This window comes from Nycticebus coucang, unplaced genomic scaffold (genome assembly GCF_027406575.1).
Source record: "Nycticebus coucang isolate mNycCou1 unplaced genomic scaffold, mNycCou1.pri scaffold_46, whole genome shotgun sequence".
NCBI classification, from domain to species: Eukaryota; Metazoa; Chordata; class Mammalia; order Primates; family Lorisidae; genus Nycticebus; species Nycticebus coucang.
In genome coordinates, this window is record NW_026515579.1 from 399,839 (window position 1) to 544,017 (window position 144,179).

At 37.9% G+C, this 144,179-nt stretch overlaps 2 protein-coding genes across 6 annotated transcripts; both read right to left on the bottom strand.

Moving 5' to 3' along the window:
* Positions 1-3,036: 3,036 nt before the first annotated feature.
* On the bottom strand, positions 3,037-21,731 carry LOC128579336 (leucine-rich repeat-containing protein 37A2-like). 5 transcript variants are annotated; one of them, XM_053581478.1, is made up of 8 exons: positions 21,516-21,731; positions 17,907-18,025; positions 14,275-16,064; positions 13,570-13,674; positions 10,796-10,854; positions 9,469-9,520; positions 9,245-9,387; positions 3,037-8,582 (listed from the first exon to the last, which is right to left on the bottom strand). In XM_053581478.1, the coding sequence occupies exons 2-8, from the start codon at positions 18,007-18,009 to the stop codon at positions 8,492-8,494; spliced, it is 2,343 nt and encodes a 780-aa protein (XP_053437453.1). In that variant the 5' UTR covers positions 18,010-18,025; positions 21,516-21,731; the 3' UTR covers positions 3,037-8,491. The 5 variants fall into 5 exon arrangements, with proteins under 5 accessions (XP_053437453.1, XP_053437452.1, XP_053437451.1 ...); XM_053581477.1 differs by having other exon boundaries at positions 21,379-21,731; XM_053581476.1 differs by lacking the exon at positions 21,516-21,731 and having other exon boundaries at positions 17,907-18,549.
* A 10,480-nt stretch (positions 21,732-32,211) lies between these two features.
* LOC128579348 (cholinesterase-like) lies at positions 32,212-115,451 on the bottom strand. The gene is given in 5 exon segments (XM_053581491.1): positions 32,212-32,820; positions 41,245-41,411; positions 107,526-108,958; positions 108,960-109,048; positions 115,327-115,451. Coding segments are annotated over 4 exon segments (1,806 nt in total). The 5' UTR covers positions 109,041-109,048; positions 115,327-115,451; the 3' UTR covers positions 32,212-32,695.
* Positions 115,452-144,179: the final 28,728 nt, after the last annotated feature.

Here is a 144,179-nt window from a genome sequence, read left to right on the forward strand (position 1 = left end):
CTGAGGCAGGAGGATAGCTTGAGACCAAGAATTTGGGGTTGCTGTGAGTTATGATGCCATGGCACTCTACCCAGGGTGACAGAGTAAGACTTTGTTTCTAAATAAATACATGAAACCACAAGGCGGGGCCTGGTATGGCAGCTTACACCTGCCATTCTAGCCCTTTGGGATGTTGAGGTAGGAGGACTGCTTGAGGCCAAGAGTTTGGGACCAGTCTGGGCAACATAGCAAGGCCCCATCTCTACAAAGAGTAAAAGGAAATTAGCCAGTCATAGTGGTGGGTGCTTATAGTTCCAGCTACTCAGGAGACTGAGGCAGAAGGATCACTTGGGCCCAAAGAAGTACTTCCTTGATATTGAAAACCACATGAACCCAAGGATGCTGAAGTTCAAGGTGTGGATGTGTCCTATCCAGCCTTCCCCATGAAGTCCCCAGGAAACGCAAAGTGCAAAAGGCTCTCCATTAAATATAGGAGTCAGCTGACTTCTGGCACCTAACACTCCCCAAGCAACACCAGTTCTTTCCCCTGAGTATATATTAGAACCACCTGGATATTTGGAAGGAAATACAATTTTAGGTTCTGCCCTATACCTGTACTGTCCAAAGTGACAGTCACTGTGGCTATTTAGCACTTGAAATGTGGCTATAGCCATGTATTTTTAATGCATTGGGTTAAATAAAATAAAATTAATCCATCTGTTTATGTTTGATAATGTGGAACTTAAATTACACTTGTGGTGGCATCATGTCTCTGTAATGGGAGCAGCACTCTAGACCATGGCTTTTCAAACCTAATGTGTTGTTAGATGACTTGACTCTTGTATAAATGAAGAGTCTGATTCCATAGCACTTGGCTGGCTTGAGAATCTGGGTTTCTAACCTGGGCACTCAGGTGCTGCTGCAGCTGCTTCCTGACCACCGCTGGGTAGCAAGACCCACACCAGCTGCATCTGGACTTCTTTCTGAACATGCAATGTGTGAAGGTGCCTGGGTTGATTTTAACCAAGAGTCTGTCCTGGAAACCATTATCATAAAAGAATTTACCCCATAGTTGGGCCACCAAGCGAAGCTGATAAAAGTGCATGAGATTGTTGATCTTGTAGATTGAGGTTGGTTGTAGATTCTGGCCCTGAACACTCTTATCATGTGCTACCCACATGCACCAGGTTCTAAAGTAAATAGTGCTTGATTCAATGTAACAACTTAACTCTACCCATATTTGTGACCTGATTTAACAAAAGGTACACAGTGAATTGCTTGAATTCAACTGTGCTAAATGTAGGGAGACAGGCCCCACCTGCCAGAGTCCTGGATCCAGACTCCTTTGAATATGCCAAGTCTTCCTCCTCTATTTTTACCTAGCGTCTACTATTCGATGCCTCGTAGAGTTAATGGTGGCTGTGTTTGCTTTGCATATGATAAAGTATTTTTGGTATATATGGTAGTATCCAATATCAGTCATGAGAAAAACAAAATACTATACTTTCTAAGTGAGCATACATTCAATTGGGGTGATGAAACTTGTCCCAAATATTTTTTGTCCTTGGAAACCCCTGTATGGGGTCAGGACAGACCCAGCACTATCCAAGGTGCTAAGTGAAAAGGAATCTTGGTGAACTGATTGGTACTTAATTCAAAGGGTTTATTTCTGAGGGTCCCATTGGCTCCATCCACTTGTTCACATCAGGTCAAGCAGCTCTGTGCTGTGATCCCAATAACTTGGAATTGTTGGAAATGTTGGCAACCCACAAAGCCACGCTCCCCAAATTCCCCTCGACTCTAAACAGTACTACATGTAAGTTCTGGATCTCAGTCCTAAGATCCAAAGACATCCCAACTCATGCCCAAGGGAATCCTTCATCTATCTGGAGTTGTGCAGCGGTAGCCCATCTCAGAACTCTTCATTTTGTTATCACACTAGTAAAAGGAAGCTTTGCGTGCAATTGTCTAGCCAGTAGGATGAGATGGAAATGCAAGGAAACAAGTGTTATATTTCTATATTCTTCTGCAATCAATAAAATTATGTTTTCTTCATTCAAAGTACATATGGAATGCTTATATTTTGATAGGATGTATATCTGTGCCAACATATACATTAAATTGGAAAGCAAACAATGTCCATGGTCCCTGCCCTAACGGATCTTACAAGTTAAAGAAAAAAAACTTTAGATAATGTCATTTGCAATAAACAGAAAGCTACTATAAAGACAAGACAGATGTTTTACAAAATCTTTCTGGTAGGATAATGGCCCTAGTCAGGAGTTCAGGAAAGATTCACTAGGAAGATTTCTGATTTAGGGGGAAAGAATTAATGAAGTTGAAGTGAATGAGATGCTGGAGCCTTTGCAAAATGAAGAGTTCATCTTCAGTCTGCCCGTTTGCTGAGCCACTCATTTTTCTTCCACAGCAGATATGACCTTGGATGTTGACAAAGCTAATGAGGTCCTCATCATTTCTGATGACCTTTGGAGTGACCACTATGGGTGTATCAAACAGGATCTGAAAGGCTACGCTGAGAAATTCAGCTTCCGAATTTGTGTCCTGGGCTCCCCTAGGTTCACTCTGTCAGCCATTATGAGGATGCGGATCTGGGAGTTTGCAAAGAATCTGCTTCCCAGTGAGGACAGATCCAACTGGCTTTAGAACTTGGATTCTGGACACTGAGTTCGATAAAGGGAATTCAGCCAGCACTGTGCCTCCACCTGCACTGTGGGTGAATCCCTGGTTACACAGAGTAGGGATTTTGCTGGATATGGGCATCACAAATATGACTTTTTGTCACCTTAGTAATGGACCCACGTCTTCACATTGAGCAACATCTCTCCAAGCATCTTATTTCTCTAGCATAGCCCACAATGGCCAGTTAAACCAAGAACACCAAAAACTATTATTGGAAATTACTTTTTATTCATGTTTATGACCTTTTCCACTTAGTAAACATTTTCTTCAAAGTAATCACAGACAATTATGGAGCACTTTATAAATCATAAGCATAAATAAATAAGAAATTAAATTATATTATAAATATTAACTAAAATCATATTCATACTCTTTTGGTCTCAGGCTTATATTTCTTTTACTGTTAATATGTTTTAAGCTCCCAGATTAATTTTTATTTTATAATAATAATAACAATAATTTTTTGGAGACAGAGTCTCATTGTATCACCTTGGGTAGAGTGCTGTGGTGTCATAGCTTATAGCAACTTCAACTTTCGGACTCAAGTGATCCTCTTGCCTCAGCTTCCAGAGTAGCTTGGACTATAGGCTTCTACCACCATGGCTAGCTAGTTAGTTTTTCTATTTTTAGTAAAGAGGGTTCTTGCTCTTGCTCAGTCAGTTCTCAAACTCACAAGCTCAAACAGTCCACCCACCTCAGCCTCCCAAAGTGCTAGGATTATAGGTGTGAGCCAGTGTGCCTGACCCCAGATCAATTTTTAAATAGTTTTCTATTTATTTCTGTAAGATAAACTTAATTTGTTTGGGAAGTTATGAATTAAACTAACATTAGGATATCAGATTATGTAATTTTCTAAGTTACAGGGAAACAGTACCTTTTATTTATAGCAAGAAGGTATGAATGCATAAACAGTAGAGACATGGATCAATCCCAGTATAATATCCACAATTGAAAAGACAACACCCTGCATGAAATATCTTGTGCTACATACAACTTCGTAAAGGACCCAACGTTGTTGCCCCAAACGGCCTCCTCCGACCATCTGCCGATGCAATAAAACTATTTATCAAAGAACCCCTACAACCCCTAACATCCTCATCCCTACTATATGTAATTGCCCCAACCCTAGCTTTATCCATTGCCCTTATCATATGAACCCCACTACCAATCCCATACCCACTGATCAACATCAACCTGGGCGTACTATTTATCCTAGCCACATCCAGCCTAGCTGTATACTCAATCCTGTGATCGGGATGAGCATCAAACTCAAAATACGCACTAATTGGAGCACTACAAGCGGTAGCACAAACTAACTCATATGAAGTAACCCTGGCCATCATCCTACTATCCATCCTCGTAATAAGTGGAACATTTACACTATCAACCCTGATCCTAACTCAAGAACACTCATGACTCCTACTTCCATCATGATAAATGCAGCAGTAGCACGTGTGGGTGTGTGGAGGGTGACAGAGGCTGGGCGGGTGTCAGGAGGGTGGTGGGACTTGGTAGGCTGCAAAATGGGCTAAAGCCCAGTGACAGATGGACTCCATTCTTTAATCCTATGTAGCATGTATTTTACTATTTCATCTTTGGAGATTGATTATTTCTTATTGCTTTCATATACCATTACCTGGAGAGCCAAAGACTTGTTCTCGCTGCTCTTCTCTTCCTTCCTTGGTCCATGAAGGAGGGTGGGGCAGAAGAAGCTTCCTCCATGCTTGTCAAACAGCCACATCCATCTACTCTATTTTTTTTGTATTAAATCATAGTTGTGTACATTATTGCGACCATGGGGCACCATACACTGGTTTTATAGACCGTTTGACACATTTTCATCACACTGGTTAACATAGCCTTCCTGGCATTTTCTTAGTTATTGTGTTAAGACAATTTCATTCTACATTTACTAAATTTCACATATACCTTTGTAAGATGCACCGCAGGTGTAATCCCACCAATCATCCTCCCTCCACCCCCCTCCCCCCTCCCTCCCCTCCCTTTCCCCCATTCTTAGGTTATAACTGGGTTATAGCTTTCATGTGAAAGCCATAAATTAGTTTCATAGTAGGGCTGAGTACATTGGATACTTTATCTTCCATTTCTTTTTTTTGCTTTTTTTGTATATGCAAGTAGTTTTAATATAGTCCACAAGTTCTTTGATTCTTCTTTCTTCGAAAGGTGAAGTCTAAATTCCCTCCCCTTGAATGTAGGCTGCATTTAGTGACTGACCTCTATTCATGTTATGTGGCAGAGGTCTTCTGAGGCTAGGTAATGAAAAGGTTAACTTCTGCCTGGCTCTGTCTCTGTCTCTTAGACCACTCACTCTGGAGGAGGCCCACCAAGTCATGAGAACCTTCAATCAAATAGCGTGTGCACAGGCCTGTTGGGGGAGGAACTGAAGCCTCCGAGAACTCACCAGTGTGTGAGTGAGTGAACTACCTAAAGACGGATCCTCCAGCAAAATTCCATTTTCTTCAAGGATTTTCCCTAGGCCATGTAACCTTCTTTTTTCTGAACCGCTACATTTCTTTTCAGTATTATTTTTGCTCTAATCATATGTTGCCTCATTTCTTCATCTGTTATAAAATTTCTCATTTTTCTGACAGTTTTCATAGGAATCAGTGAGAATTTTCATTCATTTAGTAGCTGTTGGCCTTGTGTCCCCCTCTCTCTACCTCTCAGGTCTCACTGAAGAGCTGGGCAAAGTAGAATCTCACTTTGGGCAGTTTTAATTTAGAAATACAGTAGGGGGTGTGCCAGCCCCATATACAGAGGGTGGTGGGTTTGAACCCGGCCCCAGCCAAACTGCAACAAAAAAATAGCCGAGCATTGTGGCGGGTGCCTATAGTCCCAGCTACTCGGGAGGCTGAGGCAAGAGAATCGCCTAAGCCCAAGACCTGGAGGTTGCTGTGAGCTGTGATGCCATGGTACTCTACCAAGGGTGACAAAGTGAGACTCTATCTCTAAAACAAAAAAATAGAAGTACAGTACGGTAGCATTTGAGATTAACAAGTATTGTACAAAGTTGAGATAGTGTTTTACATAAGTCTCACTTTGTGCACCAAATTGGAAATAACGTAATTATGACAAAATAGGAACCTGGATTTGCCTGGAATCCTGGCCCAGAGTCTGGGAGGCCCAGCAGTACAAGATCTCTAGTCTTGGTTTACTGTTAGCTTCCTGTTTATGTCCAACACTCATAACACCCCACTCCCTTGCAGAGTTTGAGCTGGCATGTGGCGTTTTGGTCCTTGTGACTTAACAGTGTAACTAAAGAGCTTCGTATTATGCTGGCCCAAGCTGGTGCCTAATAAACCGTAGCAGCCATCATCCCCAGTATTATTGTCATTGTTGACTCTTCACTGGCAAGAACGGGTTCTACTTCTCTATCTCCCTAGACCAGGTGTCCTCAACCTGCGGCCCGCGGGCCACAAGAAGCGGTGTGATTGTATTTGTCCCCGTTTTGTTTTTGTACTTCAAAATAAGATATGTGCAGTGTGCATAGGAATTTGTTCAGTTTTTTTTTTGTTTGTTTGTTTAAACTATAGTCTGGCCCTCCAACCATCTGAGCGAAAGTGAATTGGCCCCCTGTTTAAAAAGTTTGAGGACACCTGCCCTAGACCCTACAGCACAGAAGAGTAATGGTTAAGAGGCTTGGGTTAAAATCCTAACGGGTAGTTTTGGATGTGTGGCCTTGGGCACGTGGGCAGGTTACCTACTTTCTTGGAGCCATTTTTTAATCTGTCAATGTTGATGGTCCCATGGATTGTTGGGCTAAATGACCTAAGGCTGTAAAATGCCTAACCCAGGGCTTGCCACCAAGTAAGCAAATCATAAACGGTTCTGCTCCTTCTGCTTCCTGTGATTATTACTATTTAGTCTTGTGCTTTAAACTTAGTAAACTTTTTTTTTTGTTGAGATAGGGTCTCACTCTTGTCACCCAGGCTGGAGTGCAGTGGTGTGATCATAGCTCACAGCAACCTTAAACTCTTGGGCTCAGGGGATCCTCTTGCCTCAGCCTCCCAAGTGGCTGGGACTACAGGCACCCTACACAATGCCTGGCTAGTTTTTTCTATTTTTTAGCAGGGTCTCTACTAAAGGGTCTCTTTCTCAGGCTGGTCTTGAACTCCCGAGCTCAAGAGACTCTCCTACCTCACCCTCCCAGAGTACAAGGACTGCAGGTGCGCAGCCTATAATTTTAAAAATATTTTGTAGAGACAGGGTCTCACTGTGAATTCTTGGCCTCAAGCCATCCTCCCACCTTGACCTCTCAAAGTATTGGAATTATAGGTGTGAGCCACCATGCCTGGCCTTCAGTAAGTGTTTGATGGCTCACCAAAGTCAACACACAGAGAAAGACACTTGTTTTTCATTCTTGATAAGGAACTTTTGGAGGTCACTAGGGCAAGCATCAATAGAACAAGTACGGCCAGGTGTGGTGGCTCATGCCTATAATTCTAGCACTCTGGGAGGCCAAGGCTGGTTGACTGCTTGAGCTCAGGAGTTCAATACCAGCCTGAGCAAGAGTGAGACTCCATCTCTACTAAAAATAGAAAAAGAGTGAGAGAGAACAGATGTCTCTCTTGTCCAGCGTTGGTGAACGGATTGGCCAGGTGGGGAGCTGAGGGGTGTTCAATTTGCCCAGAGCCCTCTCCAGCACACACACTGGGCTGTTCCTCAGCGGTGTGACTTCTCCAGGGGTTGGTGTGTTGTCCTGTGGTACACACTGCTCTTCATCTCTTACGACTGCACTGCCAACATTCATTTGTGGTCAGTTAAGTACACTGCCAATTCTTGTTCATTCAGATTTTCTTTTACTCACTAATGTGTTTAAGTCTCACCAACTTATTATGAAGTGATTTATTAATGACTTTTTAAAGATGGAGTAGAAGAACCCTTGCATCTTCTGCAAAATGGCACTCTGTTATTACTTGGAACAATGCAGCCATGATCTGCCTTGGGTGAGGCAGAAAGTGGGTAGATTTGGCGCAGGGTGATGCTGGGCGTGCAGAGGGGTCAGGAGACGCTAGGACAGAACATGTGAATGGAGTAACAGCCCCAACAACACATAAACACTCAAGGAGGGCAGTCTTGGGAAATTACTGCTCTCACACATTCTTCTGTACCTTACCCTTCCAGCACCTTCCTAGTAGCTATCCAAGGGTTGAGATTTTTAAAAAGAAAAAAACAACAAAAAAATTTTTTTGAATTTTCCACCAGCTTTAAAGGGTAAAGGACACACATTCACGCATGCATTTGGGAGCATGGGAGAAAAGACAGGACTTGACACAACAGTGCAGGTCGGCTTAGTGATCCAAACATTTCTGGCAACCCCACCCACCCTCTGAGAGGTGGCAGCAGGTGGAAGGTCCCCTCAGGGCAAGAGGTCAAGTATGTTGTAAACGACTGGTTCTTAATGGACCAGGGGAGAGAGCCCCAGAACAACTGTATTTGATTTAAAAATTGGCTCCCTCTCTCCAGGATGATATATTTTCAGCTTCCCAGAGACTGACTGGACTGGGAAATGATGTGGGGGAGCCCCCGTGCGTCCTCTGCCCACAATGCCGCTCGTGGAGGTGTTGGCCAGCTTGACAGTCTCTGGCTTCAGTCCTGCTTTTCTTTTCTCTGGCCCTTGTTTTGCATGTATAAATATTTAACTATTAATGTTTAAGTTTCTTACCAGCTGGCTGGAATTGACAATAGATTGTATACATTTTTTTGTGTGTGAAAAATATGTATCTTACAAGCAATACGGAGATGCCAACATTAGAAAGTACAGTTTGCAGGCGGCCTTAGGCAGGCTGGATCACTCTTCGTCCTCCCCTTCTGGCGCGGTCTCACTTTCCTCACCACCTTCAGCAGCCGAATCCACAGGTGTTGCTGTTGATATGCGCTCCCTGGAATAGGAAGACAATGGCAAGGCTTTTACTCTTAAAAGGAGCACTTAACTGGGTTATAGCTTTCATGTGAAAGGGGAAAGGGGGGAGGGACGGGGAAGGAGGGGGATTAATGGGATTACAGCTGTGGTGCATCTTACAAGGGTATATGTGAATCCTAGTAAATGTGGAATGTAAAGGTCTTAGCAAAATAACTAAGAAAATGCTACAAAAGCTATGTTAACTAATGTGATGAAAATGTGTCAAACGATCTATGAACCAAGTGTATGGTGCCCCATGATCATACTAATGTACACAGCTATGGTTTAATAAAAATAAATTTAAAAAAGGAGCAATTAAACTTCTCATTATCCCCTCATTTTAGATAAGATTTTTTGTTGAGATGGAGTCTGGCCTGGCTAGATGTTGTGAGCAGTTCACAGTAACCTCAAACTAAGGGGTCCAAATGATTCTTCTGCCTCAGCCTCCCAAGTAGCTTGGACTACAGGCACCTGCCACAACACTCGGTTAATTTTTCTGTTTTTAGTAGAGCTCCGGATGGCTTTGAACTCTGAGCTCAAGCAATCGTGCTGCCTCAACTTCCCAGAGGGCTAGGATTATAGGCGTGAGCCACCGTGCCCGGCCACTGTAGATGAGATTTTAAATTGTTCCCAGTCATTTACCCTGCATCCTTCTTGTAAATCTCTTCCTCATCAGAAGACTCCTTGTCGTGAAGCTTCTGGGCCATGTTTTTCTTGCGTGTGGCATTGAGAGGTCTGTACATATCCCTCAGCCAAAGTGGACTCCTTAACCAGAAAAAGCCCTCCTAGAAAAGAGAAAGGCAGGTATTAATTCTGCATTTCTCCTGTTTTCTCTGGCCACAGCACTGAATCTTCCTCAAATTTACCTGGCTTTCACTCTGCGATGAGCATCTCCTATGCAGAAAGTCAAAAAAGCCCCTTGGGAAAAAACACACACACGAGACAATTAGTGATTCCTGCCATTTCCCAGGTCTCCCACGATGTACACCTCTCGTTTTATTGGGACTAAATCTGTGGTTCGGTCCATAATCACAGTGGGCAACATCATTATGGACCTGGAATCCTGAAAATCATTTCATGGAGAGACTTCCAGAAGCTCTCCACGTCTGTTTAAGAGGGCCCCGTAATGTCACTGGGGGGACCTTTGTGCAAGGCTTGGTGGGAGGTACAGGGAGGATTTTCAGCCCCACTTACCCCATTGGCCAAGTTCCCTTCTACAGTGAACAAAGTGTACAAACACACAGGCCAGAAGTACTTCACGCTCCAGAAGCATTTTACACCAGTCCCTTTCAAACCTAGTACCACAGATAGCCTTTGCTGGTGGGTGAAGGATAAAGTGCTTCTATTCTCCTAGAAGCTTTATCCTATCAGGCGAGTCCCGTCAAGCAAATGTCTGGGTCCAGCTACAAAAATTATTTTCATACTGCAGGCTGTCAGTGAGTAGTTGTAAAATCAGTTTAAAGGACAAAATATCCTTTTTGAATATGAGCAGAATAGAAAAAAAATCAGAGTGCACTGTTTCCACATCTACTCATGTCTACACAGCATGTGCGTATTGAATTGTGATATAAAATGTGACTCACAGCCCAAGTAGAGAATAATCAATGGAGATGTCCCCAGCTGGAAAGGGACCACCCTCTCTCTGACACTAGCACTGGGACCATGTAGCAACGTAATTTCCTTTTCTCTGTCTCCGTTTTCTTATTATAAAAGGAAGAGGCAAAGTATTATTTAAGGTCTCTTCTAGTTAAAATTCTCTGACGTTTGGATAGAGAATGGAGACCCCAAAGCAAGTAGAATGAGAAGGTAGGTTTTCCTGCCACTCTGGAGGAAGGATTCATATATTCTTGAAGGAGCCTTGAAGGAGACTAGCTCCCTTGCCCCTTCCCCAGAGCCTCCAAAAAGGCCTCTGGCTGGCCCGATGCCCGCCACCGGAAGGAACAGGCACAACTACAACCCCCGCCCCTGCCTTTCTTGAAGGACTGGTGGCAGCAGACTCGTCCTTGCCACTCCTGTCCAACTCAGCTGTGTCTGGGGAGCTAATTTTGCTGGATCCAGGCAAAGCACTAAGGCAGGTAAGTATTCTTCCTGCCTCTGGCAGTTTCCTCACTATAAAACGAAAGGATTGAAATAGATGAGTTCTAAGTTCTCTAGTTCTAAAATTCTAATTTAAATCGCCAGACCAGTATTTACCTCCTTGGGACTGAGCCTGATTCTACATCTGTCCTTGCTGCTCTTCTATGAGAATAAATCTGTTTTGGAAGAAAACAATCATGATTATACATCATAATGACCAGAATCTCAAAACCTTTATTCATTCCTTTTAAGTCTTACCAACCCAGTGAGATAACGTCCATTTATCTATCTTTCCTTTCCTTTTTTTTTTTTTTTTTTTTTTGAGACAAAACAAAAGGTGTCACCTTGGGTAGAGTACTGTGGCGTAACGGCTCACAGCATCCTCAAACTCTTCGGCTTAAGTTTTGTGGCAACCTCAAACTCTTGCCTCAGCCTCCCAAGTAGCTGGGACTACAGGTGCCCACCACAATGCCTGGCTACTTTTTGGTTATAGTTGTCATTGTTGGTTGGCAAGCCTGGGCTGGATTCGAACCCCCTCCAACCCACTCCCACCCCCACCCCCCAGCTCTCCTGTATGTGGCTGGTGCCCTAGCCGCTTGAGCTACAGGTGCCGAGCCAGCTATCTATAATTTTTTATTAGAGATAGGGTTTCACTCTGTCACCTGGGGTAGAGTATACTGGTATGATCATAGCTCACTGTCGCCTCAAATTCTTGGGCTCAAGTAAGCCTCCTGCCTCAGCATCTCAGATGCTCAAGGCAGCATCTCCTGCCTCAGCTACTAGTTCCTAGTAGCTGGAACTACAGGTATGCACCACCATGTCTGGCTAAAAGATATATTTTCTGAAGACATAAATTATTTTTCTGAGACAGTCTCACTTCGTTGCCCTGGCTAGAGTACAGTGGCATCACTATAGCTCATTGCAACATCAAACTCCTGGGCTCTACTGATCCTCTTGTCTTAGCCTCTAGAGCAGTGTTTTTCAACCTTTTCACAGCACACTTGAACCAAAAGTTAAACTTTGGCAGCACACTTAAATTATGTTGATCAAATAAAAGAGTAAAAAGAGAATATACTTACTGTGCTTTGAGCTTCTTTTCAACATAATTTAATAATGACCTTTAAAAAGTTTTTCACGGCATACCTAAGATCCTGCCATGACACACGTGTTGAAAATCATTGCTCTAGATGATGGAACTTGAGGTTGCACACCATGGCACCTGGCTAATTTTTCTTTTAGTAGAGACGAGATCTCGCTTTCACTCAGGCTGGTCTCCAACTCCTGAGCTCAAGCAATTATAATCCTCCCTTATAATCCTTAGGATTATAAGCATGAGCCATCGCACCTGGTCTGAAGACAGAAATTCTATCCTGTTTAATGGTTCTTTGGCTCTTTCCTTGGTATCTGCAGGCAACTCGTTGCAGGATCCACTCCCCTCAGCCTAACATACCCAAATCCAAGGATGCCAAAGTCCCTGTATTAACAGGTTGATTATCCCTAATCTGAAAACCTGAAATCCAAAATGCTCCAAGATCTGAAACTTTCTGAGCACCACCATGACACTCAAAGGAAATGCTCACTGGAGCATTTTGGATTTTAGATGTTCAGATTAGGGATGCTCAGCTGGTTAAGTATAATACAAATATTCCAAAATTTGAAAAAAAAAAATCTGATATCTGAAACACTTCTGATCCTGAGCATCCAGATAAGGGCCACTTAATCTGTATATTAGCCAGGTTCTGCTCCCATCTGATAGACCAGGAGCCACTTGGTCCACACAGCTCTCCTCTGCTTCATTCTGTCCTGACCTTGGGGTTCTTTCTTGGATAGCATCTTTAAGAAAATGGTTTGCCACATTTTTAAGTTCTCAGGGGAGGGAAAATGCTTCACCATATCCTCCAAGAAATGGTGACAAAACTCACAGAGGGACTAGGCCCAGGAAGGCTGGAGTATTCAGAGAAGGCATCAGAAAGAAAGACGAACTTGAATTTGAACAGAGTCACAGGATTTCCATGGGCAGAGTTAAGTAAGAGAATTCTGGATGGGTAAAGGCACAGATGAAAGCAGGGATAGGCATGATGTGACTGGGGTATGGTGTGGGCTGCTTTGGCTAGAACAGAGGGTTGCCACAATAGAAAAAGTAAATCAAATAAGGTAAATTAGGTTGGATGGTGGGGTAAAATCATGATTGTCAGCTTATTAAACCATTCTTTTAATATGCTAGCACCTACATGTTGGGTAAAGTAATAGGCCATTATGAAATGGCCTATTGAACAAAAGGTAAACACAGGCAAGCTCCAGGAACAGGCCACTGTAAATACGACACACTTTGGAATAGCCAGGTGCAAGGTTTAGCTGAGGTGCTTTAACTGAACCTGTGTAGACAATGCCTTGCACAGTGGAGAAGGAGGATGCTACCTGAATCTAATGAATCTACAAGATGACACCTCTATCTCTTGCTGTGTCCTTTCTCCCCAGGGTGATGACAGCTCCGTGAGGGTGGAGATAATACATCTCTTGTCATTTCAGCAACAAGGAAAGAAATCAGTGGTAGAATGAGAGCGATTGGTGAGTACATAAAATTATTGACAGTTTTGGGTTGGAAAAACTTTCCTATCACTTCAACTTTGACTTTCTTAAACTTAATTTCTCCAAATAATCTAGTGGTTTGTTATCTTGGTTTCAGTTCTATAGCGATCTCCTGGGAGAGGGGTTACTTTAAAAAAATCCTTGGTATATATTACAGTAAAGAACAATGCATACCTTAGTCGTAGTGACTGAAGAGGAATGTCAAGTAATAGTAGGTGGGATAGTGGCTTTGATTTTCAGTTCATGAGTACTGAATCTATTAGCAAGGATGTTATTCTGGAAACCTGAATGATTGTCCTTACCTCAATAAGACAGAAAATTATAATCAAAATCATCACTATTACAGTCACAGATATCGCCAAGATGAGTTTGTTGTTATAGCCATATCCTGGAACTCCTTTAGTGAGCTAAAAAAGGGAAAGAATAATTAAAAAACCACCAAAGAGATGGAAAGAATGAGATCTAACTATTCAAAACTCCACCCTCCCAAAAAAGTGGCTTATAGATTCTTAAAGAACAAAGCCAATCTAATGTGTGACATAATCTTACTATTGAGCATTTTGTTCTACATCTTCTTTATCATGAGTGTTCTGTCTGCTTCATTCTCTAAATGAGCAAAGTGGGAGATCACTGTCATGGCCCAAATTACATGGCCAAGATAAAATATGGACTTGTCTACCCGGGCCTTGCTGCATGGATGCTTTCATGGTATATCCTAAACCAAGGGTGTCCAACCTTTTTTTCCTCTGCCACACATGGGAAGAATAAGAGTTGTCTTAGGCCACAGAGTAAATACACTAATACTAATGGAAGCTGATTAACAAAAAAAAAAAAAAAAAAAAAAAAAAAAGGAGGGGGTGTCTGTGCATACTTTTCATGATATCTGACACCACATATAAGTGAAAAAAAAGTCCTCACAAAATCATCATGCGGCCCACAGGCTGTAGGCTGGACACCCCTGAACTGATGGAAAAGTCCAGGTCTCATGTTCCCGTAGTCATCCTTACCTCACTTGACTCCTGCTCTTTCTGTTCAGCCTGGGCTTCTGTGCTCTCCTTGATGTAGTTCTCACTCTTCCACTGATCCGTATCCCATTCTGCCTTGGATACTTTTACTTCTTGCTGCTCACTCAGAAGCTTCATCAGGAGACCTGTTCTAGAGATGAGCTTGGCACAGGCCAGTTGCACATGGGTCTCAGAGCAGTCCATTTTCAAAGTCCGGATAACGTGAGAAATGAGCCTTCTCACGTCGTTGTTGGGGATGAGGGATCGGAGCTGCTGGTTTAGCTGCATTTCAAATTGATCACCCGGGGACACGAGCAATGGGTAAGTGAAGCTTTTTTCCATGTTGGGTAAGTCAGTGCCCGTGTTGTGGTATTCCCACAGAGTTTCACTGATTTGTTTAACAGTCGGTATTAAGAACGCCATCCCAGTGGAATCTATAGGGGAAGGATTCTTATCATTTGTACTTTCAGAGATAGTTTCTTCAGGTATAACAGTGTTTTCCATACAACTGTTTTCTTCAATACCATTTCCTAGAGGGGATACAGTAGTGATTTCTGTAACAGATTCTGAAGGAGCAAGTGATTCTGGAAAAGGATTCTCCTGAGGACTCAGCTCTTCTGAAGGTGGAAAAACCCCATATGATGGGGAATTTATAAGGCTCCTTACTGCAGAGAATGGAGGCCGGTTTACAGGCATCTGTCCATGGAACACTGTTTCTTTTCTAAACTTTTGACTTAGTTTGGCCGCAGGTGTTCTGTGGGCCACATGGGAATGAGGTTTATGAAAGCAGTATTTTCTTCTAGAATGTACAATTGGTTTACCAGCTTCCATACTTTTAACTCTAGCATTTGCATCTTCTAAAACAAAAATGGTGTCGCTCATGTCTTTTGATTGTTTTTTAACCTCAGATAGGGATTTTGAGGTGGCAGAAGTAGAATGCATGCCAATATACTGTTTGAAGAAAGAAGAGACCGCAGCCTTGTGCGTCTTCGTGAAGGAAGGCTCGGCGTGGAAGGAGCTTCCCACAAACTTCCGAGGCCTCTGCACCACGTCAAACTGTGTCATTTCACTCGGGATTGGTTTCCCAAGAGTTCTTTCTTCAGCCACTTTCTTCGCTGTCGGCCAGGTACCCTGTTTCCTCTTGATTCTTGCCTCCTGTAAGAGCTTTCTCCGTAGGCGCTTGGGCCCTTTGAGGAATAGCTTCACTTTCTTCAGCCCCCTGTCTCCACTCTCACTCTCTGTCAGGCTATTTTCCTGTGATTCAGCAGTTGCCACTTTTTTGGGAAAGATTTGGCGTTTAAGTTTGGGACCTAAAAGGCCAGACTGCATAAGCATGGCAGTTTTTTCTTTCTTTTTAACCTCATCGATTTTTTCTTGAATTTCTGCATCTAACAAATTTTCCAGGAAATAGAGCTTCCTCAGTTTATTTTTGTAAGCTGAATTGCTGGGTCCAGGTTCAAGAGGCTGAGCCTTTGTATTGTTTTTCATATGACTTAGGGGCTTCTCTCCTTCCTGCACATTTGAGAAAAGCAGTTTAATGAATGGTAATAATGTTGATTCTACATCTTCTAGATTTCCCTCTGAGAAATAAGGCAATATGTAATTAAGTGCACTAATGACATCGCTTTCATCATTGAAGTCCATCTTGTCGCTCATGAAGCCTGACAAGCCGACGCCATTTTTATTTGCGGATACCTCTGGCTCAATGGTCAGCTCGGTGCTCGTGTGCTTCTTCCGGGCTTCTAATACCTTCATGAGCGCTCCCTCCGCATTTCCTACACTTGCTTCCTCAACTGTCAAAAAAGAAGAGACTGTTTTTGATGATGGAAGGCTGATGGCATAGCTTTTTGCCAATCCACAGCCATATATCCCAGTCAAAGAAATTAGGAGTCAGCAAACAGAAGAGTGCCACTTAGAGAGGAAAAAAGAAACCCCAGTTTAAACCTATACAATGGAATAATAAAGGGAGAAAAAAATATCTTTGGGAAAAGTGGCTACCTACTCAGAACATTCCATAATGTGACATACAGTTACTCTACTTGGGGTTATTCCACTGGTCCCCCAAATCCACTCGCCCAGCACTCAGTAAACGCCCAAGATGGGAGACCCTTGCTCCCTGCTCCTGGCTGAACCAGCCCTTCTGCAGCCCAGACTATCCTGCCTCAGATGCAGAGGGGGCATGCTTGTAGATGACTTTGATGAAAGGCAGTTCCCTGAGGGGACCAAGGGAAGAGATGCTAATGTGGAGGCCCCAATCCTATTGCTAAGACAACCTTATCTGGACATGGCCTTGTCATCTCCCCACCAGTTCCTCTTCTTGGCCCCTGCTCTCATGTATCCTAGCCCGGATAATAGGAGGTTCTGCACAGAAAAAACACTAGGTAGATTCTGGTTCTTTCCTCAATTTGGGCTGGGATCTGGGATGGAGGTTAAGAGGTTTTTAATTTCCAGATTATATGCTTATGTGGCATGTTCAATAAATATAAGGAGTAACAACAATTTTAGATAAACATTACTTGACTTCCTAAAATGCAGAAAGGAAAAAGCAACTTTTGTCAGATGCCCACTTTGCTTTCGTTTCATGTCTATAATTCCCAGCTTTACTTGTGGAACCATCCAAAGCTTCTAACTGCATGAAAAACAAGTGTACCATCGTGTAGCTGGGTTCCTGTCCAGAATTAAAAGTTTCTGTGGTAGTGGTTAAAGGTCAGAGGAGTAGGTAAGCATCATGAGAAATGAGGAACATGGGCTATGGAGAACCCAAAATTGGGGACAGAAGGCCTGAGAATAGGCTACAGCACTTAACGCCTCTGATCTTGTTTTTCCTCATCTGTAAAACAAGATTAAAAATGTTTGCTCTGCCTACTTTCAGGGGAGAAGAGACTAATACAATATAATATAATATGTGAAAAATTGTTTTGGAAAGTATGCAACTTTAGTGTCACGGTTAGAGATCTGTATTCAAATTGTCTGGACATGAAAGCAGTCACATTTTGACGAAGTTAGTGCTAATAAACGTAATATGAGAAAAACACTTAAAAAAGCACCCGAGTGTTTGTTCTGTGGATATAAAAGCTTTAGATTTAGAGCAAGTTCAGAGTTGGAAAGTCTAAGAATGGAAAAGCCCTCTGTTTCTTTAGAAGGGCCAGGTAGCAATTTCTGGTTATGCAACTGGAAACTCTCAGGCTCCAAATATCACTTATACTCTTTGTAAAAATAAACAAACCAAAACCCGATCTATACCTGTCCTATAAGGCAAAGAGCTCTTGAGACCTAATGGATATAAAACCAGTTACAAACTTTGATGAGCTGTATAGACAAGTTATTGGTGGGGGGCAAAACACCAAGCAGAGACATAGTACAGAGTATGTGGCCGCTAATGTTATACTCTCCCCCTTCCGTTCCTTCCTCTCTGTCCTTTATGGATGTGGAACATTTACATTATTAAATTATGTAATAATAACTGAGAACCTGACTTTCAGCCAGGGAGTAGTTCAGAAATACAGGGAGTTTAACTCTGAACGAATAAGTAAGAATAAAGCAATTCCATCATTAGCTTAAAAATTCTCAAATTAAAAACTTAAAAAACAAAATAAAAATTAAAAAAAAATTATCATTAAGCAATTTAAACTCACAACAATCTTCTGTGCTGTTTCCTATACATGCATCGCAATGTAGCTTCACTGTCTTGCAGACAACCTCAATATTATTTTTAAATTGGCAGAGGCAGCAGGCCATATGGCTAGGTAAGATCCTATAAATGGAAACACAGAGAATTAAATGAATGGTAAAGGGATGACTTCAGTTGGTAGAAGAGGGAGGTTGAAACTACCGCAGGGCTAGGCAAGAAGAGTTCTTGAGGCATATGGCCTGGTCAGTTGTTGGGTAGGAACCAGAAAGCCAAAAGGAAAGGAGACAGAGAGATGGGTGAACATGGCAGTGGTTATGGTATGCCTAGAGTAAACGTGATAGAGATTAGAGGTGCCAGGTATGGTAGCTTTCACCTGTAATTCCAGCTACAGGGGAGGCTAAAGCAGGAGGATTGCTTGGTGCTAGGGTTTGAGACCAGCCTGGGCAACATAGCAAGACCCTGCCCCTACAATTTTTTTTTTTTTTAATTAGCTGGGCATTGTGGTGTGCACCCGTGGTTGCAGCCACTCAGGAGAGTAAGGTGGGAGGATTGCTTGAGGCCAGAACCTTGAGACCAGCCTAGGCAAGCTAGCAAGACCTCATCTCTAAAAATAATAAATTTTTAAAAAAGGAATTAGAATTGGGTGACACTGATTTGTAGTTTAATTCAGAAATTATCTTCTCCCATAGAAGATAGAAGAAGAAAATCTGTCTCACTTTGGGTTGAGACTTCTAAGAAGAGTTTGGAGGCCCCAAACTTCTGGAATTTCTTTCTCAATTACTGTTGGGAGTGGTAAATATTAGAAATTACTCTGGGCATAAATGATAGCTTAGTTTAAACCACTTTATAGGGTTGAACAATAATGAAGATTACATTGGCCAAATGTGGACAATTTGAGCCTTCAAAATAATAATGATTATAATCAGGTACAACATAATTACTATAAAGAAGAATCCATGAATTCACAGAAGAAGAATCCATGAATTCACAAAAGGAAAAGAGGGCCAGCTCTTCTTTAATATTAATAGAATAATGCCAGCTATGTGGAAGGAATGATATAATTAGAAAAGTGTCATTTTGCAAACACAATAATAATGGATTTTGATAGTGATTATCACTGATGCACAGTTGGTTGATTGGTTTGTTTTTTAAGACAGAGCCTCAAGCTGTCGCCCTGGGTAGAGTGCCATGGCATCACAGATCACAGCAACCTCCAACTCCTGGGCTTAAGCGATTCTCTTGCCTCACTGATGCACATTTGGGTAAAAACATGTTTTGAAAGCAGGATCTTCACTGATCTCAAAGCATCACCCTGGAGATTATTTATACTTATTATTGTTTCTTCTTGGACTTTTGTCTAAGATCAAATGTATTTACACATATTAATTAACAATGGAAAAAATAACTTTATAATGGAGAGCTCTAGAAGATATCACTTTGTAATCAAGTGATCAAACTTAGCATTATGGGCCATCTGAAGTCATGAGATAGGAAGAACACATCGTCTAATTATTAACAGTATTCTTCCTCAAAATGTTTTACCTGCATCTAATCATGAGGAAATAGACAAATCCGGATTGTGGGAGAATTTACAAAACAACCCTGTTAGACCCTTCAATGCATGAAAGACCAAGAAAAAGTAGACAAATGTTTTAGACTAAAGGAAACAGAGACATAACGAGCAATGCCTGATCTCTGATCGGATCCTGGATCAAAACAAAACAGATTTAAAGATTATTATTAGATTCTGGCCAAGGTGTAATAACAGGGACATTGCACCCCTGGCCAGAAACAACCAACAATACCAGATAAAAGAAACAAAACAACAGTTTTAAAGACACTGGACATCAGGCAATGAAGGACAGTGATCTCCGTAAGATGTGAAATAAATGAAGTGAGTCCCGTGACTGCCCTAGCTTACTTCTTTGAGAGAGTTTCCAGGTCATGGTGCTAGGAAAGGAAACTGGTGGACTCTTCGATTAAGGAAATGGAGCTGCGAGTCTGGGAAAACCAAGGTGGCTAGAAGTCTCAAAGCAGGGTACTAGAGAGAAAAGAGGCACACAGAACATGAACTCTGGAGACACACAGAGGGAGCTCTTGAGTGTTCAGCAAAGTACTGATTGGTGCACGTGTATGAGGAAACTACTTGAGGCTAGGAAAAGAACCACCCAAAAGTATCAGAAAATAATTAGATGTTGCTCAAGATTAGGAAGACTGCCTGTTAGCATAAGCTAGATAGGACAATCTCATGATTCATGGGGCAACACGTACCAAGATCCAATAGAAAATTACCAAACATGAAAAGAAGCAAGAAAATATGACCCATAGTAAAGAAACAAAGCAATCAATAAGAACCAACTCAGAACCTACATGGATAGAATGAGCAGGCAAGGACATTAAAATCGTTATTTCAAAAACTTAAAACTTCCCAAAATGAAACACAAGGAGAAACAAAATAAAACATGAACAGAGCATCAATGAGCTATGCAACAATATTCTGGGCCATAAAACAAATTTGAATAAATTCAAAAGAATTCAAGTCATTCAATATGTGTTCTCTGATCATAATGGAATTAAATTAGAAACCAACAGAAAGATCTGAAAAATCGCCAAATTTTTGGAAACTAAACAACATCTACTGTTTTCTTTCCTTTTTTTCCTTTATTTTTCTTTTTGAGACAGGGTCTCTCTCACGCAGGCTAGTGTGTGGTGGCATCTTTATAGCTTGCCGTAACCTCAAATTACAAATTACAAAACCTATGCTGTAACCTCAAATTACAAATTACAAAACCTGGGCTCAAATACTTTTAACAGCATGAAAAGACAGGCCAGGCACAGTGGCTCACGCCTGTAATCCTAGCACTCTGGGAGGACAAGGTAAGTGGATCGCTTGAGCTCAGGAGTTTAAAACCAGCTTGGGCAAGAGCAAGACCCCGTCTTTACTAAAAGTGGAAAAAGTAGGTGGGTATGGTAGTGGGTACACAGCTCCTTGGGAGGCTGAGGCAAGAGGATCAGCAGATCCTTATATTTCAGTTTTCTGGTTTTGAGCCCAGGAGTTTGAGGTTGCTATGATTTATAACACCATGGCAATCAACCCAGGGTGACAGTGTGAGACTCCTGTCTCAAAAAATAAATAAATACATACATACATACATACATACACACATAAAATTTAAAAAGAATGAAAAGACAAACCACAACCTGAGAAAAGAGAAAAGATACTTACTAAACACATACCTGAAAGACTTGTATCTAGAGTATAAAAAGTACTCTTAAAACTGAACAAGAAGATAAATATCAATTAAACTACAGGATCGGATTTGAACAGATAATTCAGTACAGAAGATATTTACACATGAATAGATATTCAACAGCATTAACTATTACAGAAATGCAAATTAAAACCACAATGAGATTCCACTATACATCTACTAGTAGATTTTTCAAGAAAACTGAAATAAGGATCCGCTGAATACCTGTAGCAACTGCAACTTTCACATTGCTGGTGGGAATACAAAATAGTACAGCCGCTTTAGGAAAGAAGTTAGCAGTTTCTTAAAAAGTTAAATATGTCCTTAGGATGTGATACAGTAGTCCCACCCTAGGTACTTACCTGAAAGAAATGAAAACGTATGTTCACACAAAGACATTGTCGGTGTTGCAGGGCCGCTGACCAGCAGGGACGAGGACACCAACGGAAGGATCAAGGGCACTTTATTGTAGAGATGATACAGCTCGGAAAAAGGCAAGCTCTCCTCTTCCTTCCTCTTCCTTCTCCTGAAATGGAATCTGCACTGCCAGGATTTGAGGCAGGAAGGTTCACACAGGATTGGGACAGACCCGTGGGGCGCCCTGCAGGCAGCTTGCGGGGGACAGGTGAGCAAGCACCGACGCGTCCCCTCCCCCCCACCGTGGAAAGCCTTAAGTAGTGGCCAGAACAACAGTGGCTCTGAATCACGCCTAATGACCATTACTTAAGAAAGCACGGATACCTGCCTGACTAATCATCCTTACTCAAAATAATCTGGCTCCTCGTGGCCCTCAGGCGAAAAAGCCTAATTGTCTCATCTTCCCTACAGAGTCTAAAACCCTCCTGGTGGGACACCTCTGTACTGAGTCTCACCGGCTGAGAAGGGGGCCCCCGGGCTTCCGCCTCCCCTGCATCCGGTGCTAGCTCTCGGGACTTTCCAGCCACTCCACCTAATGGGAACCCTAGGGGAGGCAACCTCAGCAGTTGCTAGGGAAGTAGTTCCCCATGAGGTTGCTCCTCGACTCTCAGCCTAGCACCGCGTCATCAGTAGCCGGGTAATAAACACAGACTCAGGTTAGCTCACTGTTGCTGCGCCGTCATCCAGCCTTCCTTCCGCCATCTGGTATGCAGCCCTCCACAGCACCATATACTGGATATACTGGTTTATTTAACTTTTGACATATTTTCTTTCTTTTTTTTTTTTTTTGTGGAGACAGAGTCTCACTGTGTCGCCCTGGGGTAGAATGCCATGGCGTCACACGGCTCACAGCAACCTCTAACTCCTGGGCTTACGCGATTCTCTTGCCTCAGTCTCCCGAGCAGCTGGGACTACAGGCGCCCGCCACAAAGCCCGCTATTTTTCTGTTGCAGTTTGGCCGGGGATGGGTCCGAACCCGCCACCCTCGGCATATGGGGCCGGCGCCCTACTCACTGAGCCACAGGCGCTGCCCACTTTTGACATATTTTCATCACACTGGTTCACATAGCCTTCCTGGCATTTTCTTAGTTATTGTGTTAAGACATTTATATTGTACATTTAGTAAGTTTCACATGTACCCTTGTAAAATGCACCATAGGTGTGGTACCACCAATTACTGTCCCTCCCCTCCCCTCCCTTTTGCTATTCCCCATATTCTTACGTTATAATTGGGTTATATCTTTCACATGAAAGCTATAAATTAGTTTCATAGTAGGGTTGAGTGCATTGGATACTTTATCTTCCATTCTTGAGATACTTTACTAAGAAGAATATGTTCCAGCTCCATCCATGTAAACATGAAAGAGGTAAAGTCTCCGTCTTTCTTTAAAGCTGCATAATATTCCATGGTGTACATATACCACAATTTATTAATCTATTCATGGATTGATGGGTGCTTGGGCTTCTTCCATGACTTAGCAATTGTGAATTGGGCTGCAATAAACATTCTGGTACAAATATCTTTGTTATAATGTGATTTTTGGTGTTCTGGGTATATACCTGGTAGAGGAATTGTAGGATCCAGTGGCAAGTCTATTTTTAGATCTCTAAGTATTCTCCAAACATCTTTCCAAAAGGAATGTATTAGTTTTCATTCCCACCAGCAGTGTAGAAGTGTTCCCTTTTCTCCACATCCACACCGGTATCTCTGGTCTTGGGATTTTGTGATATGGGCTAATCTTACTGGAGTTAGATGATATCTCAAAGTAGTTTTGATTTGCATTTCTTGGATGATTAAGGATGATGAGCATCTTTTCATATATCTGTAGGCTGTGCACCTGTCTTTTTCAGAGAAGTTTCTCTTCAAGTCCTTTGCCCACCCTGAGATGGGATCACTTGTTCTTTTCTTGCTAATACATTTAAGTACTCTGTGGATTCTGGTTATTAAACCTTTGTTGGAGACATAACCTTCAAATATCTTCTCCCATTCTGAGGGCTGTTTGCTTGCTTTACTTACTGTGTTCTTGGCTGTACAGAAGCTTTTTGATTTGATCAGGTCCTAGTAGTGTATTTTTGATGCTGCTTCAATTGTCCAAGGGGTCCTCCTCATTAAATATTCACCCAGGCCAATTTCTCTAGAGTTTGCCCTGCACTTTCTTCTAGTATTTTTATAGTTTCTTGTATTTAGTTTAAATCTTTAATCCAGTGAGAGTCTATCTTAGTTAATGGTGAAAGGTGTGGGTCCAGTTTCAGTCTTCTACAGGTCGCCAGCCAGTTCACCCAGCACCATTTGTTAAATAGGGAATTTTTTCCCCACTGAATGTTTTTAATTGGCTTGTCAAAAATCAAATAATAGTAAGTAGCTGGGTTCATCTCTTGGTTCTCTAAATAATTTCCACTCAGATCAGGAATCAGGGAAGTTTGCCCATTGTCTCCTCTGCTCTTTAACATTGTAATGGAAGTTTTAGCAATGGCAATTAGGGAAGAAAAGGCGATCAATGCTATCTACATAGGGTCAGAAGAGATCAGACTTTCACTCTTTGCAGATGATATGATTTGATATCTGGAAAACACCAGGTTTTCTACTACAAACTCTTGGAAGTGATCAAGGAATACAGCAGTGTTTCAGGTTACAAAATCAACATTCATAAATCAGTAGCCTTTATATATACCAACAATAGTCAAGCTGAAAAACAGTCAAGGACTCAATTCTATTCACAATAGTGCCAAAGAAGATGAAATATTTGGGAGTTTATCTAACAAAGGACGTGAAAGATCTCTATAAAGAAAACTATGAAACTCTAAGAAAAGAAATAGCTGAAAATGTTAACAAATAGAAAAACATACCATGCTCCTGGCTGGGAAGAATCAACATTGTTAAAATGTCCATACTACTCAAAGCAATATACAATTTTAATGCAATCTTTATTAAAGCTCCACTGTTATACTTTATTTTTCTTTTTTTTTTAATGTTTTCTTTTTTTTAATTTTTTTATTAAATCATAACTGTATACAATGATATGATTATGGGGCATCATACACTCACTTCATAAACCATTTGACACATTTTTATCACAGTGGTTAACATAGCCTTAAACTTTAAATATCTCAAAAAAAATACTTCATTTTATATGGAATCAGAAAAAAACTCAAATAGACAAGACATTACTCAGAAATAAAAACAAAGCAGGAGGAATCATGCTACCAGACCTCAGTCTATACTATAAATCGAAAGTGATCAAAACAGCCTGGTACTGGCACAAAAACAGACAGGTAGATGTATTTCATGGCCTTTGTTAGGTAAACTTCTAATTATTTCATCTTCTTTGGCATTACTATGAATGGAATAGAATCCTTGATGGTTTTTTCAGCTTGACTATTGCTGGTATATATAAAGGCTACAGATTTGTGAGTATTGATTTTGTAACCTGAGACATTTCTGTATTCCTTAAGCACTTCTAAGAGTTTTGTAGTTGAATCCCTTGGGATTTCCATATAAAAAATTATATCATCTGTGAAGAGTGAAAGTTTGATCACCTCTGATCCTATATGGATACACTTGTTCACCTTTTCTTGCTTCATTTCCATGGCTAAGACTTCTATTACAATGTTAAAAAGTAGTGGAGACAATGGGCAACCTTGCCTGGTTCCTGATCTGAGTAGAAATGATTTCAATTTAACTCCATTCAATATGATATTAGCTGTGGGTTTGCTTTATATGGCCTCTATCAGTTTAAGAAATGTCCCTTCTATACCTATTTTCTTAAGTGTTCTGAATCATGAAAGGATGCTGGATATTATCAAAAGCTTTTTCTGCTTTTTCTGCAGTTGAGAGCATCATATGATCTTTGCTTTTTATTTTGTTTCTGTGATGCATTATATTTATAGATTTATGTATATTGAACCAGCCTTGAGACCTTAGGATAAAACCTACTTGATCATAATTATACACCTGCTTAGTGTATCCTGGAGAGCTGGTCTAGTTACAGCAAATTTCTTCAATATGTGAATGTCATTAAAGTATTTAATTTCTCCACCATAAATTAACTCAGTTTAGCTGGATACAGGATCCTGGGTTGAAAGTTATTTTGTTTAGGAGGGTAAAGGTTGATGATCACCCTCTTCTAGCTTGAAAAGTTTCAGCAGCAAGATCTGCAGTCATTCTAATATTCTTCTTGTGGGTTATAGCTTTCTTACATCTGGCTGCTTGCAGAATTTTCTCCTTCACATTAACTTTTGTGAAGTCAATTATGATGTGTCTGGGAAAAGCCCTATTTGGGTTGAGTTTTACTGGGTTTCTGAAACTGCTATCTGAATTTTAGAATCTCTTGCCATGTTTGGGAAGTTCTCCTTGATTACCTCTTGGAGTAGAGCATCTGGGCTTTTCAAAGCAACCTTGTTGCTTTCAAGAATTCCTATAAGACGAATATTAGTTTTCTTTTAATTATCCCAGAGCTCTCTGAGAGAATGATCTATTTTTGGTCTCCACTTCTCTTCCACTTTGAGCATTTGAGAGTGTTCAAAAGCTTTGTCTTCAATGTCAGAAATCCTTTCTTCTTCTTTCTCCATTCTGTTACTGAGGGATCCTACTGCATTTCTCAGATCTTTGAGGGCTGCAAGTTCTTGCCTCAATGTGTCAAAATCTTTGGTGATTTTGTCTTTGAATTCATTGAGTTCTTGAGACAACTTTTCAACTACTCCTTGAATTTCTAATTCCAACTTTACCTCCATTATTTTAATCTTATTTGCAATCCAAATTCTGAATTTGATTTCTGACATCTCAGCCATTTGTTTATGAATGGGATCTTCTGGTGTGTCCACCTTGTCATTCCTTGGGGGAGTTGATCTACTCTGGTTGTTTATGTTTCTGGAGGTTTTCTGCTGATTCTGCCCCAGGATTATTTTTCACTGTTTGGCTAGTGAGGAGGTAAGGTGAAATTGGATTGAGGGCTCCTGGAGTAGTGATTAACCATCCCTTTGGCAAGAGCTGGGACTGACTGACTGTAGCTTTTCCCCTATAGCTTTGCAAAACACCCACACAGTACAATAGCCTGAGACACTGCTTGGTGTGGTAGGGGTAAGTGACTCTGCCTTGTTTTCATCTGGTCTCTGTCCAATCCTAGTGAATCAGTAACTCTGGGTTGAAGTTTCAGCTGTGGAGAAATACAAGCAACTAATACACCCCACCCCCCATGGGCAACAACAGGAAAAGGAAAATTAAACCTTCCCACAACCACAACCAGGGTACCACCTTGGATGGCCCTCAAGTGATTGGCCCAGGTTAAGAGTTCCAAATCAATTGTCCCAGTCAGCATCCAGTCTCAAGTGAGAGAGTTCAAAAAGTCTCCAGCAACTAGATAGCAAGAGTCTGCTGGCACCTTGAATATGACTCACTCCAGTGCTCCATGGAGTCACAAGGGCCCACCCAGCAAATGAATTATTTCAGGAAGGCCTCCTTCCCAACCTTGCACCTCTGTCACACCCAGTCACTGGAAACTCCGCAGGGCTGTGACACAGTTTCCTCCAATGAACAGAAGCACCATGGGTTTCCACCTGCCTGAGTTAGAGGGAGAGCTATGTCTCCTTAGCTAGACCCACTGCACTCTGACATCAGGCAACAGGCAGAGCTGAAGCCTGACTACCTGGAGTGCCTAATGGAAGCTGGGGAGTTTCACTTAGTATCAGTCCCACCCCAGACTGATGTTGCTGCCACTTGTATTCTTGCAGAAATTGCTTTTCTTTCTCAGTTATATTCCCCTGCAGGCCAGGTGCTGTTTAAGTTCACAGAAACTGAGACTTAGCCTCGCCCTGTACCAATGCTGCTGCATCAATTCTCACAGAGCTGGTGTTTCTGTCTCCATTGCACTCTGTTTTGGGGTGGGTGTGGTTAGAGTTCACAAATGGCTCTCAGGTCCTGCCCCTCACTGGACTGATGTTGCTGCCATGCCTGCTTTTGTCCCAACTATGCTCCTCTTGAGGCCAGGTGCATCTTGTGTTCACAAAAGCAGCAATTCTGACTTAGCCCTGCCCTGGGAATATGCTGCCTCTGCATGGACGTATTCTAGTCTCTGTCCCCACTGCACTCTGCCCAGGCAGGTATCGCATCAGGCATACCCTTTGTTCACGGGGCCTGTGCTTCTGTCCCAGATCTGTTCCACCTACGGCTGCCGCTGGAGTAGAGGCCCAGCTCCCTCTGTTTGCTAAGAGGTGGGAAGTGTTTCTCTAAAATATCATCAGGTGTGTGAGCCCTTATTGTTCCTGTCTTGCTGCTGCTGTGCTGTATGGCTCTCCCTTATGGCTCCCTCACTCCACAGTCCCTGCTTTACACATGTGCCACTGATTCAGAACAGACTTCTAACAGCCCACACCTTGTCCACACTGCTCTAGAAAATGCCCAAGAATCTCCAAGGGGCCGGGTTTCCAGACCTCAGGGTGAGAGTGGAGGGGAGTGCTGGGAGTTCAGAATTGCAAGTAGAGTTTATGTTCATTTTTATGACTGGTGGGAAAGTGCCATGGCACACTAGTGGGTCCTCTCTGGGGAAGGAGTTCCAGTATTTAGAGGGTCTCTCCCAGGGGATAATATAGGAGGAGATCTGAACTCTGCTTACTTGTTTGTAGAAAGTATACTTTGAGCTGTTCTTATGGGGGAGGGGCTCCCTTCCACTTGGTGATGAGTTTTGAACCTATTGTTTGTTTTCTTGAGGTTGCAACTTGCCTTAGCAGGGGTGATGTGTGCCCTTCAATCTTCTCTCTTGGCTCAGCTCCAAACCATCAGCTTACTTGTTAAACTTCTGTCCTTTAACTCTTCTTCTGGCTGGGAGCCTCTGTGGAAATCTGGCTCCCATCAGCCATCTTGCCTACTACCTCAGTAATGCACTTATTGCCACAAGCAAAAAAAAAAAAACAAAAAAAAACAAAAACAAAAACAAATCTGCTAATACTTTATATATGGAAAAAATATTACTACTAACATACTTAATTCTATAATAATTAAGTAATTAATCCTAACATTTTGTTATGAGCTTCAGTAGAAGGATTATTCAAATTTATGAGGTCACAAGATAGTTCTTAAGTACATGGGGAAATAGAAATTAAATTTATAATTCTTTATGTTGAATCTGAATTGTTGCTATTAACTATAGTCAAGTAAGCAAATTCCATATTAGTTCAAATTAAACAATGAATTTCTGTAACAACTACTATTATATAAAGCATCATAAATATTATATATGTATTTCATTTACTCTATCTTATTTTTCAAACATACCTCTCCTCAAGGCAGTAATGTAATGTCAAAGTAATGAAAAGTGGTATTTATAGTGTATAGATGTTGGAAAGTAAGTGTGTCCCTGAAATTTATTATGAGCATTCACCAATCTCTGTTACAATGTTACAGTTTTTTGTTTGGAGAAAAACAATTAGTTTCTGGATATTGGTAACAAGTGCAATTCCTTCTCACATATAATTGCACATTTTATAGTTATGTGCTTTTGAGTACTGAAATTGTATGGATATCCCCCTAGTTCTTTAAATTAGCCATCTCAAATGGGTCATTGGTTCCCAAACTTTATTGCATATTGGAACAAACTAGGGATCATTAAAAAATACTGATGCCTAGATCCCACACTCACTTTGTGATTTGATTACTATGAGGCATGGCCTACATATTGGAATTTTTAATAACTTCACAAGTTATTAACCCTCAAGTGCCTAGATAGCATTTGAATAAACTCAGTTCCAAGTGGCCACAGTGATCATCCCCCGTCTTTCTTCTCTTCCCCCCAGTCTTCCATCTCTTCTTCTTTCACATCCTTATCACTTCATGCTCCCCCAAGATTCACAGTGCAGTTTTGTTTACACATGGTACAAGTGGACTTAGCTGTAATTTCAGCATCCCATTTGTCTTCTCAGTCAACAAGCAAAAAACAGTCTATGGCAGCATCGTGCAAGCAGTTTCTAAGTGCAAATCCAGAGGTAAATCTTATAATATCAATTGCCTTGAAAATTTATGGGTTTTTTTGTTTGTTTCCTTTTTCTTTTTATTTGTAAGAGTAAACTAAGCTGGGAAAATGAGCAATGTCTGGAGAAAAAAATCACCCTCATTTTTGGAAGGCGTACAGGATTTTGTGAGGTGTGTATGTAGCTATTGGTGTTAGATTTACCTCTAAAATCATCATGCCACTCCAAAGGCCTTGTGAGCTCATAAATTGGTAACTCCAATGGTGAAATTTTAGATCAGGGACAAGAGAGATCATCAAAAGCTAATCAACGGAAACTGGGTCTAATTGTGAACAAAAAAAATCAAAAAGCCTTATCTTTTCAGAAATGTGTTAGTTTTTGGTGTTTCCATTTGACATAGTATTAAATTTTATGGTATGTTTTTATAGAGTTTTTTATCAGTTCTGCCCCCTCCAGTACAAACCCCTAATGCCTTGTCCATATTTTGGTTGAAAATATTCTTTAATAAATTACTGATGACACAATGTAATATCTCTCTCTTAAATTAATTTATAAATATAGTGTTTTTCAATTATAGTAATGCTTGCCAGTGCCATATAAAAAATGAAAATGGCCCTCATTTAAAATATATTATGATATGCATATGTCACTTTTAATATTATTTACATGCAATAAATATATATTATATTTATAAATATTTTTATTATTTTATTTAGTTTTTTTTTTTCTTTTTGCAGTTTTTGGCCAGGGCTGGGTTTGAATCTGACACCTCCAGTATATGGGGCCAGTGCCCTACTCCTTTAAGCCACAGGCACCGCCTTTTATTTGGTTTTTAATACTTATTTGGATGATCACATTATGACCATCATAGGTTCTCCCTTTGTAGCTTTCAAAGCACCCTATTATGTCGTCATGTAGAGAATTTCTTCACTCTAATCTCAGGTGGGACAGTAATAGACTGTAATACATGGGTGTATGATAAGTATGCTTGTGTGCATATATGTCCATGTAGTCCTAAATCTAGAGGTTTTTGTTCTATTTTTTGACAATCTGAACATTCCATCAAGATTGTTTTGATAAATAAACTTCTGATTTACCTTTGCATTAAGAACATTTAGTTTAAAACGCTTACATTTCTTATTTTCCTGATCATCTTCATTTTAAAAGAAGCTTTATATAAGCAAAACGCTTTTGAGTGTGGTAGATTCGTGTTGTATTTAGGTAAATGCCTCTGAGTAGATCAAGCAGTGTGTAGGTATGAATCAAGAGCAAACCAATTAGTATTATAGTGTATGGAATCTTTTCCTAAGACTGGGACTTGTCATATGATGGAAGTTAAAGGGTTCTGCAAATGTGAGTTCCCTTTTCAAATTCTTGATCTTACCAAGTGTGTTGTTAAATGGTCTTTAATAATGTCGACAAGGTATCAACCTGTTATTTCATATATATCTACCTGCCATTTCATGTATTTCTAGAGACTAAAGTGATTCAGAGAAACAGACTTGAATCCTATAGAATGGCATTTGAAACCCAGCTAATGTGGTGTAATGGAAATCCTGAGAATTTATCTATTCTTTTTGTGGTTGTTTCATTTGGAATAAGGAAAAAACCAGAAAGCAAAAGTCTTTATTTGTAGTAGTACTTAAGTGATAGCAAAACATTCTTTGCTTTCATCACAACTAACTCTAAAGTACCAAGAACTCTGAGACTCTTTGAGTGAAAATGGTAGACCCATACAGAACTGAACTGTAGATAAATTTTTATGGCTGTATTCAAAGGGACATACTTTAACCAGCAGCAGACAGGCCTATAGACTACTTTGTCCTATCCTGGGTGTAAATTGTTAATGCTTAATTAGCATAATCAACAGGCACTCCCCTTTCCTGAAACTTAAAATCCCTGAAGTTCTTCCCTTGAATGAAACACTCAATGAATTCATTTACTGGGATATGTCAGACATGCTATTAAACATAGCTTTGTAATTGCCTAAATTGCAAAAATAATTTTTCTGCAAGAAATATAAGCATCTTTCTCCTGGAATTAAACAATTTATTTATTAAAATTTTAATATGTAATATTTCTGGGTCCGGGCATGGAATACCCCAACCCATACAGTACATTACTTGTACCTTTAGACTTCTACTCACCCACCTTTTTTATTTGGGGGTCATAGGAAGGGTAATCACTTACGTACATGTTTGGGGAAAGTTGGAATTGGAGAAAGTGAGGAAGAACAAGAGTTGAATGCATGAGGAATAGAATGTGAGGACTCTAATCCTACATATTTTAAAACATATATATGGCTATAAGTATATTATTTTATATTTTATCTCTTGGTAGTGATATTTTGTTTCTATTATAAGATGTTCCCAAGTGACTGAGTCTCTTATATTAAGATCCTTTATTTCCTTTATATAAAAAAGTGACAAAGTGACAATGATTTTCTGTGTTTATTTTAATAGCCCTTATTTACATTAAATTTAAAAGTTAATTAGAAGACACAATACTGTAAATTATGGTATCTAGTGCTCAAAGGCTTAATTCACTTAAAAAATACCTTTTTATGAGTGATGGTAAAAAGACATATGTGACTAAAAGCAGAGCACTGAAATTTTTAAGTTTTTATTTTATTTTACATTTTTTTTCTGAGACAAAGTCTCACTCTGTTCCCCTTGGTAGAGTGCCATGGTGCCATCATCACTCACAGCAACCTCAAACTCCTGGGCTCCCGCGATTCTCCTTTCTTAGCCTTCCAAATAACTAGGACTGCAGGTGCCCACCACAATGCCCTGCTAAAAGAACACTGATCATTTTTAGAAGAAACAACAAAAGAAATAGAAAAACTTAAAGTTATTCAAAAGAGAAGAGATTGAAGCAAGAGGCCATTTTAATGTGCATATAATTAACTGTTGAACTTTATATTGTGAAATTTAATGAAACATGTTATAGCCATTGGGTTCTGACATGCTGAGTGAAATACTAAGAGAAAGTGTGAGTGATCGATATTATCCTTTGGCATTACTATTTCAGCTGTGATCAATATTATCCTCTGGCATTACTGTTTCAGCTATATAATAGCTTTCTTACTAGGTATGTGAGAGAGCTACTGATATTTTTACCTTAATCTACAGGAAAGTACAGATTCCAGAAAGGGTAAATCTATTAATTAGAGACCCACGCAGCTTTCTTTCTTGCTAGTGTAATCGTTAAATTGATTTTTCCAGTCCATCATGTAATTGCTCCAGCGATGAAATCCTGCTTTCCACTCTTGTTCTGCTTCATCAATATTTCCTGTAAAACATGGAATAAGTTGCATTAATCTAAATTTTAATTTCTGTTTACATTAATTGAAAAATAAATTTGATTACAGATGTCAGTTTCTCCAAGTACACTTCACAGTAAATTTTTTCTGTTTTTTTTTTTTTTTTTTTTTGTAGAGACAGAGTTTCCCTTTATCACCCTCGGTAAAGTGCCATGGCATCACAGCTCACAGCAACCTCCAACTCCTGGGTTTAGGCGATTCTCTTGCCTCAGCCTCCCAAGTAGCTGGGACTACAGGTGCCTGCCACAACGCCCAGTTATTTTTTTGTTGCAATTTGGCTGGGGCTGGGTTTGAACCCACCACCCTCCGTATATGGGGACAGCGCCCTACCCACTAAGCCACAGGAGCTGCCCAATTTTTTATGTTTCATTTCTTCTTCATTGTTCATTTAACAACTTCCCTCTCTCCCTGAAAGACTTTTAATAAATGTTTACATATTGTATAAAATACAAATAGTATACATGTATGAAATATATAGGGAATACATGTATGAAATATATATTTGTATGTAAATATACAAAAAGATAGCTCATATATTACCTCGTGTAAAATTATATTTTATTATATTTTTCTTTAGTTTCCAAGAAGGTACTACAATAGATATCACTTTCTTTTTTTTTCTTTTTTTTTTTTTTTGCAATTTTTGGCCGAAGGTGGGTTTGAACTCACCACCTCCGATATATGTGACCTGTACCTTACTCCTTTGAGCCACAGTCACCACCCAGATATCACCTTCTTTTATTCCCCCCCTTTAACATAACAAAAATTTAATTAAATGCATCTCATTCACGGACATAATTATATAGCAGTATGTTACTTCTGATGAAAATTTTATATGAATACAGTTGACCCTTGGGAGCCATGGCAAATTGGTGTTGGGATTGTCACGGATACCAGAATCCCTGGCTGCTCTTGTCCTTGATATGAAATGGCATAACACCTGCATGTAACACATGCACGTTCTCCTGAATATGTTAAAACATCCCCCAAATCATTTAACCTAATATAATATACATGCTATGTAAATAGTTGTTATTTTATATTGTGTAGGGAATACTGACAAGGAAAAAAGTCTGTATGTGCTCAGCATAGATGAAATTTTTTAATCTAATATTCTGAATCTGCAGTTGATTGAATCCATGGATGCAAACTCACAAACACAGGAGGCCTGTGTTGTTTACTAAGGCATAAGGATAACTTTGTAGTTGTCATTCTATATAGATTTTTCCCTAATTAAAGTGTATTTTAATTCCAAACAATGCTTACTCTTTGTTTCAGTCACCTACCATGCAGTTTCTTAACTGCTTGGTAAAGTATAAACGTGACTAAAACAATCTCAGCTTCTACCAGTTTGCAAAGTATATGTATGAATCTGGATAAAGAAGTGATTAGCCAGAAATAATGTGAGGCAGTAAACTAAAAAAGGCCTAAATCCTTCAAGAACCCTGAAAGCCTGTTTTACTTAAAACTATACTATATTAAAGAATATAGTGTGTCAGCAATAGAGACTATAAAATTACAAACTTTTAAGACATATATTTCTAGTATTTATATAAATATATATCATAAGGTTAGATAATGGTTTAAATCATTTAAGTCTATAAGCATTTTATACACTTGTGGTTCTCTTTTAAAACTTATACTATATTAAGCTATAGTCACTAAACTAAAAACAAAATTTTAAGTAATTTCAAGTACCCTAAAAATAGGAACTTGCAATTATTTTTATAATAATATACACTTTAAACTTAATTGCAATCTTGTAAGATATTAATTTGGAGCATCAGTGATTCATTTTAAGTTTATATGGAAATCAAAATATTTAAAACTTTTGCATAGCCATTGAAATAGCCTTTGTAATTTAGGGTATATTTAGGTTTGAAACATTCCAAATGCTTGAACATTGAACCAATATTTGAAAATATATATAAAATATCCCACTTTTAAATAAAAAGGGCCTTTAAAAAGGTTAATGACTATAATTTTTTATGAATAATTGAACTTTTATAAAGGGTCAAAAACTATTACATGTGGAAGAAAAGTGTTAACTAGAATGCCAAATTATTCAGTTTTATGATCTTTTAAAATTATAATTAAATATTGTCTTGATACACAAAATAACAACTCTAAAGCTCAGGAAAAAACAAAAATATTATATAGCAAAAATTATTAGTAGTCATCATTTAGATCATGAATTTTATTATAGAAAAAATCTTATTTTTTTGTTCATGAAATGATACAAAATCCACTTAGTCATATAAATGTAGATTTATTTTCTATATGTCATAATCAGATGTCTATACAATTTAGTGTTTTTAAAACACTTTTTAGTACACACTTTATAAATCTGAGTTCTCTTCTCCTGTAGAACTAATAGTCAATGATAGAGATTATAAAACATAAAACGTTTAATTATTTTTAACAAAATCTGGAGGAAGTGAATACACCAAATAAAGAAGAAAATAAAAGTTTTGAATCCCATGAAATAAATCAAATCCCAAATTAGAAGTTTTTCTCCTTCCCCTGCTCCTTACTTTATTTTTTTTCTTTAATTGTATATTGGCTTGTATATTGCTAAAGCAAAAGTTTTTCAACAGTTATTACAACATAATTATATCTTAGAACAGAAATGTAATGTTTAAATAATGTGAGTGTCCTAGACTGTAACCTTAACCCTGCCATAAAATGTCTCTTTTCACGCCACTGGTGTCTCAAAGTTCACAAATGTAGGGATGGTCATATGAACATTGATTAATATTGCCTGAGTATAAATATTTCTTGTGAGAAAAGATAAAAAGATTAAAATGCTGATTAACTGAGAGAAGAAAAGGAAATGCGTAGAAATGACAACTAGAAAGTAGGGGGTTGATGCTAAATTCCACCCTCAAATATTGATCAATCTCATCAAATATTGAAGTAACATTTTATTCAATTAGATTAACCCTCGTTACCTTTTAATTTGTTTTAGAAATAATTTAAATTATAATAAATGATCTTAGCAGTATTATTATTATTTTATCTTCTTTCTTGTTGGTAATATTTTGTGTTTTGGACACTGTCAACAAAATAGAATGATTAGTAAAATATATTATGATTTTAATTAATTTTTATAAAGGAAAATTGTGAATCAATTGATAGTCCTTTCTCAGTTCTTATAGAAAGAATATATACAAGGTTCTCTTTATTCATACTCTATAATGGTGATATAATATAATGATATGTACGAAAAAGTTTCTTTTTGTTTATAATAGTAACAATGGAGCAAATCTAATTATCCTTTGCCCTTAGCTTATGGCTTTTAAATAGCGTACGTAACATTGACTAATACAGAAAAGGGAAAAGTAAAAGAATGGGAGCCAATATGTAGCACAAACATAAATAAAAGCGTCTCATTCATATTATTTTTGGAATAAAAATAGAGCAGATATAAAAAAAGGATATTTAGAACTTTATTTATATAACTACATAGTAAGGGCTTAGTAGATTTTAAAAATATTTAAACTTACAGACAGATGATTTTACCTTTTGCCAAAAAAAAAGTGTTTTGAAAAGTGTTAAATTAATTACCATGTCCCAAAAAAGTCCTCACGTTTTTATTTTTTACAATAAGAAAGTTGTGCAATCTATTTTTATAAAATAACAATTTACATCGAATGATCATACCGATATATAAACAGAAGGTTTTTCTAATAGTTAAGATAGTGTGTGAACATTCACAACACATGCACAGATGTATGGAAATATTTAAAGAAAAAATTTCCCCAAAGCAAATTTCTTCATGTAAGGGCAAAGCAAACTTACAATTGCACATATTTTAGAAGAAAAAAAAAAGTATATACAAAGTTGGTCCTTGAAAAATAGGATTTTGGGCTGTTCTGTTCCTTTTTTTTTTTTTTTTTGCAGTTTTTGGCCAGGGGTGGGCTTGAACTCGCCACCTCCGGTAAATGGGGCCGGCACCCTACTCCTTTGAGCCACAGGCACCGCCATATTTATGTGGATTACCTTCTGTTTCTCCTGCCTCCCCAGACAAGACCAGCCCCTCCCCGTTCTACTCAGCCCACTCCTTATAAAAACAACAAGAATGAAGACCTTTATGATAACCCACTTTCATCTCATGAATAGTAAATATATTTCTGACTCCTTATGATTTATCAATACCATTTTCTTATTCTAGATTAATTTTTTGTAAGAATACAGTAAGTAAATACATATCCAAAATATGTGGAACTCAACTATTTGTCAGTAAGGCTTCTGTTCAAGAGAAGGAATTAGTAGTTAAGTTTTGAGGGAGTCAAATGTTGTATGTGGGTTTTGACAGCACAGGACTTGGTGTCCCTACCCCTTTTCTGTTCAGGGTTTAACTCTGTATGCAGATTTGTGGGATATTTCCAAATTTATATTCCAAGTCATATTTATTGTTAAATACTTTCATAATGAAATAAGACAAAGCCATCTTAGAATAATTTTAAAGAATAAATACAATAAATATAAATAAAATATACAATATGACTAAAATAAATAAAAGAGAAGCTATTAAGTTTCTAATAGAAACGAATTAACAAACGAAAGCAACTGTTTGGATGAATGGCACTACTTCCGAAAACTAATTATTACACTGATAGCATGTATTACTCTTAAAAATGCTAAAGAGAGGGCAGCACCTGTGGCTCAAAGGAGTAGGGCGCTGGCCCCATATGCCAGGGGTGGCAAGTTCAAACCCAGCCTAGGCCAAAACTGCAAAAATAAATAAATAAATAAAAAATGCTAAAGAGACTATGTAGAAAAAACTCTATTTTTCGGTGAAAACTAATACTTTTATGAATCAATCACCAGAAAATGTCAGTGGCCCATTTAAAATTACTAAATGACTTTGCTAAAGATAGAATTTAAAATCCTTATTATTATCCACAAAATATTTCATCTCTGGTTCCTGCTTATCTGGCTTCTCTTCATGTTGCATTCATATCAAGATTTAGGGCAGTATCTTCTCTTATGAGCTTTCCATTGTCCTGGGCACTGTTCCCACTACCTAACTGTATTTTAGGAGACCCTGCCATTTCTCTTTTTTTTTTTTTTTTAGAGACAGAGTCTTACTTTATGGCCCTCAGTAGAGGTGCTGTGGCCTCACACAGCTCACAGCAACCTCCAACTCCTGGGCTTCAGTGATTCTCTTGCCTCAGCCTCCCAAGTAGCTGGGACTACAGGTGCCCACCACAACGCCCGGCTATTTTCTGGTTGCAGTTTGGCCGGGGCCGGGTTTGAACCGGTCACCCTCGGTATATGGGGCCGGCGCCCTACGGACTGAGCCACAGGCGCCGCCCTGCCATTTCTCTTTTTAAATTTAATATGAGAGTACAAATAAGATTAATATGAGAGTACAAATGATTAGGTTACATGATTTGAGTTTGTTAAAGTCCAAGTTGCAGTTAAGCCCTTCACCCAGGGGGATGCGGGGTACACCCCTCACACTGTGCCTATTAGGTAACATCTTACCAATGACCTTCTCTCCTCTTTCCTCCCCTCTTCCTCCTCCCTCCACCCCCTCACTTGAATTTAATTATGTTTTTCTCTCTTGTGGGCATGTAGTTGTTCACATATTGGTTTTATATCATTATTGAGTACACTGGATACTTGCTTTTCCATTCTTGTGGTACTTTACTAAAGAGTCATTTCTGTAACTTTCTTTTTTGGAATAAGGAGGAGATATTGTGCAGATGTCCTCTTCGTGAAAATTTGGCTTGGTAACATTTGAAGCAGGTGCATGCAATAACAGCACAGGCGTATGCTCAAGTACAGTCTGAAAGTGAAGTGCTAGGAAAGTGTGTGTTCAAACAAGTCTTAAGGATAAATTTATTTGAATTATGTGTGGGTGAGAGCTAGTGTAGGCTGGCTTCCCTTAGATCTTTTGCGGGTTATGGCCCTGAGTTTCAGCTCTTCTGCTGTGATGCACGGCTAAGGTGGCTGGGGTGGGCGGATTTGGGGGTGTAGGGGGATGGACTGTCCAGTAGAATAGATGAGAAAATAGTCTTGGATATGTCTAGGTAGACAGCAGCACCTTAGAGACAGGATATAAATAACACTAGAAAGGAACTGAGAACTATCCTGTAGCAGCAGGTATATAACCTGTGGGCTGTCACGTTCCCTCTTTAAATCTTACCCATAATATTCTTTGCTCTGTAGTTTAGTGCTCCTCTGTCCTCCAGACTGACAGTTTTCTTCCTTGAGCAAAGAACTGTCTGTTTAATTGAAACATGAAACTGTTACCTTTTCACTTTGCACCTTGTGTACACACGCCCCCAAGGCCACCAATAAAAGCCTTGAGTATTGGGCTGTAGACGGCACCTGTTAGCCTCAGGAGCACCTGTTAGCCTCAGGAGCAGCTGATACAGTCTCTCGGTCAAATCACAGTGTGTGTACAACTTACAGAGCCTTCACCCACTCTGTCTGCCAAACCCCTGACTTTGGGTAAACTCCAGGCAGGGGGACTCATGGTCTGCCGTGCTGCAGCTGGATTCATAGGTAGCAGCAATTATATTTTACATTTACTTTGAAATTAGAAAATATATCTAATATAAAGACTCTTGTGGGAGAATTTTTTGAGAAATAATATGTTGTCAAGATGCACTGGAGCTCACTCCGAGCATGGTGCATGCCCAGAGGTAGGTGCACTGTCTCCATATTGCTCCGTTTCGCTTAAGCTAGAAATGTGTTTGGCATTGTACAGCATGTGCAAAAGCTGGCCCCAAACTTTGGAGTTTATGTTTCACCCTGCTCTATGGATTGTAAGTAACTCGAAATGGAGATATTTTAGAAGTACATTTTCTGGTATTCAAATTTTATTTTATCAAGGCATAAATAGCAATACATCTCAAGGACTTAGTTTGACTTGTTATAAATGAGTCATTTAAAATCATCCACTATTTTCTCTCAAATTATGACCATCTTATTTAAGAAAATTTTAAAAGAAGATTCTGCAGTCTGTAATATGTTAAATGGCATCTCTTTGGGAGATGAAATGAGTTACTTCATTGTTATTCACATCTGCAGGACCCACAAAATGCCCTGTTGCTCCAGCGTGGAACACTCAGGCCCATCTCTGGATGTCTGTCTTGTCACGGAACATTTGGTAATTTACAGAGCACTGGTGTATCAGAAACATTTCCCAAACATGTGGCATACATAATTATACTTTTGGTGAGTAATGTCTGATAATCAAAAGGCATATTTAACAATCAAATGTATCTCTGAGATGTCCATAATTGCCTGAAACTAACTCCAGACTTCTCTAGAGACTAAAAACATCTATTATGTTGTAATGTCTAAAACATACCCTGAAAATTACAAAGTACTGTGATGGGAAAACTCTGGAGGGACTGGCCAGCAATATGTCTGATGATTGAAAGTCAATTAGTTTTATTTGGAAAACATAAGTAGTAAATAGACTTAAGGATCCACATGGGATATAAACAGCTGGGCATTTTAAAATTAGGCAGTCAACTGGAGATGTATGTCATTTTTCTCAGATAAGACTAAGACAATATGTTTTTGATTACTCAACTTTATTAAAATTATTCTTAAAAATGGATATTAAGATAATATAATAATCTGAACTAATTTTCATAATATTTACTTACATCCTTGTAAGAAACCACTTCCTGAAAATTAAACAACTAAATTAGTATTTTTATGATATTATGTAATATATATATAGATACACGTTCTTAGATGAATCTTCTCAAGCTCAGAATATTTAGAAATATTTGGATTACATTTTTTAAATATTTAGGCTTTGGAGTTTTTTCCATTTGGACTATGTTTTTAACATTTAAATCAGGTGTTCTCTTCTCTCTAGAAACCAAGGATTCTGTTATTTATCAACATATTGTTTTCATCTATTTTTAGATATCTATGTTTTGGTTATATATGTCTATTTCATATATTTCTTTATCCATTTATCCATGAAATCCATAAAAATCATCCGAATAACAGTAGGGCCTTCCTTAAAATCCCCTACTATAGTTTAGGTTCCTCCAGGGGAAAATTTATATTTTAGTTCCCTTACTTAACTACAGCAGTGCTGCTGATGGAGAAGCTGGAGGAATGTTAATAAAATGATACACTCATTGGAATCTGGTAAGTGTAAAGTCAAAGATTCCTGTATTAACATTACCAGGTGCCTTAGATAGGCTGCTTTTTTCTTCTTTTACATCACCCACATATCTATTAAATAACCATCCATTAGAAAACACACACCTAGGCTGAGGCAAGAGAATCACTTAAGTCCAGGAGTTGGAGGTTGCTGTGAGCTGTGTGAGGCCACAGCACTCTACTGAAGGCCATAAAGTGAGACTCTGTCTGTACAAAAAAAAAAAAAAAAGAAAGAAAACACACACCTGTCATTTCCAAGACTTTGGGGAAGAAAAGTGTCCAGAAACGGCAGTGCTGAGCTTGCAGTTTAGTGAATATCCTTGATGACTCCGTATTCAAGGTCAGATATTTATATTCAGGGCTTTTGAAGACTGGCCATCGTGTGCTATTGTTCTGCGTTCCATTTGGATTTCTAAATAAATGAGATAATAAATAAATACTATTTAATAATAAATAATTTCTAAATAAATGAGATAATAAATAAATAATATTATCATTATATTGAAATCAATGTTAGATTAAAAAAGAATATTATTCTATAAAACTGTTAATGAACGCTTTTAGGGAAAAACAGATACATGTTGATGATATCAACCCTGGCGTCAGGTCTGAGTACCCTGATGTGCTATGTTAGTTAAGATTGTAGGAATCGGAGTGGCACCTGTGGCTCAGTCCGTAAGGCGCCGGCCCCCTTTACCGAGGGTGGTGGGTTCAAACCCGGCCCTGGCCAAACCGCAACCAAAAGAATAGCCGGGCGTTGTGGCAGGCACAGCACTCTACTGAGGGCTATAAAGTGAGACTCTGTCACTACAAAAAAAAAAAGAAAAGATTGTAGGAATCGAAATTTAAAGATCATTTTGTTACATACATCGCTACTTAACATACAGGAAGAAGCCACATTTTTATTTCAAGAAAATATTCCTCCTTCATTCACACTTAAACAATGGGAAATATTGCTTTTCTTTTCTTTTCGTCTCTTAGCCTTGGCCCCATCTTCTAATAATGCACAAAATGCCATCTATTCAGTATCCTTTACTTGTATTTCATTCCATATGCTCTTATCTACACTGCCTGTGTTTCAGACTGATTACACACATCCATACTGTGTAATAACATCCTCCCTCAAAGAAACTGCTTTCTGCCTCACCGTTACTTCATCTTACATTCTTGTAATTCTGTGTATCATTTAAAAATACTTCAATAATTCACCCACTGAGTTTAAAGTTAACGAATGTGGTGTTACCTCATTTTCAAATTTATTCTCAGACATTTTATTATTTATTTATTTATCTCTTGAGATGGGGTCATACTCTGTTGCCCAGGGTGGAGTGGGCTCAAACTCAAACTCAAGAGCAAACTCCTGGGCTCAAAGCAATCCTCCCAACTCAGCCTTCCAAAGTGCCAGGATTGCAGGCAGGTATGAGCCAGTGCTCCAAGCCTCAGAGATTTTCCTGATTAGTCATTCCCAACTAATGCCTCCTTTATCTTCCTCCCTGCCTTTGCTACAGCTATTACTTCTGCATAAAATTTCTTTATTCCAAAATCTCCTGTATCTAAGACCAGTCAGAACCTTCATATTATTCTTGATGATATTTCCCATATTTATTGTTGTGACTTTTAAGTCAATAATAATTGACTCTATATTTTAGATATTTATAATTTTGGGTTCCTTTATGCCTTGGAAACACTCAATAATAGACTATACTAAGGTTACAGAAACTAAAAGAGTTTCTTAACGTGGCTCTAAGTAGTCACTGACAAGTCTATGTATTTTACTATAATATAGCTTTTTGTTATTATTATGAGGTGGATGCTGATCGGGGGCCCTTGAAATTAGAAAAAAGTGTATATGGGACACAGTTTCTCTCACAGAATGTAAAATTGAGAACACTCATAAACAGAGAACCAACAATATAAGATAACCTGAGCCAAGTCTAACCAGGGCACTACAAATTGTCAAATTGTCAGAAGAAAGATCAATCACTGCATACCAGGAAGGAAATTGCCTGAGGAATGAGAGTCTGACTGAGGGAAGGAAAGAAAATAAGGAAATGAACCAGAAAGAAAAGTTGAGAGATCTGGGGAAAGAGGATAGAATTAGCACAGGCATTAATAATGAGTCTGCTTCTTATTTCAAAAATGATCAAGAATCTAGTGTTTGTGGATTCTAGGATAGAAGGAGATACTTTTAGAGTTATAGATTTAGGATTTTAGTGTTATTACCTTAAGATCTGACATCCTAGGAAATTGGTTTTGACTTGAACTTGTATGCACTTACCATCCTTGAAAGACTTTTGATTAAATTGTTATTGTCAACATAATGTTTTAGAAATATTAATATGAAGGTTGTATATAGAATAATTAAGATACTATAAAGCAGTTTCAGGTATTTCTATCACAAACAAAAGACTAAAGCCATAAGAAAAACAATTCATTTTTTTCTCTTAATTCAGTCTTCCTTCAGTAAAAACATATGAGAAAAATCTTTAGTTGAACTTTTTAAAACTTCATTGCATAAAATTATTCATCATTCAAATAGCTTTTTTAGACTATTAATAGATAGAAATTTGGTAAAGGTTTTTCCCCAAAGTTTCTAAATTCAGTAGTGTTTGGAAAGAGATGTAGATACTCTTCCAGAATGATTATCTAGAGACCAATTTTGTCATAAGAACTTGTATTGAATGAGCACCAGGATTTCATATTTTATCATAGACTTGCTCAACCATGAATTGAGGAGCTTTGTAGATAAATAGTTTCCTGATGGACCAGTTGATTTTATGTAGCAATTGGATGATTTAATACGAATATTAATAACCAGAGCTATTCAGGCTAAACCAATGTCCTAGCAGGACTGAAGCCTTCTGCTTTAGGGGACTATTGAAAAGAGGTCAGGAAGAAAATTTCTCCAGATCACAGATGGCACACTCATCTAGGTAAATTATGTCTTCTTTTTTCTTTCCTTTAAAGCTTTAAATACTAACAAATACAGCTGCTAGAGGCTGGATAATAAACCAGGAGAAACCATTGGTCTGATTTGGTACAGCGATTCTTATGTTCCTGAATTGCACACTTCCATTCTAATTTACCCATGGTCCCATTTTATCTGCACATTCCTCTCTGGCGTCTACAGATGGTGGCTTAAACGGAATGACTTGTACTTGAGTCCAAGAGCCAAGCACTAATGACACTGTTAGTGTTCATTTAACAAACGTTGTCCTATGAAATAACTTACAACATTTCAATTATAATTTAGAGATAATCGAATTCCTTACCCTATAGATGTAGATAAAGTTTTCAAAAAATGATTGAAATAGATATTGGAATGAAGGAATACTTTATAATTTGAGAAAATCTTCCCCAGATATTAAAATATAACAAGAAACAGAATTCTCTTCTTATCTGTATCAATTAAAAACTTAGAAACATAACATACTTCCCAGCTACACCTTTCCAAAGTGCTATCTGATTTTGATCTCAAAATTATAAGGTAAATTGAAACCTCTTGACTTTCTTATTTCTCAAAAACATTTTCTGTTCTTGTCACATAATATTTTAAAGTAATAATACCTCTATCCCACAAAATGAAGAAATCTATGCTCTATTTTTACTATCAGATTCTTTTCCTACTTTTCGATATGTGAAATTGCCTAAAGATTATCTGCTAAAATTTTAATCTTAGGTAGGCTTGAGAGGTTTTAAACACATTGTTTAACAAAAAGGTCACAAGGCTTCTTTCCCTAACATCTGTGTTACAGAAAATCACCCACTTTTCACATATTTGACAACTGATTTTATGAACATATTAAAAGAAGAAAATTTTAAATGCCTTAAGATGTCTTGTCATGAATAAGAAGCATGCCTCTAATTTCACAAATAAGTTTTCCTTGGGATGATAGGATCCCGGTCTGGCCTACCCAATCCTAACACAGGAAATAAGATCCCTTTTGGTTATAAATTCAGACATTGATTCCTAAAGTAAGCTATATAGTAATTTTGAAATCAATATTATTTGTCAATGTATCTTAAAATATGGTAAAGTTTCAATATTTCAATGTTTTTTTAAATCTGATAAAATGAAGCTTTAGTTAGTAATTATCAATTGAAAGGCCAGCAGAAATATATCACTGTCATTAGAAGCTTTGGGAGGAAACATTGTAATATATATATTTTTTAAATGTTAAAATAGTCATAGACTCATATATGAATTAATTTATTGTTTCAAGCAATATTTGTTGAGTTCCTGGTATCAAAGACATGAGAATGACAAGAGGTTCAACAAAGACAAAGTAGAAATTTCTGTACCTTGCAATTTTTACGCAATGAGAAAAATAATAGAGAGTATCCATAAGGAAAATCTGTAATATGTTAGACAGCAACAGGTGTTGAAGATAATGGTAAAACGGGGAATGAGGGTATGAGAAACGGACAGTAAGTGTCGGTGTATGTGGGGAGGGTTAGCAGGAGGAGCCTAATAAGAGATTTGATTGGCTTTTGTCCCTGGTTTCTGCCAAGTAACCTGTAAACCTTTGGAATCTCACATGGTACCTGAAAGTTTACGCTAACAATGGGCCTTATGGTGGGCATCTGATAGTTCAGTCTAATAATAAGATGATTCAGGATGAGGCAGGCTACCCTAACAATTAGAGAGTGAACACTGGCCCTCCAGAGAGACCAACTATAGGACTAGACATTAGGAACCTTTAGCAGCCCGGTCTCTAGGGTAGGGATGGGTCTGAAGATTTATTTCCACCGCATGAGTAATGAATCAATTTATCATGCCTGTGTAAGAAAACCCCAACACGATTTCCAGACACAAAGCTCAGGAGAGCTTCTTGGTTTGGCCATACCCCTGTGTTCATGGCCACAGTTGACCCTGTGAGAGTGACGGGTCTGTGAGGAGAGAGAGACTGAACATTTGGAAGCCTCACAGTTTAAAATCCCAATCGATGAGTCTCTTTCCTTGGCTGGTTCTGATTTGTATCCTTTTGCTGTTATTTAACCATTTTTTTTCCGGACTTCTATCAGTAGTTGTAGTGAATTATCAAACCTGTGGGAGGCCCCTGGGCTCTGAATTTATAGGCAGCCAGTCTGGCTAGTCTGATGGGAAAGTAGCCGTGAAGACCCCAAACTTATAACTGGTGTCAGAAATCTGAACCGACTTGGCAGCCAGGGGGATTCTGCACTGAAATGACTTGGGCTAACTCTGCAGAGGGGAGCTTTGTGATAAGTAGAAAGGAAGTAAGTAGTAAGAAAGGAACTTTTAAGTTAGACTTAAAGGAGGAGAAGAGTGAGCATGAAGTTGTTGGGGTGGGGGGGAAGTGTTTTGGCCAAAACAATAGGAAATAACGTGTGTGTGGAGTCTTCCAAAAAAATCAAGGAGTACAGTGCCTCACCTGTACACTAAATTTTACTTTCCAAGTTTAACATTTATTTATTTTTACACAATCATGTTTTATTTTGAAACACGTCTACACTGCATTGAGCACCAACACAGGTGTGAACAAGAAACCCACAGTCCTGACCCAGCAGGCACTGGGTCCAGTGTATGACTTGGGGTCACTGCTGATTTTCACGGTGGGGGATGAAGGAAAGGGAGAAGGAAAGGAAATAAATGAGCATTATTGCTAACTCCTGTTCAGAAATCTGAACAAAACTGAATTCTCTAAAACCTCAAATGGCTCGTCTAACTTCCCTTCTCTCAATCAACTGATGTGCAAATATGGAACCTGGGCCGGCGGACCAGCTGGATTTGGGGAACACCCAGAGACACTGTTTTAAATAACATCCACACGTGACTGGGAAAAATGGGAGGAATGGGCTGTGCTTCCGACTGACGGTTACTTCCTCCTGTCTTATGCCCTCTCCCGAGTGTAATGGCTATCAGGACTGCATCACTGTAGAGCATTTGCTCAGACTAAAAAACTTTTTATCTAGGAAAAAGAACTCAATGGGGAGAGAAGCGTTGAGACACATTTGGCCTCCCTCCTGGCCTCCTTTGGTTCGAGGACGACCCCACAGCCATGTGTGATTATATCCAAAGACTGGGGACATCTTCTATTTTTAAATCAAGTCTTTAAAATCCAGTTACTTTTTAAATATTAATATTGTACGAGATGATTTTTTTCTCCCCATATCTTTCCCCGGAGGCAGACAGCAAACATTATTAGAAAACCGGCTAGTTCCCCCATCTGAGGCTCAGATAAGGGTTTTGTTCTTGGTTTCTGGAAGGCTGGCGTCTCCAGTACCACTGAGCCCATTGGGCAAGCTTCTTCAGTATCTGGAGCGCTGAGCTCTCCATGTTACAGGGCAAAGCAGCCAATCCAGAGGCCATAGGGAAGAGAAGGCTGCCCCTCTCCCAACTCCGGCTGCTCATCATCAGAGCCATGCAGCAGGGGCAGCTGGGAGGGATCCTTGATGAATCATCAAGTCATCACAGGAGAAGGCTTTAGGTGAAACATGCCTGTAGGCTGCCTGGTGGTGTGCTGAGAAACAAAGTGTCTTCTCCAAAGTATACACTTCCTGTTTACGATCGGAAAATGGATGTCACTGAAATGATGTATCTGAACCAGCTAAAGGCAGTGGCTCATCACATTATTATCCAAGTTAAGATTTCACTTTATGGGGGCAAGACATGATTGCAAGAGGGACTTTACCTAACAATTGCAATCAGTGTAACCTGGCTTATTGTACCCTCGATGAATCCCCAACAATTAAAAAAAAAAAAAAAAGAATATGTAAAGATTTTTCTACTTGATTCATCATACCAGACCAGGCTTAAAAACAAAGCAAAACAAACCAGAATGGAATGTATACATTTCAACAGATCACCAATTGCAAAATGCTGGGGCCGCTGGATCAAGGACTCAGTCAGTTGATATAAATATTTCCAGATCCCTTTGCATTTTAACAATAACAGAACGGTCAGAAAGAAGGCATGTGATTACAGTTTCCAAGGACGACTGAGTGGTAACATCTCAGTTACAAGTCAGCCCCACATAGGTGTGCTCTGTGGTCTAGGCATTTTGTCTTTTAAATTATATTTTATAAAATTTATATATTCAAGAAAATTTGTCAAAAGGCAAATGCGTGGAGGAGCAGTCTGATAAACTTTCCTTTCCTGCGGTTGTGTGTGGCAAGGGGAGAGACCATAGCCAGGCATGGTGGCTCACGCCTGTAATCCTAGCACTTTGGGAGGCCAAGACAGGTGAATCACCTCAGTTAGGAGTTTGATACCACCCTGAGCAAAAGTGAGACCCCATCTCTACTAAAATATAGAAAAAATAGCTGGTGTTGTGGCAGGCACCTGTAGTCCCAGCTACTAGAGAGGCTGAGGCAGGAGAATCACTCAAATCCAGGCATTTAAGGTTGCTGCGAGCTATGTTGCCATAGCACTCTACCTTGGGCAACAGAGTAAGACTCTGTCTCAATAAATGAATGAATGAATAAATAAATAAATAGATAGATAAAATATAATCTATGCCTAAAGAGTCTACAATGACAGAGTGAGAGGTGAAGATTTAGTACCTTTAGGAAAAATTAGGAACCAATTAGGCAATATTAAACAAAGTAAAATTAAAAGGGTACATTCGGTTGTTACCCTGATTAGTAGTGGTGGCAGAGAAATGAAAATATTCATAAGCGACTTCTCTTATTTTGACTTATTTGTTTATTTATTTTGGAAACGGGATCTCACTCTGCTGCCCAGGCAGGAGTACAGTGGCATCATGATATCACACAGCAACCTCAAACTCCGGGGCTCACGCCTCCTGCCTTAGTCTCCCAAGTGGCTGGGACTGCAGGCATGTGCTCCTATACCCAATTATTTTTATTTTTATTTTTTTGTAGTGAGTGACTACTTTGTAACTAGTGTCAGAAATCTGAACCGACTTGGTAGCCAGGGGTGTTTTGCACTGACATGACGTGGGCTAACTCTGGGGGGGGGAGTTAGCCTGGTCTCTAATTCCTGGCATCAAAGGATCCTCCCGCCTTGGCTTCACAAAGTGCTAGGGTTAGAGGTGTAGACAGTCACCTCACACCACCTTGTCTTGACACACTTACATAAACATAAAGAAAACAAAAAGCAGCATCACGTGTAAACAAATTTAATCTTTGTATTTAATCATATGATGAACATTAATTCACAGAAAAACCTGTTTTGGGAAAATCCGGTGGACAAGTAAAACAATGACACTAAGTTACACAAAATGTAAACATAACCTGTTTCTTCTAAGATGATGTTTTCCTCTTCTCTTTGCATAAATGTGGGCATTAAACAAATTTCAAAGCAGTTTTTTTTTTCTCCTAGAGGCATTTTTCTGACTGTGACATATTTTTCAATTTGACCAAGTTCCATTATCGATTTTACTTAATTAAGTGTTCTAAAAATAATCTGCACAATCTTTATAACTGACCAAAGAAGGCCTTCTTAAATAAATTATAACATTTATTCTTAATTACATACCCAAATAAAATGAGTTTAATATCCCCTGAATTCTATTAAAGCAACTCAGTATTAATTTATGAATACATTACCAATAATTTAATTGGTTCCATTTTTAAAATACAAGGCTATGATCTCGTGGATTGATTTGTTTCATGAAATGTCTCATATTGAACTTCAGGGTTTTCTACAAGTTTCCAAGATTAATTTTTCAAATACATTTTTACACATGTACACAGACACACACATATACAACACTGGTTTAGAGTGTTTAAGATGCAATAATAGAATACCATAAACTAGGTGCCTTATAAGTAATGGAAATTGATTTCCCACAATTCTAGAAGCTGGGAAGTTCAAGATCAAGGCACTGGCACGTTAGGAATCTTGTGAGGGCCTTCTTGGTTCATAAACACATGTTTTCTAGCTGTGTCCTCACATGATGGAAAAAAGAAGGGAGCTGTTGAGATCTCTGGTATAAGAACATTCCATTCAGGGGCCTGTGCCCTCATGTCCTAATGATCTAAGAACCTTGCCTCCTAATATCATCACCTTGGGAATTGGGATTTTAACCTGCGAGTTTCAGAGGAGCACAAACTTTTGGTCTACAAAACACCCAAACATGAACACACACAGGTATATATGTGCGTGAGTATTCTGAAACTTGAAAATTGGGGAGACCCAGAGCAATTAAAGAAAATATTATTTATATAAAATTATACTTGGTATTATAATATCATATTAGTATAATCATTGTAACTGTGCCAAATTATATAGATAACAATTATATTTTGAACGTTAGTGAAAGTCACATCTTATATGTACTTTAATGCTCAGACATAAAGTAGACCTAAAGAAATGCTTGCTGATTCTTATGTGTTAAGTTGGAAAAAGATAAAGTCCAGTCAATATCATTCTTCTAAGATTAAAAACTTGAAAAAATCACACTGATTCTTCAAGTGCCCTGAACTACTAATGCATTTGACTTTAATAGCCTGCATCAGCTGATGAGCTGTCATCCCACACGTAAGTTTCTCTTAAACTAAAACTTAACTTTAATTTTCCAAGGCCCATCTGTATCCTCATTCTTGACTTACTGTAGTTTGTCAGGGAGGTTTTTATAATTATGTTCTTTTATTTCTGGAAGATGTAATAATGGCGAAAGTTTCATTTTATTAAAATAATATGGACTATATAATGCTTTAACTGTGCAAAGCAATTTTTGTAGGTAGATTGTTTGCAATTTAGATTCTACCTGATGCATATATCTAATTCTAGTTCACTTTTATTAGCTGCTTCTTCCCATCTCCCGATTTTTCTATCACAAACTGGGAAGATGAGAAAAACAATTATTAGAGAACAATTCCCCTGATTCATTATCTGTTGTTGTTTTCTTAGCTAAATAATAATGTTTGTTTTTCTGGGCAGGAATCTGAGTATCCAGAGGGACAACATTGTAATAACACACTATAGAAATCTGTGAACATTCAGAAGTTCACTAGTGATGATTTCTTGGGTTTAAATACACTGTTTGATTACAGTCCATGGGCAAACGCTTTATGAAGTGTTTACTGTTTTCTCATTCTTCACAAGTGAGTTGAAATACATTCCCAAGCCCACAGAGAGATAGGCCTGCGGCTTTTACGAGTGAAACAAAAGGAGAGAATCCCAAAGGAACTCTGTTACCTGTATCGTCCCATTAATACATTTACCCAAAAGGTGAAATGCACACATGTGCTAAACTACCTAGAATACAAAGATTTATTTTCATTTCAGCACTTTTAAGAGAAACAAATTATACTTCATTTAAATAGCTCCTGGGAAGATGAAATATATTTAACTATACATCATCATCAAATATTAAGAATAATTAACAGGTGCAGGAAATGGAGGCATGCAAAATATGGGATGAAGATTCAGCCTTCGCATAACCAAAGGCCAGATCTGTGCTATGAAAGCATACGCCAAGCAAAAAGAAATGTTCCCTGTAAGAATGAGAACAAACAAACAAACAAAAACAACACATCAAACTAAAACCTGTACGTAAAAAGGGCAAGACTTGTGGAGTGACCTCTGATGTTAGGAAGCTTATTTTGCTCTAGGCATTTTTTTATTACTGAATCATAGCAAAGAGACTTACAGGTACTATCAGTCATTTAAGAAATAAAATGAAGTGAAAAATGCCCTAAACACATAAAAATATGTTCTCTTTTTAATTAAGGTTGACCTTTTTCAATACATTTTCCCCTTTGCTAAGAGGTAGTTTGTTTTTAATCCTAAATTTATAACTGGGAATAGAGTACTCACTTCAAAGCATTTTCTACATTTAGTGAAAACATTTAAATCTTAATAAGTATTTAAAAGAGGTTTGTGCACTTAATCCACTCTCCTAAATACTTCACTAAAGCAGTTGGATGGAGTCATGAAAACAAATTGATTCCCAGTGCACAGTCCCCTTTAGTAATTAGTCTGCATTGCACATTTTCAGTTATTCATCAGCTGAAAGGGCAAAGTGTTGCCAGACAAAAGATCTCTAAGATGTTTAGTATACTGCTGGTGTGATGGATGAACAACGATTTTATGGTCTGGAAGATTATTCTTTCTTCTTTCCTCTACATTGTTTGCACAGAAGGTTTTGAATAATTAGCTGGAGAGTTAAAGAGGCACACCAGACAATGTTTAGCTCCCCCGACTCTGTAAAATGAGCTGCTCTTGAAACTGGATGAATTTAAAGGAAATCAGAGATTTTTTTTCTTTCTCCCTCTCTCCCTCTTACCTTTGCTTTCTTTCTTCCATCTCCCTCCTTCCCTTCTTCTCTTCTCCTTTCTTTCCCTCCCTCCTTCCTATTCCCTTTCCTTTGTTTATGAGCCTTCTTAGACATCTTGACATCTTGCCTAATTTCTACACGGGAAGATGCTTTATTTTGGACCCTTTTTTGTTTTCTAGTGATGGCAATGTAATTGTTACTTCTGGGTGTATTGTATGAATCCTGCAGGAGCTAGAGCTCCATTGTCTGTGGAAAGTTCAAGTATCCTTTTACATAATGGCATTAGAGCACTTATTTTAATAAGGGGACAGACTTTTCCTTAATCATGGACAATAAAATAATCCAAAACTCAAAACAAATTGGCTTCTCTCTCTCTCTCTCTTTTTTTTTCATGGACATTGCCTAAAGGTGGGGAGGGGAAGAGGAGAGGACCCGGGGCTCCACACTTCCCATGGACATTGCCTAAAGGTGGGGAGGGGAAATATGAGAGGCCTCAGGGCTCCACACTTCCCATGGACATTGCCTGAAGGTGGGGAGGGGAATTGGAGAGGACCCAGGGCTCCACACATCCCATGGACATTGCCTAAAGGTGGGGAGGGGAATTGGAGAGGACCCAGGGCTCCACACTTCCCATGGACATTGCCTAAAGGTGGGGAGGGGAATTGGAGAGGAACCAGGGCTCCTCACTTCCCATGGACATTGCCTAAAGGTGGGGAGGGGAATTGGAGAGGAACCATGGCTCCACACTTCCCATGGACATTGCCTAAAGGTGGGGAGGGGAAATATGAGAGGCCTCAGGGCTCCACACTTCCCAGGGACATTGCATCCACATGGGGAAAGAGGAGACGAACCAGGGCTCCACACTTCCCATGGACATTGCATCCAGGTGGGGAGTGGAAAGAGGAGAGGAACCAAGGCTCCACAATTCCCATGGACATTTATCCAGGTGGGGAGGAGAAAGAGCAGAGGACCCAGGACTCCACACTTCCCATGGACATTGCATCCAGGTGGAGTGGGGAGAAGGAGAGGAACCAGGGCTCCAAAATTCCCACGGATATTGCACCCAGGTGGAGAGGGAAAGAGGCGAGGACCCAAGGCTCCACACTTCCCACGGACATTGCATGCAGGTGGAGAGGGGAAGAGGAGAGGCCCCAGGGTTCCACACTTCCCAGGGACATTGCATAAAGTTGGGGAGGGGAAGAGGAGAGGCCCCAGGGCTCCACACTTCCCAGGGACATTGCATAAAGGTGGGGAGGGGAAGAGGAGAGGAACCAGGGATCCACACTTCCCAGGGACATTGCATAAAGTTGGGAAGGGGAAGAGGAGAGGCCCCAGGGCTCCACACTTCCCACGGACATTGCATAAAGGTGGGGAGGGGAAGAGGAGAGGCCCCAGGGTTCCACACTTCCCAGGGACATTGCATAAAGTTGGGGAGGGGAAGAGGAGAGGCCCCAGGGCTCCACACTTCCCAGTGACATTGCATAAAGGTGGGGAGGGGAAGAGGAGAGGAACCAGGGCTCCACACTTCCCACGGACATTGCATCCAGGTGGGGAAGGAATGAGGAGAGGTCCCAGGGCTCCACATTTCCCATGGACATTGCTACAGGTGGGGAGGGAAAGAGCAGAGGACCCAGGGCTCCACAGTTCCCAGGGACTTTGCATCCATGTGGGGAAGGAAAGAGGAGAGGTCCCAGGGCTCCACACTTCCCACGGACACTGTATCCAGGTGGGGAGGGAATGAGGAGAGGTCCCAGGGATCCACACTTCCCATGGACATTGCATCCAGGTGGGGAGGGGAAGAGGAGAGGCCCCAGGGCTCCACACTTCCCATGGACATTGCATCCAGGTGGGGATTGGAAAAAGAAGAGGAACCAAGGCTCTACAATTCCCATGGACATTGCTTTCAGGTGGAGAGAAGAAAGAGGCGAGGACCAGAACTCCACACTTCCCATGGACATTGCATCCAGGTGGAGAGGACTAGGGCTCCACAATTCCCATGGACAGTGCATCCAGGTGGAGAGGGGAAGAGGAGAAGACCCAAGGCTCCACACTTCCCATGGACATTGCATCTAGGTGGGGAGGGGATAGAGGAGAGAACCCAGGGCTCCACACTTCCCATGGACATTGCATCCAGGTGTAGAGGGGAGGAAGAGAGGACCCAGGGGTCCACACTTCTCAGGGACATTGAATCCATTTAGGGAGGGGAAAAGGAGAGGACCCCGGGCTCCATACTTCCCAGGGACATTGCATCAAGGTGGAGAGGGGAAGAGGAGAGGCCCACAGCTCCACACTTCCCATGGACATTGCATCCAGGTGGAGAGGGGAAGAGGCGAGGACCCAGGGCTCCAAACTTCCCAGGGACATTGCATCCAGGTGGGGAGGGGAAGATGAGAGGTCCCAGGGCTCCACACCTCCCATGGAAATTGCATCCAGGTGGGGAGGGGAAGAGGTGAGGACCCAGGGCTCCACACTTCCCATGTACATTGCATCCAGGTGAAGAAGGGGAAGAGGAGAGGACCCCGGGCTCCACACTTTCCATGGACATTGCATCCAGAGCCAGGGGAGGCCCTTCTTCCTCAGCAGGCTGCTGCACTGACACAGGGAGCTGAATACAGACTGCTCAGTGGAACTGCTCCAGGGACAAAGCACAGCTGAAGCATGCTTACTAGTGAATTCCATGTATGCTGTTGGTACCATTTTGAGGTCCTAGTTCCATCCCTTGAGTGGTGCCTTTTCCCAGAATTCATATCCATTGCTGCCACCAGCATCACCCTTCCTAAACTCAGAAGGAAGTGAGGGCACTCTGTGCTCCTGTATGTGGGTGACAAGCATCTCCACTGCCACTATGGGGCCCAGGCAAAGAATTCACCCACTGCCACCACCTGACAATCACCGCTCAGACTGAGCTGTCATGGGACTGTGGGAGAGAGTTCACCCACTGCCCTGGGTGCAGGTTCCTGCTGTGTGAGAGTTACAATTGCCAATGCTGGCTCCTGAGTAATGCCACCAGTGACAGACCTGGACGGGGAGCCCTTAGTCTACTATGTGCCAAAAAATGCTGCCACTGCCAGAGTTGGACAGGCAAACACTCAAACCAGTGGTGTGCAGACCGCTCATCTCCCCTACTACACACACATTACCTGTGGGAAGAGCAGGCACTGATGCTGTGAGTGCTGACCGCCTGCAACAAACCCTTCTCACCACAGGAGAGAAGGAGTGTTAAAAGCTGATAATGCACCCACCCCTCTGCTGCTGGGCTACCTTCTGAAGTAGTACTCTTTTTCTGCTCACTAAGCAACAGAGTTCCCAGAAGAGAATAGCATACCACAAAGCTATCTGTCTTGAGCTGAGAGAAGAGGTTTCAGATGAGAAGGAACCAGTATAAGAACCCTGGTAACACACACACACACACACCACTTTAATGACACTCCTAGAGGATCACAATAGTTTTCTAATGATGGACCATAACCAAAAGGAAGTTGTTGAAATGTCATATATAGAATTTTAAATGGCAAGTAAGATCAATGAAATTTACTAGAAAGTTGAAAACCAACACAATGCAATTAAAAAAAAATCAGGACATGAATAAAATATTCACTAAAGAGATAAACAATAGAATTTAAAGAAATGAAAGAGGCATTTAAGGAATTTTAAAAACCCAGTAAAGCAAGGTGCAGTGGCTCATGCCTGTAGATCCTAGCACTCTGAGAGACTGAGGCAGGGTGATTGCCTGAGCTCACATGTTCCTGAACAGCCTGAGCCAGAGTGAGACCTTGTCACTGAAAATACACAAATATTATCAAAAAATTTTTCTGCATCAATTGAGAGGATCATCATGGTCAGAACACTCACGAAAATAGGCTTAGAAGGGTGATTTCGAAAACTGATAGAGGCCATATACAGCAAACCTACAGCCAATATCATACTGAATGAAGTAAAATTGAAAACATTTCCACTCAGATCTGGAACTAGGCAAGGATGTCCACTGTCTCCATTGCTATTCAACATAGTAATGGAAGTTCTAGCCATTGCAATCAGGCAAGAGAAAGTAATCAAGGATATCCAAATTGGGACAGAGGATATCAAACTGTCACTCTTCACTGATGATATGATTTTATACCTGGAAACCCAGGGACTCAACTACAAAACTCTTAGAAGCGATCAAGGAATACAGCAGCACCTCAGGATACAAGGCCATTACTTATAAATCAGTAGCTTTTATATATGCTAACAATAGCCAAGCTGAAATCATAGTCAAGAACTCTATGCTTTTATAGTTGTGCCAAAGAAGATGAAATATATGCGAATTTATCTAACAGAGGATGTGAAATATCTCTATAAAGAGAACTATGATACTCTGAGAAAAGAAATAGCTAAAGATGTTAATAAATGGAAAAACATACCAACATACCATGCTCATGACTGGGAAGAATCAGCATTGTTAAAATGTCTAGACTACCCAAAGCAATATACAGATTTAATGCAATCCCTATTAAAGCCCCATCATCATACATTAAAGAAATTGGGGGAAAAAAAAAACAAAACAGTACTTCATTTATATGGAATCAGAGAAAAACTTGAATAGCAAATACACTACTCAGAAATAAAAATTGATCAGGAGGTATAACATTACCAGAATTCAGGCTACACTATCAATCTACAGTGATTGAAACAGTCTGGTACTGGAGCAAAAACAGTGAGGTAGACGTATGGAACAGAATGGTACTGGAGCAAAAACAGTGAGGTACAGAATAGAGAATGGAACAGAATAGAGAACCAAGAGATGATCCCAACCACTTATAATCATTTGATCTTTGACAAACCTATTAAAAACATTCACTGGGGGAAAGATTCCCTATTTAACAAGTGGTACTGGGTGAACTGGTTGGAGACCTGTAGAAGAATAAAGTTAAACCCCCATCTGTCGCTATTAACAAAGATTGATTCTCACTGGATAAAAGATCTAAACTTAAGATATGAAACTATAAAAATATTAGAAGAGCATTCAGGAAAAACACTTGAAAATAATTGGCTTGGGATAATTTTTTAGGAGGAGGACCCCCCCCATGGCAATTGAAGCAACACTAAAATTATTTTAATGGGATTGATCAAACTACAAAGCTTCTGCACAGCCAAGAACACAGTAAATAAAGCAAAGAGACAGCCTTCAGAATGGGAAAAGATATTTCCAGGTTAGGCTTCTGACAAAGATATAATAGCTAGATTCACAGACAGCTCAAACTAATCAATAAGAAAAGAACAAATAACCTCATTTCTATGTGGACAAGAGACTTAAACAGAAACTTCTCTGAAGAAGACAGGCACATGGCCTACAAACACATCAACAAATGCTCATCATCTTTAATCACCAGAGAAATGCAATTCAAAACCACTTTGAGATATCATCTAACTCCAGTAAGATTAGCCCACATCAGAAAATCCCTGAACTACAGATGTTGGGGTGAATGTGGAGAGAAGGGAACACTTATACACTGCTGATGGCAATACAAGCTAATATGGCCTTTTTGGAAATAGCTTTGGAGAATAGTCAAGAAACTAAAAGTGGATCTACTGTTTGATCCTGCATCCTCCCTATTAGGTTTTCACCCTGATGATCAAAAATCATTTTGCAACAAAGACATTTGCACCAGAATGTTTATTGCAGCCCAATTCATAATTTCCAATCATGGAAGCAGCCCAAGTGCCCATTGACCCATGAATGGATTAACAAATTGTGGTATATGTACACCATACACTAGTATGCAGTCATAAAAAGATGGAGACTTCACATCATTTAGGTTTACCGGGATGGAGCTAGAACATATTCTTCTTAGTAAAATATCTCAAGAATGAAAAAAAAAAAGTATCCAATGTATTCAATACTACTATGAAATCAGTATATTATCACTTAAACATTCATAGGAATGGTAAAATATAAGTATAGTCCAGAAAGAAGGAGGAAAGAGGAAGGAGAGGAGAGGTGAGTGGGCAGGCCAGGAGGAGGAAGGGTATTTGGGGGGACTTAACATAATGTGCATAATACAATGATACATTTCTAAACTATTAATAATAGAGTATGAATGTCTTACCACAACAAATAAGTAAGCAATGAGATGGTTATGTTAATCAGTTAGATGTGAGCACTCCACATTGTATATCAAATCATCACATTGTACACAGCTATTAAATACATTAATGTATACAGCTATTAAATCATTTAATAAAGAATTAAAAATAGATGAATTAATTAAAATTAAATTAAAATCATTAAAATTAAAAATATAAAAATAGCTGGGTGTTTTGGCAGGCACCTATAGTCTCGGCTACTTGGGAGGCTGAGGTAAGAGAATTGCTTGAGCCCAAGAGTTTGAGGTTGCTGTGAGCTGTGATGCCACTGCACTCTACTGAGGGCAACAAAATGAGACTCTATCTCAAAAAAAAAAATAAATAAATAAATAAAAACACAGTCAAAAGTTTAAAAAACAGACCAGAAAGAGCAGAACAAAGATTTTCAGAGCTTGAAGACCAGGCTTTCAAATTGATCTAGTAAGTCAAAAATGTAAAAGAAGGAAACAATAATGAATAATCATTCAAGGAAATATGGGATTATGTAAATTGAACAAACCAGAGAATCATATCTAACACTGAGGAAGAAGAAAAAGCAAAAGAGGCAAAGCCTATCTGCAGGATATAATTGAGGGAAACTGCTGGTATCACTAGAGATTTTAGTCTTCTTAAACAGAATAAGTGCCACCAATACTTTGAATTGTGCAAAACTAAGTTTTATAAATAGGAGAAGTAAAGTCTTCCCAGATAAGAAATCATTAAGGGATTTTTGTTTGTTTGTTTTTGTGTCAGTCTCACTCTCTTTCCCTGGGTAGGGTGCTATGACACCATATCTCACATCAACCTCTACCTGTTCATTTCAAGGTACCCTCTTGCCTCAGCCTCTTAAGTAGCTGGGACTACAGTTTCTCACCATTGATATCAAGCTAGTTTTTTTCTACTTTTAGTAGACAAGGGATCTTGCTCTTTCTCAGTCTAGTCTTGAACTCCAGAGCTCAAGCAATCCACCCTCCTCAGCCTTGCAGAGTGTTGGAATTACAGGTCTGAGCTACCACACCCAGCCCAGTAAGGGAATTTGTGATGCACTACAAGATATGCTTAAAAGTGAGCTATAAAGAGAATAAAACAATTAATAAAATCTAGTGTAAATACTTCTAAAATTTAAAATCCACAGCTCCTATAAAATTGTAAGAGAAAGGGAGAAAACAAAGTAATTCAGAAACTATTAACAGGATGAGGAGAACAGTATATTAGATATAAATACTAATATTGAATGTAAACACCTTTGTGCTCCACTTAAAATATACAGATTGGTTGAATGGACCAAGAAACACAACCCAGATATATGCTGTCTTAAGAATACCTTTCAATTCATGAAATTCTCATAGGCTCAAGGTAATGGGTAAGAGAGATATTCCATGAAAATGCAAAAAAAAAAAAAAAAAAAGCAGGCAGGAGAAGTTCTTTTCATAGCAGAAAAAATAGACTTCAAATCACCAATGATATAAAGGGACAGAGATTGTTATTATGTAATGATAAAGAGATTAATCCAACAAGGAGATATAAAAATACTAAATATATATGCACCTAACTCAGAAGCTCCCAGATTCATGAAAAAAATCCTACTAGATCTAAACAAGGAATGTATAGCAATTTTCATTTACAGAGCTGGACAAATCATTGAGGCATAAAATAAACAAATATTGAACTTAAATGGGACTCTAGGACAAAGGAACCTAACAGACATGTATGGAACATTCTACCCAGAAACTGCAGAATAAGCATTCTTCTCATCAGCACATGAGACATTTTCCAAAATAGATACTATGTTAGTCCACAATATAATTCTCAACAAATTAAAAAAAAAAAATCACACCACATATCTTCCTAGACTATGGTGAAATAATATGAAAAATCAATTCCTAGAGGAACTCTCAAACTACACAGATACATGGAAGTTAAAACCATTGCTGATGAATGATCCATGAATCAATGAAAAAATCAAACTGGAATTGAACAAAATTTATGAATTGGACAGCAAAGGAGACACACAAGCTTTCAAAATCTACAGGATTAAAAAAAAAAAAAAGCAATGCTAAAGGCTAGTTCATGGTCTTAAATGCCTACATCAAAAAGACAGAAAGATCACAAATTAACATCATAACATCACAGTGCAAGGAAGCAGAAAAAGAAAAACAAACCAAACCCAAAGGTAGCAGAAGAAAATAAATAACAAAGATCAGAGAAGAACTAGATAAAATGGAAATAAATAAAACAACATAAAAATAAATTAAACGAATTAGTTCTAGAAAACCTTAGAGACTCCACTAAAAGATTGATATAATTAGTAAATAAATTCCGCAAAGTCTCAGGTTACAAGATCAATGTACGCAAGTCATCAGCATTTACATGTAATAATAATAGTCACGCTGAGAATCAAATAAAAAACTCAATGCCATTTATAACAGGTGCAAAGAAAACACAATACCTAGGGATATACTAAAGTAAGGGAGTGATAGATTCCTACAAGGAGAACTACAAAACACTGATAAAAACATCATAGATAATGTAAAAATATGCCATGCTAATAATAAGGAAGAATCAAAATTGTTGAAATGTCCATATTGTCCAAAGTGATTATTAAACAGATTCAATGCAATTTGCATCAATATACCTAAGTCATTTTTCACAGATATGGAAAACAGTAATGCTAAACTTCACAAGGAAGCAAAAGACAGCACAAAAAGCTAACACAGTAGTGAGTGAAAAGAACAAACCTGGAAGCATCACATATTCCATTATCTAAATTTAAATGCATCACTAAGCTGTCCTAATCAAAACAGCATGGTCTAGTATAAAAGTAGGCACAAAGACCTATGGAACAGAATAAACAACCCACAAATAAAGCTATTGAGCTTGACCTAACTGATTCTCAACAAAACAGAAGCAAACAGATACTGGGAAAGGACACCCTATTCAACAAATGGTGCTGGGAAAATCGATAGCCACACGCAAAAGAATGAAACTGAATCCCTATCATTTACCATATACAAACAGTAACGTGACGAATTAAAGACTTCAGTGTACAACCTGAAACCATAATAATTCTAGAAGACAACCTAGAATTCTTCAGGAAATTGGCCTAAGCAAAAATGTATGGTTTAGTCCCTAAAAGAAATAAAAAGAACAAAAATAAATAAAAGGGATTTAATTAAACTAAAAAATTCTACACAGCAAAGGAAATAATGGACAGGTAAAATAGGCTATCTACAGAGTAGGGGGAAATATTTGTATCTATACAGCTGATGCAGGACTAATATCCAGAATTTACAAAGAAGTCAAACAAATTAGCATGAGAAAAACAATAACTCTTAAAATTTGAGAGCTAGACATGAATAGCCTTAAAAAAAAATAGAGAAATGGCCAACAAACATGAAAAATGCACAATATCATTAATCATCAGTGACATGCAAATTAAAACCACATGAGATACAGTTTGACCCCTGTCAGAATACCCCCAGTAAAATGCCAAAAAATAATAGATATGGATGTGGTGAAAATGAAATACTGATACTCTCTTGTTGGGAATGTAAACTAGTTCGAACTGTGGAAAACAGTACGGAGATTTCTCAGAGAACTAAAAGCACACATACAATTCAATCAGAAATCTCACTACTGGGTATCTACTTAAAGGAAAAGAAATAATTTTATTTTAGAAAAGGCAACTTTACCAGGATTTGTATTGCAACACAATTCACACATACAAAGGTATTGAACTAACCTACGGGTTCGCCAACTATCAAATGGATAAAGAAAATGTGAGCCATAACAAACTGGAGGGCTATTCAGCCATGAAGGGAACATAACAGTATCTTCTGCAGAACTCAAATGCAACTAGAGACCATCCTCCTAAGGGAAGTATCTCAGGAATAAAAAACAAATTCCATATGTTCTCACAGTGGGAGCTAAACAAGGTGTATATATGGTCATAAAGTGGTTTAGCAGACATTGAAAACTAAGAAGGTGGTGAGTGGAGAGGAGTGAGGGATAAAAATCTACCTATCAGGTACAGTATTCACTATTCTGTTGACAAATATACGAAAGCCCCGACTTGAGCTTTACAAAATACAAAAAGTTACTTGTATGTGCTAAGATTTTTTTTTTCAAAGATAAAATCCCCAATGTATTTTAGTAAACATTTATTGGAAACTATATCTATTAGACTCGTTTAAATACTTTTTATGCAAATTCATTTAATCTTCACTATAGTTCTTTGAAGGGAGTTATGTGACTACTCCAATTTTATAAATGAGCAACCTGGGGTACCAAGAGTAACTTGTCCAAGATTACACAACTAGAATGCCTAAGTTAGACTTCACACTCAGAAACATGAATTATCTGGTCTCAAAGCCCATGATTGTAAAAGCAAGCATAAGTCTTGTGTTTTCATGATGGGAACTAAGGTGGCTCTATGGCACAATGGATAGCACATTAAAGTTTTAAGGGCTTGGAGAGAAGGGAATACTTTTACACTGCTGGTGGGACTGCAAACTAATACAGCCATTTTGGAAGGACGTATGGAGAATCCTGAAAGAACTCAAATTAGACCTTCCTTTTGAACCTGCAATCCCATTACTAGGCATCTACACAGCAGAAAAAAAATAATTATTTTATCATAAGGACATTTGCAATACTGTTTATTGTAGCTCAATTTACAATCACTAAATTGTGGAAACAACCTAAACAACCACTATCCCAGGAATGAATTAACAAGTTGTGGTATATGTATACTATGGAATACTATTTAGCCATTAAAAAGATGGAGACTTTACATCTTTTGTATTAACCTAGATGGAGGTGGAACTCTCTCTTCTTAGTAAAGCATCATGAGAATGGACAAGCAAGAATCCAATGTACTGAGTTCTAACATGAAGGCAGTAGATGATCTAATACAAGGTGGGGGGCCGTAGGGGAATGAAGGATGGGGAGAGGGGAGGTAGGAGGAGGATGGGGGTCACAGTGTATGGTACATCTCTTGGGGCAGCACACAATTATATGTGGGACTTCACCTAACAAATATAATCAGTGCAATCTAATCCTTTGTACCCTCAAGAAATCCCAAACAATAAAATGAATAAATAAATAAGTTCTAAAGGTTGGAGGCATTTGTAACGGCAACTTCGTATCTTAACATGAACATGAGCAAACCAGCCTGTGTAACATAGCAGGAACCAATCTTAAAAAACAAACAAACAAACACAAAACACAAAGCAGTCTTCAGGCGGTTTTTAAAACCAGATACTTGCATACAGTGATACAAATGAGGTATAACAAGATTCCATTTTCAGTACAAATACAACGACAAATAATGTAGTTTTTAGCATAGCATGTATGCCTGTGATGATCTTATTTATTTAATACTTATTCAAATGACCTAACCCATATTATTTTTCAGAATATTTGATAAACTTTATAAATAAAATATTCTTCAACTTTTACGTTGAAATGTTATACCATTTTTTCCTAGTTTATTTGGAGTCTTTACAAAAATCCTATCTAATTTTCAAAACATTTTCTCTTTATTGAGTGTTGCAGCATCTTTCAAATGGCACAGATCTCATCGCAAAATCATGAAATATCAATGCCCTACATATTTTTCATGCTTCCAGAAAAACTATATGGTATTTCACTTGAACTTCCTTTCATTGCACTTATAAATAATAAATTGAATTTAATATTTTTAAGATCTTGAGTACAGTATAATTTTATGTATAAACATATATAATATCCAATGTGCAACAAAAACATAGATAATATGATGAATATGTTAAATATATCTATTTGTATTTGAATTTGTTTGTATATCTATACACAAAGGACTTTGTTGCAAGGGAAAGTGAAACAAATGTGCCATCGTAAGGTGTAGGAATATCAAGGGCACTATTTTTGGAGGAAATTATCGGCAGAATAAACTCTTTAAATCAGTTGCATTGCAAGGCCTGCGTGTAAAGACTAGAGCCCAAATCATGTTTAATGAAATTTTCCAAAGTGAAGATCAAAGCAAATTGAATTTCTAACCATTAAAATGGTGATACATCCCAAATAATTTTACTTTATTTTAATGGTTGATTTCAGACACTGATAATTGGTGAAAATTAGTGTCCCAAATAAATTTAAATCTGTGTAATGTTAAAGAGGTAACAACAAATATATGTTTAGTATCTTCCATAATTAATACCTTATTTCCTTCCAAAATTCCACTCTTCTCATTATTTAATCATTAATTAATAAGCTTAAATATATTATGCATATTATCTAAAATTTGGAATGGTTATGATGTGTTATTTTCACCTTTAATTATTTTTCATTGAACCATACCAGTTTCTTAGCATGTAATCAAAAGTATTTTATAATCAAGATTTTCTATTTTAAAATTGTTTCATTAAGTCTTCTTTGGGGCATTACTTTTTTTTTTTTTTTTTGAGACAGTCCCACTATTCCGCCCCTCTGTAGAATGCCATGGCATCACTGCTCATAGCAACCTCAAATTCTTGTTCTTAAGTGATTCTCTTGCCTCAGCCTCCTGAGTAGCTGGACTACAGGCATCCACCACAACACATGGCTATTTTATTTGTTGCAGTTGTCATTGTTGTCTAGCAGGCACAGGCCGGGCTGGAACCCACCAGCCTCAGTGTATGTGTCTGGCAGCCTATTCATTGAGCTATGAGTGCCGGGCCCTTTTGGGGTTATTTCTTGCTAGCTTTTCTACTACTTAAATAATTTTTACTTTTTACCAAAAATAATATTATGCCCTTCGATAAAGTTGATGTTTCTTTGAATTGCTTTTTTTTCAATCTTTCAATCCCTGTTCTATTCTCTCTAGAATATCTGCCAAGTGCTATTCCAACTTCTTTTTCTAATGGGATGTGTGCTACATTCTGGACAGTCAATTTCAATCCCTGACAACTTTATTCATTACTAAATCTACTTGGTAAAAGAGACCTTCATCTAAGTCAGTGGTTCTCAACTTGCCTAATGCCACGACTCTTTAATACAGTTCCTCATGTTGTGGTGACCCCTAACCATAAAATTATTTTCATTGCTACTTCATAACTGTAATTTTGCTACTATTATGAATCATAATGTAAATATCTGATATTCAGGAGACCCCCCCCCAAAGGGGTCATGACCCACAGGTTGAGAATGGCTGATCTAAGTCCTAAGATAATTCCAGGTGCTGGGACTATTTTTAATTATTTTCTCAAAAACAAAATAACTTTTTAATGTCAAATTTAAAAATATATCTTTTTTAAAATTTTACCCAGAGATTCTCTGCTTTAAGCCACATAGAATATAACTGAATTATCTCTTATTACATAATCTTAGTTGTTATTATAACTAGATATATTCACCATCCATTCAACCCTGCTTGATACACAACATTATTTTTTGTCCTCAGACTAAGACTATCCTTTCACTTGTGAACAAAACGAATTACTCTTATCTGGAGATAGATGATACTCAGTATTCTTGTGATTTGGTCTTAAGTCCACAATACAAAACTGAACTGATTTTTTTCCAGGAATCTGTTTATTATTAATTAATTGTATTTTATCACTGACTGTGTGCCAGGAACTTGTACATGAGCAATGCATGCCATAGTGAATAGAACTTATAAAGTCCTTGATCTTAGAGGACCGCCAACGTAATTAGTGAACAAAAACAAGAAATAAACAAATGAATGGATATAATAAGTTAAGGTAGTATAATCATCTAAAAAAACACAAGCAGGAGAGCCAAGTATCTTTAAAAAGCACTTGGTAATTTGGAACTGGTTGTTGAGTCATAGAAAAGAGTTGTGAGCTGAGCTGAAGAAGGGTGTGGAAAGAAAACCTTCCTTCCGGCCCTTCTTGGCTCCAGCTTTCTGGCTTTTACTTGCCAATGGAAACATGAGCAAGATGAACAGAATGGACTCTGCAGCTCTCCAAGATGCTAAATATAGCTCGTGCAATTCCTTCCAGACTCTTCTCCAGGGACAGTGATGTATGTGATTTCTGAATGGCTTGCTAATTGTAGCTAAGTCAGTCACAGGATTTAACTTCTTATGAGCAGGGAAAATTGCACTATAATGAAAACTGCAAGAATAATTACTTTACACTGACAGGTATTATTTAATAACTTGTGAATTTCAAGGCAATAAACATTGGAAACTATTTCATGAATTTTATGCAAAAATATCTATTTGAGAAATTGCTGAAGTATGAGAATCATCACGTCTTATTCAGTTTTACATTGTTTTATGACTAGGGGTGCAGAAATCTTAAAATATGAGTTTAACATTTTACATGAATACATAATGATGAAATAGGGAATGTATTATAAGTGTGAAATAAATATAAAGATTTTTGAAATTAGGAATCTTAAAATGTATTTCATCTGAGGGATGGGATAAAAGTTATTTACCACCTTGAGGATGACAAATTTATAAAGATGGAAAGTATTCCTGCTGAAAATATATTCATCTTACATTTCAAATTTTCACTCCTGATTAGAGGAATTCTGAACTTTTATTTTAGTTACCATAATTTAAAAACAAAAAACGGCAATAGAAAAGTATTTATTAAAAATATTACCAGTTATACGGTCTTGGGCAATTTACCTAAACTTGCCCAATGCCAATGGCTTTATTTGTAGAATAGGAATATGAACGCATTTGACATACAGTGGTGATACAAAATACATTCAAAATCTACCCAAAATGCTTAGAAGCTTTCCTAGATACTAAGGAAACGTTTAATTAATGGAAACTGTAATAATAAAGAGGCAGAAGATGAAGCCGATGGAGACAACAGCATCGGGGCAGACAGTGATAACATGGTCCTGTCACCACGACAGCCAGTGTAGCTCTTGCTTGTGATTTTTCCATGAGTATATCCAGGTTTCTGTATATCCACAATAGCACACGTACTATCCAGTAGACAAGTTTCCACAATTTCTATGTGAGGTAGTTTTTATTACAAAAATAGCTGAGGGAATAATTAACCTGGCAGCCATCTGGTAAATGTGGACTTCAGAATCCAGCTTACTTTCCTCTGATGCCATCCTCTTTCCAATGCATCATAAAATGTTATAAATTAAATTAAAAAACAAGAATTAAAGTGAAAAATACTTGAAGAAGTGCATAGTAAGGCGACTATTTCAATTTTCAACTTCCAATCTGAATAATTTCAATATGTTAGGATTAAAATGTAATTAAAACACAATATGTCCACTCTTTACCTTTAAAATTACCAACATTGTGACCCAGTATTCCAGAACCAAGGAAAATCTTGCTAATTAAATGTGGCAATAAATAATATATCAAAACTACCCATCCAGATTCTGAGTATCTAAGTCATCTTCTTGCCAAAAATTTTCTTCCTGCTTTTATCTACTAACTTGACAGATTTATTCATTCCTGGTTTAAATTGCTCTTGTACATGAAAAGTCACACTTCCCTCCCCATATTCTCTCTCTTGGTCCTTTAATCTTAATAGGATAAAAGACATATGAATTTATTTAACATGTATTCCAAAGAACCTTCAGTTTGAAGGGTTGAGTTGAGAGGCTCATGAACCATCTGGAGGTGACATAAAGAATGTGGTCGAGGGCATGGGAAAAATAGTTTATGGTGGTAACTCATTTATGGTTTTAGTGGCGTGACAGGTTATGAGAGGGAAAGGAGTAGATTTCGCTAGCAAAGGTGGCCTTGTTACAAGATGAAACCTCAAAGTAAGCAGGCCTCAAAAAGAATGGTTACTCAATGCTCCGTTTCAGAACTTTAAAGGTCTCAGATTCTCAGTTACGCTTTCCTAGGACAAAGGGTGTCCTGGATGCATTAAAATAAATTCTCTACAGATACAAATTTCTCCCACAAAAGACAGTTTTGCAACCAGACTCTGATACTAAAAACTTGTTTGAAGTTGTTTAACTTCTCCAAGCATGTTTATCAATTAATTTTTAATAAGTGGTATAAAAGAGACCACTTCTTAGGTGGCTGGAGTATAGTGAGCGGGAAAGAAATCTCCACAGAGGTTTCCAAACCACATGATATAGAGAAAATTATAATATAATTATAGATATTGAGATAATTATAATAAATTCAGATTTCATTCTAGCTAAAATCAGAAATCACTAGCGGGTTGTTATCAAAGCTATGGTAAGATAGGGCTTACGTTTTAAAATAATCCCTCTACTCAGAGAAAGGAGAATTTATTACAGAGACGAGAACAGGACGGGGGAGTCTGGCCATTACACCACTGGAAGAGACAGTGGGTGGCTCAGATCAGACTTGTAGCTCTGAAGATAGTCAGAGCTAAGTTACTTTGAGGTGGATTTTTAAAATTGAACTGACAGATTTTGCTAATGGGGAACAGGGAAAGGATTCAAAATAGCAAAACTTGATTATTCAGTAACTTATAAATAAAGGAGACATTTACAGAGTTACAACTTCATAAGCATATACATGTTGTTTAATATGCAAATGGATGAGATTAATTATTAAAGGGTATAGGAACAAGGAAAGGATATCTAAGAACTGAGCTCCTGGGTGATTTAGAGGTTGGGAAGGTGAAAGAAAAATCTATCCAATTATGTAATTATTCATTTATCCAATAATTATTCACTGATTACCTATTCTGTGCCCGACAATGTCGTAGGTTCTGAGAATATAGTTTGAGCTACATAAACAAAACTCCCGATTTTTCTGTAACTTATATATTAGTGGGAGGGAGATAAGGAGGATGATTAATCAGATAAAAAATGCACTGTAAAGGGATAAGAAGAGAGGAAGGAAAAGACCATGGGAAGTTGTGGAGACCTTCTAACTATTTGTTTGTTTATGCTGTCATATACACTCCAGAACATTGTGCAGGCAAGCAATTCAGTATATATTTCCCAAAATAAAGACGTAGGAATATGCCAAGAAAACAATGTATACCTAATAAAGGAAACAATAATCTCTTAAATACTCGCTAAAGTCCAGACTATATTTATGACTGTTTTAGATTACAAAATGATCATAACAATTATAAACTATGTATACTCTTAAGAAAATTCTGGCTCAGTTATTTGTTTTTTAAGGTCAAGTTGGCAGGATTTACTAATAAACTGGCTATGAGGAATGGTAAAAATGGAGGCAGCAGAGTGAATCTTGAGTTTTTTTGCATAAGAAAGTGAAGGAATGATGCTTTTAACTGAAATGGAAAGGCTGTGAGGAGAATATTCAAAGTAAATTATGGATACATGAAGTTTGCGATACTTATTTGAGTGGGTAGGTAAACAGGGCCCAGGGTTCAGGGAAGAGTTCTTGGCTACAGATATAACTTTTGAAGCCATCAATTTATAGACGATCATTCAAGATGTGAAATTGGATGATATCACCTACGTAATGATATGGGAAGGAAGAGATGTTCAAGGGCTAAACTTTGAAACACCACCATAGTCATAGAGGACAAGCAGAGAAGAATCTGTGAAGGAGGCAGACCTGGTGAGTTCAAGCAAGTTGGACAAAACCTGGTGGTTTCTGGGTGTCCATGACTCAACTGAAGAAGATGCTCCGGGAGATGAGAGTGTACGGTTGTTGAACTCTGAGGGTAGTTAACTGACATGACTGGGAAATGGTGACATGGTTTGGAGATGTGAGAGTAATCACCAACCACTATCAGAATAGCTAGAACGGGGTATGGGCACTTTAAACACAAAATGAAAGGAGAAATGTGGGCAATCGGTAGAGATAAATCACTCAGGGAGCTGTGCTATCAGGGAGATAGAGAAAATGGAAAAGCAGCTGTTGAACAATGTGAGGTCATTTTTATTTTAAGATTAGAAACATTGCATATTAGTAAAGCTATAAGGATAATTTAGTAGAGGGGAAAAAGTTATGAAGATGATAAGAAAATTAATTTTGAAAGCCAAGTGATTGCAGCCACGAGTGGGCAGGCTGTACACAACCCACCTGCAGGTAGAGTTGGGAGGCAAGGACAGAGCGATCTGCAGCCCAGAGGGAGGTAGAGGGCATTTGGGCATGGACATGTATGGGGGGTTGATTTAGTGAACTGATTGATTTTGTGTGTGTGTGTGTGTGTTTTTCTCTGTGTGAGTGTGTGTTGAAAGGAAGTTTATAACTGAAGTGTGAGCGGACAAGGAATTTTTGAGCATTAAGGAGAGAGACCATGGTATAAAAATTCTTTAGAAAAGTTCAGGAAATGTATTGGCTAGGGATTTTTAATGCTAGGCAACATTACCAAAAATCTCAAGTTTAGGGCCTTAAATTTATATCTGTGTACGTGTGTGTGCATGAGTGTTTCCAGACCCTTCCAGCTGTTTAGTATCAATCATATATTTAGACATAAATAAGTTTGTGATTCTTGCAAGTGTGTAAGATTGGAAGAGAGAGGCCAAAACAGGAAATAGATGGCTGGTCTGCACACAGAAATAATTTTAAATGTGTACAAGACTGATGGTGGAGAGAAGGAAAGTAAGCTAGATGCTACATGTCTCTAAAGAAGGAGTATATCTCAGCAGGGTTTTAGCAGGTGACTGCAGTATGGGATGTGAATGGGTTTTGTTTTATGAGTGTTTATTCTGTTGGAGAAAAGAATGCTTTGGAACTGGTGATTAGCACTCAGATACACAGGTATGTGTATATAATTCTCTGTTATATGAGTAGTCAAACAAAAATAGCCACCACTTGAGTGGACTGAAGGTGAAATAGAATCTTCAAGATCAGCCAGATACCAGTTACGGTCATGGTGAAAGAAATGTTCATATAGTGAGATTTTCTGCCTCAATGGGAATCCCCAAGAGGATAAGTGAAAGAGTTTGAGAGTCTGAAAATGTAGAAATTTGATTAGTGTAGATTATCAAATATATTTTCAAGGGTTTTTAAAAATGTTTCTTATTGGTATGGGTATTCCACGATATATTTTGAGTATTTAACATGACGTGTGACACTCCTAAGTGCATAAGCAAATGGAGAGAGGTTTCTTTCTTCATATGATCCCGTTAGTTCTAAGATACAGCACAAATCGATGATAGTAATGACCTAACTCTTGAAATAAAACAGTCATAATTTCAGTCTTTGCCAATTTCTTACCTTTCTTTTTGTGAAATTTACTTTCATCACTTTCAGTGTTAACACAATTTTTTTCTGATTTTCTAAACATTCTTACTCTAATATTTAGTCCAACACCTGTTAATTCATTAAATGGCCTTTGCTTTCACTGAGCAAGAAAATTAAATACATTCATTGATTCCCCTGTCTTTTTACACACTCATGATACTTATCTAAATCACCACCCAAGCCTATGGATAACAGCCATTAAACCTCTCAAATCCATTCTTTGCCCTTCACTCCCAATCCAGATGATCCCTACCATTACCCTGGAAAACTGCAGCCCGTCTCTAAATCATTCTTTCTCTCACTTTCTTACTTTCTTCCAGGCCGTTCTCATCTGCAGACAAAATAATCTTTCTAAAATACAAAGTAGATAGTATTCTTCACTGACATTATTTTAAAAGTTTCCACTTGGTTTCTTAGCCCCGTATTATAAAACAAGCACAACTTATAAATGTCTAACCTGGGGTCTTCACTGTTCTCCACATTCACTCACCTCCACTCCTCACACCTGCCTTTTTATTTTCTCTTTATCATCACTGGGTCTTCGTGTGCACTGTTTCATTTTCCCAAAGCAGTTTTTATTTCTTTGAGAAAGATTTCTCAAGCTTTTAGGACTGGATTGAATTCTCCAGTGTTTTATTTCCCAAGGTTGTGGTTAACTGTGGTGTAGCCCACACTAAATTCTCCTTTGCGGCTCTCTGCAGGAGTGAGTGCTAACCTCTAGCATGGTGGGTGGGCACGTCGTTCTGCACTAGATTTGAGAGCGCGTGGAGTTTGAATAAGATGGTGGGATTCAGGCTGGGGCTGAGACAACACAGCTGGCCTGGCCAGGGTAGGTCACATATGAACTTTACCTCATGTCTTCCATATTATTGTTTTGTAAAGTTGATTTTAACCTATAGTGCATGAGTTGGTTAATTTAGAACAATGGATTTAGGAGACTAACTTCTGAATTGGAATGTTGTTATATGAGTCATCGGTTAGTCAATTATTGTTTATTATGGCTCGTGGGTTATGGCAATTACTGTTGTTTAAGTGCTAATTACTGTTGGTTAAAATAAGGTTTGGTATGATTCTTGCTTTTAATTTTATGTAAAAACTGTGATTTTTGAAAATGGAAGACAGGACAGTCTTGGAGAGACTACTCACACTCTGGAATTGCTGGTCTTTTATGAAGTTTGGTGGACCTGTCCCCAGTCTCTGCATGTGGGCTGACAGTGACAGATGGCCAGACCCTCTTTGTCCAGTAACATTTCCATACTAACTCTGTAGCATTTAGCTTAGTCCCTGCCTCATAATTGACCCTCAAAAATATTTGTTCAGTGAATATGATCAATTAATATACAGTTGTTAGGTAAAATTTTATATAAATACTTAATTTTTATTATCAAAACATATGTTCGTATGTTGGATAATATAAAAAGGGACTAGAAACAAAAGTCTAAATGATAATAATGCTATAGTGTCTTTATTCAAGTAATTATATAATTTACTTTAATCTGCCTAAATAACAGCAAAAAATCGATGAACTATTATTTTGGTTTGTTTTATTTTGTTTTGTTTTGTTTTTCAGAGGCAAGGTCTCACTATGTCACCCACACTCCTGGTCTCAAACTATCCTCCCAACTCAGCCTGCCAAAGTGCTAGGATCAGAGGCATGAGCCACCTTGTCTGGTGGTTCTGATTGTTTGAATGATCAAATTTAGAGCTTTTTCACACATTGTTGACTGATTATGCCACAATTACTTGGTAAATTAGAGACGATCACAAGACTGGAGCTCTGTAATTCTAGAAAATACAAATAAAAATGGCATGTCTTTAGGAGGATATGTTAAATAAATTGAATCAAATCATGTCCTTTTGAAACTACTATGATGTATCAATCATATTTTCCTTAAGAAGTCATTACCTTTTCTTTTTCTTTAGTGGAGTGGAGAAGGAAACTTAAGTAATACATAATTTTCATTCCTTTTAATTTTTTGAGATAAAAGATTATAGATCCATAGAATAATATTTCACTAAATTTCTAACATTTATTTATTAAAAAATTCCATCATCTATGGGTGGTGCCTGTGACTTGAAGGAGTAGAGCGCCGGCCCCATATACTGGAGGTGGAGGGTTCAAACTGGCCCCACCTCCCCCCAACAAAACTGCAAAAAAAAAAAAGAAAAATTTCAACATCTGATATTTTTTATAAGTTCAGACCAAAACCTTTGCAGATTGAGTTAAATTATGTTGCATTATAACATTTTTCTACAGCATACAAGATTCACTTTTTCCTTCAATCTCTCATAATTAAGGCCGTTTTTAAAGCAAGATAATATTTTCTACTTATTTGTCCAGTAAGTTTCCTTAGGAAAATCATTGCTGTTCTTCCTATCTGGAACACAATACTATTTTAATACACTTAAAATAGTTATAGTTGTTTGTTTTAAAAAAAAGAAAAACATTTATCACCAACTGCATTGTACACTGAGATACTCCCTTAGTAATGACTGAGATCAAAATAGAGAAATTTTTTTTCTTTCTTTTTTTTTTTCTAGCAACAGAGTCTCACTTTGTCACCCTAGGTAGAGTGCCTTGGTGTCACAGGTCACAGCAACCTCCAACTCCTGGACTTAGTCGATTCTCTTGCCTCAACCTTCCAAGTAGCTGAGACTACAGGTGCCTGCCACAACGCCCAGCTATATTTTTATTGCAGTTTGACTGGGGCCAGGTTCGAACCCACCCCCGTGGATATGTGGGGTTGGCGCTCTGCCCACTGAGCCACAGGCGCCGCCCAAAATAGAGAAATTTTATATAAGATTTAAATGTAAATAGCATTCATTCAAAGTAAAATTTTTATGCTTAAGATCTTATTATAGTAGACAATCTAATACATGCCTGTGCAAGAGAAAAACTCAATTTAATTCATGATGGGGTGAGGAGGGAGGTAAAGGGTAGAAGGAACGGAACGGGTGAGCTCCCACATTACAGGCACAACTCCTGGTGTGGGACAACTACAACAGGGACTCTACCTAACAAAGGAAAACGATGTAACTTAATGATCTACACCCTTGCAATAAAAAAATATATTGAGTTGAATTTCTGTAAGACAAACTAACAACTTGGTATATTCTTGCCTATTTTTAATTATGTTCAGTATTCTAACTCCAGTTATTGAAAAGGGAGTCATAAATATGACAGATGCTGATTAAAAACACATTTCAGGATTTCTTTACATACTAATGACATATATATCATAAAGAAAAAAGAGAAAAGTTTGTATGTTCCTTTTAGAAATTTTTCATATGTTTAATTCGTAATGTTCAAGTGATGTTTTATGAAAAACACTATGTAATAAGAATGTCTTTAGAAAATACCGTCTATTTTAATTCAATAGTAATTTCTTCTTTAAAAAATATAATAAATGAAATTTTAGTTTTAAAGACTGTCTATATTGTGATTATTTCTGCTACAACTCAAGAAGGCTAATTTTGAATAACATTTAGACTGCTATAAATGTGCTTCTAAAATGCCATTCACATACACAAAATATGGCCTACACTACAGAAAGACGGTGGCTCTCACTCTATCTCTGGATAAGGTAAGACAGTAATGTAACAAAAATAGAAAAATATCATCGGTTATGGAAATATATAGCTATATATTCTTTCTGACATATATGTAATATTAAATTTAAACACTCTGAAGTCCAAAGACCGTTTTATCTCATTTACTGGAGAAGCCAATGATCCATATGCATTTCTCAAAATATTATGAAATTCTCTCCTTTGATTTTAAGTGGCTTTCATAATAGTATTTGGTATTTAGCTCATAGAAGACAACATTTTTAAGAACTTTCATGTTTCTACGTTGCAAAATATTTATTCTTTATTTTATGCGGGTTTTTCTGGGAATTGGTTTGACAACATTAATCCTCGATAAACAAAAATATAAAACCCAGTTACAAGGCAATAGTTAAACTCAACTTCCATGTGGTTTTAATTTTTTAAATTTATTAAAGTTTTTCATCTTTTATGTCAATATGTCACATTATTACCAATTTTGACATTTATGGGTTTCTTAAATATTAAATGCAACTTAAATACATATAGGATACTTTGTATTATTTTACAGTTATACAATAAAAATTTGGGTGCAGGAGTAGATTTTACGTTTGATCTTAGCCAAAAGGCTGAGAAGCAAACGCATGAGTACATTTTAAAGATTTTTTATATCCAATGCTTTAAAATATTTTTGTTTCTCATTATGTATAAATCTACACACTCCCACATGCATAACTATTAAGAGCCATTGCTCATATTTAGCACAAATTTATCAGAGGTATAAGGCAAACGTTAAGTATATTCTATTTATATTATAGTAACACATTATTCTACTAATTCACTTGCATGACTATGCATTTTCATAACACAAGGGTAGTGTATTTTCATATTATAATATCTGTCAAAGAAAACTGCATAATCTGATGAGAGAAGTGACGTGGTTTTTATGATTGACTTACAGTAGTAGCAACCGTTGACTTTAGGCATAGCTAGATAGCACTGTCCTTAGTTAAATTTCTGTGAATTTTTAAAGATAGAATATTATTTAAAAAATTATTTTAACATAATATATTGGAAAATGTCTCTATTTCTTCAGTATTTTACAGTAGTCAGTAGAGTTTTACACATTCTTTTTTTTTTGTTTGTTTGTTTGTTTTACACATTCTTTTTTTTTATTGTTGGGGATTCATTGAGGGTACAATAAGCTTGTTACACTGATTACAATTGTTAGGTAAAGTCCCTCTTGCAATCATGTCTTGCCCCCATAAAGTGTGACACACACTAAGCCCCCACCCCCTCCCTCCATCCCTCTTTCTGCTTCCCCCCCCATAACCTTAATTGTCATTAATTGTCCTCATATCAAGATTGAGTACATAGGATTCATGCTTCTCCATTCTTGTGATGCTTTACTAAGAATAATGTCTTCCACTTCCATCCAGGTTAATACAAAGGATGTAAAGTCTCCATTTTTTTAATGGCTGAATAGTATTCCATGGTATACATATACCACAGCTTGTTAATCCATTCCTGGGTTGGTGGGCATTTAGGCTGTTTCCACATTTTGGCGATTGTAAATTGAGCTGCAATAAACAGTCTAGTACAAGTGTCCTTATGATAAAAGGATTTTTTTCCTTCTGGGTAGATGCCCAGTAATGGTATTGCAGGATCGAATGGGAGGTCTAGGTTGAGTGCTTTGAGGTTTCTCCATACTTCCTTCCAGAAGGGTTGTACTAGTTTGCAGTCCCACTAGCAGTGTAAAAGTGTTCCCCTCTCTCCACATCCACGCCAGCATCAGCAGTTTTGAGATTTTGTGATGTGGGCCATTCTCACTGGGGTTAGATGATATCTCAGGGATGTTTTGATTTGCATTTCTCTAATATATAGAGATGATGAACATTTTTTCATGTGTTTGTTAGCCATTCGTCTGTCGTCTTTAGAGAAAGTTCTATTCATGTCTCTTGACCATTGATATAAGGGATTGTTGGCTTTTTTCATGTGGATTAATTTGAGTTCTCTATAGATCCTGGTTATCAAGCTTTTGTCTGATTGAAAATATGCAAATATCCTTTCCCATTGTGTGGGTTGTCTCTTTGCTTTGGTTATTGTCTCCTTAGCTGTACAGAAGCTTTTCAGTTTAATGAAGTCCCATTTGTTTATTTTTGTTGTTGTTGCAATTGCCATGGCAGTCTTCTTCATGAAGTCTTCCCCCAGGCCAATATCTTCCAGTGTTTTTCCTATGCTTTCTTTGAGGATTTTTATTGTTTCATGCCTTAAATTTAAGTCCTTTATCCATCTTGAGTCAATTTTTGTGAGTGGGGAAAGGTGTGGGTCCAGTTTAAGTCTTTTACATGTAGACATCCAGTTCTCCCAACACCATTTATTGAATAGGGAGTCTTTCCCCCAAGGTAAGTTCTTGTTTGGTTTATCGAAGATTAGGTGGTTGTAAGATGTTAGTTTCATTTCTTGGTGTTCAATTCGATTCCAAGTGTCTATGTCTCTGTTTTTGTGCCAGTACCATGCTGTCTTGAGCACTACGGCTTTGTAGTACAGACTAAAATCTGGTATGCTGATGCCCCCAGCTTTATTTTTGTTACTAAGAACTGCCTTAGCTATACGGGTTTTTTTCCGGTTCCATACAAAACGCAGAATCATTTTTTCCAAATCTTGAAAGTACGATGTAGGTACTTTGATAGGAATGGCATTGAATAGGTAGATTGCTTTGGGAAGTATAGACATTTTAACAATGTTGATTCTTCCCATCCATGAGCACGGTATGTTCTTCCATATGTTAATATCCTCTGCTATTTCCTTTCTGAGGAGTTCATAGTTTTCTTTATAGAGGTCCTTCACCTCCTTCGTTAGGTATATTCCTAGGTATTTCATTTTCTTTGAAACTATGGTGAAGGGAGTTGTGTCCTTAATTAGTTTCTCATCTTGACTGTTATTGGTGTATACAAAGGCTACTGACTTGTGGACATTGATTTTATATCCTGAAACATTACTGTATTTTTTGATGACTTCTAGGAGTCTTGTGGTAGAGTTTGGGGTTCTCTAAGTATAAGTTCATGTCGTCAGCAAAGAGGGAGAGTTTGACCTCCTCTGCTCCCATTTGGATTCCCTTTATTTCCTTGTCTTGCCTAATTGTATTGGCTAGAACTTCCAGCACTATGTTGAATAGTAAAGGTGACAGAGGACAACCTTGTCTGGTTCCAGTTCTAAGAGGAAAAGCTTTCAGTTTTACTCCATTCAGTAAAATATTGGCTGTGGGTTTGTCATAGATAGCTTCAATCAGTTTTAGAAATGTGCCACCTATGCCTATACTCTTCAGTGTTCTAATTAGAAAAGGATGCTGGATTTTATCAAATGCTTTTTCTGCATCTATTGAGAGGATCATGTGATCTTTATTTTTGCCTCTGTTAATATGGTGGATAACATTTATGGACTTGCGTATGTTAAACCAGCCTTGCATCCCTGGGATGAAGATTACTTGATCATGATGAATGACTTTTTTGATGATAAGCTGTAATCTATTGGCTAGGATTTTGTTGAGAATTTTTCCATCTATGTTCATGAGTGAGATTGGTCTGAAATTCTCCTTTTTGTTTGGGTCCTTTCCTGGTTTTGGTATCAGGGTGATGTTTGCTTCATAGAATGTGTTGGGGAAGATTCCTTCTTCCTCAGTTTTTTGGAATAATTTCTGCAGTACAGGAATAAGCTCTTCCTTGAAGGTTTGATAGAATTCTGGAGTGAAGCCATCTGGACCAGGGCATTTTTTAGTTGGAAGATTTTTTATTGTTTCTTTGATCTCAGTACTTGAAATTGGTCTGTTCAGGAGCTCTATTTCTTCCTGGCTAAGTCTAGGGAGAGGGTGTGACTCCAAATATTGATCCATTTCCTTCACATTTTCAAATTTCTGGGCATAGAGTTTCTGGTAGTATTCAGAGATGATCTCTTGTATCTCTGTGGGATCAGTTGTTATTTCCCCTTTATCGTTTCTGATTGAGGTTACTAGAGATTTTACTTTTCTATTCCTCGTTAGTCTGGCCCATGGTTTATCTATTTTATTTATTTTTTCAAAAAACCAACTCCTTGTTTCATTAATTTTCTGAATGATTCTTTTGTTTTCAATTTCATTGATCTCTGATTTGATTTTGGATATTTCTTTTCTTCTACTGAGTTTAGGCTTAGATTGTTCTTCTTTTTCCAATTCCATAAGATCTCTTGTGAGATTGTTGATGTGCTCTCTTTCTGTTTTTCGAATGTAGGCATCTAAAGCGATGAATTTTCCTCTCAAAACTGCTTTTGCAGTATCTCACAGGTTTTGGTAGCTTGTGTCTTCATTGTTGTTATGCTCAAGGAAGTTAATGATTTCCTGTTTTATTTCTTCCTTCACCCATCTGTTATTCAACAGAAGATTGTTTAGTTTCCATGCCTTTGGGTGGGGTCGAACATTTTTGTTAGAGTTTAGTTCCACCTTTAGTGCCTTATGGTCTGAAAAGATACAAGGTAAAATTTCAATTCTTTTGATTCTGTTGATATTAGTTTTGTGTCCCAAGATATGATCAATTTTGGAGAATGTTCCGTGGGGTGATGAGAAGAATGTATATTCTTTGTCTTTGGGGTGGAGTGTTCTATATGCGTCTATCAAGCATAGTTGTTCTAGGGTCTCATTTAAATCTCTTATATCTTTGTTTAATTTCTGTTTAGAGGATCTGTCCAGCTCTGTAAGCGGTGTGTTAAAGTCTCCTGTTATGATGGTATTATCAGATATCATATTGCTCAGACTGAGTAAGGTCTGCTTCAAGAATCTGGGAGCATTTAAATTGGGTGCATAAATATTTAGAATTGAAATGTCTTCTTGTTGTAGTTTTCCCTTGACCAATATAAAGTGACCATCTTTGTCTTTTTTGACTTTAGTTGCTTTAAATCCTCATGTATCTGAAAATAAGATTGCAACTCCTCTTTTCTTCTGAATTCCATTTGCCTGAGAAATTTTCTTCCAACCCTTGACTCGGAGCTTTAATTTGTCTTTTGAAGCCAGGTGTGTTTCTTGCAGACAGCAAATGGATGGCTTGTGTTTTTTAATCCAGTCTGCCAATCTATGTCTCTTCAGTGGGGAATTCAAGCCATTAACATTTATTGAGATAATTGATAAGTGTGGTAGTATTCTATTCGTCTTATTTGGTGAGAGTCCATTGCTTAGTTTTATCTTTTGCATCAGTGTGGAGGTTAGGTTCTGTCCTTTGATTTCTGAGTTCTTACTTTGCTGCTGATCCATTGTGGTGGTCAGTGTGCAGAACAGGTTGAAGTATTTCCTGTAGAGCTGGTCTTGTTGTGGCGAATTTCCTCAGTGTTTGTATATCCGTAAATGATTTGATTTCTCCGTCAATTTTGAAGCTTAGCTTAGCAGGGTACAGAATTCTGGGCTGAAAATTGTTCTGTTTAAGTAGATTAAAGGTAGATGACCATTGTCTTCTTGATTGGAAAGTTTCATTAGAGAAGTCTGCGGTCACTCTGATGGATTTGCCCCTGTAGGTCAACTGGCGCTTACTCCTGGCAGCTTGCAGAATCTTTTCTTTTGTCTTGACTTTGGACAGGTTCATCACAATGTGTCTTGGAGAAGCTCGGTTAGAGTTGAGGCGACATGGGGTCCGATATCCCTCTGAAAGCAGTGTGTCAGAATCTTTGCTGATATTTGGGAAATTTTCTTTTATAATATCCTCTAGTATGGCTTCCATTCCTCTGGGGCATTCTTCTTCCCCTTCTGGGATTCCTATAACTCGTATGTTGGAACGCTTCATAAAGTCCCATAATTCTGACAGTGAACGTTCTGCTTTCTCTCTCTTCTTTTCTGCCTCTTTTGCTATCTGAGTTATCTCAAAAACTTTGTCTTCTAACTCTGAAATTCTTTCTTCTGCATGGTCTAACCTGTTGCTGATACTTTCCATTGCATCTTTAAGTTCCCTGATTGACTGTTTCATTTCCTTCAGCTCTGCTATATCCTTTTTATATTCTTCATATCGTTCATCTCTGATTTGATTCTGTTTTTGGATTTCCTTTTGGTTATTTTCCACTTTATTAGCAGTTTCCTTCATTGTTTCCATCATTTCTTTCATTGTTTTCAACATGTGTATTCTAAATTCCCTTTCTGTCATTCCTAACATTTCTGTATAGGTGGAATCCTCTGCAGTAGCTACCTCATGGTCCCTTGGCGGGTTTGTTCTGGACTGGTTCTTCATGTTGCCTGGAGTTTTCTGCTGATTCTTCCTCATGAGTGATTTCTTTTATCTGTTTCCTTGTCCTAATTTTCCTTTCACTTCCTCTTGCTCTTGAAGTTCTTGTGTCTGTGGACTAAGGGTTACAATACCAGAAGGGTGAGAAGGTTGAGGAGCAAAAAAGGGATGAAAGAAAGGAAGACCGAGTGATAAGAAAAAAAAGAAAGAGAAAGGAGAGGGTGTGGGGATAAGGAATATTGACAGAAAGAATAGAGGTACAGAAAAAGGGAGGCAGGGCAATATAGGTGTACTGTAGGGTACTTTGACACAACCTTAAAAAACCCCACCTCCTGGGGGTGCCCAGTTGGGTGGTTCCCTTGAGGTCAGCAGCTCTTTGCTAACCTGATCAGACACAGTACCCCACCTCCACCAAGTAGATAGGAAAGACAAAAATGGTATAAATCAAACCAAAACAAGCAAACAGAAAACTTTACGGGGATACAATTGGGTGAAAAACCAAATGATAGCGGTAGAAACACTAGCAAAAATGAAGTTGTAGTTATTAAAAACGGTGGCAATGGGAAATTATAATTAAACTAGAAAAATTGAGAAAGAAAAAGAGATCTGTATGGAAAAGATTGAAATTAAAAAACAAAAGAACATCAACAACGTCAAAATAAACAAAAATAAAACCAAACAAACAAAAAAAAGAAAAAAATACACAACCAAAAACAAAGCAGTTTGTATATGTTATTGAATATTGTCTGGGCAACACGTGGTCTTCTGGAGTATGAGATGTTAGTCACAGTTCTGATACGACTGGAGGCTGCTGATTTCTCAAACCCCAGCAGGTAGACACCCTCAATCTCTCTTCAGCCCACTTAAAAGGCACTTTGAACTTGTAAACTTGCTGAGCAGAAGCTTTCCCAGCTTTCTCGCTGGAATCACTGCTGAAGTGGCTATCCACTTACCCAGTGTGCCAAAACCGGTCTCACTCTGCCCCTGAGGGTTAGGGCTGCAAGGCGGCTCAGACCCCACCCTTAGGCTACTTGGTTGCTGGGTTACCAGCTCCCACCCGTTTCTAGCTCTGCGACCCTGAGGGCGGAGCTTGCCGGGGCAGATCACTGGCAATGGTTCTGTGTGACCCACCGCCAAACACTATTAGCTCCGTCTGGCTCAGAGGCTCAGACTGGGGCCCTAGACAACAGCCAAAGTTCTCCGCACGCCCGCTCAGGCCTTCCCCAGGGCAGTTCAACTCAGTGCCAAGTCCAAGGACATCAAAACAGTTCACAGATAAGGCCTTTCTGGTTTGCAGTCTCGCTGCTACTGAACTTACAGTTGTGGGTGGGTTTAGACGGATTGAACACACGCGACCACTTGCCGGTTTTCCACTGTTTTAGTCCTCCTCTTGGGGTCCAGAAGTCTCTCGCTGACTCCCTGTATCCTCATAGGAGTGATGCTAGGCAGTTACCACCAGCCAGAGATGCCTGGAGTCCTATCTCCCCAGACTCACGGTGCCCATATGCAAGGAAGCTGTTACTCGGCTGCCATCTTGCTCCGCCTCCCTGTCCACCAATTTTTTTCTGTTTTACACGTTCTTAAGAGATTTTTGTATGTTTACGGTTGTTAGTAATACATTATCCTTTAACACTGCCATCCTTCATCATGCTTACTCTGAGACAGAAATTACATTCAGCGATTTAAATAATTCCCTATTTTCACACCAACTACAATGTTGAGACTTATTTTGGAGCCAAAGGAAGTTTCTGGGAGACTTTACTTTTACTCACTGGATTAAAAAAATAGATCGCTGATGATAAGGATGAACTGTGTCGTCTACAGTTACATTCAATATGAGTGTGGAATTTTTCTGTTCATTGTGACTTCCTAGCAGCAGATACTAATTCCAGACAATGTGTGTGATAGTTCCCCACATCCTTTCCACTGAGAAGATTTATGCCCGCTCAAAATATCTCAATACAGTCCAGGCAGAGTGCAGGTACCAGCACGTACACCCCCTCCCCACGTGGGCTGATGGTCGTATTGTAAGAGATTCACTGAGCGCTCTACATCCCTTTTCACTTTCTAATACTTATTCCCATTTTGTCCTTGAGTCTGCTGCTGGTTTTTTGCCAGTTTTCTACATTGAAGCTATACCCGAATGTTTGGCTATCCCAATCATGTACAAAAGCCATGACAGATAAGATAGGAAATAGGAAAAATAGCAAACTGAACACCACCAACTGCTGGTGGGAGGTGGAAGCACATATCCATCAGCGGTTTTTGTGGCCATCTGGAGAGTCAAGTTCTTTCTTGTGAAATTAATAGTTAACTTATTAACATTATCTGAGACAGGCTGTTATCCTTTTTCTTCTCTCTTTTTAACATTTCGTTATTTAGTGTATCATTAAATGAAGAACTAGTGTGGTGATTTCATCCCCAAGGACACAGTATGACAAAAGCAGCAGGCACCCCTGAGTGGGAACGTGTGGGAGAACAGAAGCATCTGACCCAAGATTAAAAAATTAAAACTCTGACTAAAACATTCAGTTGAGGGAAGAGTCTGTTTTTCTTTTCTGTATTTTACTTGAGTTATAAGTTGACTAAAATTCATTGTGCAGTGATGATGAAAATGAAACTGTACCACTCAACTGGTACTTAACACCCACAATCAGTCTTCATTTTTTAAAAGATCAGCTATGAAAACTGTAGCGTTAAATTTTAGTTAGTAGAATACACTAGCTGAGAATTGCAACTATCGTGCCCCAAAATGGAAGAGTCAGATTGCCAATCGATCTAAAGTTGAGGAATTTAGATCTTCAATTCAGTAAGCAAGCATACCCACTAGAAGAATGAAATGAGGAGTAATTTTGCACATGCAGGTGCTGGTCTAATAGCAAAGGTCACTAGTCTGAAATAAAAGTGAAAACACACCTACTTATATGTTCATGAATGTGTAATTCATCTGCATGAAAATGTGCTTAATAGAAAGGGTGTGTATATGTGGTGTGCTAGAATGTGGATGAATGGGAAACTGACATTATAATGTGAAGCATGAGGTAAGTCTCATATAAACAGACAAGGATAATGTTTCAAGAAACATAAAGGACAGAAAAATTAATTTGACTTGCTGTTTATACATTCTATTTTGGGTTTATGTTTTCAACATTAAATTTTATTTTGTATATTTGAAATGAAGAAAATTTAATCTGATAGGATGGTGAGGAAGAGAAATAACCATTGCTTTACCTTCCTAATGCGTAGAGTTACAGCCTAACCACAGAGGAGTAAGTACTGAACACATTGAGAATCAAAAAATATTTCAAAAAACAGTAATATCTAGAGTAACAAGGTGGCTGGAAGAAAAAAGTGGCTTTGGTGTCGGAAAGACTTGGGTTCAGAAGCCCATTTCAAAGTATGTCTAACCATTTACTTTTGCACAATTTAACTAATACTATGTTCTTCATGTAACTAAGAAAAATAATACCTTCTGAGAAATTTTATTATGAAAACTAAACTTTTTATTTTTTATTTTTTTTGTAGAGACAGTCTCACTTTATGGCCCTCGGTAGAGTGCCGTGGCCTCACACAGCTCACAGCAACCTCCAACTCCTGGGCTTAAGCGATTCTCTTGCCTCAGCCTCCCGAGTAGCTGGGACTACAGGCGCCCGCCACAACGCCCAGCTATTTTTCGGTTGCAGTTTAGCCGGGGCCGGGTTTGAACCCGCCACCCTAGGTATATGGGGCCGGCACCCTACCAACTGAGCCACAGGTGCCGCTCCAAAACTAAACTTCTTAATACATGTGAAAGCACTTAGTCTAACAGTAAAAACTTGGTAAATTAAGTTTTCTCTTATCTTTCCTTTATTTCTTTCCCATTTTTGTAGTGTAGATCAATTAGAGAGTTCAGAATATCTGTAGGCTGAATACAAAAAAAAAAAAAATCTGTAAATCCTGACTCTCAAGAACAGATAAAGGAACACTCGAATATACATCTGGAACAAAAAGAAGTTTCTACAACTAAATATTTATGGTCTTTTTACATTCTCAAAACTCTGGTACTAAGTCTGAGTTATCCAGTATGTAATTTTATGAGGTGAACAGTTTGGAAAGATTAAAAAAAAAAAAAACTGTAATATACTTACCCAAAGATTTCTTAGATGTGAATCCATAACTAGACAAACATTGGATCTCATAAGGGATATTTTTGGCGATCTCATTGCAAGACTTAAAAGATGGATGTATTTACAAAAAAAAAGGTGGAAGTATTTAGTACCATTTATACTCCCTGTTAAAGCATTAGGATTTCTCTGTTCTCATTGGCTTGGTAATCTAACCATTAATTTTGCATGTTTGACAGAAGTGAACTATAAAACTATCATAGTTTACTTTCAAATAAACACTAATCTTTAAACTGAGTTTAGATTAGCATTTCCAATTTTTGTATTATAATATCTATTTCCTTTGAAAATTCATCTTTTGTATTTAAAACTCAACTATTCTACAACTGTTGAGAAATAAAAAAGAAATTAATATTTTACCTAATGTATAATTGCTTTTTATATATTTATTTATTATTTATTTATTTATTTTTGAGACAAGAGATTCACTCTGTTGCCCCAGGCCAGAGGGAGATAACATCAGCCTAGCTCACAGAAACCTCAAACTCCTGGGTTCAAGTAATCCTAATGCCTCAGTCTCCCAAGTAGCTGGAACTACAGGCGACAGCCACACTCCCGTCTACATGCTCCCTTATTAGTCGAGATGGGGTTGTTCTCTTCTTGCTCAGAGTTGGTCTCTGAACTCCTGAGCTCAAGTGGATCCACCTACCTCGTCTTCCCAGAGTGCTGGGATTCCAGGCATTAGCCCCAGCGCCTGCCCTCAGCTGCTTATCACTGTGGTCATTTCCATAATGAAAAATGTATAACCAATATTACATAAAAGAAGCATTATATTATATGTAGATCCATATCCTAGTAGTATGGGAGAGATATTTTCTCAAATAATGTGTTTGGAAATATGGAAGTATCATCTAGTCATTTAGAGGCTGTGTTTACACTGTCATTAGTTCTTCCAATTTTTTTTCTAAACTGTTATCTTGTCTGTCACTTCAAGCTACTAGAAATGTTCTGATGCCCTTTATGACGTAATAGGATTTCCACAATTCTCTAATTGTTCAATCATTTTCTTCTGGAAAGGTTATAGTTCAAAACATTTTTATAAGAAGTAATATGGTAAAATGACAGACAACTGTGCCTCAAACAATTTAAGTTGTAAAATTTTAATAAATCAGTGCTCAGGGGCATACTGGTTTTTTTTTTTTTTTTTGAGACAGGGTTTCACTTTGTCGCCTCAGTATAGTGCTGTGGCATCACAGCTCATAGCAACTTCCAGCTTTGGGGCTGAGGCAATTCTCTTGCCTCAGCCTCCCGAGTAGCTGGGACTAAAGGCTCCCGCCACAACATCCAGCTACGTTTCTGGTGCAGCTTGACCAGGGCTGGGTTTGAACCCACCACCCTCAGTATATGGGGCCAGCGCCCTACCCACTGAACCACAGGCGCTGTCCTCAGTGGCATCCTGTTAAACAACATACTTGTCAGTACAATTAAAACAAAACCTTAAATAAAGGTGGAATCATTCTGATGTTGAACTTATTTTTATATAATTTCTCAGTTATTAAATGATCAAATAATTATTTTTATTATTTTCCTATCATAACTTTTCTTCTGTATTTTTTTTCTTTATTCAATGAATAATTTCCAGTTCTTAAATCACTAAAGATTAGAGACACTTTTGGTCTTTTATCATCTTATAATTTTCCATTTGTAGATATCTTATAATATGTTTATATAGAGAGTAGGTATACAATGGGAAAATGTACTTATGTTATTTCGATATTTTGGAATGTCAATACTAGTTTTTGCAAAATAATTTTATTAATTCTTTTCTTAACCACTTCAAAAAGTGAGCTGAGAGTATACTCTGTTTAAAACATAACTTATCTAAAAAATCCTACGCTTAAATATTCCCATAATCTAAAAATGAAGAAAAAGAAAATTAAAACAATAAAAATAAACGTATGAGTTTAAAGCAAATTATCAGCAAATGTTTCAAGCATAAAAAAGAGCAAGGAAAGATGAAGTTTAATTTTATATTTAAAAGTTAATGTGTTTTTTTCTTTTTTTGCTGCCACCTCCAGCATATGGGGCCAGTCCCCTACTTCTTTGAGCCACAGGTGCTGCCCAAGTTAATGATTTTTTTTCATTTTAATATTCTTAATGTAAGTATTACAAACATGTAAAAAAGGAATAAAAAGAAAATAAGTTAAATAAAGATAGAAAACAATTGATGCCACTTTACTAATTAATATAATTGAAGGTAAAGATTTTTAAAAATGGTTTTAAAAATGATTTTTAAAAATTTACACTGGGGTGGGGAACATTTCATGTTGGAAGGTTGTGATGATTTAACTGTAATCAGATAAGGTCACATTCAAGAAAAGGTATTATATGTTGTAAAAACCTCACTACTATGTACTGAATATTTTCAAAAAACAAACACTGTTAACTTTAACATTAACAAATGCTTTTAATGACTGTTTTTTCTGCTGTTTGTTGAAAAGCATTTGAATATTTGGCTGCAGTGTGGAGTCAGTCATCTGTGATCTTAAGGGCGTCTAGATTTGGATTGGGTAAGAGAATGTGAATTTGCTACGAGAAGGGGTTAAAAAGAAAGAGAAAGCATTATTCAGGCATATTGCTGAAGACTTATACATTCTACTGCATTTTTCCTTATTTCAAATGGCTCTTTCTTAGCATTAACCAATGGCTTGCAAATTTCTTCTACTGAGAGCTCAATCAATTCCATCTGTAGTTCCTCAGGTGCCTTAATATCAACTAACTGAGACTAAAATGCTTATTTGACTGTGATGACATGATTCTCAAGTCAGTGAACCTTTTATTGTATTCTCCACTTAATAGGTGGATAACAGTTGCATATTCATGAAATGATTCACATACATCATCCTGCTCTTTAGTGACCTTTGCTAAATTTGGAAAATGTTCCTCTGAAATTTCCCACTAAAGAAATGTTTTGGGGAAAAAAAACCCAACTTTTTCTGAAATGCTTGGCTCTTTCTGTCACACATTTTGTGCAGAGTTTGTTTTACCTTGCAAAGAAATACTCAAGTTTTTTTTTATTTGACTTGATATCACTCAGAAATTCTGCATTCTCACAGAAATCTTCTTTCAGGGGCGGCGCCTGTGGCTCAAGGAGTAGGGCACCGGTCCCATATGCCGGAGGTGGGGGGTTCAAACCTAGCCCCGGCCAAAAACCAAAAAAAAAAAAAAAAAAGAAATCTTCTTTCAGTAATCCAAACTTCAGATTCCAGTGTTCATGAAATGTAATTATCTTTGTTGCAGAGATAAAAAATTTTGACTAAAAAAAAGGAAAGAAAGAAATCTGGCTAACATCTGCCCTGTGATAGCCAACTTACTGTAGAGTGATACTGCAGACTCATGCCAAAGACCTCATCGTTCAACTTCAGCTGTTACTGAGCTGATAATGCCATGTCATTTGCATGAATATAATTAATAAAACTCACAACTTGATGTGAAGTGACACTTAAAATAGTAGTGTTAGCAAAGAGATTTTGCTGATTCAAGGAACAATGAGAGCACCTGGACCTGTTAACATTTTATCTGTGCAATGAACTCTTTGTGTTTTCCTGTCAGGGAAGGTACACCACACGTACGCGCAGAGACTAAACTTACCAAATGCAGTCCAACTTCACAATATTTGTCTTTAAAAGTTGCTGAAGATATCTATTTCCCACGTTATATTCATAAGTGTCCAAAGCAAGTAACTCTTTGAAATAAAGAAAATCTTCTGTTATGACCCGAATGAAGAATAGAACCTGCTCCGAGTCAGTAGTATCAGATGATTCATCTAAAGTGGTTGAATAATACATTTTTTCCTTTTGAAGTATTGCACACAGCTGTTCTGTTAAGTTGAAGGATAATTCATCTTGCTGATCAGTTACGGTTGTCCTTGAAAGAGACAGTTGTATTTACCCTGAAACATTGCTGTGGTCTAAGCATCCTACAACTTCAACAATGCATTCTTTCCTTCATGATTTCTGCATCACTAAATCGCTTCCTCCCCCACCCCCGAGTGTGTCAGCTACTTTATAAGCTGCTGTGCTGGCATTATTTCCACATCTTATTGCTGCTTGAAGCGATTGTCTTTGCTTTTGCTTTTCTTGTTTTCATTGCTTCGATACAACAACCATCCATGCCTCTCCATCTATTTTAAAATACATCTGGTCCTTGTGAGTGTTATAAGGCTGGTGAGCACTGAATTTCTTTAATGTTGATATTACAGTATCACAAAACAAGGCAATAATCTTATCTTTAGCAGAAACAATAGTGCAATTTCCAATCCTTGTTAAACAAACTGTTCTCTTCCTTCCGTGTTCTCTTGTTCTTCTTGACACGATGGCTTAAGCAGACAGAATCACAAAATACTGTCGAGCTGTGCAACGATAACAGAAGCACAGGGCACAGACTGAATACCTGAGCCCCATAAACTCCCACCAGCCAGCCTCGTGGGGTAGTGGTGCCAGTCAGATATGAGAAGTTGGAACTAAATCGTGAGCACAGCAGCCGACAGTTTAGCCCTATGGCTCATTAATGTTCTAACTGTGCTCGTCAATCTGGAAAGGTTATTTCACTGACACTTTATTCTTTGATATTCTAAATACATTAATTTAAAATAAAAATTGAAATATAAAAGATGAACAAAAATTTGTTAATAAAAATAAAAGCATCTGTCCTGAAAATTTAGATTTAGTCAAATGGCCACACTTAAGGGCCTAGAAGGCCACTGGCTCCCCACCCGATGTCTAATATTAGCCTAACTTGTAGAACGTCTGAACCCAAAACTTACGAAGAAGACTGGGATTTGTACATCTGGAATTTTTGTCATTTTTTAATATCGTTAAGTTTCTTTCACTTCCACAATGGTTTCTTTATATTATAATACCCATAGGTACTATCCCTTATATTACAAGATCGGAATAAATTGGTTCTATGTAATTTAGAGTATTGTAAACACTTATTTATAGTATAGATCATTTGAAAACTAAATCTGAGATTGAACAGTCTAGTGGTATAAATAGAATTAGTTTGAAGAATCCACAAATAGCATGTTTTCTGGTTTATGTTATTCTTTCCTCATTCTTTATTTCAGGGTTAATTAATATGATCCAAAGTCTTTATGAATAAATTTTATGAAACATTTATTTCCCAGTGGGGTTTTTTTTTAAGTAGAAAACAATGAAATAAATGCAAGTACACATTCAGAACTTTAGAAATTTAGCCTAAGGAAGAAGGAAATCTACTTTTTTAACAATGTTAATAGCTTAGTTTTCGCCCTTATGATGTTAATATTTACTTTCCTCACCTCACTAATCCTTAATGGAGATATGAAAGGTGTATGCTGAGCCCTACCGACCCCCAGGGCTTGAGAAATGCAGCCTGTTCCTTAAGGCTCCCCATTCTCATTCCCTGCTGGCCTGATCCAGTTGCCTAACTAGCATTCACTTCACTGTTCTAATTTTTACTTCTGGTCTACCTGCCAGGATGTAGGCCCTTGCCTAGACTTTCCTTAACTTCCCTCTGACATACTTCCTAGCTTTTGTGAAACCCCTGGTGCTTGGGGATACTTCCTATACATCATAGGCCATTTACTTCCAGGGTTACTAGACTTAGCAGAAGCTAAGGAAAACAAAGCACCCAGCCAAATGTGAATTTCAGATAACAATAAATAATTTTGTGTATAAGTAATACCCCATGCAGACTTATGGAGCATACTTATACTAAAAAACAACAAACAAACAAAAACTATTCCTTACGCAGCTCTCCTTCATAATTAACTGAGTGTCTTGGTTTTTTGGGGGGTAACCTGCTTGGAGTAACCCCCAAAAACATATTTTACACATAGTTTCTCAGATTCCCATCACAAGCCAGGACAGAGGTAACTAGCACTTTTATCTTAGACATAAACTAAACTCCAACATATGAAAATTCTAATAGAAAGGGAAACTTTAGGGAAGACGTTCCTGCATTTTTTCCATCAGACCACAAAGTTCAATTTAGAACTCCAGCTTCTACCAACAGCTGTGGGAGTTTGGCAGCTTCCGCTCCATAAGTCTCAGTGTCTGTATCACCATGTACTGATGATGGTGAAACTTCCTCAGAGTGGGGCTGTGACGGTGAAGGTGAAGTCCTGAGTCCCTAGGGAACTGGCATATGTTGGCAGTAAACTAATTTAATTGCTGTTGTTATTAATACTAACAATACTATAGGTTTAAAATTATGAGTCTGTGAACTAAAATGAAATCTTCAAGCTCCCCGTGAGAGACTGACAGACTGGACCTTCCCTTGGTCCAGTGGTTCCCTGAAATGAGTTGGTCGCCATGAGGAACATCAGTCCCGCCTCGCCGCGCCCCCTCTCTCCTTGTTAGAGATTCCACTGTGTCTCATTACCAGGACTGATACTATTGGAAGACACACCTGCAGTTAGTTCCTTAGTAGCTGTAACAAACCGCGTCAGTCTGGGCATAGGTGCTGTAGGTTGTCTCTCATTAAGAGACCCTCACGTTAACTCAAGCACTCCCTTTCACTGACAGCTGGGCTTTTAGACAAAGCCTAATTCTTTCAGCCAATTGTCAACTGAAGAATCTTTGAACCTCCTATAACTTCTGGGCCCCCCACTTTGAGATGTGCCATCTTATTAAGCCAAATCAATACCTTCCTGCCTCCCTGAAACTGTAAAACCAAACTGTAACCCCAGGACAGTAAGTCCACTTCCTCCAAACTGTAACCTCATGACAGTAAGACCATTTGCTCCAAACTGTAACCCCAGGACAGTAAGTCCACTAGCTCCAAACTATAACCCCAGGACAGTAAGTCCACTTGCTCCAAACTGTAACCCCAGGACAGTAAGTCCACTTGCTCCAAACTGTAACCTCAGGACAGTAAGTCCACTAGCTCCAAACTATAACCCCAGGACAGTAAGTCCACTTGCTCCAAACTGTAACCCCAGGACAGTAAGTCCACTTGCTCCAAACTGTAACCTCAGGACAGTAAGTCCACTAGCTCCAAACTATAACCCCAGGACAGTAAGTCCACTTGCTCCAAACTGTAACCTCAGGACAGTAAGTCCACTAGCTCCAAACTATAACTCCAGGACAGTAAGTCCACTAGCTCCAAACTATAACCCCAGGACAATAAGTCCACTTGCTCCAAACTGTAACCCCAGGACAGTAAGTCCACTTGCTCCAAACTGTAACCCCAGGACAGTAAGTCCACTTGCTCCAAACTGTAACCCCAGGACAGTAAGTCCACTTGCTCCAAACTGTAACCCCAGGACAGTAAGTCCACTTGCTTCAAACTGTAACACCAGGACAGTAAGTCCACTTGCTCCAAACTGTAACCTCATGACAGTAAGTCCACGTGCTCCAAACTGTAACCCCAGGACAGTAAGTTCACTTGCTCCAAACTGTAACCTCATGACAGTAAGTCCACTTGCTCCAAACTGTAACCTCAGGACAGTAATTCCACGTGCTCCAAACTGTAACCCCAGGACAGTAAGTCCACTTGCTTGAGGCTTCTTGGGTGTGGCTCTGGGTTATGGTCCTCAGTGTTGGTTCTTAACAAACCTCTTTAAACTATAGCTTCTTTTTCATTGGCAAATCCAAAGATGCCTTGTTCAGTACTTTCTTAGGGATATTCTGATCACATGGCAGGCTGCATTATAATATCCCTGTTTATATATTACATGACAAGTGTATTCCTTAAGAGCTCGGTTATTTTTACTATAACAACATTCGTTTTATTTTAACAAATTAATTTTCTATTCTAGTCTATTGCAGAATATTTGCTTGAATGTTCAAGGACACATAAATGGCAGTATGTGATGTGGTTTGTGGTCTCAGGGTCAATATTTTTTTACTGCTTAAACCTGTTTGCATATAGGAGGTTTTTCCTGGACCCCAAGTCCAGCTTCCTATCCTGCTGTTAGTATGTGACACCCCCCTTCCATTATTAAGTTGCTTGCCTCCTGCGTTATTCTTTCTTAGAAAACTGGTGATTTGCCTCTCATCTGAAAAATTTCTGATTTGCCTCTCATCTTAAAAATTAAAAAAGTAATCTTCTAGAATTTAGGGCACACTGTATGTCAGGTAGTTCCAGTAGGACCTTTCTGTGGAATAAGTATAAAAAACTATTTCTGTGATCGCTATTTTTGATGTTCAGAATATCTAGTTTATTGTCACGGGTTTTTTTTTCCTTTCTTCTTGTCTCCTAAATCCCTTGTTTAAGCTAGATGTAGTACAAATTACCAATAGCCTAAGTTCCAACTATGAGGCTTTCATTCTATTTATGAGCATAGTTCTCTAAAGAGAAAATAAATAAAAAATTTAAATAGTAATGTTGCTTACACAAAATCAGATTAATCAGATTAATTACTATACCATTACCATCAGCACACAAATATGTTGCAATATTCCTCATGAAAAGCAAAACCAGTCAAAAGCCTCTCTTGCAGCCACAGCCCCTCCTGGAGCTCCCCATTCCACTTCAGAGTAAGCCCCTCTGAAAGAATTCCCTCACGTTGCAATTTCTACTTCCTCTCTTCCCATTCTCATTTGAATCTCCATTAAAGAATTAGTTCCTGCTACCCCATCAAAATACCACCTCTTTGCTACCAATAATATCCACATTTTTACACCCACAATTATACACAGAGTCATGTAGTTTTCACTGGGTTCATTCTATATTGATACATATATCCACTCCTTCTTTCTATTTTCTTTCTTTGGTCTTAAATTGATACCATGTCATCCAAATAAAATGGTTCCTCCATTCTTTATGCTGGTTCCTCTTCCTCCCCCCTCTGACTATATATGTGGTCTATCTACGACTCCCCATGAGGGATATAATCCTGTCTCCTGGCCTTAAATACCATCTCCATGCCATTAGACACAATTTACATCTCTAGCCCCTATTCTCCCTTGAATTCCAGAGGTCACTTTAAATCGAAATGGCTCAGATGATGACACTGTCCCAACCAAGCACGTCCTCCCACGGTTACCACTGTCACAGAAAATGTCACCTCTGCTATTCTGATGGCTCAGGTCAAAAACAACCTTGGGGAATCTTTCTGTCCATTTATTCCCTCATATCTCATACCCAATATATCAGCACATCTTGTCAGACTTTCCTGCATAGTATATATGGAATCTGACCATTTCTTTGCACTGTCACCTAATCCAGGACACCGTCATTCCTCACCTGGAGTACAGCCGTAGCCTGTTCACTCTTCTGTCTGCTACAGCCCTGGGCACCTGTCAGTCAGACACTTCCTTGTGAAGTTTGAGTCAAATTATGCCAGTCGATTGCCCTGAATCTTTCATGGATTAACACGTCATTCAGGGTACATTCCAAAGGCTCATGCAGGCATCAAATTCTGTATACTTTGGCCATCTGTACTTGCCAACCTTGCCCCCTAGCACTTTCCCTTCACTTTCCTATTCCAGCCACACTAGCTTTCTTGCTGTCCAGCAATATTTCCTTAATACTATAATAGAACCTTTTTCCCCCAGATATTTACATGAATTACCATCACCCTAGTCTAATATAACTCGGTCCAAGGCTTTTCATGACTACCCTAAAAATAATATCACATTCCATCCACATCATTCTCTAGGCTCCTGTGTTTAATACTTTCAGCACCTTCATCACAAGAGGACACGTTATATATGCATTGCTTTATTTTCTTTTTCCTTCCATTGGACTGAAAGGCTCTTGAAGGTGAAGATTTTCTGTTTCCTGTGTTCCCCCAATGTTTTTCATTTGCTTTTTTCTCTTTCCCTGTTTCATTTACTGCTAAATCTCCATGACTTCTGCAATGCCTGATGCATATGGGTTTTCAAAAATATTAACTGGATAAATAAATGGAAGAATGAATAAACAAATCACCACAATATTAGACCCAATTATAACAAAAGTTTTTTACTTGAAATTAGCAAGTACTATGTGAAAACTATCGATTTTTATTTTGAGTAGTTGGAGAAAATTTATACTATTCATGCTTCCAGAAACCTTATCAGACCACCAAAATTATGTTTGATGTTATGGCTTTTAATCATGATCTGAAATTCTTTTTTTTTTTTTTTTTTGGTAGAGACAGAGTCTCACTTTATGGCCCTCAGTAGAGTGCCATGGCATCACACAGCTCACAGCAACCTCCAACTCCTGGGCTTAAGTGATTCTCCTGCCTCAGCCTCCCGAGTAGCTGGGACTACAGGCGCCCGCCACAACGCCCAGCTATTTTTTTGTTGCAGTTTGGCTGGGGCCGGGTTTGAACCCGCCACCCTCGGTATATGGGGCCGGCGCCTTACTGACTGAGCCACAGGAGCCGCCCGATGATCTGAAATTCTAACATCACTGAGTTGTTATCTTTATATTTAAAGACTTATTAGAAAAAATGCATTTTCCCGGTCAATATTTTAACACAAGTCATAGAATACTACTATGTTGCTATGAATTCTTACAAACTGATGTATCAAAAAGCATTCAATTTAATGTATATAAGAGTAAAACCCTCTTGTTTTTACAGCATGGAGTTCTGTTGATAAGTTAACATTCATATTTAATTACAATGTCTGTAGATCATCCCCTGAGCATCTGGTTAACAGTACCTATTACAATAATATAAATGAGTACAGACAAACTATTAGAAAGCACAGGAGTTCAATTATACTTTTTGAACTTTGATATTGAGTATTACTGATTAGGCAGAAAAAGTGAATCAAGAAAAATTTCTTGGAAATCATCAATCTGAGCAAACATAGTTTAGTCATATCTAATTGAGAAGCCGTCAGAAAAAATTAACCAGGAAATCATTTAGATTTGCCTTTTGGTTACTGCATTTTGTCTGAAGGCCACAGTAAGCTGTTATCTTGTACATGACAGGCCTTTTAAAGCATGTCTGTGTATTATGGGCATTCATGAAATTGTAACATTGATGTCCAAATAATAATTTATTTATTAACTCTTAAATTAGACTAAACTTAATTCGCACAAGTGGACTTAATATTATAATTTTTCCAAATAAAGAAAACATTTAAGGAAACATAGAAGATAAGAAACAAATCCTCTAAACAAGCGTCTCCACGTTTTAATGAGCCCTCTTCTACTAAAAATGCATTAGTTTTTTCCTCCTGCACTGTGAGAGAGGATTCCGACTTACTTGGTCAAACGTATCTTAATTTTATAGCTCTCTTTATGGATTTGGACCTTTGGGGGACATCTGTTTCTCCATCTCATTCCGCTGTCATTGATGGTAAAATACTGCTGCCCTCTCAAGTGCTGCTTCCAGTGGCCCTACGCATGCTTTAAATTGTCCCATAATGTAATTCTTTCCTTTCCAATGCGTTACACTAATGCATACCAGGGTTTTTTTCACTAACATTTATATTCTGTTAAACTTGAGGTAAGTTACAGGAAAGCTGCAGTTAGCATTTCTTGCCTTATTAATTTCTCAGTGATTCCTCACTTTATTCCTAAGGGGAAATAAAGGATTTTTTTTTTTTTTTTTTTTTTGGTAGAGACAGAGTTTCACTTTATTGCCCTCGGTAGAGTGCCGTGGCATCACACAGCTCACAGCAACCTCCAACTCCTGGGCTTAGGCGATTCTCCTGCCTCAGCCTCCCAAGCAGCTGGGACTACAGGTGCCCGCCACAACGCCTGGCTATTTTTTTGTTGCAGTTTGGCAGGGGTTTGGTTTGAACCCACCACCCTCGGCATATGGAGCCGGCACCCTGCTCACTGAGCCACAGGCACCGCCTGAAAAAAAGGATTTGAATTGATAGAACATCAATGCTGTTATGATAGCAGTAAATAACTCTAGAGGTTTTGAGTCCTGACCCTTCTGTCAAGTTAACAAAATGTTCCAGTTGTGTTAATTATGATAATATAGCACAAATAATTATAGAATCAGGGGTAAGGCTTTTTCCCTTCACTTTGGAAACTATATGAACTATTATCTGTCAGAAAATCTGATTGTAAGTTTGATAATAATTGGACTAGATGGCCAGATGACAGTCCTTCACAAACTTAAACTTGTCTCTAAATCTCATGGTATCTAATTTTAGCCTTTTCTCTGCCCTTAACCTCAGTAACATTAACCAGGCAGCTATCTGCATACTAACGTGTTAAAATTACAAGTGTGCAACTAAATGGACTTTCTAAGCATACTTAATGGCTGTATTTAATAATTCATACTGAAGGCAGCCTAGCAAATGTATAATACAAAGAAATGAAAGTTAATAGTTTTGAGTCACTGTTAATCTTTTTTCTGTCACCCATTAGTAGCAATTCACTTTTCCTCTATGGCCACAATTTTCTTGTCTTATATACTATAGTAGATAGTGTCATCATTTCAGCATTTTTCATTCTAATAATAGAATCCATCTACTATATACCTTGTCATTTTGACGGTACTGTTAAGAGCACCTTTAACTATACTCATTTGCTATGTTAGAGAGACCTCTGAGTAAGAAATATATTACAATGAGGTTCTAGAATATTTGTTTTATTAAGTTTTAATATAAAAGAAAAAAATTAAATTCAACTGTAATTTGAAAATTAATTTCTTGGTGGAAGTATTTGCACGTAAGCTATCTAATGAGTACAGATAGAGTCTAAATTCTAACACAGAAATTTAGAATGAAGTAGTAGAGTTCCTCCATCCACATTTTCTTTAAATTTTTCTCTAGTTTTGTTGTTGCCATTTGAAAGGTAAGAATGATTCCCAGAGAGAGAGAAATAGGGTAATCAAGAAAACATACCCATTTGGGAATGAGTGGAGTTTAAATATTATTATTTCAATCACGTTCTTTCTTGTGTAATATATAAGTAAACAAGACAGTTATAAGCATTTAATGCTAAATATTATTAAGTTAACTTCATCTTGAAAAAATACAAATAATGCATTACTGAGTGCATTTCTACTTTTTTAAAGAAGTTATCGTGTCTACATGAAGCACCCTTCTCTCACTACATGCGTGCAAGTGTGTATGCGTGTCTAATCAGATCGAAATTATCAACTTTAGAAATTTGTCAAATATGCAATTTCTAGTAATTACAATTACAATTTACAGAAGCACACCTATTTATACATTTTCCAATTTATTTTTTGTAGAAAATTGTATACATTTTGTTAAAAATATGGCTTAGCATTTAATTTAATCTCATCTACTCCCATTATAAAAGTCGAGACCTGCCCTTACTAATTTTATCCAGGTCAGGTAATCATGGCACTAAAAAGTTTAATAATACATTTGTGTTACCACTTAATAAATTATTCCATCTGTGATATACTGACTTACAGTATAACATCCTTAAAAGTAAAACCCCTGTGATATTATTTACAAATCACTCTGTTAGTAACTTTTTGGCTTTATGATACCAAAGTTGAACAAAATAAAAGTGATGTGTTATAATATTTATTTCCAGCAAAAAGCATTAGAAAATACCATTTCAGAGAACCTCGGAATAAATGAATCATCACTAAAATTAGAGAAGTAATTTTTGTAGTACCTTTATTTGTTTGAAAACTTAATTAGTTTGAGCCAGAAAATTACACAGTTTTGAAGTGTACCTTTGTTTGAAAACTTAATTAGTTTGAGACAGAAAATTATACAGTTGTACGCTTCTGAAAGGAAGGCATGTTTAATATTAGAGAGAATGTATTGAAGCAGCATGGGCCTGATAGGAAGAAGGGAATGATTTTTTTATACGGAGAGCAGCCCCCATTGATGGTAAGGGATATTTTAATATGCTGATGAGCTAGGTATTTGTATATTCCAATTTTATAGACAAAACAGAAATCTGGGGATTTTTTTAAATCAGTTGCCTAAATTGCACACACAAAGGATCTGTAGAAAGACCAACACTGGGCATGTTAGGGGGGCCAGGAACACTGGGTCCCAGCTCCTGAATGGCTCCCTCTGAGGCCGCACACTGACAGGCTCTGAATAGAGCCGCTACCCGGGATGCCAGAAAGAGGAGACGGTCTGCAAGGGTAGGAAGCAACCAGAGGGCTGAAATAACCATCTGCTCCCGTTTACATTATACTGCTGATTGTATTTTGACATTTTGACTTATTTTCTTCTTGAGTATGCTAATTTCAATTGTTAGAGTAGTGCTGACAATACATCATTAAGTATCATTTAATTTAGCCTCCTTGGCCATCAAGTTATTTTGGGGATGAATGACCAGCAGCTAACAGTTATGTTGTACTGATGTTTTAACATACGACAGGATGTTGGATATAATGCAGATATGGACTGGGTGCCATTTGAATGTGGTTTTATGTTCATTTACAGATGGGATCACAGAAGAGCAGGACCAAGGGAAGTATATATAGGAAGTAATTCCAGTGTAAAAGGCCTCAGTTGTACTGTGGCTTGTATTTTGTAAGGAATCTTAATGTAACCAAAAATAGCATTGGAATGTCATTTAATATTATCAAAGAATAACTTAATTTTGCTTGGAAATCAACACAATTTAGATGCATCCTTGACAAAATCTTTTAAAGTAACTGAAAAATGAGTTTTTGTATAACTGAATGAGATATATAAAAGTTAATATGCCCTTAAAATACAAATGGGAGAGCACTTTAAGGTTTCACCTTCCTCAATGAATGGGTGATTAAAAGGGAATCAGTACTCTTTTCATAAATGATTATAATACTGCACAAAATTATCAAGACAGTGATTTTCAGGAAATTTGAGAGAAAGAGAACTACGAAGTGAGTCCATGCTTACTGTGTTTGTTTATGTGTTTGGAGGGCTTTTTGTATATTTTGTTTTTGTTGTAAATGGAAGATAATGTCTAAATTGCAAGGGGCTTAAGCTCAACCAAAGTAAGATAGCTTCACTGAGGCAAAGTGACGGAAATCAGAGTTCTGGGTTACAAAAGAAGCTGGAGACAAGACTCCCTGAAGAAGGGAATGATGTAAAGAGGTAGACTAGAAATCTCTGCGGAGGGATTTTTAGATCTTTAGCTGGTGGCTGAGTTGAAGATATGCAAAGAGAGCGCTCCAGAGGCTGCCCAGAGAGCGCATGCCCAGGACAGAGCAGACAGGGGATGGCAACCAATGCTGAAGAAGCTGGACGTCAGGACAGAAGTTTATTATGTTGTCAGGTGGTTTGTTTTTTTACCTATTAATTATATGCCAATAATGCTTGGCAAGCAATCTAGTGGAAGACATACTTTAGAGGTAAAGGATGAGAATGAATTAATCACACCAAGCATAAGAAATGGTCTATTAAAAATATAGACAGGTTGAAAATAAAAAGATGATGCAAAATATATTATTCAAACATAAACTTGAGAAACTCGGTGTGGCTATCTTACTATGAAACAAAGCTAACTTCAGGGCAGAGAAAGTTGTTTTGTAATGATAAAATAGTCAATCAGGAAGAAATAAGTGTAAATGTGCGCAGCATACTTAGCATAAGGAAAATACTAAAAGAAAAATTAGCAGGGATAGAGGAAGAAATAATTACAGTTAGGGATGTTAACACAAGTCTCCCAGAACTTGGGCGGCTCCTGTGGCTCAGTCGGTAAGGCGCCAGCCCCATATACCGAGGGTGGCAGGTTCAAACCCGGCCCCGGCTGAACTGCAACCAAAAAATAACCGGGCGTTGTGGTGGGCACCTGTAGTCCCAGCTACTCGGGAGGCTGAGGCAAGAGAATCGCTTAAGCCCAGGAGTTGGAGGTTGCTGTGAGCTGTGTGATGCTATGGCACTCTACCGAGGGCCATAAAGTGAGACTCTGTCTCTACCAAAAAAAAAAAAAAAAAGTCTCCCAGAACTTGAAAGAAGTAGACAGAATTATTAGAAAGAATGCAGAAGACCCGATAACCATGAACTAATTAATTTACAGAACTCATCCTATCAAATAACTGAGGAACACGTATTTTTAAAGACTATATTAAATATTAACCAAAATAGATCATATGCTGGGACATAAGAGAAAGCTCGATCTATTTCAAAGGAAGGAATTTCACAGAGCTCTATGCATACTTGCCTACTACACCTGAATTAAACTGTAAGTCCCCAACAACAAAATGCCTAAAAATTCCCCAAATATTAGAAGTTAAATAACAGGCTGTTGACCAGGCATGGGAGCTCATGTCTGCAATTCCAGCATTCTGGGAGGCCTTAGTGTAAATATTGCTTACACTCAGGAATTGGAGACCAGCCTGAGCAAGAATGAGAACCCATCACTACTAAAACTAGAAAAAAAATTAGCTGGGCATTGTGGTGCACACCTGTAGCCCCAGTTACGTGGGAGGCTGAGACAGGAGGATGGCTTGAACCTAGGAGTCTGAGGTTGCTATGAGAAAGGCTGATACCACAGCACTCTAGCCTGGGCAAAGAGTGAGACTCTATCTCAAAAATAAATAAATGACATGCTGTTATGAACAACCGATGAACAAAATATCAAATTCACTAAAAAAAAAATTAAAATTATTTGAATTCCTTATGATAAAAATACATCATATTATACCTTACAGGAAGAAGTTTAAGTAATGCTTATAGGGAAACATATTTTCAATGCCTGTATTATTTGAGCTCTGAAAAAACTATATATTCTCCCTTCTAGGATCCCTCTATTTTTTAGTATTGGGTTAAAAATCCTAGAGAATGCAATAACAAAATTAAAAATAAGAAACAACTAACAAATATTAGAAATAAAGAAGCCACTTGTCCACCACAATTTACACAAAATTTTTTTCCCTACATATAGAGATAAAAAAGTGACAAAAATTTCCCTACATATAGATCTATAAAAGTGACATTTTATAAGTAAAATTAGCAAGATTGCATGACATGAGGCCAATATAAATGTCAGTTTTGTTTCTAGATATTAGCAAACAAATACATCTGAAAATGAAATTTAAAAGTATGTAACATGTTTAAGGATCAAAAAGTATATGAAAGACTGCTACACATAAATCTAAGAAAACTAGAAAGGGAAAGACATTAATGAACCTAAAACAAAGTTAAGATAACCAGTCTCTTCAAGCTAACCAATGAAAAGCTAGTTCTAATCTTTACAACCTAAAATAGACATAACATTCTTTTTCAAATTAAAAAATTTGCTTTTGCAAAGTGTATCAAAATATTTAATTTTAAGTCATACTTTGTAGATGTATGACTGAAAACCCTCTGAAATTGGTATAAGAATAGACATTATATGTAACATTTAATGGGAAAAATAAAGTATTCTCTATCATAGCCACAAATATATGATGAATTGATTTCAAGAAAGTTGCCCAGGTAATTCAATAAACAAAGATCTTTTTAATGATTGATGATAGAATATATAAATATTTTTATTGGATAAAACAAACCTCAACCCTTACTTAAGAAGTTCACAGATATTAATTTATATATATATGGACCACAATGTAAAAAACTAAAACCATAAAGCAAACACACAAACAAACAAAAAAACCCCCACAAAACACATTTTCACAAATTGTGGTGTATGAAAAGATATGTTAGACAAGAGAGAAATAAATTAATAAATTTAGTTTCACTGAAATTAAAAATTCTGCTCTTCAAAATATTAAGAAAGCATTATAAAAAACATTTTAAAAATTAAAAATCAAAATATAGACTAGGAGGAAATTTGTCAAAATGAGTAAGATCTGTATCCTAAATATGTAAGACTCTTATATTTCAATCATAATTAAATCTAGTAAAAAAATTGGCAAGAGACTTAAGCACTTCAGGATGGAACATTTACAAATGACCAGTGAGTGTGTAAAAAGATGCTTCAGACCATCAGCCACCAGAGATGCAAAGCGGACTCACAACACACGGCCACCAGAAGCGACATATTTCCAGGTGTTGCTGAGGCTACGAAACTTATGAGACTGCAGAACATCTTAGCAGTATAAAGTTCTGGGAGTATAAAGTTCTCAAATAAAGAAAATAGCTGGATAGTTTCTTACAAAGATAAATGTGGGATGATATACGTTCCCGCCACTTTTCTCCTAGTTATTTTACTGAAAAGAAAAACAAGTATCAGCAAAGGCTTTCTGTAAAAATATTGCCTGGCTTTTCCATCATTCTCCTTAGAAAGAAACAACCTATAGGGGATGGATGAACAGTGGTATCATCTCTCAAGGAAAATAGTACCCCTGCACTGAGTAACACATGATCTCCTGACACATACAACACAGGTGAATTCAAAATTCAATTCATCAGCACAAAAGAAGCCAGATACAAGACTCCATCCCATTCGATTCCAATAATACGAAGTTCTAGAAAAGGTAAAACTAATCTATGATAAAAATATACTCAGTGGTTGACTGGGGATGAGGAATAAGACTACAAAGACACAGAGGGAGTTTTCTAAGACAGTGAAATTATGATTTATTTTGATGTGCTGGTATTTAACAGCTTGCATATGTTTTTCAAATCTTATTGATCTTCAAGTGTAGGTATGTACATTACTGTATTCAAGTACAGTTCAGTAAAATTTATAAATAGCAGGCATAGATTTACTATTTAAGAAGAAGACTAATTGGTTAAAACATTTTGAACCATGAACTTGAAAACTCAATTTGCTGAATGATAAATATAGCTCCAGTTCTGCATTTTACGTTCTTAATGAGCTATTTGGGGGCTCTGGGGAAGTACAGAGAGGAGACTTTCTCAACCTTGGCATTATTAACATTTTGGAATAAATTATTATTTGTTGTGGAGTGCTGTTCTGTGATTTTAGCAGTTTATTTTATTTATTTATTTTTTATTTTTTTATTGTTAAATCATAGCTGTGTACATTAGTGTAATCAAGGAGTACAATGCGATGGTTTCATATACAATCTGAAATATTTTCATCAAACTGTTCAACGTAGCCTTCATGGCATTTTCTTAGTTATTGTATGTAGACATTTGTATTCTGCCTTCAGTAAGTTTCGCCTGTACCCATTTTACAAAGGGCTCCAGATATTGGTAAGTCTCCCCTGGGGTAGAGGAAAGGGGCCTCGGGTGAAAATCACCACCTTTGAAAGCCAAAGAATTGGAACACCTATAATACAGCGGCAGATGGATTTCCAAACACGGCAGTTACCTACTTTGTCTCACTGGAGTTCCCTTGGCCACTCCGTGTCTCTATGTTTAGTTACACATATACTTTGATAAAAGACGATGAGTGCCAGGAGTTATCATTACGTTTGCCATCAAGTCAGCTATTAGTACGTAGGATGTATCGTTATTTCTATTGAACTGTGAAAATATGGACTATAAAGAAAATCACTTACTAAATACGTTGTTACAGCCTCACAAGTTTACAAATTTACTTTAACCCTTTGTGGTTTATAATCTCTATTATATACAGTTATGATTGTAATTAACATGTTAGCCTTTATCTCTTTTTAATTATTATACATTATTTATAGAAGAAGTACTATATTGCGATTCAATTATTTATTCTATTCAGTGTCAAAAGCTGTGTGTGCCGTAAAGAAGATATTTAGAACATCTCGGTGCTCCCCATTGTGACACGAGAAAACATACTATAAATTCCTTAGTGATTTCAACATGCAAAAGATGAAACCCTTTGGAAATTTCAGGCATCAAGGACTTTAATAAATGTGTATATTTAATTATTTGCAATCTCCAGAATTTTAAGAAAGAATTAAAACCATGCAAATCATTCCGTATGGATTCAGTTTCTAGGGAGAGAACAGAATGAGACAGAAGTAATTCTAATGATGCTCTAAAATTGTTATGATCCTTCTTTTCTTGAGTGGAAATTTAGGCTGATGTTGAGAAAGCACACTGGACAACTAAGTTCATGAACTTATCCTGGAAAGGGTGCAAAATAACTCATTGCCAACTATCACATCTTCCAGGTACTCTGCTTGGGAAGCTATAACTGATGCCAGCACCCAGTCCAGCCTGCAAAGCAATTTTGGAACTCCTTTTCTGCAATGGCTATCAGAGCTGTCATCCTATGATGTCTGACAAATAAGGTTATGAACTCATCATACCTTATTGCTAAATATATGGCACATTATTCAACTATGGTCACTTTCAAAGCAGTCTTCTTGGCCATATGGTGGCTGCAGTGATATTCAGCAATGGGGTATGTAGCATTTTTTTCTAGGATGAGTTCATGGAATTAATTTTTAACCTCTTAAAATATTTCATAGCTATGTATAATAACCCACATATCTAAAACAAACAATAAACTTACAAATTTTGCTCACACCATCTTTTGCCAACTCTCATTTAATATTAGTCAAATATCTGTGAAGTACCATAAACACTCATTTTAGTACTTCACCGCATATAACAACAAAATGACAGTTTTTGTTTCTAGAACTTGTTTAGTTGAGGAAGATAAGCTTACAGTGAACTTTAGGATATAGACAAGTTACCATAAATAGCTTCTGTGAGAGTGAAAGAGGTTTGAAGAAGTTGCAACTCTGGGAATTAAAGATATGCTGTATGAGACATGTAAAAAACAGGACTATGCCATTAAAGAGGTGAGGGTAGGTGTTCTAAACAGGACCCATGGCAAGGACAAAGCACTCCAGTGCGGTTAAGATTGGAACCTTTGTCATTAGAGAGATAACCGGCTTACCCAGAAATCAGTTGCTGTTGGGGTATGTGGGTTGCAGCAAGATTATAGAAGACCCCTTAATGTTAGGTGGAAGAATTCAAATTTTATACACACTAGATAAGCATTAAACAACATAGATAAGAATTACGTCTTACAACTGATATTGTAAAAATATACATACAGTAACATAAGGGTACAAGGAATTCCAAACAGGGGGCAGCAAAGGAAACCAAAAAGCAATATTATCATCAGCACTGTGTTTAATTATAAAAGGCAGTGTGAGTGGGCAGTGCCTGTGGCTCAGTGAGTAGGGCGCCGGCCCCATATACCAAGAGTGGCAGGTTCAAACCCAGCCCCAGCCAAACTGCAGCAACAACAACAACAACAAAAAAAAATAGTTGGGCCTTGTAGTGGGTGCCTGTAGATCCAGCTACTTGGGAGGCTGAGACATGAGAATCACCCAAACTTAAGAGCTGGAGGTTGCTGTGAGCTGCAATGCCACAGCACTCTACTGAGGGCAACAGAATGAGACTCTGTCTCTAAAAAATAAAATAAATAAATAAATAAATTTTAAAAATACAGTATGAGCAATGGATTACTGCATCAAGTGATTGATATAAGTAATCCTTACAAAAATAAATTTATGAATTTCTCTACATTTTATTATTTCATAGGTACAAACTATTCTGATGCATTAAAAATTATTTTTGAGGGCAGCGCCTGTGGCTCAAGGGGTAGGGCGCTGGTCCCATATGCCGGAGGTGGCGGGTTCAAACCCAGCCCTGGCCAAAAACCACAAAAAAAAATAATAATAATATTTTTGAGTTATAAATGTAGTTTTAAAGAAAGAATTTTATTTCCTATAGATGTGTGCATACATTAAGGAAATATATTCCAAATGGCTATTTTCTTCTGACTCTTGAGGGCATATTATCACAATATTTATAACATATGATGGAAAATAGGTGTTTTTATAACGTTTCTGACCATCTCATGTCAGCCATGAGACTGGTCAAGCGACAACAGCTTAACTAAACATGAGACCCCTCATTTCTCTGGCCAAACACAAGTAATCTGAGCTCTCTGAACAAACCTATTAGCAGAAAAAAATGATAAGATGTCAAATGTGTGTTGGGTAATCTGAGGGCCCTTGGCATTGGCATCAGACCTTTTCATTTTCCTGAGCTGAGATGTGTTTCTTTCTGCCCAGGGACCACTGCGCTAAGCTTCAGAACAGAAGAAGATATGTTCTACTGTCTCCTAAATCTGTGACCATTCCACATTTACAGGTTAAACAGGGCTGCCCAATCCCTGGAGTTCTGGAGATAAGCATCTATTCCCATTCAGACTTTGGTTAACAAAGTTAAGTATTTTGAAACATTTAAAAGATGAAATAAGAAAATATGTGTCATAAGAGTTTTATGGTAATAATTTCTTTTAAGCACCAGGTGCTGGAATTGACTTATTAATAAAAAACAAAGCCAGGTTAGGTACACAGAATATAAATAATTAAAATTCTGCTGTGCTTTTTAAAAAAGTCTACATTCAAGACCACACAAAGCTAAGCAAAACCAAACAAATCAGAGAATCATTACAAAACTCAGCACTTACCCATATTTTGCAAAATTTGCCCAGCGTTTCATTATAGATCTACTCAGAATGTCCTCTGCGTTGGTGTAATGAGCTCGTCTTTCCAGAGGCAAACCAAAGACAAATTCAATTTCGTAACCATGCATCACCCCCATCCATTCCGGCCAAGGAAGTTTGGAGGATCGATGTTCAAAATAGTAGAAAAAGGCATTATTTCCCGATTCTGAAAACTTCTTGGTGAACTCCAGGGCAGGGCATATCAAATTGTAATCTCCAACCACATCATCCAAGGCCTCCCGGTAGTTTTCTGGTCTCTGATCATCTAACCAGTCTGTGTAATGAAAAAAAATAGACTCTTTTCCAAATTCACTCACTCTTGGAAAAAACAGTTGTAAACCTTCTTGAAATTCTTTCCTGGTTATGATACTGTTGTTATCTTTGCTGAAACCAGGAGCACCATAGACTAGAAAAGCCATTCCTTCATCTTTGTTAACACCCACCAAAATCTGGGTCTTTTTGAATTGTCCGAGTTGAAGCAGAGAACCTGGTGTGTCAGTGAGAAAATCGCCATCCACCACTGGACCAAAGTTGAATGACAAGGGGGCGGAAGGGGCAACAGACACTTCGTTCAGAAGAATTTCTTGGGGATCTTTACTTCGAAGACACTTTATGATCTCAGTCTCATTCTCTCTAGAGCAACCCGCTAATTTAGCTAAGGTTAGTGTTCTGTTCCTGGCTTCATAAAGAGGTGTTACCGCCCAAGCGGCGTTACAGGATCCACTTTGCAAAATGGCTCTGGTGAACAACGGGTGGCTTTTCAGAGACAGCAAATGAAAGCTAACTGAAGCTGCCCCTGCACTTTCTCCAAAGATTGTCACACTTTTCGGATTTCCTCCAAAGGCTGCTATATGTTTTTGGACCCAGTGAAGTGCCATCTGTTGGTCAAATAAACCCATGTTCCCTGGTGCCTCAGGATTTCCTGGTAAAGCTAAGAATCCGAGGGCACCCACCCTATAGTTCATTGAAACTACAATAACTCTTTCAGTACGAGCTAGAAATTTTCCATTATAACTATGTAAAGAGGATGTCCCAGATTGAAACCCACCACCATAAATCCAGACCATGACGGTGGCGTTTTTGGGTTTAGGCACTGGACTCCAGACATTCAAATATAAACAGTCTTCACTGAGATTAGTATTTGGGTTCCACATCTCAGACCCAGGAAAGCCTGGAAAACTCTGATCTATGATTCGAAAGCAAGAATTTGCGTATTTTGTAGCATTCCAAACCTCAGACCACTTGGTCAGGGCTTGTGGCTTTTTGAATCGAAGTGGACCAAGAGGGGGCTGTGCATAGGGAATCCCGAGAAAGGCTGTTACCACGCCACCAAGAACTGGCAAGCTCATCCCTCGCACTTTTCCATTTCTGGTTGTAATTATGATGTCATCTTCATTTTTGGGATTTCCCAATAAGCACGCAGAGCAGAAGACACCACAAGATAAATCTGATGGATGTAACTGTGCCCCGGCCATGCATACTGATTTCTGAAAGAGAGGTAAGTAGGAAGTTTTATCACCCTCTTGTGTTTAGTATCATACTTTATGGCTGATAATGAACTAAAAGGTAGTAGTTATTTTGAATACTAAAAATTAGGAAAACACATAAATTAGCCACTGGTAGAAAGGTCCATCTAGAAAAAAGTAGACAACAGTTGAAGAAATTTCAGTTTTCAATTTAGAAATGAGACAAGTGACATGGATAGTAGAAAATATTTCATTGTGGAGATATTTATCACCCAACATCTGTAAAGAAGAACTCATCGTTTAAAGAAAAAGTGCAAAGTGACAAGAACGCTGCCACTACAAAAAGCAAGACTCAGAATAAATACCAATTTCCCAAAAATTTACCAACCATGAGGAGCTTCTCTACCTGAGTTACAAGGACAATGGCAAGAATCTTTAACTGGTATGAATGAAAGATAATCGTGGCTTAAAGTTTTTCTGCATTCTGAGTGTAGTCAGTGCATAGGTGTGACAGTAATTTGTTAACTGATTAAAGTATGTGCAGCCAGTGAAGATAGATGTGTCAGCATGGTCAGAGCACTTGTACTTTTATGGGGACAAAATGAATGAAATGTCAGGATCCAAGCTGAGAAACTGTGGATACAAGTGGAGGAAGCAAAAGTAAATTGTTTGCGTTGTAAAATCATAAGTGTTTTCTATTTTTATTAGATAATATTTATTTGATAACATAAAGAGGCTATTAGGGGAAATTAAGGTTTTATCAAAAAATTATAATGCAGATCTGAGTTTCTTTTAAATAACAAACAATTTTAATAAGATTCTGGAACTCCATTTGACAAAGAGGGACAAAATGTAATGCTTTTTATTTGTTTATTTATTTATTTTTTGAGGCAGAGTCTCACTATGTCACCCTCAGTAGAGTGCTGTGAGGTCACAGCTCACAGCAAACTCAAACTCACAGCAAACTCACAGAAAACTCAATCCCTTGCCTCAGCCTCCCAAATAGCTTGGACTACAGGCATCCACCACAAGGCCCGGCTATTTTTTGGTTGTCGTCGTCATTGTCGTTTGGCAGGCCCAGGCTGGGTTCAAACCCGCCAGCTCTGGTGCATGTGGCTGGCACCCTACCCATTGAGCCACAGGTGCTGAGCCAATACAAGTCATTTAAAAGAACTAACATTTTCATGTAACTGGAAGAAACCCAATTAAAATAGACACGAATACTGATTCTCATCCACAAAAAAAAATAGCAAAGGTCCACAAATATACAAAATCATTCCATTATTGTCTTTTCAGATGCTATAATCATAAATCCAAGCAAGAAACTAATCCCATGTGCACCAACATCTGTATTAGCTGTTTGTTTGTTTAATTTAGACTGTCTTATAAGGCAGAGATAAGAAATTATCATGATACCTATATCCTAGAACTAGAATATTCAAATTTTAAATCAGCTTCATTTGCCAATACTCATAGGATACCTTGTGATCAAGAAGAATTTTTCATATTTCAATCAACTAATCCATGGTGTATAGCACTTTTTCGGGGCTGGAAATCTAGTGGATATACCTATATCTAGGTCTATATTTAATTGTATCAATATTCATATCTATGCAAATATATTTATATGTAAAATGATGGCTATAATATTTATCAATCAAGTCACAATATTATTTTTTATTCTCAATTTTGATGCAATTGGATATGTAAATAAGATCAGTAAAATATCAAAGTATATGCTATTTTAACATTATTTCTATATTCATAAAATGTAGGTATTATTGTAATAAATGTTGTTGTACCACCATGCATTGCTTGAAGATAGGGATACATTCTAAGAAATCATCATTAAGCTATTTTCTCACCGTGAGAACGAACTTACATAAGGGTATTGGGTATAACCTACTACACCTCACCCTACCTGGTATGTGGGTCTATTGCTTGTAGGCTAGAAATCTGTACAGCATGTTACTATACTGAAGATTATTGGCAAGTGTAACACGATGGTAAGTGTAAAGTATATCTAAACCTATCTAACCATAGAAAAGTTGCGATGAAAACAGAAAATAGGGTGGATTGTTGACCAAAATGTCATTATGCAGGGCATTGCTATATTAGAAATAATATTAAATAAGTAAACTCAACCAATGATTTAAAGCACTCTAAAACCTAATATTTTATTCATTTATTTATTTATTTATTTTATTATTATTATTTTTTTTTGTAGAGACAGAGTCTCACTGTACCGCCCTCGGGTAGAGTGCCATGACATCACACGGCTCACAGCAACCTCTAACTCTTGGGCTTAGGCGATTCTCTTGCCTCAGCCTCCCGAGCAGCTGGGACTACAGGCACCCGCTACAACGCCCGGCTATTCTTTTGGTTGCGGTTTGGCCGGGGCCGGGTTTGAACCCCCTACTCTCGGTATATGGGGCCGGCGCCTTACTGACCCAGCCACAGGCGCCGCCCTCGCCCGGCTATTTTTTTTGTTGCAGTTTGGCCGGGGCTGAGTTTGAACCCGCCACCCTACTCATATGGGGCATATGGGGCCAGCATATGGGGCCGGCGCCCTACTCACTGAACCAAAGGCGCTTATTTTTTGAGATAGGGTCTTGCTCTGTTCCCCGGTATAGAGTGCCGTAGCAGCGTGACTGCTTACTGCAGCCTCGCAGTCCGGAGTCAACGTGATACTCCTGCTTCAGCCTCCCACATACCTGGGATTACGGGAACATCCCACCATCCCCATCTAATTTTCCTACATTTTGTAGAGATGCGGTCTCACTCTTGGTCATGCTGGTCTCAAACTCTAGGCCTCAATCCATTATCCGGCTTCAGCCTCCCAAAGTGCTAGGATTATAGGCGTGAGCCATGGTGACTAATCTAATGAAAATTTTCATTTCTGACGTAATAGTTTCGGAAACACTGCTTTTACTACAATGCTTCCCCCATCCCTGATAATTACTAAATCTTTCTCTTAAGTGGAAGTGGGCATTTGTAGAAAAAGTAGTAGAATGGATTTTTTTTCTTTGTAAAAATCTTTCTTTGGAAGGAAAAAAAAGAATACAATACCAAGTTGGTTTGCTGTAAGCTGCAGTATAATAAATTATTTGCTGCCCTCCAGTTTATAATTGTTCCTCTTTGTCTAGCCCAATCAGTTTTATTCTGAGTCTAAACTAAGGCACGTGTCATTTATTTTTTTCTCCCTTTTTTAAACATATTATTTTGTCTTTGAGAAACAAACATTAAATTTTTGGCCTCTGTACCTTTTGATATACAAATAGTTTGTTAATTTTATCGCAAAGCCTGTAGTATAATTACTACCAAAATATATTTGTTTTGTGTGCAGTCAGTAAGTGTCTTAATTTTCATTGCTTAAGTTTTAAAACAACTGGTATAACATTTAAAAGTTTATAGCATCATTCTCATGTCACTTTGACTTAATAACCATGTCTTACATGCTTTTATTTATACTTTGTGCAGCATAGGTCTCAATGTTATATGACAGTAATTATATAAATTAAAATTTTAATTTTTCAGTAGTGATATCTGAGTTATCACCTTGTAAATAATGTAATTAGTAACATTCAACAATGCATGCTTATAAGCTGGTATAACATCTAAAAGCATGCGTTCATTGCAAAAGTGATAATATACTTTCAACCCACATGTACCTGTTGCAGTGTTATACACCATAATATTAAATCTGTAATTCAATATGAAAATAAGTACATGTCCACATATTCCCTGTTAATATATGCTACTATGTTATATTAACATTACACAGCAATACTTTATTTAAATAAGCATCACACTGTCCTTTTCATAATCTGATATTCTCTCTTCTAACATGTTACTCTGTACCTTTTTCCATTAAAGACTTTATAAGTTTCAACATGTTTATCATATAATTAAATAATCAAAAGATAAATGAAAAAGGGGACTAAGAATGTTGTTAGTCTATATATCAAAATCTTTATTAATTATTAAATCATGTAATAAGACTTCATTGTTTTTCCTTCCATAAATGTCAATGGGCTACTGCACATTAAATAAACAATTAAAATCTGAAATTATGTAACATGTTTATAATAATGAATGGGGAAATTTTTTCCTACCAAGTTCAACTGGGTATCTGAATGTAGATCATTTAGCTTATTAAAATAGTATTTAATATTTGAAAGAAAGGTGGGAATTTTGTTTATAATGCCAAAAGAGAATAAATGATGCGAATGGGAGGGAAAAAAGCTGAAGAATAAATAAATACTATCATGTTTCAAGTTTATCAAATGCGCCAGGATATAAATGTTTCCCGCAATTTGTGGAAACTCTAAACTTTCAAAAATATAACTTTTAATATAAAACCTTAACTAAATTTTGAAAGAAGTATCAAAATTACCCAATTTAAAAAATAATTGCACAATATTATGATTGTGTGTGCTAAAATAATTGATTAAAGAGCTATTTATTTGTCACTTGTGGATAGTAATCAAATTTTCAAAATAGTGGGTCAGATGGGAATTTCTTTAAGGATGCTCAAAAAATATTCAGAATAGTTTTTCTCTGAGCATAGAGTAATTTTATTGTCTTTTAATAAGTCACTACAAAAATGCATTTTTCTACTTAAAAATAAATCCTTTTCAAATGATAGAGAAAGAACTATTTAGAAAATACTTAGCCGGGCGTTGTGGCGGGCGCCTGTGGTCCCAGCTGCTGGGGAGGCTGAGGCAGGAGAATCGCTTAAGCCCAGGAGTTGGAGGTTGCTGTGAGCTGCGTAAGGCCACGCACTCTGCCGAGGGCCATAAAGTGAGACTCTGTCTCTACAAAAAAAAAAAAAAAAAAGAAAAAAGAAAATACTGACATGATCTAGAATAAGCACCACTAAATGTACTTGGTCAAATTAAAAAATTAAGTCTTTATAACAAAGCCAAAATACTTTTTTCATTGTGGCAAGCTAAATAGGATATTGAGGAAGTCTGGCTTTCAGGGACCCTACCAGAAGGAAGGACCCCGGTAGAAGACATTACTTAAGGCATGAGAAGCATCAGTCTGTATCTGGCTAGTCAGGAAGGACATTCACAAACTCATATCCTGTGAATAGTTCATATATTAATTACTAATATTAGAGTCTTGGGTCTTCATTGAAAGATGACTCTGCTTTGGGGTCAATACTTATTCAAGTACAATTCTCTAACATCTCAGAGAGTCTAGTGTTGAGAAGAATAAGCAGGTTTTGTGAAGAAAGTATCAAAATAAAAATACATAATTTAAATTTCTATTATAGTTACAGAAATGAATCAAAGCAGGAACAAATTTGTAGATAAGACATGACTTATGAAGATGTTATTAGTTTATACTTTATAAAAATGAAATATAGAGTAAATTTGAAGTATATTTTTATAATTAAAGAAGCAGGATTATTGCGAACAACAAAATAAAATCTAGGAGAATGAAACAGAAATTTGGAAATCCAGGAAGAAGATTTAAGTAGCATCCAAACACCTGTTATTTCATATCCAAAGATAATTCTAAAAATTTTCATTTAAATTACAAAGTTGCATTTTAAAAGCTTATGCTTTTTATTGAACAAAAGAACTATTTAAATAAGTGAACTTTAATTTTATTTGTCATAACGCTGAGGTAATTTATGTTAAGGCATTAGATAGTAACTCTTAATTGCATTTATTACCATGAAACATAGTCATAAAAATGTAGAAAATGTACTAATACATTAAAAAACATAAATCATAAACAAAATCTCTTTGCTCATATTTCAGGTTTCTCTTAATCACTCATGCATTTTATACCCTTTAATTCTTAATTGTTGGTTAAACTGGAACCAATGTCTTCAAAATAATGGCAGGTACAGGATGAGCAAAGAGTCAATATTTGCTTATTTCTATAATAACAAAACTAACAGCGAATGTATGATATTTTGTTCCTCTTTTAAGACACATTTGTAAAGAAAGAGAAAAAAGGGCAGAGAGGATAAGTTTGTAAATCAAGTTAGGAAATAAATTTTCCTTTTACATGAAAGAAACTGACGTTTTATTTGTCAATTTGTTTTGTTAAAGTTCCAAAAGACAAAATGTTGATTTAGTAAGTACCCTGCTCGGCCAAACAACAAGAAAGTCATTAATTTCATGCTACTTAAAAAATAAAGATAAAAAGGAAAGAAAAGTACAGCAATGCTGGTGAAAGACTACTTCTGATGCTCTTTTAGGGAGGGATTCACTAAACAATGCATTTAAGAGTAAAACAGTATAAATCGTTTTCCCTTAGAAAGCGCAGCAAGAATGTACCTCACAGATTCCACAAGTGCCACAGTCTCTCTACAAAGTTTAACAAATTCATGACTTGCTCAGCGCTTCAGGGAATTCGGTCTGCAGTCCCAGAGTATCAGGCAGAGATGGTGCAGCTGCCTGCTTGCTTCCTCTGTCGGGTCTGCAAGCTCAGGGGCTCAACCCCACAGAGCACCCAAGGGACACAGTAGGCACTGAAGGGAACACGCTCCTTCCAGAGAACCTGGGTCGTTACAGGAGGGTGCAAAATCTGAGCAACTTACCCAACTCTGCCACAAAGATGATAAAGTTTGCAAGGAATCAAAATCGTGGAATACTTCAGAGAACTGCAGGACACAGCTGCTGCTGCAGCCTGTAAATTGGACAGCCCTGATACTGCAATCAACTGTTAGTGACGTAGCTCGCGAGAGTTGGCAGCAGCGACTGGGTCTAGAGGCGGCAGATCTTGACTTTCTGACATCTGTTCCGAGGCTGATGGTCTGAACTCAGCAGTGATTCATGTACAGAAGTATTACCGGGTCGGATTAATGTTTTACAACTGCAGGTGCTCCTCTAAGAGTGAAGGAAAGATAGTTTAGCTTGTTTAACTAAAAGAAGTTGAAGTGTAACAAAAAATTCACTTTGAGGGTAAAACTATCAAAACTTTTAAGATTTTTTTTTCATTTTTCATAGAATACACATTTTTTTTCCTATCGTCTTAAGATTTAAAGATACACACTTTTTTTTCTTTCTTTTTTTTTTTTTTTTTTTTTTTGCAGTTTTTGGTCAGTGCTGGGTTTGAACCCGCCACCTCTGGCATATGGGGTTGGCGCCCTACTCCTTTGAGCCACAGGCACCGCCCTGCACACTTTTTTTTCTAAAAGTAAATGCTGTTATTGAATTAATTCCATTGTATTGTGCCAATGGTGAAGTTAGAAAAAATGGTAAAAGAGAAAATAGGAATCAAAATAATTGCACCATAGACATCAGCTGTGCAAATCCAAAGATCAGTTCTACGAACTGAATGGATGTTTCTGATATGTATCCCCTTCGGATTCCCACACCCCAGCTTTTATTTCAGTCATGTGAATGTCAGCCAGCATTGGTAATTCACTATCCTGGGGCCTTGCCAGAAGTCATGCCCAGGAAGAAGCCACAATTTTCCAGTCAAAACAAGAAAAATACAAGGAAGTCTATAAAGTAACCAAACTCCATAGAAAGGCCCACTTGTCCATTAACTGTGTTACACACGCTGCCATATGTATTTGTCTGCCAGGCTTATTTTCCTTAAAATAGACAATTGAGAAATTTAAGAACAAACAACAACAGAAAAAAACCCTTCCATTAACTCTTCAATGCTTCACTTTTCTGTGCGCTACATTCTTAATCTTTTGCAAATGTTACCTTTCACTTTTAAATCTCTCACTTTTGGGCTCACTATGAACTAATAGGGAGGCAAATATTTATAGGTAAACCCATTTTCAGTTTTTATTTTTTTCTATTTATTTTTATTTTATTTATTTATTTATTTTAGACAGAGTCTCACCATGTCACCCTGAGTAGAGTGCTGTGGCATCACAGCTCACAGCAACCTCAGACTCTTGGGCTTGAGTGTTTCTCTTGTCTCAGCTTCCTGAGTACCTGGGACTACAGGTGCCTGCCACAATGCCCGGCTATTATTTTGTTGCAGGTGTCATTGTTGTTTGGCAGGCCCAGGCCTGGTTCAAACATGCCAACCCCGGTATGTGTGGCTGGCACCCTAGCCATTCAGGCACCAAGCCATCCATTTTTGGTTTTTAGAAGCATGTTGAAATTTCAAACAAGGAAATACAAGAACTGGCTTTTGTTATAATTCTGCATTGTGGCAGTCATTATAAATGACAATTTCCAGTGGATCTCAACCTGTGGGTGGCAACCGCTTTGGACCACTGGAAAACACATCCTACATATCAGATATTTACATTATGATTCATTAACAGTAGCAAAATTACAGTTAAGAAGTAGCAACGAGGGTGGCGCCTATGGCTCAGTCGGTAAGGCGCCGGCCCCATACACCGAGGGTGGCGGGTTCAAACCCGGCCCCGGCCAAACTGCAACCAAAAAATAGCCGGGCGTTGTGGCGGGCGCCTGTAGTCCCAGCTACTCGGGAGTCTAAGGCAAGAGAATCGCGTAGGGTTGGAGGTTGCTGTGAGCTGTGTGAGGCCACGGCATTCTACCGAGGGCCATAAGTGAGACTCTGTCTCTACAAAAAAAAAAAAAAAGAAGAAGTAGCAACAAAAATAATTTTATGTTTGGGGGGTCACCACAACATGAGGAATTGTATTAAAGGATCAAAGCTCTAGGAAGCTTGAGAACCACAGATTCATACGAATGAGTTTATATTAATCAAACAAATACATGAGTTAAATATTATTAACCCCACTTTCAAATGTGAAAACTAAAGCTTATAAAGATCAGAAATTTGGTATATTTACTACCACCAGCAGCTTTTGGAAACAGGATTTTAGCCTTGATTAGTGTGACATCATTTCCTGTCAACTGTTTCCAAGATAATAGTCATTTCTGTGTTTTAAAATTATCTTTTCTGTGAAAATTGCTGCTTAGGCAGAATTGCCTTGATAATAAACTTCACAGTCACAACAATTTGTACTTGGGTTATACTTTCTGTAATAACCTATTACACAAAGTTGCAGAATACATGTCTAAAAGGGGCAAGACTTTTTAAAAGAAGTACTGACAGTTTTGCAATGGTTTTAAAATGCTGTATTTTTGTTTGAAATAGTTATTTTCATGGCCCATGTGAAAGTTCACAGGTTGAATCACATGAGTTTTGAAATCTAAATGTCAAAATTCTTCTCTTCAATATTAAATCCCCTGTATTGATTTCTATGCTAACAATGTAGTTGGTTTTATTGTCAAATCCTGCGATTGTCGAGGGATGCTTTTTTGATATTAGTGAATTCAGGAGCATGTTTTACACGCTTCTAATATTCACTCACAGCGTATAAATATTTCACAAATGCATATATACATATCTAATTTTCATCATTAAACAGAAAGATAATAAGATAATCAGTTAAAGTAGATTTTTATTTTTTATTATATGTTGTTTAAACTGCCTGATTACAAGAACTGGGGATTTGTCCCCTGCTCTTGTATTTACTTCAGGGAGCTACCTTTAGTTTTTTTACTCACAAGGTTTCTCAGCTCAGCTGCACTATCAGACGCGCCTTGGCTGCATCCTGACAGCAGGTCTCTTTCCTGTCTGGCTGGGGAGTTTCTTCCTTCCTTGTGGCTGAGCTTACAGCAGCTGCTTTGCGTCTATGGTGTCAGCATTTTCTCTTTCACATGCAGCGGGAGGATGTGGGTCACACGCAGAGAGCTGGTTTCAGGGTTACTAGGCAAGCGCTATTCCATTACCTCACAGCCTGGACGTTCAGGGATCCCGCTGCTAACGTGGAGTGTGCCTTGTAAATGATGCTGGTGAAATAGCACAAGACACTTGATACGGCGTTAACACTGTCAGCGTTTGCAATCATATATGCTAAAGCTTGGGGAGGACAGCAATCCTAGTTTGGGACCTGCAATTGTTTTCAGCTAGCCGGTCACAGTCGCTTTTGCTTTTAAAGTTTAATTATAACTCATTTACCACTGGGCAGGCTCTTGTCCAGGGGACAGCACTCAAGGATACTTGAGACAGTGTGGGAATCATCAGTCTTATACATTAGTCATCTTTGGGTGCACTATTGCCACAAAAACTTTTCTTCAATTAATTCTTCCTTTCTTATTTTTGTAAGGGCAATGTATTCTTTGAAAAACATATGGATTATAAAAGAAATTATATTTCTACATTTTACATACCGTAGAGGCCAAAGATCACTTAATAAATTACATTAAATTTCTTAAAATCTATGTACATAACCATCTATTAATTCTTGACAAAAGAAGAATAATATGCTAAAAACAAAAATTTCACAAACATAGGAAAAAATATCTATTTGGTAAGAATTGACAATTGATGTTAAAATCACTAGGTTCATGCTAGTTTGACAATGGAAACCCAGATATTTCATTGTCAGGAGAAACCAGACAGACTACAATGAATCTAAATTTCACAACTTAAGCAAGTGGTAGATTTTAGTCATGAATGGTGGACTTAGCAGACTATTCGTTACATAACATTGTCTAGTCTATGTGTAAATTTTTAATTCAAAATTTTTGTCAAGTTTTAATATATGACTTTCATTTTATATGAAAAAGACAATAAATTTAAAAAATCAAATTGTATCACATGACAAAATAAGACAATTCTTGAAAGTGAGATATTCTGTACTAGTCATTTCAACAAAATGTCACATGTAAATGACCAATCTTCAAAAACTTCATCCTACACTTCATGCTGACATGGTCTAGTAGGAAAAGTTTACCCAAAATCATGGAAAAGATTCATTGTTGTCTTAAATTATAATTTTTTACGACCAGAAACAGGCAAACCTGCCAAATTCACATTACTGAGATAATAGAAACTTCATGTACAAATGAGTTAAGGATAATAAAAAGAAAAGGAAGATAAGCTAAAGTTTGAAAAAGCTTGGGAAAAGAGATTTTTAGGTAGGGTGGAGTAAATGAACTAAGAGGCAAAAAAAAAAAAAAAAAAAAAAACTTAAACAAGGGCAGCGCCTGTGGCTCCAAGGAGAAAGACACTGGCCCCATATACTGGAGCTGGTGGGATCAAACCTGGGTCCAGCCAAAGAAAAAAAAGAAAGAAAGAAAGAAATCAACTTAAAGAAAATGATGCAGGAGGCGGAGCAAGATGGCAGCCAGTAACAACTTCCTTGCATCTGGGCAACATGAGTCTGGGGAGATAGGACTCCAGGCATCTCTGGCTGGTGGGAACTGCCTATCATCACTCCTATAAAGATACAGGGAGTCAGCGAGAGACTTCTGGACCCCAAGAGGAGGACTAAAACAGTGGAAAACCGGCAAGTGGTCGCGTGTGTTCAATCCATCTAAACCCGCCCACAACTGTAAGTTCAGTAGCAGCGAGACTGCAAACCAGAAAGGCCTTACCTGTGAACTGTTTTGATGTCCTTGGACTTGGCACTGAGTTGAACTGCCTTGGGGAAGGCCTGAGCGGGAGTGCTGAGAACTTTGGCCTTTGTCTAGGGCCCCAGTCTGAGCCGCTGAGCCAGACGGAGCTAATAGTGTTTGGCAGTGGGTCACACTGATCCATTGTCAGTGATCTGCCCTGGCAAGCTCCGCCCTCAGGGTCGCGGAGCTAGAAATGGGTGGGAGCTGGTAACCCAGCAACCAAGTAGTCTAAGGGTGGGGTTTGAGACGCCTTGCAGCCCTAACCCTCGGGGGCAGAGTGAGACCAGTTTTGGCACACTGGGTAAGTGGATAGCCGCTTCAGCAGCGATTCCAGCGAGAAAGCTGGGAAGGCTTCTGCTCAGCAAGTTTGCAAGTTCAAAGTGCCTTTTAAGTGGGCTGAGGAGAGATTTAGGGTGTCTACCTGCTGGGGTTTGAGAAATCAGCAGCCTCCAGTGTATCAGAACTGTGACTAACATCTCATACCCCAGAAGACCACGTGTTGCCCAGACAATATTCAATAACATATACAAACTGCTTTGTTTTTGGTTGTGTATTTTCTTCTTTTTTTTTTTTTTTGTTTGGTTGGTTTTTTTGTTTGTTTATTTTGACATTGCTGATGTTCTTTTGTTTTTTTAATTTCAATCTTTTCCACACAGATCCCTTTTTCTTTCTCAATTTTCCTAGTTTAATTATAATTTCCCATTGCTGCCTTTTTTAATAACTTCAACTTCATTCTTGCTAGTGTTTCTACCGATATAATTTGGATTTTCACCCAATTTTATCCCCGTAAAGTTTTCTGTTTGCTTGTTTTGGTTTGATTTATAGCATTTTTGTCTTTCCTCTCTACTTGGTGGAGGTGGGGTACTGTGTCTGATCAGGTTAGCAAAGAGCTGTTGACCTCAAGGGAACCACGCAACTGGGCACCCCCAGAAGGTGGGGATTTTAAGGTTGTGTCAAAGTACCCTACTGTACCCCTATATTGCCCTGTCTCCCTCTTTCTGTGCCTCTCTTCTTTTTGTCAATATTCCTTATACCCCCCCTCTCCTTTCTCTATCTTTCTTTTTTTCTTATCACTCGGTCCTCCTTTCTTTCATCCCCTTTTTTTGCTCTTCAACCTTCTCACCCTTCTGGTCCTGTAACCCTTAGTCCACAGGCACAAGAACTTAAAGAGCAAGAGGAAGTGAAAGGAAAATTAGGGCAAGGAAACAGATAAAAGAAATCACTCATGAGGAAGAATCAGCAGAAAACTCCAGGCAACATGAAGAACCAGTCTAGAACAACCCCACCAAGGGACCATGAGGTAGCTACTGCAGAGGATTCCACCAGTATAGAAATGTTAGGAATGACAGAAAGGGAATTTACAATACAAATGTTGAAAACAATGAAAGAAATGATGGAAACAATGAAGGAAATTGCTAATAAAGTGAAAAATAACCAAAAGGAAATCCAAAAACAGAATCAAATAAGAGATGAACCATATGAAGAATATAAAAAAGATATAGCAGACTTGAAGGAAGTGAAACAGTCAATTAGGGAACTTAAAGATACAATGGAAAGTATCAGCAACAGGTTAGACCATGCAGAAGAAAGAATTTCAGAGGTAGAAGACAAAGTTCTTGAGATAACTCAGACAGTAGAAGAAGCAGAAAAGAAGAGAGAAAAAGCAGAACGTTCACTGTCAGAATTATGGGACTTTATGAAGCGTTCCAACATACGAGTTATAGGAATTCCAGAAGGGGAAGAAGAATGCCCCAGAGGAATGGAAGCCATACTAGAGAATATTATAAAAGAAAATTTCCCAAACATCACCAAAGAGTCTGACACACTGCTTTCAGAGGGATATCGGACCCCGGGTCGCCTCAACTCTAACCGAGCTTCTCCAAGACACATTGTGATGAACCTGTCCAAAGTCAAGACAAAAGAAAAGATTCTGCAAGCTGCCAGAAGTAAGCGCCAGTTGACCTACAGGGGCAAATCCATCAGAGTTACCGCAGACTTCTCTAATGAAACTTTCCAAGCAAGAAGACAATGGTCATCTACCTTTAATCTACTTAAACAGAACAATTTTCAGCCCAGAATTCTGTACCCTGCTAAGCTAAGCTTCGAAATTGACGGAGAAATCAAATCATTTACGGATATACAAACATTGAGGAAATTCACCACAACAAGACCAGCTCTACAGGAAATACTTCAACCTGTTCTGCACACTGACCACCACAATGGATCAGCAGCAAAGTAAGAACTCAGAAATCAAAGGACAGAACCTAACCTCCACACTGATGCAAAAGATAAAACTAAGCAATGGACTCTCACCAAATAAGACGAATAGAATACTACCACACTTATCAATTATCTCAACAAATGTTAATGGCTTGAATTCCCCACTGAAGAGACATAGATTGGCTGACTGGATTAAAAAACACAAGCCATCCATTTGCTGTCTGCAAGAAACACACCTGGCTTCAAAAGACAAATTAAAGCTCCGAGTCAAGGGTTGGAAGACAATTTTTCAGGCAAATGGAATTCAGAAGAAAAGAGGAGTTGCAATCTTATTTTCAGATACATGTGGATTTCAAGCAACTAAAGTCAAAAAAGACAAAGATGGTCACTTTATATTGGTCAAGGGAAAACTACAACAAGAAGACATTTCCATTCTAAATATTTATGCACCCAATTTAAATGCTCCCAGATTCTTGAAGCAGACCTTACTCAGTCTGAGCAATATGATATCTGATAATACCATCATAACAGGGGACTTTAACACCCCTCTTACAGAGCTGGACAGATCCTCTAAACAGAAATTAAACAAAGATATAAGAGATTTAAATGAGACCCTAGAACAACTTTCCTCAGAAAGGAAATAGCAGAGGATATTAACAAATGGAAGAACATACCATGCTCATGGATGGGAAGAATCAACATTGTTAAAATGTCTATACTTCCCAAAGCAATCTACCTATTCAATGCCATTCCTATCAAAGTACCTACATCGTACTTTCAAGATTTGGAAAAAATGATTCTGCGTTTTGTATGGAACCGGAAAAAACCCCGTATAGCTAAGGCAGTACTTAGTAACAAAAATAAAGCTGGGGCATCAGCATACCACATTTTAGTCTGTACTACAAAGCCATAATGCTCAAGACAGCATGGTACTGGCACAAAAACAGAGACATAGACACTTGGAATCGAATTGAACACCAAGAAATGAAACTAACATCTTACAACCACCTAATCTTTGATAAACCAAACAAGAACTTACCTTGGGGGAAAGATTCCCTATTCAATAAATGGTGTTGGGAGAACTGGATGTCTACATGTAAAAGACTGAAACTGGACCCACACCTTTCCCCACTCACAAAAATTGATTCAAGATGGATAAAGGACTTAAATTTAAGGCATGAAACAATAAAAATCCTCCAAGAAAGCATAGGAGAAACACTGGAAGATATTGGCCTGGGGAAAGACTTCATGAAGAAGACTGCCATGGCAATTGCAACAACAACAAAAATAAACAAATGGGACTTCATTACACTGAAAAGCTTCTGTACAGCTAAGGACACAATAATCAAAGCAAAGAGACAACCTACACAATGGGAAAGGATATTTGCATATTTTCAATCAGACAAAAGCTTGATAACCAGGATCTATAGAGAACTCAAATTAATCCACATGAAAAAAGCCAACAATCCCTTATATCAATGGGCAAGAGACATAAATAGAACTTTCTCTAAAGATGACAGATGAATGGCTAAGAAACACATGAAAAAATGTTCATCATCTCTATATATTAGAGAAATGCAAATCAAAACAACCCTGAGATATCATCTAACCCCAGTGAGAATGGCCCACATCACAAAATCTCAAAACTGCAGATGCTGGCGTGGATGTGGAGAGAAGGGAACACTTTTACACTGCTGGTGGGACTGCAAACTAGTACAACCTTTCTGGAAGGAAGTATGGAGAAACCTCAAAGCACTCAAGCTACACCTCCCATTCGATCCTGCAATCCCATTACTGGGCATCTACCCAGAAGGAAAAAAATCCTTTTATCATAAGGACACTTGTACTAGACTGTTTATTGCAGCTCAATTTACCATTGCCAAAATGTGGAAACAGCCTAAATGCCCACCAACTCAGGAATGGATTAACAAGCTGTGGTATATGTATACCATGGAATACTATTCAGCTATTAAAAAAAATGGAGACTTTACATCCTTCATATTAACCTGGATGGAAGTGGAAGACATTATTCTTAGTAAAGCATCACAAAAATTGAGAAGCATGAATCCTATGTATAAAATCTTGATATGAGGACAATTAATGACAATTAAATTTATGGGGGGGGAAGCAGAAAGAGGGATGGAGGGAGGAGGGTGGGGCCTTAGTGTGTGTCACACTTTATGTGGGTAAGACATGATTGCAAGTGGGACTTTACCTAACAATTGCAATCAGTGTAACTGGCTAATTGTACCCTCAATGAATCCCCAACAATAAAAAAATAAATAAATAAATAAAAATTAAAAAAAAAATAATTGATCTGTAAACAAGAAAAGCACTGAGAAAGTGATCTGTAAACAAGAAAAGCACTGAGAAAGTTTTCAATAACAAATTCTTGAAATGACACACCAAAAAAAAAAAAAAAAAGAAAAAAGAAAATGATGCAATTGGGGAGACATGCTAAAAAGTAGAAATGTTGGGGATGTGGATACATAGTAAAGACTTACCGTGATATATTTGTGCTAAGGGATTTATCCGTCCTGAGAATCCTTGAATTTGTTAGGAGAGATGAACACTGTTTTTCAATAGTCTTGGTGCAGATGTGTGTGTGTGTGTCTGTACATACTAAAAAGACGCTGGCTGAAAAAATGTACAGGGCTGGGCTCTGAAAGAAGGAAATAAAGCAGACGTTGATTTAGTATGAAGTAAAATATCCAGCATATTAAAAATAATAAATAACCAGCTACTCGGGAGGCTGAGGCAAGAGAATCGCTTAAGCCCAGGAGTTGGAGGTTGCTATGAGCTGTGTGAGGCCACGGCACTCTACCGAGGGCCATAAAGTGAGACTCTGTCTCTACAAAAAAAAAAAAAAAATAATAATAATAATAATAAATAGAATGGTCATGCTACTGTATTAGTGAGGTGGGAAATTGTCACTTTTAACATTCTTTCTCTATTTCTATTTGAAAAATGTCCTAATTTGCATACATTTTATTTAAATAAAAAGAATCTTCTTATAAAATAAATTTGGTCAGTGTAATATCACAATTGGGAGTTACTGAGTGACTCCTGAGACAAGAATTAAAGAAGAGTAGCCAGTGGCTTCCTCTACAGCAGGATCTTACCTTCAAAACCAGGATAATCTGGCCCTGTGCCCTAAGAATTCATTTTCTTTCGGACAATTCTTCTGTCTTCTATGTTTTCTTTTTCTTTATCCTTTTGCCATATTTCCAGATACATGTCTTTCTGTTGTTTCTTTGAAACTATATTGTATTACCTCAGAATGTCTTGGCAAATACCAAAATTTAATTCCTATTTCTTGGGGAGTAGAGAGAAATAAAGTCAAAATCCCCAGTGTGTGTCTTGCTGAGAGTTACCTCTGCTGGAACTGGACTGCCAATGTGATGCCAAACAGTTTGACATTTAGCTAAGCACTGGATTGCGGGTCCATTACTGCAGTTACTAAATATAATCAGGCAAATAATAATTAATCTTTGTATGTCTTAGTACATGCTGTATCTTAACATTGTTTTTTTCAGTCTGTCTCTATTTTGTGGTTACATTCACAGCATGATTTTATCATGGAAAGGAGATTTACTCAGAGTGAATTCATGAACACACAAACCCTTATTTTGCTGCATGAGAAAGCGTCACTGTAACTGTCTCCCAGTAATAGTTCCACTTTTGACTTCCTCCTCCAACCACACAGATGGTAATTTAGCCCTTTCTGAGATCATTCTGAGATCAGGGTTTTGGCTCTGCTGAAATGATCACCATGACAAAAACAAATGGATCAGTGTTAAAAATCCCAAGCTACATGGCTGGAGGGGACAACTTACTTGTAGATTTTACAAAGTATCTTTTTTAAACACACACACACATATCTTACTTAAGTTTATGTGAAAATGGTAAAACTATGGCTGTATTAACTTCTGTAAATGTTTATGTCAGTGGACATGGAAATAACATGACGATTCTGTGATAATTAGTTTCATGCTTCAAATTTACTGGGTTAAGGCTGCAGTCCCCAACCCCTGGGACGCAGACGGGTCCTGCTCCGTGGCCTGTTAGGAACCAGGTTGCACAGCAGGAGCTGAGCAGTCGGTGAGCACCCCAACCTTCATCTGTATTTACAGCTTCTCCCCATTGCTCACAGCACCACCTGAGCTCCACCTTCTCTCAGGTCAGGTGGCATTAGATTCTCACAGGAGCACAAATGCTGCTCTCAACTGCATGTGCCAGGGACCTAGGGTGGGAGCTCCTACGAGAATCTAACTCCTGATGTTCTGAGGTAGCACTAAAGACATGAGCAACACACTTCGCATGTGACTGTCTCGTGTCACCCCAAGATAGGATCATCTAGTTGCAGGAAAACAATCTCAGAGATCTTGCTGATTCTGCATTACAGTGAGTTGCAAAATGATTTCATTATAAATTTGAATATAATAGCAATAGGAATAAAGTGCACAATAAATATAACATGCTTGAATCATCCCCAAACCATCCCCTCACCCAAGTCAATATAAAAAATTGTATTCCATAAAACTGGTCCCTGGTGCCAAAAAGGCTGGAGACTGCTGGGTTGTGGGGATCCCCCAATAGCTGGTAGAACATTATTTCTGGATATGACCATGCAGGTGTTTCTAGAAGAGATTTACATTTGAGTGGACTGAATAAATAAGATCTGCCTTCACAACCATGGGCAGGTATCATTCCAGTTCCTTCGGAGCTCACCCAAATAGAGCAAAAAGCAAGAAGGGACATTTTCTCCTTCTTTTTGAGCTGAGACATTAATACTCTGCCCTTGACCAAAGGAGCTTCTCATTTTCAACTCTGAAACTTCTATAATCCCCCACCCAATCCTCAGCCCTTCGACGCGGGATTGGAAATTATAGCACTGTTCAATTCCTCTGGATCTCAGAATTTCAGACAGACAGAATTACACTGCCAGCTTTCCTGATTCTTCAGTTTGCTATAGAATATTGTGGGACTTCTTAGCCTCTATAATCATATAAGCCAATTTTATAACAGAAGTTCAGGAAAAGGGCAAGAAAATGTTTTACTATTTGTCTCACTAAAACCCACACATTTTGGGTATTAAAATCTGTAATCCTGTGTGAAGCCAGTAATCAGAGGGACAGTAAAATGTTCTTGTTTTTTTCTAGTATTTTAAACAACAGGAGGTGGTTCAACACAATTTTCTGGACAAGGATCACAAGATCATCATCACCAGGGATAAGGATGACCTAAACCACCAATTATCCAACAGCCAAAACCCTCCTTTTAAAAACCCTTCCTTTTCTGTGTAAAGCCAAGGTGGAAGTTTTAAGGTGCTAGTCCATAGCCCTCCTCATTTTCCAGCAAATTATAAGAAGAAACTTTTCATTCTTTTTTCCTCAAACCATTTGTCCTGTTCTTAGTTCTCACAATTTGACCTTGGGAAAGAACCAAACTTTTACTCACAATTTCCACAACAAATTTTCTATCTATCTATCTCTCTATCTATCATCTCTTATTGGTTCTGTTTCTCTGTTTCACGTAGGAGACTTCAAGAGGGAATATGCATTTCTGATTTAACAATTTCATAAAATTTTATGAAAAAATCACTTGAAGTAATGCATAGAAAAGCTTCTTATAAACTTTAAAATTATGAAAAGTGCCATTTATCATCCATCCCTCTCTCTCTCACTAGAGATACTTTGTGATACCCATAACTTTCTAAAACATATTTCACTATCAAAGAAATTTATATTTTTGATACATAAAGATAAACTCAAGAGAAACAATTTGATAAAGAGATAGGTAAAACACACACACACCCCAAAGAAAAAATCACTTACTTGTTGTAGCAAAGCATAGCTAAGTTAAATCATCATAGGCAAAACAGCAAGCACTTTAAAGAATTGTTGAAGGATTAAAATGTTACAATACATAAAATTTCTGGGGTTGTGAAGATTGTTTCCTTGGCAATTAGTGCTTTTTTTTTTTTCTTTTTTTAGTTTCTGGCTAGGGCTGGATTTGAACCCACCACCTCCAGCATATGGGGCTGGTGCCCTACTCCTTTGAGCCATAGGCACCAGCCCTTATTTATTTTTATTTATTTATTTATTTATTTGTAATTAGTGATGTTTTACAGATTAATGTTGGTCAAGGTTGCACAATCAGTAAAGGAAAGAGATGCAATTTAAACCCCAAAGCCTGGGGGGTGGAGCAAGATGGTGGGTTGGAGACATCTCCTTGTCAGCTAATCATGGTGAGATGGGGAAAGTGGTCTTCAGGCACCTGTGCCTGGGGGAATCTGCACAGACTCATCATTCTGGGGGCACAGTGAAGCAGCAGGAGACTTCAGGAGCCAATGCAGAATCTGTAGCTGAGGAAAACCGATGCAGAAGGCAGGTGCTTGGTACAGTTAGAGGCTGCCCAGATGGTTGGCTCTCTCACGGAGGTCTGGGGATGGGAATGAGTTTTCCTGCAGTATTTTGGTTTGACTGGGCTTCTCACTGGAGCAGAAGATGGACTTGAAGAGTGTCCCACAGCCAGGGTTGAACATCAGGCAGGTTGGTTTTCTCATCAGCTTAGCTGCCGGCAGGGCAATGCCATTGTGGAAAGACCGCTTGCATGGGAGGATCAGTCTGCAGGGTCTTACTGCATGGCCAGGTCTGGCCGCTGAGCTCCAGTGGCCATCCTTCAAGTGAGCTGAGTGCCGCACCCCCCCTTATCCCCCAGGGAGGGCTGTTTTGTTGTCACAGGACACACTGCCTGATGGGCCTCTGGAGAAGTCTGGTGACAGCTTTGAGACTCAAGTCTCATGGGGACTAAATGCTGACAAAGCAAAGAAGCCCAGACTGAGGACAAAAGACGTTAGGAAGACAAGATCTGGTCTTCTATGCAAACAGAAAGCAGTTTCTGACCCCTATGTATGGTTTTACATTTATTATTTCTTTTTTGAATATATTATTTTTTGGTTCAGTTGTATATTTATTATTTCATTTTTACTTTTTTCAATAGCAAGGGCTACTTCATTTCCTTAAGGGTTTTCAGCCCTTTTCTTTCTTTCTTTTCTTTTATTTCTCTCTTTCTCTCTTCTGGTAGAGATTTTTGTACTTTTCTCATCTTTGTCATATACATGTTCCATACAACATTTAAGATATCACTTTGTTCCCTTTCTTTATCTTATATAATTATATTTTTAATTTTTTAACTATTTTTAATTTTTTTCTCTTCTCTGAGGGTTAGAGGACACAACATTTGTCTGGCTAGAGTGTGGGGGTCATGGCATTGGTCTGGCTCAAGGACGCCATGAGGTCATGGTCTTTTGTGTCCTTCTAGCTTTGGCCTTTGGAAAAAGGTATAGCAGTATGCTGTGACATACTGCTAATTTCTTTCTATATTTGGTGGGGTCTTGCTTTTGACCAGGCTGGTATGGAGCTCCTGACTTAGAAGGACCTGCCCAGTCTGGCACCCAAATTCCTAGAGCTGCAAGTGTAGTTAAAGCACCCCACTGAGGGCAGCACCTGTGGCTCAGTCGGTAAGGTGCCGGCCCCATATACCGAGGGTGGTGGGTTCAAACCCGGCCCCGGCCAAACTGCAACCAAAAAATGGCCGGGCATTGTGGTGGGCGCCTGTATTTCCAGCTACTCGGGAGGCTGAGGCAAGAGAATCGCTTAAGCCCAGGAGTTGGAGGTTGCTGTGAGCTGTGTGAGGCCATGGCACTCTACTGAGGGCCATAAAGTGAGACTCTGTCTCTACAAAAAAAAAAAAAAAAAAAAAAGCACCCCACTGAACACAACTATTTATCCTAACACTGTCTTTCTCTCTTGCTATCCTTTCTCTCCTTTTGTCATTTCTTTCCTTTCACCCCCTTCTTTTTTTTCTTCTTTATATTTTATTTTCTTTCTCCCTTCTTGCTCTTTACCCTTATCTTCCTTTTGACCTCATACCAAAAGACTACTTTAACACCTAAGCTCTGTCACAAGGTAATTTAAAGTGAAGTTGATAGTGAGACAGAAAAAGTAGGGGAATGAAGTGAACAAGAAGAAAATACACATGAGGAGGAACAGAAAATTTCTGGTAACATGATAAAACAAAACAGAGCCACCCCTCACAAGGTAACATGAGGTTGCTACCACAAAAGATTTGACCTATAAGGAATTAATGGAGGGGCAGCACTTATGGCTCAAAAGAGTAGGGTGCTAGCCCCATGTGCCAGAGGTGGCAGGTTCAAACCAGCCCTGGCCAAAAAGAAAAAAAAAAAAAGAAAAGAAAATAATGGAAAAGATAGAAAGAGAATATAAAAATTTAAAATATAGATAGCAAAACAATAAAGGCAATTGATGAGAAAGTGACAAAACAGAATCAAAAAAGGGATGAAAGATATGAAGAATATAGAAAAAATATGGCAGAGCTTAAGGACTAAAAGGAGTAGAAAGTGTCAATAATAGATTAGACCATGGAGTATAAAGAATCTCAGAGTTAAAGGATAAAACTCTTGAACTAACCAAGGGAGTTAAAGAGGCAGAAAAGAAGAGAGAGAAAATAGAATGTGAGAGAATTATAAGACTTCATGAAACATTCAAACATACAAATCGGGTCTTCCTGAAGGAAAAGAAGAACATCTCCAAAGAATTAAAGCCCTATCATAAATGGAGGATATCATGAATGAAAACTTCCCAAGTATCGCGAAGGATTCTGAAACATTCCTTTTGGATGAATATTGAACCATTGGTAGTCTGAATAGAGCATCTCCAAGACACATTGTCATGAAGTTGCTCAAAGTCAAGGTGAAAGAAAAAATTCTGCAAGCAGGCAGGGGTTAGTACCAATTGACCTACAGTGGCAGATTTATCAGGGTGACAGCAGACTTTTCACCTGAAAATTTCTAAGTCAGAAGAGAATGCTTAGATATCATTAACCTTCTTAAAGAAAATAATTTTCCAGCAAAGAATTCTGTGTCCTGCTAAATTAAGCTTCAAAATCATTGAAGAAATCAAATATTTTACTAGTATGCAAACACTGGAGGAAATTTGCCACAACAAGACCAGCCCTTCTGGAAATTCTTGGACCTGTTCGCCACACTGACTATCACAATTGACAAAACCCAGTTTCAACAATGGCACAAAGGATAAACTAAGCAATGGATCTTCACAAAATGAGATGAATAGAACTCCACCACACTTATCAATTCTCTCAATAAATGTTAATGGTTTGAATTCTCCACTAAAGGGGCACAGGCTGACTAGTCGAATAAAAAAAAAAAAAAAACAGCTATTCATATGCTACTGGCAGGAAACACACCTCATCTTAAAAGACAAAAAAAGACTCAGATAAAGGGTTGGAAAACAATATTGTAGGCAAATGGAAACCAGAATAGAAATGACAACTGGATGCAATTGTATTGTCAGATAAAAGTGGATTTAAAGCAACTAAAGTTGAGAAAAACAGGATGATCATGTCATACGGGTCAAGAGACCAACACATCAATAGAACTTTTCAATTCTAAATATTTATGCACCCAACTTAAATGCTCTCAGATGTATGAAAAAGACATTCATTGGTCTGAGCAATGTGATATCCTGTAACAGCATAATAGCAAGGGACTTTAACACCTCTGTGGTAAGCTGGAAAGATCCTCTAAACAAAAAATAAACAAAGATATGAGGGACTTAAATGCAATCCTAGAAAATATGGGATTAATAGACATATATAGAACACGCCATCCCAAAGCTAAGGGATATATGTTCTTCTCATCAGCCCACAAAATGTACTCCAAAATAGATCATATCCAAAGACACAAATCATACCTGTTCAACAAAACTAAATAATTAAAATTATGCCTTGTATCTTCTCAGACCATGAGGCAATAAAGGTGGAATGCAACTCCAACAAAAATTTTCATCCCCACACAAAGGCATGGAAATTAAACAACCTTATGCTGAATGATAGCTGGGTTAAGGAAGAGATAAAGTAGAAATTATTAAATTCCTCAAACTTAGCAACAATGAAGCCACAAGTTACCAAAACCTTGGGGCACTGCAAAAGGGAAATGTAAGAGGGAAATTCTTAAGAGGAAAATTTATTGCAATAGATGCATACACTCAAAAGAAAAAAAAAAGAAAGAGAGCATATCAACAATCTAGTGAATCATCTTAAGGAAATTGAAACAGAGGAACAATCCAATCCCAAACCCAGCAGAAGAAAAAAAATAAGCAAATGTAAATCAGAAACAAATAAAATTGAAAACAAAAGTGTCATTAAGAAAATCAATGAATCAAAAAGTTAGTTCTTTGAAAAGAAATAAAATTGACAAATTTGCCAGGTTACTTTAAACTGGAAAGTAAGATCTCTAATAACCTCAATCAGAAATGAAAAGGGGGAAATAACAACAGCAGAGATTATTTCTGACTACTTCCAAAACTCTATACCCAGAAATTTGACAATGTGGAGGAAATGGACCAATACTGAAATTATACCATCTTTCTAGACTTAACCAGGAAGAAACAGATATTCTGAACAGACCAGTATCAAGCACTGAGATTGAAGAAACAATAAAAAAGTTTCCAACAAACAAACAAATAAAAATCCCTGGACCAGAGAGCTTTATATCTGAATTCTGTCAAACCTTCAAAGATGAGCTTGTACTCATCCTGCAGAACCTATTCCAAAACACCGAGAAGGAAGGAAGCTTTCCTAATTGATTCTGTGAAGCAAACTTTGCCCCAATACAAAAACCAGGAAAGGACCCAACTACAAAGAGAGAAACACAGAGGCATTTCACTAATGAATATAAAATCTTAGCCAGTAGAGATTACAGGTACAGATTTAGAAAATTATACATCACAATCAAGTATCTTTCATCCCAGGGACACAAAGCTGGTTTAACATATGCAAATCCATAAATGTAATTCACAATATCAATAGAAGCAAAAACAAAGACCATATGATACTCTTAATAGATGCAGAAAAAGCATTTGATAAAATGCATCCTTTTCTAACAAGAACATTTAAGAATATAGCTACAGGTGGCACATTTCTTTCCTTTTTTTGAGACAAAGTCTCATTATGTCACCCTTGGTAGAGTGCTGTGTCATCATGGCTCACAGCAACCTGAAACTCTTGGGATTAAGCAATTCTCTTGCCTCAGCCTTTCAAGTAGCTGGGACTACAGGCACCCACCACAACATCCAACTATTTTTTGTTGCAGTTGTCATTGTTGGTTAGCTGGCCCAGGCTAGATTCCAACCTGCCAACTTTGGTGTATGTGACTGGCACTGTAACCACTGTGCTATGGTGCTGAGCCAAGTGGCACATTTCTTAAACTGATTGAAGCCATCTATGACAAATCCATAGGTGATATCCTAACAAATAGAGTAAAACTAATAGCTTTTCCACTTACAAGTGGAAACAGACAAGGATGTCCATTATCACCTTTACTATTCAACATGGTTTTGGAAGTTCTAGCCAATGAAATCAAGCAAAAAAGGATATAAATGTATCAAAATAGGAGCAAACAGGTCAAACTTTCCCTCTTTGCTGATGATATGATCTTATATTTATAAGACCCCAGAAACTCAACCACAAAACTTCTGAAAGTAATCAAGAAATACAGTAATATCTCAAGGTATAAAATCAATGTCCACAAATCAGTAACCTTTGTATATGCCAATGACATCCACGTTGAGCTAATGAAAGATATAATTCCCTTCAAAGTAGCTTCAAAGAAAATTGAATACCTAAGGATATACCTATCAAAAAGGAGAAGGACCTCTACAAAGAGAATTATGAAACCCTAAGAAAAGAAATAGCAGAAGATATCAACAAATAGAAGACCATGCCATGCTCTTGGCTGAGAAGAATCAACTTTATGAAAATATCAATTCTACCCAGAGCAATCTCCAAATTCAATGTGATCCCTAAGTAAATACCAAAATCATACTTTGAAGAATTGGAAAAAATAGTACTTGATTTTGTATGGAACCAGAACAAAACCTGTATAGCCAAGGAAATCTTTATTAACAAAACAATGCTGGTGGCATTATTTTACTAGACTTTAAGTTATATTTCAAGTCCACAATAATCAAAACAGCATGGTATTGGCACCAAAATAGAGATATAGACATTTGGAACCTAATAGAAAACAAGAGATAAAACCAGCCTCTTACAGCCATCTGATCTGTGGTAATCCAACCAAAAGCATATGCTGGGGAAATGAACACCTACCTGTTCAATAAATGGTGCTGGAAGAAATGGATAACCACATGTAAATGACTGAAATTAGAACTGTACCTTTCATCCACTTACAAAAATGGACTGCAGATGGATAAAGGATTTAAACCTAGGACATGAAACAATAAAAACACTAGAATAAAGTGTTGGAAAAACTCTTCATTATGTCAGCCCTGGTAAATGTTTTATGAAGAAGACTTTGGTGGCAATTGAAACAACAACAAAAATAAACAAATAGGAGTAAATTAAACTGAAAGGCTTTTGCACAGCTAAAGACACAATTAATATAAATAGAAAGTCTTCAGGATGGGAAAAGATATTTGTATATTATGAATCTGACAAAGACTTAATAACTAGGATTGATAGAGAACTCAAATTAATGAACAAAAGTAGAACAAACAATCCCATCCATTATTCAGGATACATAAACAGAAACTTATTTGAGGAAGACAGATGAATGGCTAAACAAACATTTGAAAAAATGCTTATTATGCCTAATCATTGGGAAAATGAAAGTGAAAACCACCCTGAGCTTAACCCAAGTGAGGTTAAGCCCACACAGCCCACATCATAATGTCCCAGAGTTGCAGGTAGGTGCTGGTGCAGGTGTGGAGAGAGAAGGACACCAACCTAGAAGAAAAAAAATGATTTTATCACAAATACATTTTGCACCAGGCTATTTATCACACTTCAATTTATAATCACCAAGATGTGGAAAGAATTTAAAAGCTCATCAACTCAGGATAGATTAACAAACTGTGGTATACAAATACCAGGGAATACTATAAAGCCGTAAGAAAATATTGTGAGTTGACATTTTTTATATTGACCTGGGTGGAGTTGAAACACATTTTCCTAGTAAAGTATCACAAAGATGTAATAACAAGTCTCCAATGTAGTCAATTTTGTTACAAAGCCAGTAGACAATCTAACATGTGCCCACATAGGAGAAAAGCGTACTTATGTTCAAAATAATGGGAGGCGGAATGTGGGAAGGGGAGATTGGCGTGTTCCCATTTAAAGGACAGAAGATAAATGGTGAATGGCACACCTTTTGGGTGTGGGAAACAACTACAAAGGGATTCTACCTAAACAATTCAAAAATTATGACCTGGTTATTTGTGCCTTCACGATATCCTGAAATTAAAAAAAAAAAAAATGTAGCCTGCAACAAAACTCCACACATTCATATTCTCTCTCTCTCTTATATAGGTATAATTGTTGTCTAAAAATTTGCACACATTTAATGTATCCAACTTGGTAAATGGTGACACCATCACAAGCAAAGTACCAATGTCGAATCATTAATCTACTCCAGGGTCTCTGTGTGTTTTGGTCAAGAATGACCACACACTGATAGCAAGGCAAGCATGAGGTGAAGTTTACTGAGCAAAGTTAGACACTTTTGTCACAGACAGAAAAGTAACAGGAGTCCTCGATTCGGGTCTGGAGTCTTATATTAGGGTCTGGAATCTTGTGTTAGGTCCAGGGGTTTTATATTAGGGTCCAGAATCTTATTTTAGGGTCTAGAGTCTTATATTAGGGTCTGGAATCTTGTATTAGGGCCTGGGTTTTATATTGCCTAAACTGCGCCCTCTTGTGCTTCAAACGTTGCTGTTGAACAACTTTCATGCACAGTTGAGAATTAGGGATCTCACTGTGACTCACTGTACCCGGGGACCTCCTGAAAGCCTCTCTGAAAGCATTCAGGGTATAAATTGCAATGTGGATTTGTGATGATGGCATGACACTTGGCCTTAGGTCACGGTATGTTACCCTCCAGATCCTATTGCACCTGCACGCCTAGCCCAGAGCTGGGGGATCCCCTGCTTTCTTTTGCACTTCCTGCGCTTGGTTCTGATTGGCAGACTGGCACTCGGTTCTGAGTAGTAGACTGGCACTCGGTTCTGATTGGCAGACTGGCACTTGGTTCTGATTGGCAGACTGGCACTCGGTTCTGAGTGGTAGACTGGCACGCGGTTCTGATTGGCAGACTGGCACCCGGTTCTGATTGGCAGACTGGCACTCGGTTCTGAGTGGTAGACTGGCACCCGGTTCTGATTGGCAGACTGGCACTCGGTTCTGATTGGCAGACTGGCACTCGGTTCTGAGTGGTAGACTGGCAACTCGGTTCTGATTGGCAGACTGGCACCCGGTTCTGAGTGGTAGACTGGCACCCGGTTCTGATTGGCAGACTGGCACTCGGTTCTGAGTGGTAGACTGGCACTCGGTTCTGATTGGCAGACTGGCACTTGGTTCTGATTGGCAGACTGGCACTCGGTTCTGAGTGGTAGACTGGCACTTTGTTCTGATTGGCAGACTGGCTGAGTGTTTCTTCCTCCTCCAACCTCCTGGCAGCTTTTCCGCCAGGCACTGAGTCTGGGCACCGGCCTTCATCCCCAGAAGAGCTGGGTGTCCTTCACTATCCACCTAGCGTTACATATATCCATCATCCCCAAAACTTTCCTGTGTTCTTGTGTGTGTGGCTTGTTCAACAACACTGAATGTGAGACCTGTCCTCTAACATGTTTTAAAATGCACAGAAGTTTTATTCCCATGTATTTCTCATCCAGTGCCTGACAACCTCTGTTCAATTATCTCTTTTTATGAGTTTGACAATTGTAGATGTGTTCCCCAAAATTCATGTTTTGGGAACTTAATCTCCAATGCAACCGTTTGGGGGGGTGTTTAGGCTTTGGGAAAATTAATGGTCATGACTGGATTAATGCTGTTTTAAAAGTGTGTCCCTTACTTACCCTTTACTGACTGTTAGGTGAGGGCACAGCCTTCCTCCCCTCGGGGGACACAGTGCTGGAGGTGCCATGTGGGAAGCAGAGAGCAGCCTTTACCAGATGCCGGTGGCTCAATCTTGGCAGTTCCAGACCTCAGACTGTGAGAAATAAATTCCTGTTCTCTGTAAATTTCCTGTTCTGTGATAGCAGCACAATGAACTAAGGCTTCACCAAGTATTTCTCTATCTGTGACTGGACCATCTTGCTTATGTTGATTTACTGTATTATGACGATTTCACTTAGCATGACATTCAGCCACATTGACACAAATGGAGTGATTTCCTTTCTTCACCTAAATGATAATTCCTGTGAATCTATCCCGCATTTTCTATGTTCATTCGCATATCAACCTACCTTGGTCACTGTTCATGATGCTGTAACGATCACAGAACTGCAAATATCTCGCTGAAACTCTTCGTTTCATTCCATTAGATACACACCCAGAAGTGGAATTGCTGGATCATAGGTAATCTGTTTATTTTATTTTATTTTTTAAATTTTGAGTAATCTTTGTAGTGTTTTTCATAGTGGCTGCAACATTCCACATTCCTACCAAGAGCGTACAGGGTTCTCATTTCTCCACATCATCTCCTATTCTTATTATTTATTGTTTTTGGCAACAGCCATTCTAAGAAGCGTGAGGTGATATATTGTTGTGGCTTTGCTCTTCATACCCTTGATAATTAGTGATGTTGTGCACTGTTTATATCTTCTGTGGCCATTTGGCCCTTTGCCTGTCTTCTTGGGAGGAATGCATAGTTGAGGTCTTTTTTTGTAACTTTTGTTCTTGGGTTGTGATTCAGAGTGTCTTCCTGGAGTGTCTCCTCTTTAATAAGGAGACAAATTCTTAAAAGGGAAGCTAATGTTGCTGACACACCTGTTCTTCCTTTTTCAATAAGTGGCTTACATGTTTTAGTATCGTAAAGGGAGATATGGTCCTTTCAGAAAAAACTATGTTACACATCATAGATTTTTTTTTTTTTTTTAATGACAGACTCTAACTTTGTCACCCTGGATAGAGTGTCGTGGCATCACAGATCACAGAAACCCCAACTCTTGGGCTCAAGCGATCTTCTTTCCTCAGCCTCTGAGCAGCTGGACTACAGATGCCTGCCACAAAACCCAGTTATTTTTAGAGGTGGGGTCTTGCTCCTGCTCAGGCTGGTCTCGAACTCCTAAGCTCAAGCAATCCACCTGCCTTGGCTTCTCAGAGTACATCACAGATTCTTATTGAAAGATTTTAATAAAGGGCATTGATATCAAAGAAAATAATAAAACATAAGGCTTGATAGAGTGTAGAAAATATTTAAATAATCTAATACAAAAGGCATGCTAAAATAAAAATTAACTAAAAAAGTGAAGAAATAATGTTAACATGGAATAATTTCATGAGATTATAATATGTAGCATTTTACTGCTGGACAACAATAAAAGGAATTTGGAAAGTTAATTGGAGTTATATTTTTGTAAGTATTACAAGATCATTATATTACTCTAGAAGGGAGTAGAGATATTAATCATTTTTAGAGTTGATCAGGTGTAGAAATATAAAAATGTAAAGATGATTATTATTATAAATGAGCAGAATATATTACTTCCAAACATTCAGGTAGAAAAATTTAACAGAAAATAAGAAACTCAGTAAAATACCAAAATAAGAAAAGGAAAGAAAAAGAAAAGAAAATGCACTAAAAAGATAGCACAAAAGTAGTTCACATAAATAAAACCAAATGTAGTTCAAAATGAATGAGATTAAACATCATTTATAGGAATTAAGTGGATTACATTAAATAAATTTTAATGATTAAGTAGATTAATCATTACAATAAATAGTATATTAATCATTAAAATTAATGATTCGTAAATAGAAGTTTTTAAACAATTCTTTGTATTGAAAACAGACATTCCTAAAAAAAATTAATATAAACATTTTGAAAATGCATAATTGGAAATTTATACCAGACAAATTCTAATTACAATAGAACTACGTAAAAATAGATGCAAAAACTCAGAGCAGGTTTAGGGATAAAGAGGATTTTATAATGATAAAAGTATTGATTTTATCAGAATATACAATCTTGGAATCTGTAGGCACTAGTGACATAAGTTTAAAAATACAAAACATACTTTGATACTAGCTGCGTTATTTTACTAAGGTTCTGTTTTGTCTTCTGCATTTTGCAGACACTGTCTCTCCTGGATTTCCCAGGCTGGTGTGCACTGGCTCTTCCCAGGCACTGCCGTGGTGCTTCACAGCCTGGACCTCCTGGCCTCGAACCATTCTCCTGTGTCCGCCTTCAAGCTGCTGAGACGATAGGTGTGCACACTCATGCCTGACTTTAGCTGCAATATGTTGACAATAACATATTTTTATGTATTTTTTTGAGAAATTGACCCCACACAGATTTAAAAAACTAGGAATCAATATGATTTGAAAAAGCATAAATACAAAGCTTATCTAATAGATGTATAGATAAATGTGTTAAAAAATGTATACATATTTAAGAAAGGAAGAAATTGTATTAAAGTTGTAGTGCTCAAATCATGTTTGACTTCTGCAATTATAAGACATATAAGATACTATAAAGAAGATAACAAATATTGAGGGTTATCTTTTCTTTTTTCTTTTTCTTTTTTTTTTTTTTTTTGAGACTGAATCTCACTCAGTTGCTCTGGGTATAGCTGACACACAATCTCAAATTCTTGGACTCAAGTGATTTTTTTTTTTTTTTGCTTCAGCCTCCCTAGTAACTAGGATTACAGGTACCCCCCAATGATGTTTTATTTTATTTATTTTTTGTTGTTGTTGCAGTTTGGCTGGGGCTGGGTTTGAACCCATCACCTCGGTATATGGTGCTGGCACCCTACTCACTAAGTCACAGGCGCCACCCTGATGAAGTCTATTTTTAAAGATGAAGTCTAGCTCTTGCTCAGGCTGATCTTGAACTCCTGAGCTCAGGTAACCCACCCACCTCGGCCTCCCAGAGTGCTAGGATTACAGGCATGAACCACCGCACCTGGCCTGAGGATTGCAATTTTACTACCATTTTTCCTTTCTTAAGACACCCTCTGTAAATTTACCATATGCCTCTATGTAAAGATTCTGAGCTTCTGAAGAAGAGAGATACAAGAATATCTTGGGCGGCCCCTGTGGCTCAAGGAGTAGGGTGCTGGTCCCATATGCCAGAGGTGGTGGGTTCAAACCTAGCCCCGGCCAAAAAAATAACAAAAAAAAAGAATATCTTATCGAATTTAGTTCCTACTAGATTATACAACAAAACACAGGAAACATCAATAATTTCTAGTGCAGGCCAAATCTCTGATGGTAATTTAATGCAATTAGAAATAAAAATCAAAATAATTAACTCACAAGGCTGAGGATTTAGAAACCACTTATCAACTATTCTAGGATTAAAAAAAGATTAAAATTGATATTACAAAATGTTTAGTTATTACAGTAACACTGTACATATTAAACCTTGGTAACTTGAACCTGAATTGATGTTAAAAACAAATTTATAGATATAAGTGGTTGTTGGAAGAAATACAAAATTGTAAAGAGCCATGAATTCTATCCAAGAACTAAGGAAAAGAATGGTAAAGAAAAATAAAAGAAAACAGAACATTCAAAGTTGTAGTAATAAGAATAGAAATTAATAAAATAGAAGATGGGGAAACAATAATGGAATAACAAAAAGAGAACAGAGTTCTTCGAAAATTCTCTATGAGGCATCTGGGAATAATGATTATTATTAAATTATATTTTAATTATTACAATTATATATTATAATTATTCCTAGATAGTTCTATAAGACATCTGGAATAATTGTAACAAATTATAAAATTGCATAGCAAATATTTCAAAATTGTTTTAAATACATAGGGGGCCGAAAACTATATACACATTTTAAGAAAGGAAATAACTTTTAAATATGTATTCTCAAGTCACATATGACCTCTGCAATTACAAGAGATACTCAATGTGACTTGTATTCATCTTTTGTTAGCAGTATGTATTGAGTATTGCATTTTAATACAGTTTTTTCTTTCTTAAAATGTGTATACATTTTTTGTACCCTCTGTATTTGAATAGAAGTTTTCTCCTTTCCTAAATGGAGAAACATACTTTGTTCATACGTGGAAAAGCAACCTGTGAATATGTCCATTCTCCCCCTAATTATTATGCAATTCCAAACAAATTCTCACCAGAAATTTTAATATATCTCAAAATTCAAAAATTACGAAGGTTGTTGCTTTTTGCCTCCGCTGACTTCTTTGGAACTCGGTCAAAGCAGAGGAGGTCGGCGTGACAAATTATCACACTCGGCTATTACCAGGGCAATACATGATGAGGGTAGGAGAGACCAGCACTCTGACCAGTGCAAAGACGCACTGGGGAAATGTCTCCTCGTCTGAAATCTCACCAGGCCTTTTAATGTGTTTTCAACAATTGTTTACAATATAGCATTAGCTGATTTATCATGATTATTAGGAGTCAAGGAAACAACGTCCCCACATGTGACGTAGTATCGGTGGTCTTGCTAAGATCTAAGGGGAATAAGGTGTAGGGAAGTGGGCAAAGGGTCTGGGTTAGAATTAACTTTTAAAGGAAATGTACCTTGTGGAGGGGAGATGTTACTTTTAATCTGCACTGCTGATCTATTCTACCCTGCCCAAGTGGCTGCTTTCTAATCTAATCTTCTAACTTGTTCAAACCAGTTAAGCATTTTATTCTAGTGGCTGCATTCGGTTTGCAAGATAGGGAGCCAGGCTCTTGCTATTTGAACTACTCACAAATGCTTCACGGATTTTTTTTTTTCCTTATGCTTTTTCTAGCCTGTTCCCACAGAAAGTAAGAGTTCAAAATATTAAATTTTGGAAGAAAAATAGGAAGAAAAATAAAGAGAAACAGGTTGACTCACTAGATATAAATATGTAATACAAGTTCCAATGATTAAAATATTACTATGCATGTATAATGATAAGTAACTTCATGGAAGAAAATAGAGATTCTACATCCCACATTTTATATAAGATTGCATTATATGACAGAGATGTGTTAGAACATAAGCTATTCAATAAATAAGATGAAACAATTGCTGATTACAGAGAGAATATTTTGATTTGATATCTACTTTAACCATAAACCGTATAAAGAACACATATTTCTACACGAATTAAAGAGCTACACATGAAACACAAAATTTTAAAATTTGGAAAAATTATTAGATGATTTCAATGATACTGTGATAGAGACTTTTTAAAAAATAAGATCCAAAATGTACAAAGACTATCAGAAAAGACAGATGGCTGTGAATAATTAAAAATTTTAAATTACTAACAAAATCCCATAGATACATATAACCAGCAAAGAAATATATCCACAAAAGGGCGGCGCCTGTGGCTCCGTGAGCAGGGCGCCGGCCCCATATACCGAGGGTGGCGGGTTCAAACCCAGCCCCCGGCCAAACTGCAACAAAAAAATAGCCGGGCGTTGTGGCGGGCGCCTGTAGTCCCAGCTACTCAGGAGGCTGAGGCAGGAGAATCGCCTAAGCCCAGGAGTTGGAGGTTGCTGTGAGCTGTGTGACGCCACGGCACTCTACGGAGGGCAATAAAGTGAAACTGTCTCTACAAAAAAAAGAAAAAATATATATCCACAAAATATGAAGAATTAGAAATTAAGAACAGGGAAATAACTCAAAAGAAAAAATTTTAAAAAAGTCAAAAGATATGAACAAGCAATTCACTGAAAAAGAAAGCCTACTGGCCAATGAATATGAAATATCTAAATTTTTTAAAAATAAGGGATACAAAAAATCACAAAAGCAAAGTAATACTAGCTCACACAAATAAAAGTCGTCCAAATTGTAAACGTCTGTCACTACTCCGGATCAACCCAGAAGGGAACTAGGGCCTTAAAATCATGCTGCTGGCTTTAATGTTCATATGACCAGTTTTAAGTATTGTTGCATATGTGGACTCTAAAGTCAATATTCTAGGCTATGTACTAATGAAACTTATTCATATGCATGCAAAAATTGAGTAAAAAGTGTTAGTTTTTAAATTTTTATTTTATTTATTTTTTGTTATTTCTATACAGGTAGTAGGAAGAACTACATTGAATAGACAAATTGTCATGATTGTAGAGTGGAATAGCATGTAATATTTAAGAAAAAAGATGAACAACAGTAAAAGGTGGATTGAAAAAAGCAGTTCATGAAATGGCATAGTGGACGTGCCACTTTGTTTACCAAATACACTTGCTTTGGGTTGAGTAAATATAATGTTTGGGTCGTTGCTCCCTCTGAGAGGTGGCCACACACCTGCAGTCCATCTATAATGTCTAGTGGAAGTGCCTATTCTTGACCTCTCACCACAGTCCTTAGGAAATTTGGGATTACAAACTCACTCGTATTTATTTATTTTTTACTGTCTCTTTATTCCAGTTGTAGACTTAAACAGAATGAGGACAAGAGCTGTGTCTGGTTCATTGATCACCTGTGCTCAGCCCTAACAGTGCAGCTCCAGGGTTCATTCAATAAGCATTGAATG

Excerpts from the sequence above, each read along its gene's own strand:
- LOC128579336 (XM_053581478.1), bottom strand. The coding sequence starts at position 18,009 with ATGGCCTGCTGCCTCTGCCAATTTAAAAATAATATTGAGGTTGTCTGC. Across the intron at positions 16,065-17,906 it reads AAACAGCACAGAAGATTGTT|TTGAGGAAGCAAGTGTAGGA; the intron begins GTGAGTTTAAAT and ends CTTTTTTGACAG. Across the intron at positions 9,388-9,468 it reads CATCGCAGAGTGAAAGCCAG|GAGGGCTTTTTCTGGTTAAG; the intron begins GTAAATTTGAGG and ends TCTCTTTTCTAG.